Below are 144,179 nucleotides of genomic sequence, written 5' to 3'. Positions count from 1 at the left end.
CCAAAAACCAACATGGAATGTCTGTGACCTTCGATCTCTCAGGCGGTACTGCATCAAAAAGCGACATCGGTGTGTAAAGGATATCACCACATGGGCTCAGGAACACTTCAGAAAACCACTGTCAGTAACTACAGTTGGTCGCTACATCTGTAAGTGCAAGTTAAAACTCTACTATGCAAAGGGAAAGCCATTTATCAACAACACCCAGAAACGTGGCCAGCTTTGATGGGCCCGAGCTCCTCTAAGATGGACTGGTGCAAAGTGGAAAAGTGTTCTGTGGTCTGACGAGTCCACATTTCAAATTGTTTTTGGAAACTGTGGACGTCGCGTCCTCCGGACCAAAGAGGAAAAGAACCATCCGGACTGTTCTAGGCGCAAAGTTCAAAAGCCAGCATCTGTGAGGGTATGGGGATGTATTAGTGCCCAAGGCATGGGTAACTTACACATCTGTGAAGGCACCATTAATGCTGAAAGGTACATACAGGTTTTGGAGCAACATATGTTGCCATCCAAGCAACGTCTTTTCATAGACGCCCCTGCTTATTTCAGCAAGATAATGCCAAGCCACGTGTTACAACAGCGTGGCTTCATAGTAAAAGAGTGCGGGTACTAGACTGGCCTGCCTGTAGTCCAGACCTGTCTCCCATTGAAAATGTGTGGCGCAATATGAAGCCTAAAATACCACAACAGAGACCCCGAACTGTTGAACAACTTAAGCTGTACGTCAAGCAGGAATGGGAAATAATTCCACCTGAAAAGCTTAAAAAATTAGTCTCCTCAGTTCCTAAACGTTTACTGAGTGTTGTTAAAAGGAAAGGCCATGTAGCACAGTGGTAAAAATGCACGTGACAACTTTTTTGCAATGTGTTGCTGCCATTAAATTCTAAGTTAAGGATTATTTGCAAAAAAAATAAAGTTTCTCAGTTGGAACATAAAATATCTTGTCTTTGCAGTCTATTCAATTGAATAGACTGCAAAGGTTGAAAAGTATTTGCAAATCATTGTATTCTGTTTTTATTGACCATTTACACAACATGTCAACTTCTCTGGTTTTTGGTTTTGTATTACTGTACCTTTTTTCTTTACTGTACTCTACAATAGTGTGGAAGACAAAGACATCATTTTATTGTACAGATGAAACATGTTTCTACTGTGCACATGACAATAAACCTTTTGAACCTTGACCCTGTTGGGCTTAGTTTTCCCTTTGTATTAACCCTGACTTGGAATCGAACCTGCACCGTCTTGGAAAAGAAAGCAGTGTGTATTATTACCCATTGCCAAGGCTGCCTATTAAATGTATAAAATATATTTTGGAAAGTACAGCGCCATCTAGTGGTTCTACAGTTGACACGGGAGGAAGCGGCCATGTTTAATCACATGATCTTCACCCACACTGTGACCACAGTCTGGGCCACACCCTCACCCACTGGGAGAGCCCCATTGTTCCCAGGATGAGGGGAGGCGTTCGGGCCCCCTCGGTGGTCTGGATTGTCTCCGAGGTGGCAGAGTGACGGCGGGTAAACAGGACACCGGGGGGGGGATAGAGGAAAGGCCAGAGGGATGAGAATGTGAAGTCAGCAGCTCTGCGGGCTGCCTGGGGAGCAGGAAAGCCAGTAAAGCCCTCACAGTGCAGCGCTCTCAGATGCGGCTTAGATTTCGGGACCGGCAGACGGAGGAGGAAGTCAAATAACTCCCTGAATTAATTTTCCAGGGAGCATAAACTTGACTTTTTCCACCGGAGGCTGTTTAATTAATTAGGCATGGTTATTTGGTCGGATTAAACCCTGATTTAATTATGATGATCCAGCGTGCAAAATACAGTATAAACATTTCATTTGCCTACCAAAACAAAACGTGTGCAACGTATGAACTACTTAATGACTGCTTTATACACAATGACAATGTATAAGTAGCCATAACTATTTAACAATAATAAATACTGTGCATAACAGAGGTTATGTCTATGTATACCACAGGTGTCAAACTCAAGGCCCCGGGGGCCAGATGTGGTACGCCACTTCAATTTATTTTGCCCTGAAAAGCCTGGAAATAATATGCATCAATAAAGTATTGTAACTTTTCTTACTAAATGTATTCTTTCTTTCTATTTTGGGAAAAAAAATAAAAATGTACTCCATGTAATCGCAAATTATGTTAACTTAAATATTGTCTAGCTTTTGTTAGCGGCGATGCCGGTGACCTATTGTATCCTCCTACGGTGTGTAGTGTAGCATGTTTGACTGTTCCTCGTCCTGCAGTGATAATGATACTTGTAAGAAACTTACTTTATTCGTCGCCATAGAGGCGAGGATTAGTGATTTAGAAGTAGCTAAAACACTGGATGGATGTTAGCAGCTAGCTAACTAGCCGTGTCTTAAAGCACCTTTTTCTGAGGGCGTTTCAGTGTTATAACTTCACCTTTATCGTTAGTTTTTAAGCCAAAATGCGTCCGTTCTCCATTTTCTGTCTACACACTGTGTCTGCTTGTAAGTACTCCGTGATTGTGCGCTGCCGAACATGCTCATGCTCATAAAACCAGCAATGTCATTACGTGATGACGCACCGTCATGCCCAGGAACCGGTACTTTTTAAACAGAGTATAGTACCGTTTTTGATTCATTAGTACCGCGATACTATACTAGTACCGGTATGCCGTACAACCCTACATCTGTTATATGTGGGGGTGTACCTAAAGTTGTGACCTGTGGCAGCATCTACATACGCATAAGGAAGTATGGAACTCATTGCTATCCACATGTCCCGCGCGCTGCCTGTTTCCAATAACAAGACGCCGGCGGGCGATGACAGGTTGAGGAGTGATTTACCTGAGCTGACTTTTTATTACACATCTTTGTTGCTACTTGAGGTAGGCGGGCTCCGGGCCACCGCTAACTATACCATAGATGGCCTCCGACTGCTCTAGTGCTGTCGTGATAAAGACGGATGAGGTGAGATTTACACTGCGGGGGAAATGATTTACCGCATTTGTGGAAAAAAAGTTAGCCGTAACTTCTTGCTTGAATACGGCGCAGAGGTTACAAATGTGATAGGAAAAATATACGGCCTTGGAGCTATATGATAGAATGTCTTCTCCTTGCTTTTTTGTGGCTTTTTGAGTCCACATTTAAAGCTACTTAAATTCAATTTTTTTTTTTTACAAAATTGAGAAGCAGCCATCGGGGGGTTTGTCTCTCCTGATTGTGCCAATTCTGCCACTTTGAAAAGAGTCACTTAAAAAGAAGAAGACGTGCATGACAAATAATGCACACTGAATTGGGACTGACTTTTATGTGATTCATTTTATTGGAGAGGTTATGACGGGGCAGAACGTCTGCAGATAATGTGAATTAGATCGTATTTCAGCGAGACATACGCTTTCCTTTTCCTTGATCACCGAGGCATGTACAAAACCCAAAACCAGTGAAGTTGGCACGTTGTGTAAATGGTAAATAAAAACAGAATACAATGATTTGCAAATCCTTTTCAACTTATATGCAATTGAATAGACTGCAGAGACAAGATACTTAACGTTCGAACTGGAAAACTGTTATTTTTTTGCAAATATTAGCTCATTTGGAATTTGATGCCTGCAACATAGTTAAAAAAAGCTGGCACAAGTGACAAAAAAGACTGAGAAAGTTGAGGAATGCTCATCAAACACTTATTTGGAACATCCCACAGGTGAACAGGCTAATTGGGAACAGGTGGGTGCCATAATTGGGTATAAAAGCAGCTTCCATGAAATGCTCAGTCATTCACAAACAAGGAAGGGGCGAGGGTCACCACTTTGTGAACATATGCGTGAACAAATTGTCGAACAGTTTAAGAACAACATTTCTCAACGAGCTATTGCAAGGAATTTAGGGATTTCACCATCTACGGTCCGTAATATCATCAAAAGGTTCAGAGAATCTGGAGAAATCACTGCACGTAAGCGATGATATTACGGACCTTCGATCCCTCAGGTGGTACTGCATCAAAAAGTAACATCAGTGTGTAAAGGATATCACCACATGGGCTCAGGAACACTTCAGAAAACAGCAGCTTCCATGAAATGCTCAGTCATTCACAAACAAGGAAGGGGCGAGGGTCACCACTTCGTGAACAAATGCGTGAACAAATTGTCGAACAAACTAAGAACATTTCTCAACGAGCTATTGCAAGGAATTTAGGGATTTCACCATCTACGGTCCGTAATATCATCAAAGGGTTCAGAGAATCTGGAGAAATCACTGCACGTAAACAGCAAGGCCAAAAACCAACATGGAATGTCTGTGACCTTCGATCTCTCAGGCGGTACTGCATCAAAAAGCGACATCGGTGTGTAAAGGATATCACCACATGGGCTCAGGAACACTTCAGAAAACCACTGTCAGTAACTACAATTGGTCGCTACATCTGTAAGTGCAAGTTAAAACTCTACTATGCAAAGGGAAAGCCATGTATCAACAACACCCACAAACTCCGCCGAGCTCATTTAAGATGGACTGATGCAAAGTGGAAAAGTGTTCTTTGGTCTGACGAGTCAAATTGTTTTTGGAAACTGTGGACGTGGTGTCCTCCGGACCAAAGAGGAATAAAAGCATCCGGACTGTTACAGTCGCAAAGTTCAAAAGCCAGCATCTGTGATGGTATGGGGGTGTATTAGTGCCCTAGGCATGGGTAACTTACACATCTGAGAAGGCACCATTACTGCTGAAAGGTACATACAGGTTTTGGAGCAACATATGTTGCTATCCAAGCAACGTCTTTTTCATCGACGCCCCTGCTTATTTCAGCAAGACAATGCCAAGCCACATTCTGCACAGCGTGGCTTCATAGTAAAAGAGTGCGGGTACTAGACTGGCCTGCCTGTAGTCCAGACCTGTCTCCAATTGAAAATATGTGGTGCATTATGAAGCCTAAAATACCACAACAGAGACCCCGGACTGTTGAACAACTTAAGCTGTACATCAAGCAAGAATGGGAAAGAATTCCACCTGAAAAGCTTCACAAATTGGTTTCCTCAGTTCCCAAAAGTTTACTGAGTGTTGTTAAAAGGAATGGCCATGTAACACAGTGGTAAAAATGCCCCTGTGACAACTTTTTTGCAATGTGTTGCTGCCATTAAATTCTAAGTTAATGATTATTTGCCAAAAAAAATCTAGTTTCTCAGTTGGAACATAAAATATCTTGTCTTTGCAGTCTATTCAATTGAATATAAGTTGAAAAAGATTTGCAAATCATTGTATTCTGTTTTTATTGACCATTTCCACAACGTGCCAACTTCACTGGTTTTGGGTTTTGTACATTCTTTTCTATGGGGGAAAAGGGAAGTTGTTATACTAAAACAAAGAAAAGTCTACTTTATTCAGTGGAATCAGTTTTTGTAAGGTTACACACAACGTATATAATCTTCGATAGTGTAAACAAACGACCTTTCTATGTGTTAAAGGGCGTGTTTACGTGGCCTCCATCTTATTTCCATGCTAGAGCTCTGAGAGCATGAAATGGCTCTAAATTGGCCATGTTTGCCCCCCAGAGGAGCGCTCGCTCTTCCAGATCATATCCTAATCCCTCGGAGAGGCCGTCTGCAGGGTTGCTGCTGCTTATTAAATTATCTTGAAGTCATGGCTCCTAACTTAGCCTGCTAAAGAGTGTGAGAAAGTGACAGCCCAGACCGAGGAAGGCGGCCCTTCATTAGGTACACCTGCACAATCTAGTCAAGTTGAACACACTATTTTGCTTTTACAGAGATAAAAGTGCTCAGTTTTGATTGACATTATAAGAGATGCGTGTACATTTAGGAACAATTAGTGCACATGACGTCTTTGGCCTGAGGGTGGCGCCTCCATGACATCTCATGTTACTGGAATACTATTGGGGCATTAACAGGAGGGAAATAAAAATGCATATATGTTGCACAAAGTTCAAGTTTTGTCGAGATGCACAATTACTAGAGCGAAGCTGCTTGGAGATTTCAGTTTTCCCCCCAAATTGAATTCATCATACTGACGCATGAAAACAATAATTGAGGAAACCTCTCGCAGAGTGGGGAAATTGCTTCATATATTTTTGCAAATCAAGCTGTCAGTCTGTCAGAGTCTGTTTTCTTGTGTGTTCTTAAAACTTATGTTTATAAAAAGAAAAAAACAAACAACATTACAGGAAAAAGTATAACAAAAAATATATGTCTAATTAGCATGGAATGGCTAATGCTAGCTGTAGCTGTCAACAGACAGTTTTGAAGTAATTTCATATACATATAAAGTGTTGCGTTTATATACACATTTTGTGAAGTGTATACATAATTCTATTCACGATATATTGTTTTTGTATAACTTTGTAAATATACGGTATGCGGGTTTATTCTACTCAGTGGCCTAGTGGTTAGAGTGTCCGCACTGAGATCGGTAGGTTGTGAGTTCAAACCCCGGCCGAGTCATATCAAAGACTATAAAAATGGGACCCAATACCCCCCTGCTTGGCACTCAGCATCAAATGTTGGAATTGGGGGTTAAATCACCAAAAATGATTCCCGGGCGCGGCCACCGCTGCTGCTCACTGCTCCCCTCACGTCCCAGGGGGTGATCAAGGGTGATGGCTCAAATGCAGAGAATAATTTCGCCATACTAGTGTGTGTGTGACAATCATTGGTACTTTAACTTTAACTTTTATTCGATGGCGGAAGCAATGTTTGCTCTGTACGTGTTGTGGTGTGGGACATTAATGATTGATGCACACAGCTACACCGCTTATTTTTTATTTTTTTTAAACTTGGGACTTCCCGCGGCCCGGATTTTGGACGCTGGCGGGCCGCATGCAGCCCGCAGGCCGTAGTTTGGGGACCCCTGCACTAGACAGTATATCTTACCTTTACTTCCAAATGAAGTCCATTCGCCTTTCCTTCTGGACGAAGATCGCTTTGTTGTAGAAGTCCTCCTTTTTCTCCTTTTCTCTGAGTTTTAAAAGTCTCTCTTTCTCAATTGAGATAATTGCCACGAAATGGAAGCTCCTGTTTCCCCACAAAGCAAGTGGTGTTTATCAGCTCTTTTAATATCTCACCATGTTCCTTTACATTGGCATTGTGGATGCTGATATTTAGTCTCATTTAGAGCCACATCAATACGTGATATTCCAAACGTTTTGAAAGAAATCTGACCTTGAATGTGGGCAGATGAGCGTTCATGTTTTTCGAGGCTTCTTGGCAGGTTTTTCAGATCCATCGCATCCCATCCATTTTCTACCGCTTGTCCCTCTCGGGGGTGCTGGAGCCTATCTCAGCTGCATTCGGGCGGAAGGCAGGGTACACCCTGGACAAGTCGCCACCTCAGTATATCCCATTTGGGTCCAAACACGGTCACTCGTTGAGAATAAAAGGCAGGGAAAGCAATAAAGACGTTTTTTTTGTAGCACAGCCTCAAAGCCATTCTTTTCAAGTATACCAATCCTTTTGAAATGAACAAGTTATTTTCTGTCCTCGGACCACGCACGTTTGAATCAAATCTGGCAGCTGTGTCGTTGGTCTCCCAGCATTAATGACTTCTTGCTTTAAATGAAAGTCCAGTCTTGAAAAATTCCTTATTTTAGAAATCAAATCCTCCATTTTTAGGGCGAAAAAGCGTCACATTTTGCAGGAAGCGTAGCAGTTGTTGTCTGTTGTTTTCTTCTTCTACTTTTTAAGGGTTAACCGCTGTTGGCAGTTTATGAACTTTTGATGTATCGCCCCCTACTTTGAGGCAGAGGTACTGGCTGCCTCATGGCCTGCCTTTTCCCCGCACGCACACGCTCAATACACTTTGTGTGTAGCCGTGGAGACCCCACCTGTGTCTGCCTCACTTCTCGTCTGTCTGCCACGTTATTTTCATCTGGAAACATGGAATTTCCACCAAGAACATGTTCTAAATATGCAGGAACCACACCAAAATCACATAGAAAGCATAGACCAAAAGAGAAATATTAAAACTTATTTTATTACTTAATTTTTGATCATCTAATGGTTAAGCCTTTTACCACCCTGGTGGCAAGGTGAAGCACTGCCTCACTTGCCTCCCCCTGACAGCACGTCACTGCCCAAAAGGATGTATTTACCCCTCTAATGAATGCGGCCAATGAGGTAACCTAAAGCAATCCTTTTTTGTACCCTGACTGGGATTTTAATTTGACGCTTTTCGAAGTTATTATGCTAAACGTTAGCATGCTATTGTTAGCTCGCTAGCATGTTAGCAGGCCAATATGGCGGATGTTTGTGTGCCGTACGATATATTTGGTTAAGTCGAAAGTTATTTTGAGTAGTAAATACATGTTTTATGTTCTCTATGACAGTGGTTCTCAAATGGGGGTACGCGTACCCCCGGGGGTACTTGAAGGTATGCCAAGGGGTACGTGAGATTTTTTTTAATTGTCTGTCAAAAAGAACTGTGAAAAGAAATGCAACAATGCAATATTCAGTGTTGACAGATAGATTTTTTGTGGACATGTTCCATAAATATTGATGTTAAAGATTTCTTTTTTTGTGAAGAAATGTTTAGAATTAAGTTCATGAATCCAGATGGATCTCTATTACAATCCCCAAAGAGGGCACTTTAAGTTGATGATTACTTCTATGTGTAGACATCTTTATTTGTAATTGAATCACTTGTTTATTTTTCAACAAGTTTTTAGTTATTTTTATATCTTTTTTTCCAAATAGTTCAAGAAAGACCACAACAAATGAGCAATATTTTGCACTGTTATACAATTTAATAAATCAGAAACTGATGACATAGTGCTGTATTTGACTTCTTTATCTCTTTTTTTTCAACCAAAAATGCTTTGCTCTGATTAGGGGGTACTTGAATTAAAAAAATGTTCACAGGGGGTACATCACTGAAAAAAGGTTGAGAACCACTGCTCTATGAGAATCATCTTGTGTTGTATTGTATTCTAATAATATATTTTGTACAGTTCTCACGGCATGCTCAACATCTTTAAATGTCTGTTGAAGAAAGGAACATTTGGTCCGGTACTTTCGACTGGAGGGATTAACACTAGCTGATGAAAAAACCAATGGCCACATAGCTAATTATAGATGGAAATAAACATAAAGTAGATTATCTTAATAAGATCATTTATTGGCGAAGAGATTAGTAAAGATTGTAGCGTCCCGGAAGAGTTAGTGCTGCAAGGGGTTCTGGGTATTTGTTCTGTTGTGTTTATGTTGTGTTACGGTGCGGATGTTCTCCCGAAATGTGTTTGTCATTCTTGTTTGGTGTGGGTTCACAGTGTGGCGCATATTTGTGACAGTATTACGGCCACCCTCAGTGTGGACTGTATGGCTGTTGATCAAGTATGGTTGCATTCACTCATGTGTGTGTAAAAGCCGTACATATTATGTGACTAGGCGGGCACGCTGTTTGTATGGAGGAAAAGCGGACGTGACGACAGGTTGTAGAGGATGTTAAAGGCAGTGCCTTCAAGGCACGCCCCCAATATTGTTGTCCGGGTGGAAATCGGGAGAAATTCGCGAGAATTGTTGCCCCGGGAGATTTTCGGGAGGGGCACTGAAATTCGGGAGTCTCCCGGGAAAGTCGGGAGGGTTGGCAAGTATGGGGTAGGACTATGAAATGGATGAATAAATAAAGGTATTGTCCTGTTTATAATTGAAGACAAGAACATTTAAAATGAAAGAAAAACTATTTAGGAATATGTTGATTTCTATTTTGGCTGAAGTTAGATGAAATAAGAAGACTTACATTCAAAGACTCCAGTGTCATCATACGCGTTGTCACCTGCTATCAAAGTTCATTTCCATTAGTTCCTATGGGAAAAATAGTTTCCGAATTCGAAACGCATCTTTGAATAGTTTCTTAATGGTTCAAATGCTAAATCTAACTGTTAAAAAAACTCAGTGAAGTGACACCTAGAGATGACATTTAAAGCATTTTGGGGCCAGGAAATGTGTACTAATGTGTTTATTTGTTTGACTAACAGGTGAAACGTGGCCATGGACGTCTCACATTTCTTGCTTCTGGTTCGATTTTGCACCGTTAATGTCTCTGTGGCGGCGAGCTGATAGCCACTGACACTCAGACTAAACAAGGTGGAGGTGGTGACAGCGAGCCGTGGAATCCAAGCGTGGACTTGGCCCACCCTGCCACCGCTGCTGGTTGCTATGGAGTCTAGCATGGATGTAGGTTGTGTAACCACCACTTTGGAGTTAAATGACGCCTTTCCACGCTGACCTACACATATGCGATTGATCTTAGTGCACCACCAATGCAAATTGAAGTGTTTCAAATGAAAGAAAAACACATATAAGAAACTTGTTAGGTTTTTCTGGTTACACATTTGTGAGTTAGCCTAGCATAGCATAGCACAAAGGGCAGGAACAGGTGAGAAGCTACGCTAACATGTTTAGTTTTTTGTTAAAGTCAGGAATCATGCAAGGTATTTGAAAACAAATTCAATTCTATAAAAGTGAAATTGTTTTAAAGTATTACCACATGCTACTTGTAATGAAAACAAAGCTAGCAAGTTAGCATATTAAAAGAGGCATGCGCGCCAATGCGTTTTGTAAAGGTATTATTAATAAAAGTCAGTTTGTGAAATACTTAAGATTAACAGTCCTGTGTCAAAATTCGAAGCGTTTAAAACAAAAGTTAAACACATATAGGTAACTTATCAGGTTTTTCTGGCTACAAATACAGTATATAAGTTAGCCTAGCTTAGCATTGCACAAAGGGCAGGAACAGGTGAGAAACGACGCTACCATTTTTAGTTTTTTGTTAAAGGCAGGAATCATGCTTACGGTATTTGAAAAAGACTAAATACATTCTATAGAAGTGAAAAAAAAGTTTTTTGTATTACTACACCCTACTTGTAATGAAAACAAAGCTAGCAAGCTAGCTTGTTAAAAGAGGCATGTGTGCCACTGTGCTTCGTAAACAATCATTAATAAAAGTCAGTTTGTGAAATACATAGGATTAACAGTCCTGTGTCAAATTCAAAGTGATAAGCACATTTAGACAAATTGTCAGGTTTTTCTGGCTACACATTTGTGTTAGCTTAGCCTAGCACAGCACAAAAGCCAGCATCAGGGCAGAACCTGTGCTAACATGTTTTTTTTTTGGTTGGTAAAGTCAGAAATCATGCTTACAGTATTTGAAAACAACAAATTAAATCCTACAAAAGTGAACTAAATGTTTTGTATGACGACATTTTAGAGCCACTTGTAAAGAAAACAAAGCTAGCAAGCAAGCATGGAAAAATAGGCACGTGTGATGAAATGATAATTGACAAAAGGCAGTTTTTGAAATACATAACATTAACAGTCCTGTGTCAAAAAATCCAAAGTGTTTACAATGAAAGATAAACAAATTTAGGAAACTTGTCAGGTTTTTTTTGGCTACACAATTGTGAGTTAGCTTAAAAAAAAACAGAATGGAGTTTGTGAAATTAAGATTAACAGTACCGTGTCCAAATTCTTCATTTGTAGTTTTGGCAATACTTTAATAACCATATATAATTATATTCCTACCTCTACAATCCGAAAACTTTAAAACAGAAAAGGGGGCTAACATTTTCATGGAATTCCTTTCTCTACTACATATTTTGTTGTAATTTACACAGCTATACTCTCATAATATCAAGTGAAATGTACTTCAGAACCATTTGTAAGAGTTGTAAGAACAGCTTTAAAGCACAATTTACAGACCTATCTTGTACTATTATTACCAATTTAAAATACAGTAGTACCTCAACTTATGAGCTTAATTGGTTCTGTGACGAAGCTTTTAACTCAAAACACTCTTATATCGACCCCACCCGTGAAATGAATTCAAATCTATTTAGTTTGTGCTTGCCCCTCCAAACACCAAATAATGAAAACAAACATTTAGATAATAAATATTGTTTAAAATCAATTAAATAGAATGTACTACTAACAGCTACAATAGTTTTATGAGGTAATGTAGTAATAATGTACAGGATTCACCTTAGAGAGTGGACTTCAAAAGTATCTCCTGTTAGCTGCTTCTCTGTCAAACACACCATCAGCAGCTCTTCCATGTGTTCATGGATGACTGTCCGCCGCTTAGATATTATTTTAACATTCTTGGCTGCCATATGGTGCAGAGGAGCAATGATATGCTCAAACTGCTTCACCCAGTTGGCTACACGCGCATTCATATTTTTGAGACTTAGATTGGTCAGATCTAGTCTTAGACTTAGATTGGTCAGAATCTGATCAATCTAAGTCTACAGGCGTGAACTGATGAAGCCTCCTGATGAAGCTAGACGAGATCTGACCAATCTAAGTCTATGAGCAGGAACTGATGAACTGATGAAGCCTACTCAGATGAGAGGCGAAACGTCTTCTAAGAGAAACCAAACAGTCCAGTTGCGATCGATGAGATGACAATGACTTGGATAAACGAGAACATTCATACGCATGTTCATATTTTTGATTATTTATTTCTTTAATTCAGTGAATATCATTAACTTCTTCACTTTCTTCCTTCTCAAGGATTGAAGAACAAATGTCGATTCCTAGCTACAAGCTTATGTTCGCGAGTAAGACCGATGTTGACTGATGGATAGTTGTCAGAGGTCCCAGGTTTATTTTAAGATTTGTAGTGAAGCCTGTTTCTTATGGAAGTAGAATTGTCTCACATCAATTTATATATATCAATATGATATTAATACATATGCATATATTATTAAATATACAAATACAAATACCAATGTGATATACTGTACAAATAAATAAATAATTTGTATAAATAAACGCGTATTTGTACAATTTTTTTGAGATTTGAAAATATATACAAATACAATTTATAAATATAAAAATGTGACATACAAATAAATCAAGAATTTGTATAAATAAACGTGTTTTTGTGAATATATTTTTGAGATTTGAATATACATATGCTTGATTTTGTATTTGTATTTGTATTGTATTTGCATATGTGGTTCGCTTTTTTGCTTTTGTGTCGATGAGACATTTCTACCACAAACCAGATGCACAAATAAATGTGACCTACACACTCCCCTGAACAACCAGCAGAGGGCACTGCAGCCAGAGCCACACATTGCACTGATAAGAGATCAGTATCTACATCGGGACAAGGTCATTAAACGGCATTGATGCAATAAAATAAGCAGCTAGCATGGTCGTTCAGATTAACTGGATAAATTAGCATTAGCTAATACAATGCTAACGTTAGCTAGCTCAGGCCCATTGTACGTTCTCTCTGTAAAGACGTGGATTGCTTTTGTGCAGAGAACCCCGGGCATTTTGCATATAATGCTCTGTGACCCAGACCACTCTGGCCGCAGTGCCCTCTGCTGGTTGTTCAGGGGACTGTGAAGGTCACATTTATTTGTGCATCTGATTTGTGGTAGAAATGTCTCTTTGACACAAAAGCAAAAAAGTGATCCACATATGCAAATTCAATACAAATACAAATACAAAATCAAGAATATTAAAATCTGAAAAATATGTTTACAAATACACGTTTATCTATACAAATTCTTCATTTATTTGTATGTTACATTTGTGTATGTATAAAGGTTATTTGTATATATTTTCAAATCTCAAAAATATATTTACAAATACGCATTTATTTGTAGAAAATATTTATTTATTTGTATATGATGGCTGCTGGTTAGCGCCTTGCATGGCAGCTCCCTCCATCAGTGTGTGAATGTGTGTGTGAATGGGTGAATGTGGAAATACTGTCAAAGCGCTTTGAGTACCTTGAAGGTAGAAAAGCGCTATACAAGTATAACCCATTCATCATTTATTTATTATTTATATCACATTTGTATTTGTATATTTATTAATATATGCATGTATGTATTAATATCATATTGATATATAAAAGTTGATTTGAGACAATTCTATTACCATAGTTTCTTTTTTTTCTTTTTCTTTTTTGTACAAGCTGTCGTTCACATTGATGCATAAAAAAACAAACACCTTAAAAGTCAGAGTTTTGGCACTTGTTCTCTGAAAAGCGTGAGAAGAAAATAAAATATACATTTTATCACAGTTGGTGGTCACAAACAGGCTCTAGGGCAGACCTGGGCATAATACGACCCGGTGGCCACATGCGGCCCATTAAGATTTTCTATGTGGCCCGCCGGACGTTCTACATAATTTTTTTTAGACCTTTACATCAAAACTGTAGCCGCCATTACGATGTGCAGTGCAGTTTTTAAATGACCGTAAGTCTTGAACTATAGAAAGTATTTCAATGGTTGAAATCTGCACTTTTGGGTGTTATAGGAGTTATTACGGTAATCTACGTCACAGCAGCTCAGACCAGGAACAAAGCAGAGTGGGCGGGGTTTGTTTTCAGAGCAGCCAGCCCCAAACGCATGTGTCAGGAACAAATGCGCAAGCAGATTTTTAAAACAAATTTCTGCATAAAAGTGATAATATATCATGTTGTAGGTGTTTATTACACTTTACATTCATATTTTGCTGTTTGTTGTGTTTTGCTTGATTGTAAAAGATACACAACTATCGAGGAGCTGGTCTGAGAAGTAAAAGAGGAGCGATGTTCATATGTTGTTGATATTCAGTGTTTTATTGTTCATAATTAATATTGTAAATCCCACTTTCTTTATTTTAATGTACATTTTGGGTGTCCCATTCAGTAAAAAAATGTAAAATTCCATTCCGTTTTTTTGACGTGGTCTGTCATAACTTTTTTAGAATTCTATTGGACATTGTGACTTTTGGTATTAGTGTTCCTGAAAAAAAGGGACCCAAACACACATACTGTACAGCAGATTTGTACCGCTAAATGTGTATACATCATTTGTACACACATACACATTGGCCCCCCAGAAACATTTTTTCTCTCAATGTGGCCCCCGAGTCAAAATATTAGGGGCACGTAACTGTTAAAACATTATCAAATAGTATTTTTTGCATAATAGGGCAAATAGTGTGTTGAATAACAACCTAAATGGAATTGATACCTAATTAGCGTCAATGCAAACGCCCACATGGTCCATCATATTTACTGTTTTGCTTTCTTCAAATGTCAACATGACTGCTGTGGAGTTTTTTTAAACAACAAAACTGACAGCGGAAAAGTGGGTTATACAGCAAGAGTGGTTTTACATGTTCCTTTGTTTGTTTGTATGTGCCTTAAAAGCTGTTTGTGTTGGCCTCTACTACAATCCCAATAATTAGGCAGTGTCATTTATGCCGTGTTTAACCTCCCAAACTCTTGAGCTTTAGTTCACTCAGGACATATTTGGAATAAATGAATACCTCTCTGCCCAATCTATTTTTAATCGCTCTGTGTTGTTTCGCGGCGCTAACCTGACTGGAGGCTCATACTTTCTTTGGCAAACAGCACAGCATTTCTACTGCCCAGCTGAATATAAAGCGAAACCTCATCCAGATGAGGTACAAATGAGTGTGGTCCCTGCGAGCCAAGTGAGAAGTCTGCACTGAGGGCTGACCTGCAGCCAAGCAGTCTTTCAGCAAGCCAGCCTCTGTCAGACCAGGCGGTCTAGAAGTGCACAGCTTACCGGAAACCAGGCTAGTTTGATTGAGTTCCTGTTATTGACTCCTTTTACAAAAAAAAAAATTCTGCCAGGCTAATTTTTTCCTCTGCCAGCTGTCAGAATCCAGACTTGTGCGCTCAAGGGCCTCACTCACACCTCCGCCTGCAAACAGTCATTCATCACGGTATGGCAAGCATAAAATATTTGATAAGCAATTAAAATCCCAACAGCATTGGTGTGCATGCGGCGATTGTACGAGCAGGAAAACTCACAGCATCCCTCAGCCAGTAAATCAAGGCCACTGCGTTGAAGCACGGAGAGGTTAGGCGGTGAGAGGTAACGCATTGTTTGGCCCGCGTCCCGTTCTGCAGAGAGAGGCTGAAAGATGTGTCTGTGGTACAATAAGTTGCCGCACCGTTGCTATTTGGGCAGCCAAGCAGACGTGTGCGCAGCAACCAGCGCCAGAAAAAACAATAAAACACAGGTCCTATTTATTTCACACAGTCATGATATTCGACTTTTTTTTTCTTTTAATGTCACTGCTGGGGGCATCTAATATCCTTGAATGTGTTTGGAAAAGGACTCTGTGGGTCAGTGGTGGTGATTTGTATGAAAAATTAGACGGGACACCAACCACCGAGTATACTAGATTCTCTTTGCTTTTACAGACTTTCATAATAGTTTATGTGATACATTACACAACTTCACCTCTGCTAGGTTTGGGGGAAAAAAACAAACTTACGACATGACTGCAACATGGGGCCGTGCTGGGATTATGCAATCATAAATATGTGGAGGAAAAAAGAATCTGTGATATTTGACAACATTTATGTACCTCAAGAAGTGAAAACAAGTTGAAACAGTCATTGAAATAATTAAAATAAGTAAATACAGCACAATATTCTAGTCTAACAAAAAAGTAGTATCCCGGGATACGAGTTTAATTGGTTCTGTGACGCAGCTCGTACCTCGAAAAGCTTGTATCGTTAAACAGCGTCGCCAATCGGAATGATTTAAAAGTCAATTTAATCTGTGACTTTCGCTACGCCAACTAGCCTTTGGCCAAAGTTTTGTTTGCAACCAAAAGCATAACAATCAGCAAAAGGACCTGAAAAAGACATAAGCCAGAGCACTTGTATCCTGAGGTACCAATTTACAAAAAAAGTATTTTCTAAAAACACGAAACAAACAACATTGATTAAGTATACTTTCCATCCGAAATCTATATTTCTCATGTTGACTGGAGTATAAGACAATTAATATGATTATAATCTGGATCCAGAAATGTATTCATTCAAACAAGCATGAATTTAGAGCTAGCTAGCAATTTAGAGCTTTTGTTCTTGTCACTCACTAACCTGTTTGTTATTAATACTACATGTCTTATACCAGGGATTCTTTATCTTTTTGGGGCCCGGGGCATGTGTTAACCACAAATATTATTTATCCAACACATAAAACTTAGGCTTAGGTCAGACTGTTTAGAAAAATAAGTACTAACCAAATATACTGCATGAGAAGGGACTCACAAATAACTGACAAAATATATTTTTTATAAATATACATTTATGCTGTGCAAAATAAACACAATTAATAACGAATATGTTTCTTAACTAAACTGTCAATAAATTCAAGTGCAAATATAAATACAGATTCACCACTTTTAGTCATAATTCTTGCGCTTAAGAAGCTTCTCTGTGACTTTAGCTCCAGATTTCTTCTGTTTGTTTGATATTGTGATTACTGCCACAAGAAGTAGATAAGCGTATTACACATACGGACTACAGCTGAGAAACAGGTATTTTTTGTTGACCCTGTAGGGAGGCGCTCAAGGACCAACAATGGTTAAGAAACACTGTCTTATACTATATTCAGTGTCATCTTATAGTGTATTCTGTTTTTATGGTACTTTATATAGTGCTTGTATGACAACAGCAATATTGATACTTTACATCGTAACAATGAAATACACCTCAAACTTTATGAAATGTCCATTCCTTCTGAAATTTGACTTTAGCTCGTCAGCAATGTTGTCGTTTTGACCCCCGATCATATTTGTGTTACGTTTGCATTATTGTAAATATTTATTAGGGACATGCTGAAAAGTAAGATACCTATTCAGTGGTTAGAGTGTCCGCCCTGAGATCGGTAGGTTGTGAGTTCAAACCCCGGCCGAGTCATACCAAAGACTATAAAAATGGGACCCATTACCTCCCTGCTTGGCACTCAGCATCAAGGGTTGGAATTGGGGGTTAAATCACCAAAAATGATTCCCGGGCGCAGCCACCGCTGCTGCCCACTGCTCCCCTCACCTTCCAGGGGGTGAACAAGGGGATGGGTCAAATGCAGAGGACAAATTTCACCACACCTAGTGTGTGTGTGACAATCATTGGTACTTTAACTTTAGATCTCGGGAAAACTGACTAAAACGCATTACAAATAGCCTCTAATGCTCCTGCTGTTGCTAGGCAAAATTCATGAGGGATAATTATTTATTTGTATGTAATTTGTACATGTTTATTTGTACTAAGGTTGTGCCGATACCAATATTTTGGTATCTACTACCAAATTGTATTTTGATACTTTTCGATACTTTGATATTTTTTTAAATAAAAGGGTCCACAAAAAATGGCATTATTGTCTTTATTTTAACAAAAAATCTTACGGTACATTAAACATATGTTTCTTATTGCAATTTTGTTCTTAAATAAAATAGTGAACATACAAGACGACCTTTTTTTTATTAGTGAATAAACAAACAAAGGCTCCCAATTTAGCTGCTGACATATGCAGTAACATATTGTGTCATTTATCATTCTATTATTTTGTCAACGTTATTAAGGACAAGTGGTAAAAATGTATTATTAACCTACTCGTTCATTTACTGTTAATATCTGCTTACTTTCTCTTTTAACATGTTCTATCTACACTTCTGTTAAAATTTTATAATCCCTTATTCTTCTATTGTTTGGATGCTTTACATTAGATTTGGATGATACCACAAATTTAGGTATCAACCCGATACCAAGTAGTTACAGGATCATACAATGGTCATAATTTGAGTTCTCATGTGTCAAGGGACATATTTCCTGAATTTATAAACATAATATACGTTTTAAAAAAACTAAAAAAGATTTTGTGATGCTAAAAAATATCGATGTAATCATAGTAGTATTGACTACATACGCTCCTGTACTTGGTATCATTACAGTGGATCTCAGGTGTAGATTCACCCATGGCGTTTGTTTACATTGTGACGCCGGTGAGCTATTGTATCCTCCTATGGTGTGTAGTGAAGCATGTTTAGCTATTCCTCGTCCTGCAGGGATGATACTTGTAAGAAACTCACTCTATTTGTCGCCATGGAGGCGAGGATTAGTGATTTAAAAGTAGCTAAAACACTGCCGACTGTGGCTGGACGTTAGCTGCTAGCTAGCCATGTCTTAAAGCACCTCTTTCTGAGAGCGTTTCAGTGTTATAACTTCACCTTTATCGTCAGTTTTTAAGCCAAAATGCGTCCGTTCTCCCTTTTCTGTCTACACACTGTGTCTGCTTATAAGTACTCTGTGATTGTGTGCTGCCGAACATGCTCCTCTGCTCGTAAAACCAGAACACAACATGCCCGTTAAAAAAAGGAGAGGGGGCGGGGGGGGATTAACCGGTACTTTTTAGAGGCGGTATAGTACCAAATATGATTCATTAGTATCGCGGTACTATACTAGTACCGGTATACCGTACAACCCTAATTTGTACACTTTCATGTTACAAGGGAACTCATTCATATATGAGAAGAACACTTTTTTCAACACAGCGCCCTCTCATGGAGCTGTGGCACTGGTCTCAAACATACCGTAGCCTATACCTCCTCATGGATATTTCAAGATTATTTGACAAAAATCATACAGAGCAAATGAATTCAGCCTCTGTGTTTATTCAGATGATTTGATAGCACGTGTTTCCTCTCTGCGAAGGTGAAAGAGACCATTCACTATATCTAACTTTCCTGGTTTTCATATTAGATTTCTGCACAAACACCCTCCTTCCTGACTGCAACACTCTCACCCCTCCACCCAAACTCACTTCCTCAGAACGGTTGTACATTTGAATAGTTGTATGTTGTGGTTCCATTCCAGCCCTGCAGGCGGCAGTAATGCACACTGCAAAGTGGTTTAAAATGAGGAGGTGAAGTTATGGCCCTGAATTCAACAATCTTAATGAGCGGGGAACAAGAATCGTATTGACTATCGATTTTGAGGCACCATCCCAGCACCTGTCAGCAAACACACAAATCCATTAAGAGCGACCTCGTGGTGCTGATTGCTTTGGCCCTGACCTCAGCTGCTTATTTACTCAGGGCACGGTTGCCAGCGGGGGGACTTCGGGGCGGAGAGGAATGATTTGAATTCCGTCGAGTAGATTTGCGGCGAGGGGTGCGTGGTCCCCTTCCCGCCCGCTTGGAAACAAACCCCCACCCACACTTCACCCTCGCAACTCACACAAACACCCAGTCAGTGTCTGTGTGATGGGCTCAAGCCAGACTCCTGACACACCGCCGGCCCACTGCCTGCCCGGGTAGAGAACCGCCTGCTGTTGATACAGCTGGGCTCGGCTGAGGTGCCGAGAAGTCAAGTGACTTGACCGAGGTCAGAGCACCTCTCTCTGCCACACACACACACACACACACACACACACACACACACACACACACACACACACACACACACACACACACACACACACACACACACACACACACACACACACACACACACACACACACACACACACACACACACACACACACACACACACACACACACACACACACACACACACACACACTATATCATGAAGGCCTCCTCAGTAACATATCTGCCTGCTGCGCCTTCCTCGGATGGGCCGCTCTTCCTTCCTCTGTGGATTAGCACAACCTTCCAAAAAGAGCTCACTTCTTCAAGGCTGCAGGTTCCGATGTATTACATTAATAAATATTTTAGACCATCTACCGGATTTTTCGGAGCATAGGGAGCACCGGATTAAAAGGCGCACTGCCGATGAGCGGGTCTGTTCAGGTCTATTTTCATAAAAAAGGCACACCGGATTGTAGGGCGAATTAAAGGGGTCATGTTATGATTTTTTTTCTAAATGTAAAACACTTCCTTGTGGTCTACATCAGTGGTACCGGGCCGCACAAGAAATACATTTTTTTTTTTTTAATTGTATTTTATTTTTTTAATGAAATCAACATAAAAAACACAATATATACATTATATATCAATATAGATCAATACAGTCTGCAAGGATACAGTCCGTAAGCACACATGATTGTATTTATTTATGTAAAAAAAAAAAAAAAAAAAAAAACTTTTTTTTTTTTTTTTTTTAACCCTTGTGTGGTGTTCGGGTCTGTGGGACCCGTTTTCGATTTTTATCAAAAGAAAAATGATACAATTAATTAATTTTTCAAACTGAGACTCACTGGCTTTGGCTCATTTTCTGTGAAGAACATATATCAGAATACATATTTAATGAACACACACCATACACCCCCCCTACACATTTCTATTACATATAAGATGTCCGGGGTCCACTGGACCCGGGGCTAATAGAAGTGTGGAAATTGATGTTCTGTGTACCACATGCGCACACACACACACACACACACACACACACACACACACACACACACACACACACACACACACACACACACACACACACACACACACACACACACACACACACACACACACACACACACACACACACACACACACACACACAGCAGGCCTAGACGGGGAGGACAGAGTGTAGGTACACAGAAGAACATCAGAGGGTCAAATGTGCGACAAAATGAGCGCAAAAAGTGTTGACAAACAATGTTGCAACCTTGTGTGGGAAGTGCAGGTGCAGAAACACAAAAGAAGAATCCCTGTGGGATGCAGAAACTGGCAGAGAAATTTCCATGCAACGTTCATATTGTTGTTACTCAGCCAGTGTTTGTGGGTCTTAGACTTAGACTTACTTTTTATTGTCGTTCAAATTTGAACTTTACAGTACAGATAAAAACGAAATTTCGTTGCATTAGCTGGTTGGCAGTGCAGGATAAAAAAGCAATAAGGTGCAGATGTAAATAAATAGATTACTGTAAAGATAAATATATTGCACTTTTGCATATGCATCCACGTTTATGGATGTATGTTATATTGTCTTTATATTCCAGCGAGTTCATCCATTTTTGGGGAGAATTGAGGGGATTATTATGATGCTTACGGCCTGAGGGAAGAAGCTGTTACAGAACCTGGAGGTTCTGCTACGGAGGCTGCGGACCTCTTTCTAGAGTCCATCAGTGAAAACAGTCCTTGGTGGGGGTGGGAGGAGTCTCTGCAGATTTTCTGAGCCCTGGTCAGGCAGCGGCTTTTTGCGATCTCCTGGATAGGAGGAAGAGGAATCCTGATGATCTTTTCCGCCGTCCTCACCAATCTCTGGAGAGACTTCCAGTCTGAGGCACTGCAGGCTCCAGTCCAGACAGAGATGCATTTGGTCAGCAGGCTCTCTATAGTGCCTCTGTAGAATGTGGTGAGAATGGGGGGCGGGAGCTGTGCCCTTTTCATCCCACGCAAAAAGTGCATGAGCTGCTGAGCTCTTTTTACAAGAGCTCCGGTGTGTAGGGACCAGGTCAAATTGTCAGTTATCTGCACCCCCAGGAACTTGGTGCTGCTTACCATCTCCACCGCTGTGCCGTTGATGAAGAGTGGAGCGTGGCTGGACTGGTGCTTCCTGAAGTCGACAATGATCTCCTTGGTCTTGTCGACGTTCAGGACCAGGTTGTTGGTTCTGCACCAGTCAACCAGATGTTTCACCTCTTCCCTGTAGTCCATGTCGTTGTTGTCACGGATGAGGCCCACTACTGCCGTGTCGTCCGCATACTTCACAATGTGGTTAGTAGTGGACCTGGCGCAGCAGTCATGGGTCATCAACGTGAACAGCAGCGGACTCAGGACAGCCCTGGGGGGAGCCGGTGCTCCGGGAGATGGCACTGGAGGTGTTGTCGCCCATTCTCACAGACTGGGGTCTGTCTGTGAGGAAGTCAAGCAGCCAGTTGCAAAGGGGGGTACTGAATCCAAGGGGGGGGCAGTTTGCTCACCAAGTGCTACAGGAGGATGGTGTTGAATGCTGAGCTGAAGTCCAGAAACAACATCCGCACGTGTGTGTCCTTTCCTTCCAGATGTGCTAAGCTCAGGTGGAGTGCAGAGGAGATGGCGTCCTCTGTGGAGCGGTTAGGGCGATAAGCAAACTGGTATGGGTCGAATGTGGGGGGAAGTCTGGAGACAATGTATTCCTTTACCAGCCTCTCGAAGCACTTCATTACAGATGTTTTTTGGGATAAGTCAGTATTTTAACATAAAAATGTTTGATTGTGAGGCATTAAAAGCCACACAATGCAACGGGTCCATCAGACCCACGAACACTGGCTGAGTAACAACAATATGAACACCACACAAGGGTTAAATACACCCCCCGCCCCCTCCACCGGTCCGTGGGACAAATTTTCAAGCGTTGACCGGTCCGCAGCTACAAAAATGTTGGGGACCACTGGTCTACATAACAACTTCAAGTCGCTTTCTGACGGTCGCTTCAGGATGCGCCGATTTGTGGCCGGTCTTATTTACGTGGCTCACTTTCGCCAGCGTCTTTTCTCCGTCATCTTTGTTGTAGCGGTGTAGCGTGCAAGGACGGGAGTGGAAGAAGTGTCAAAAGATGGAGCTAACTGTTTTAATGACATTCAGACTTTACTTCAATCAATAACGGAGCAGCATCTCCTAATCCGTGGCTCACTAGTGCGACAACAACGCCGGAAATGTGTCCCGTGAAAAACCGTCCAACCGGAACTCTCTAATAACTAAAGTTCCGTGGGTGAGTAATGTAAACTCGCTATTCCGGTAGTTTTTAGCGCTTCCATAGTGAGTTTACTGACAGATATAAGTAAGAACTTTACACTACTTTATATTAGAAATGGCAACAGCGGAGGATGAATGTCCCATAACAAGAAGATAACAATGGCGGACGTGCGCAAATTTTCAGGACTTATGCAGATCCCAAATACAGATCAGCAGGTACCAGAAGGTAAGAAAAGTTTGTTTTGCACCATATTGCAAAACAAAACAACAAATAATTTGTCTGCTAACAGGTGCCATTTTGCGGTCCTCATACACACACCATAACAAATACCCATCTGTTGAAGCATGGTACGTCAGACTATGGTAGCCGAAATGCTCCAAAAATCCATCAAGCAGTGCGGCTTCATAACATACCAAAGTCGTATAAAACATTTGACAGATTTTTGTACCAAATAAAATCACTTCGATGTCGGTAAGCACAACTAGAATTATTCCGTAAATTAGGCGCCCTCAAGCGATGAAATTCTAGGACTGTCAGTAAGGTAACTTTTGTTTCTCAAATTTTGTATTAATAATATTCATAGTTAATTGAATTAGTTATTCCCCACACTCCTGTGTGCTCTTAGGCAGTGGTTCTAAGAAAAATGTCACACCAATTATTACCACCTCAGAAAAAACTTAATAACCAACATCAAATTCCAGTAGCATAGTAGGCCAAAGTATTCATTAAAAGCAAGACAGAGGTTTTATTTAACATGTACATATATAATATTTTTGGACACTGTAACTTTACACACAGTTGAACAGTAACACTGTGTTTAAATATTGGGAAAAAAAAACCCCGACTGTACTTTAATCATGTGATTATTTAGCGTACCACTAAATGAAGTAACAGTTTGAGAATCACTGCTCTAAGACGTTCATTGAAGTCTGTGTGCTGTCTACTTTTAAGCCACATTGCTATGTAGAAATATCTTAAGCGACTTATTTATGCTAACAAAGGCATGAGTACGCTCAAAGCTACGAAATGTTGCTGGTGTTGTACCGTCATACCGAAATAAACACGGTGAGACTATCTTAGTGTTCAGTAACAACATAAATGTTTATAACATTTATCTAACATAAATTAATGCATAAAATAAAGCTTTTTATGTGAGGGATACATGTTGTTGTTACGGCGTGGTCGCATGTTAATTTAGAATCAGAATCAGAAATACTTTATTCTACTGGCTGCCACAACAACTTCCAGTCAGGATTTCGACCTCTTCATAGCACAGAGACGGCCCTTCTTAAAGTTATAAATGACATCCGTCTAAACACAGACTCTGGCAAAACTTCAGTATTAATTTCTTTTGGACCTCAGTGCTGCATTTGACACTGTCGACCACTCAATACTTTTGGACAGGTTGGAAAACTGGATGGGGATCTCATGCACAGTTTTAAGCTGGTTCAAGTCATATCTACAAGATAGGAACTATTTTGTTTCCATTGGTGACTTTGTATCAGAACCAACCAACGTAACGTGTGGAGTCCCCCAAGGTTCAATCTTGGGGCCCACTTTATTTAACATCTACAGTATATGCTCCCACTAGGACAAATCATGCAAAATAATAACATTGACCATCATTGCTATGCCGATGACACCCAAATCTATGTAGCGCTATCACCAAAGGACTATCGCCCCATAGATCTTCTGTGCCAGTGCATTGAGCAAGTCAAACACTGGATGTGCCAAAATTTCCTACAACTAAATGACGATAAAACTGAGATAATTGTTTTTAGTGCTAAAAAAGAAAGGTTTAAAGTCGTCCAACACCTTCAATCATTGTCCCTGAAAATCTCAAATAAAGCCAGGAATCTCGGGGTTATTTTAGATTCTGATTTACATTTCGACAGTCACATCAAATCAGTAACAAAATCGGCCTACTATCACCTCAAAAATGTAAAAAGACTTAGAGGGCTCATGTCAGCTCAAGACTTAGAAAAACTTGTACATGCCTTTATTACCAGTAGGCTAGACTATTGTAATGGTCTCCTTGCAGGTCTTCCCCAAAAAAACTGTCAGGCAGCTACAGCTTGTTCAGAACGCTGCTGCTAGAGTTCTAACAAAGACCAAAAAATGTGAGCACATTACACCAATTCTTAAATCCTTACATTGGCTCCCTGTACATCAGAGAATTGATTTCAAAATCCTCTTGCTCACATATAAATCCATACATGGTCTAGGGCCCAAGTATATCACTGATATGCTCCCACTATATAAGCCCTCTAGATCACTAAGATCTTCTGAGACCAATCTGTTAGCGGTTCCCAGAGTAACCTCAAATCAAGGGAGAGCATCATTCAGTCACTATGCAACAACTAGCTGGAATAAACTTCCTGAAGATGTCAGACTCTCCCCAACTCTGACTACTTTTAAAACTAGACTGAAGACTTTTATGTTCACCTTAGCTTTCAGCTAAATCTTTTAATCTTTTAACTTTTAACGTCCGCACTGTTTTTATTTTTATTGTCTGCATTTTAATTTTGCTTTTATTTTCTTTCATTTCACTTTGTTGTCTGTGAAGCACTTTGAGTCTGCCTTGTGTATGAAAAGCGCTATACAAATAAAGTTGCCTTGCCTTGCCTTGCCTTGCCTTTATTAATCCATCCATCCATCCATCCATCCATTTTCTTCCGCTTATCCGAGGTCGGGTCGCGGGGGCAGCAGCCTAAGCAGGGAAGCCCAGACTTCCCTCTCCCCAGCCACTTCGTCCAGCTCTTCCCGGGGGATCCCGAGGCGTTCCCAGGCCAGCCGGGAGACATAGTCTTCCCAACGTGTCCTAGGTCTTCCCCGTGGCCTCCTACCGGTTGGACGTGCCCTAAACACCTCCCTAGGGAGGCGTTCGGGTGGCATCCTGACCAGATGCCCGAACCACCTCATCTGGCTCCTCTCCATGTGGAAGAGCAGCGGCTTTACTTTGAGGTCCTATCGGATGGCAGAGCTTCTCACCCTATCTCTAAGGGAGAGCCCCGCCACCCGGCGGAGGAAACTCATTTCGGCCGCTTGTACCCGTGATCTTGTCTTTTCGGTCATAACCCAAAGCTCATGACCATAGGTGAGGATGGGAACGTAGATCGACCGGTAAACTTTATTAATCCCCGAGGGGAAATTGAGATTTTTAGCACAAATCCCATCAATAGCAGACAAACATTACAGGGAGACAGAACAGGATCGCTGACGGGTCTGCCAACTTCCGGCGCCCCACAGAAAAAGGTGGGAAACCGGTAAACAGAAAAATATGTAGGTGTTGATATAAATAGTCATATATTAAAATTTGAGCGCACATAATGGCAAAACTAAAGGTCAGCAATTCAAGTTGTGAATGTGCTTTTATTCTGAAGGTTTCGACCAGGATGTTTCAGACACTGGCGGCAAAAAAAAAAAGATGACTTGATTTCTTTAATGTAACATTGCATAGTGAGGCAGAGTGCAGGTAAGACAATGATTTATTTACCATAAATCAGTCAGGAAATACAAATCAACATAAAAGCATGCCGATAGCATGGGAAGCTATGGCGAAGCTTAGTACAAGAACAGGAATCAAAAAGGTATTTTATGTAATGTTGCATGAGCAAACAAGACAGCCAGACCGAGTGTGGCGAAAGGCAGGAATCAATAGCTCTCTGATTAGTGCCCGGGAGCAGGTGAGCGTCCCGAACACTAATCAGAGGCAGATGAAAATAATCAGCACCCATGGCAACTAAGAAACACACACCCAGGGGTGCTGAAAACAGAACTAAGGCAGTAAAACTAAAATAAAACATGATCCGGGCCAGGGATCATGACAGATGTGGCATGTTATTTCGCTATCAGTTAATAACAAAAACACAAACAATAACACATTTTAACTTCGCAAATATGTTTTTTTTAATACGACACTCTTTTCTATCACTCTTTCCCATTCGCTTTCACCACAGTACTTTCCATACGGTGCCGGATGTGACTTCATTAGAAAACAGCAGCTGATATGCACCAGACATTCAGGAAGGAAAATACCATCCAGTAAATCACCATCCAGACAATGACGATCCACCTCCGAAGGGGCCTTCAAACGCACTGGAATGACGCGCTAATTGAATACGGTGCCTTCAAGCTCCGTTTCGTGGCCCGAGACTCTGGAAAGGCTATCTTGGTGGAGCGTGCGGCTTTAAGTCGGGCAGCCAGGCAGGCCCCGCTGGCACCGCACGCAGACCCAGCTGTAGACGGCTCCGTTTAGCATTACAGCGGTCGCTCCCTGCGGGCCCGTCCTCCGTCGTGGCCTGAGGAAGTGCAGGCTCTCCAAGAAAAAAAGGCTGGAAAATAACCAGTGAGAGACGAAGAGAAACAGGTTGTGCCAGTAAAATATGTACGCCGCCAGTAAAGCCCTTACTGTGCAGTTTCGGCATTTTTCACATACTGTATAGCGCGTCTGGTTGTTTGTGAAAGAAACCTGTGATCGTCCGTCAAACACGCCAGCACTGACAGGCCATAAACGTGCAAAGGAACAATTCACAAACGCTCTTGAATGTATTCGTCCTCCAGCATGGTTATCTGCCCTCGGCATGCCTGCCCAGCACAGCAGGGGTCCCCCGGGAGAACAAAACCACATGGGTGGGTACGTAGCAGTCCCACCATTCACTCTGGCCCCCCCCCCTGTCCCATGTGTCCCCCGCCAGTCTCCCTTCTGACCCGCTGATAAGGACAGCGTGACGGCGGCCAGCCCTTCCCTCTTACACAAAGCTGTGTCACAGATGGCACAGGTGATCAAAAACAGCTCGGAAAAACAAACGTCGTATAACCCGGCGGTGACTCAGCATTCGGGGCGGGGCCCCGGCAGTTGTTTTATATTTAATACAGAATTAGCCCACCATTACGCGCCTTGTGGTTTGTTCTAATTGGCCTGCGGTGCAATCGTAAGTCACGGTCTAAGGTTTGTTTACTTATGTGGCACCATTCCACAAATTGCTGGGAAAATTAAAAACAGAAAAAGAACCTGATATAAAAACACAAACCGATTGATAAAATGATAAAAAATATTAAATAAACACTGTAAAAATAAAAATAGGGAGTTTATATAAAAATAGTAAAAAGGCATAGATATTAGTGTTGTCCCCATACCAATATTTTGGTACCGGTATTTCAAAACTTTTTGATACTTTTCTAAATGAAGGGGAACACAAAAAGCTTGATTTTAACAAAAAATCTTAGGGTACATTAAACATATGTTTGAACAATTTAGTCCTTAAATAATATAGTGAACATGCAAGACAACTTATCTTTTATTAGTAAGTGATCAAACAAAGGCTCCTAATTAGTCTGCTGACATATTGTGTCATTTATCATTCTATTATTTTGTCAACGTTATAAAGGACAAGCTGTAAAAATTGATTATTAATCCAGTAGTTAATTTACTTTTAACATTTGCTTATTTTCTGTTTCAACATTTTCTATCTACACTTCTGTTAATAATCACTTATTCTTCTGTTGTTTGGATGCTTTACATTAGTTTTGGATGAAACCACAAATTTAGGTATCGATCCGATACCAAGTAGTTACAGGATCATACATTGGTCATATTCAAAATCCTCATGTGTCTAGGGACACACTTCCTGAGTTTATAAACCTAATATGAATTAAAAAAAAAAGAAAAAATATTTTGTGACGATAAAAAATATCGATGTAATCATAGTAGTATTGACCAGATACGCTATTCATACTTGCCAACCCTCTCAATTTTCCCGGGAGACTCCCGAATTTCAGTGCCCCTCCCAAAAATCTCCCGGGGCTACCATTCTCCCGAATTTCTCCCGATTTCTGCCCGGACAACAATATCGGAGGCGTGCCTTAAAGGCACTGCCTTTAGCGTCCTCTACAACCTGTCGTCACGTCCGCTTTTTCCTCCACACAAACAGCGTCACATGATATATGCGGCTTTTCCACACACATGAGTGAATGCAATGCATACTTGATCAACAGCCATACAGGTCACACTGAGGGTGTCCGTATAAACAACTTTAACACTGTTACAAATATGCACCACACTGTGAACCCACACCAAAGAAGAATGACAAACACATTTCAGGAGAACATCCGCACCGTAACACAACATAAACACAACAGAACAAATACCCAGAACCCCTTGCAGCACTAAATCTTCCGGGACGCTACAATATACACCCCCGCTACCACCAACGTTTAGTATTGTTAATAGAATAGAATATCATAATAATTTATGAATACACGGAACTTTAGATATGCCTGGATTAAAAATAAATAAATAAATATATATATATATATATATATATATATATATATATATATATATATATATATATATATATATATATATATATATATATATATATATATATATATATATATATATATATATATATATATATATATATTACCAAATAAACGCCCTTGGGCAAATAACCGCCCATATCCTAATAGCCGCCCGTGGGCTGTTATTTGCATAATTTAGATTAAAATGCTACTGGGGTTGCGTTTGCTGCAGTATTATTGTTTTGATGGTTTTATAGAGTACTTGGTACCATAATTTTATTTTTCCTGTATGCTGCTTTATTTAGAACTTGGAGTACTGTAGCCTTTATTGTATTTAAGTGACAGTATTATTGTTCTGTTTTGATGGTGGGTTTTATACTTGAGTACTTGGTACCATAATTTTATTTTTCCCGGTAGGCTGCTTTATTTAAAAAGTTTATTGATTTCTAGTATTGGTATTCTATTTGACAATTGTTGCACTACTGCCATGTTGAGGCCTTGTTGATCTCTTGTCTTTTGATAGCCTACCTCATGTTGATCTCTTGTTTTTTGTTTGTATGTTTACAATAGCTTTTACATTTAAAGTTTTTTGTACAAAAAGAAAATACTGGACAGTAACCATTGTAACCAAATAATGCCCTGGTGCAGGCTGGTGCAAAAATAAATAAAAGCCTTCTGCAAATAACCGCCTGCTTCTTTTAAACGCCTGTCTCCAAAATTGATTTTGTGAAATAAACACCCGGGCTACTATTTGGTAATATACGGTATATATATATATATATATATATATATATATATATATATATATATATATATATATATATATATATATATGAATAATTTCATTTCATGACATTTTTTGCCCAAGATGTTTTTTTTTGTTGTTGCACCTGCTCACTAGCATTTAATTTCAGTCGAGGTAATTCATAACCTTGCAAAAATACAGTAAAGACTACTGCGCTGGCAATTGTTGCCTCAAAATGTGTAAAATACAAAAAGTCACCCCTCATTTTGTGTCAATCTTTTTTGATGAAGTCATTTGAAAAAAAGGGAAGGCTCTGATTCGTTCCACTTGAGTAAAATGTTCCGGCGTTGGCCAACACCTCCCCTACTTTGGCACGTGCACACACACACACACACACACACACACACACACACACACACACACACACACACACACACACACACACACACACACACACACACACACACACACACACACACACACACACACACACACACACACACACACACACTGACTGACTACCTGCGGCCCTTTCAATCAATCCCGTCATAATTGAGAGAAAGAACGTGTGTGTGTGTGTGTGTGTGTCTGGCATGGCCGAGTGTAAGAGTCCCTGTTACGATTTGTCTGGACACATGTAACAAGGCTCATCAATCTTCTTCAGCGCTGGAATTAAAACCACCTGGGCCTGCACGGGCAGACTGGCGAGGTGGAAACACACTCCTCGCCTGTCAGAGGAGGGAAGAGCAGACATTCTAACAAAGGCAGATAGAGACGAGACGTGGGCAGAGTGTGGGACGTTTGCCAATGAAACCTAATCCCACTTTGCCAAAGCTGGTCTGGAGAGACGCAGGCCAAAGACTGCATGGCGTGATCCTAATGTTATAAAGCTGTGCCGCACATCTTCTACTAGTTTGCAATTAGGATAAAATCATATTCTAACTTCCCAATCTTTTTATTTATTGTGCCATATCGACCCAAAAGTGAGTACACACATTTGTATTGTAGTATATCTTGTCAGGGGACAGTACTATGGTAATCTTAAATCAGGGGTCCCCAAACTAAATGTTTGGCCAGGGGCCGGGCTATATATATATATCTATATATATATATATATATATATATATATATATATATATATATATATATATATATATATATATATATATATATATATATATATATATATATATATATGTATATATATATATATATATATATATATATATATATATATATATATATATATATATATATACATATATATATATATATATATATATATATATATATATATATATATATATATATATATATATTAGTGTTGTAACGATACCAATATTTTGGTACCGGTACTAAAATTATTTCTGTACTTTTCGGTACTTTCCGGTACTTTTCTAAATAAAGGGGATCACAAAAAAATGGCATTATTGGCTTTATTTTAACAAAAAATCTTAGGGTACATTAAACATATGTTTCTTATTGCAGTTAAGTCCTTAAATAAAATAGTGAACATACTGTATAACTTGTCTTTTAGTAGTAAATAAACAAACAAAGGCTCCTAATTAGTCTGCTGACGTATGCAGTAACATATTGTGTCATTTTTTATTCTATTATTTTGTCAAAATTATGAAGGACAAGTGGTAGAAAATGAATTATTAATCTACTTGTTCATTTACTGTTAATATCTGGTTATTTTTGTGTTTCAACATGTTCTATCTACACTTCTGTTAAAATTTAATAATCACTTATTCCTCTGTTGTTTGATACTTTACGGGACCGGTACGTTTCAGAGACGGTATCGTACCGAAAATGATTCATTAGTATCGTGGTCCTATACTAATACCGGTATACCGTACAACCCTAATATATATATATATATATATATATATATATATATATATATATATATATATATATATATATATATATATATATATATATATATATATATATATATATATATATATATATATATATATATATATATGTACAGTCGTGGTCAAAAGTTTACATACACTTGTGAAGATCATAATGTCATGGCTGTCTTGAGTTTCCAATCATCGCAACAACTCTTATTTTTTTGTGATAGAGTGATTGGAGCACATACTTGTTGGTCACAAAAAACATTCATGAAATTTGGTTCTTTTATGAATTTATCATGGGTCTACTGAAAATGGGACCAAATCTGCTGGGTCAAAAGTATACATACAGCAACGTTAATATTTGGTTACATGTCCCTTGGCAAGTTTCACTGCAATAAGACGCTTTTGGTAGCCATCCACAAGCTTCTGGTTGAATTTTTGACCACTGGTCTTGACGAAATTGGTGCAGTTCAGCTAAATTTGTTGGTTTTCTGACATGGACTTGTTTCTTCAGCATTGTCCACACGTTTAAGTCAGGACTTTGGGAAGGCCATTCTAAAACCTTAATTCTAGCCTGATTTAGCTATTCCTTTACCACTTTTGATGTGTGTTTGGGGTCATTGTCCTGTTGGAACACCCAACTGCGCCCAAGATCCAACCTCCGTGCTGATGATTTTAGGTTGTCCTGAAGAATTTGGAGGTAATCCTCCTTTTTCATTGTCCCATTTACTCTCTGTAAAGCACCAGTTCCATTGGCAGCAAAATAGGCACAGAGCATAACACTACCACCACCATGCTTGACGGTAGGTATGGTGTTCCTGGGAATAAAGGCCTCACCTTTTCCCTCCAAACATATTGCTGGGCATTGTGGCCAAACAGCTCAATTTTTGTTTCATCTGAAATCACATGGACAAAGATAAGACCTTCTGGAAGAAAGTTCTGTGGTTTTGTAACCGTTTTGAAAACAAATGATAAATGTATGCATTATCCTGTTATATCTCACATACTATAATGTGTTTTGGAAAAAGGTTGTCATAAACGTTACTTAATTCATTAAAAAAATAACACAAAAGAAAATTTTTTTTTATGCATATGTAAATTTATTCCGTTATAAACATTCATTCACTTTCTTCTTTCCTTCATAGATCTAAACTTTACCGCTGCCGGTATTTTTTTCTATATTTTTATTTAATAAGTTGTAGGTGTATTTATTTCAGTATAAAAGTGTAAAAAGTTTTTTGCTTGGGTCATGAAATGATGATAATGGTGTGCCAGGGCATACATGCATATGACAAATGTAATTAATGATTCCCACCTTTATGTAGATCATCAGTCATTTAAAAACCGCCACATCTATACTTTCATGACAAATAATGCCAGCAAACTTAGAATTTGGCAAGTGAGTTTCAATGTCATTTAATACAGTGGCACTCTAGCACAGGGGTCGGGAACCTTTTTGGCTGAGAGAGCCATGAAAGCCAAATATTTTAAAATGTATTCCCGTGAGAGCCTTATAATGTTTTTTTTAACACTGAATACAACTAAATGCGTGCATTTTTAAGTAAGACCAACATTTTAGAGTATAATAAGTCCCTCATTCTTTTTAATAACATTGTTATTCTGAAGCTAACCAATAATAAATAAAATACTCCTTACCATTAATGCGACTTCTTGAAATGGGGATGTAGAAAACGGATGGATGGATTAAAATGCATGAGAATGTTTTATATTTTGAACGTTATTTTTAACACTGTGATTACCAGCGGAATTATTCATTACTTACCCTGTTAAGTAATGCCAGCTAAGATTTATCTGAGAGCCAAATGGAGTCATCAAAAGAGCCACATCTGGCTCTAGAGCCATAGGCTCCCTGCCCCTGCTCTAGCATTTCATCTCTGGCTTGGTGATGGCCATGAGCTGTGTGTTCCTCTTTAAGAATGGCGGTATGTGGGGTGAGTGACGTGTGTGAGTGAGTGGGCAAGTTAGGAGAGGGAGTGCCAGCATGTTCTGGAGTGTTATTAGAATGGTGGATGTCCGCTTGGCTTTGTGGTAAACAAATAGAGTTGAAACAAATCGACGGCCTCGTCACTCCGACCAAAGAGCGGAACTGTAGAGACCCAAATTGGAGGGTGTTTCTTGGTGCCTGGTGAGGCTGGATCTTTGAAAATCAGTGCACGCGGTCGTGAAGGTGTTCTTTTTCTTAGCCCGTTTACATGGCGTGCAAAACATTTTTCCATCGTCATAAATAAATAATGATAAATGGGTTATACTTGTATAGCGCCTTTCTACCTTCAAGGTACTCAAAGCGCTTTGACAGTATTTCCACATTTACTCATTCACACACACATTCACACACACATTCACACACACATTCCGGGAGCTGCCATGCAAGGCACTAACCAGCAGCCATCAGAGGCAAAGGGTGAAGTGTCTTGCCCAAGGACACAACGGACGTGACTAAGAAGGTAGAAGGTGGGAATTGAACCCCAGTAACCAGCAACACTCCGATTGCTGGCACAGCCACTCTACCAACTTCGCCACGCCAGTGAGCCATTTGCTGAAAAGTGGCTTCTGAAGCCACTTTTCATTAAAGCTTCGCGTCTTGAGTTTATTGCTCGCCATGACCAAAACAAAAACACGCAGGAGTCCTAATACCGAAAATGCCGTATTTGTGATCGATAAAACTTTCGGCGAATCAAAATTTAAGAAATTGTACCAGAAAGTGCATTACTTTAAAGTCAATTAATAATTAATAATTTGACCTGGCAAATATGAACAAAACAAAACACAGGCGGGAAGAGATAATCGGTAAAAAAAAATAAAAAATCTGCGTCTTAGGGACACATTCACTTCCGGAATTTCATGTCCTTTCTGATTTCAATGCGTAAAAAGACACAAAAAGTGCGTTAACACCAACACTGCATATACACTATATTGCCAAAGGTATTTGGCCGCCTGCCTTTATTCACATATGAACTTGAAGTGCCATCCCATGGAATTGTCCAAAATGTTTTGGTATCCTGGAGCATTCAAAGTTCCTTTCACTGGAACTAAGGGGCCAAGCCCAACTCCTGAAAAACAACCACACACCATAATTCCTCCTCCACCAAATTTCACACTCAGCACAATGCAGTCCGAAATGTAGCGTTCTCCTGGCAACCTCCAAACCCAGACTCGTCCATCAGATTGCCAGGTGGAAAAGCGTGACTCATCAGTCCAGATAACGCGTCTCCACTGCTCTAGAGTCCAGTGGCGACGTGCTTTACACCACTGCATCCCACGCTTTGCATTGGACTTGGTGATGTATGGCTTGGATGCAGCTGCTCGGCCATTGAAACCCATTCCATGAAGCTCTCTGCGTACTGTACGTGGGCTAATTGGAAGGTCACATGAAGTTTGGAGCTCTGTAGCAACTGACTGTGCAGAAAGTCTTTGCACTATGCGCTTCAGCATCCGCTGACCCCTCTCTGTCAGTTTACGTGGCCTCTTGTCAGCCACTTGGTGGCTGACTTGCTGTTGTTTCCAAACTCTTCACTTTTCTTATAATAAAGTTGACTTTGGAATATTTAAGAGCGAGGAAATTTCACGACTGGATTTGTTGCACAGGTAGCATCCTATGACAGTTCAACGCTGGGAATCACTGAGCGCGGCCCATTCTTTCACAAATGTTTGTAGAAACAGTCTCCATGCCTAAATGCTTGATTTTATACACCGGGCCAAGTTATTAGAACACCTGATTATCATCATTTAGATGTGTGGCCAAATACTTTTGGTAATATAGTGTACATCAGCAAAGTCCTTTTTTGACGGACGTTTTTTTGTCAATAGTGCGTAAATAATAAGCTATATGTAATATGTGAATATATAAATTTATTACGAAGAAATAGCGATTGTTGAAGGACCGGAATTGACGTTGTGGCGCATTTACATACATATTACGTACATTGCGTAAGTTGTTTACTTAAGTGAGTTGAAAAAATAAAGCTAACGTAGATCCATGCTGTTGCCTCTACTCAACATCCATAAACACATTAAAACCCCCACAAATATATGACACTATATATCCCTTCATACATTATATTAATTGTATTTATTTTCACGTACATAAAACACTATTTTTTTTTCAAAATTTTGTAGTTGTAGTAGCGATTTCCTTTGTTCATTTACTGAGTCCAGTCAACTTCCTTTGTTTTGACTTAATTGAACTGCACACGCAAGTGACGTCGAGGCCACATGGAGGCGTCGTTGGGGCCATGTTGGGGCCTGTGTGCGTTTATACTGGAGTCTGATAAAGATCACATTTTATTTGTAGTGTAAACAGTCAGCTGGACAAAAATATGATTTTGAAAAAATCTGATTTGCTCCATTTTGGCCTTGCAGTGTAAACATAGTCTAAATCACACGTGTCAAACTCAAGGCCTGGGGGCCAGATCTGGCACGACAAGTCATTTATTGTGGCCCGCGAAAGCCTGGGAATAATGTTTCCATTTTGACAGAAAATAATTTATGTAATACATGAAATTTCACATGTTTTAAACTTTGATATACATACAAATATTCAGTTGTCATTGGTGTTAACCTTTGGCCACCTCGCCATTTGATTCCGATTCTTGGGGTGAGGATTTGATTCATAATCGATACCCGATTCAACACGATCGATTCAAACTGATTTTTGCAATGTATTACTTGGTATAATAATAACACCACCTGAACAAAACAGCTTATAGGTTACAAAACCTCCTTTTGGCTGATGACGTATGACACATACATGCACCAAGTAAGCATAGAGATGACCTAAAAAATGTTTAGTTTTTTTAAAATTAATTCGTCAAAAAAATTAGAATAAATTAAATTTTTAAAATTGCTAAAAAAATCGGGATTCGAATGTGATAAAAAAACACTTTTTAGCACCCCTAAATATTATATACCGTATGATAGTTTGTAAAATCAACAATAAATACTTAAATATGTGCTTGTCACCTTGACTTAGGATTTCAAAGCAAGTTATCCATCAATTTGTACGTACAAAAATCATACAACCAAATGCATAGGCAATAATATAATGAGGCAATTATACTTTTATATTCTTACATCCACTGTTACAAGCGGCCCTCTGAGGGCAGCCATGACTGCTATGTGGCCCTCTATGAAAACAAGTTCGACACCCCTGGTCAAAATGATCAATTATTTGGATGGCCCATAATCACCGCACACTACGCACTCAGCCCAGAATGTCCACCATGTTTATGGAATGTGTTATTTTTTTGGAGTGTATGATGCTGGAAAACAGTCCTGTTTAAAGTTAATATAGTACGCAAACCTTACACATGATTTCCAATTGAAGTAATAGTACAGTCGTATCGTTGAAAGTAGGGTTGTACGGTCGGTACACTGGATACTGAATCATATTCGGTACTATACTGCCTCTGAAAAGTACCCGTCCCCCCCGCCCCCTTATTTTTAACGGGCATGACGGCGCGTCGTCGCCAAGTCGTGACATTGCTGGTTTTAGGAGCATAGGACCATGTTCGGCAGCGCACAATCACGGAGTACTTACAAGCAGACACAGTGTGTAGACAGAAAAGGGAGAATGGACACATTTTGTCTTAAAAACTAATGCTGAAAGGAAGAGGTGCTTTAAGACATGGCTAGCTGTTTAGCGGCCAAAGTCAATCCGGAGTCGGCAGTATTTTAGCTTCTTCTAAATCACTAATCCTCGCCTCCAATGGCGACAAATAAAGTGAGTTTCTTACAAGTATCATCCCTGCAGGACGAGGAATAGCTAAACATGCTTCACTGCACACCCTAGGAGGATACAATAGCTCACTGGCGTCACAATGTAAACAAACGCCATGGGTGGATCTACACCTGACATCCACTGTGATGATACAAAGTACAGAAGCGTATCTAGTCTATACTACTATGATTACATCAATATTTTATTAGTATCACAAAATCTTTTTTCGTTTAAAAAAAAATCATATTATGTTTATAAACTCAGTAAATACATGAGGACTTTGAATATGACCAATGTATGATCCTGTAACTACTTGGTATCGGATCGATACCTAAATTTGTGGTATCATCCAAAACTAATGTAAAGTATCAAACAACAGAAAAATAAGTGATTATTACATTTTAACAGAAGTGTAGATAGAACATGTTGAAACAGAAAATAAGCAGATATTAACAGTAAATCAACAAGTATATTAAAAATTCATTTTCTACTGCTTGTCCTTAATAATTTAGACAAAATAATAGAATGATAAATGACACAATATGTTACTGCATATGTCAGCAAACTAATTAGGAGTCTTTATTTGCTTACTTACTACTAAAAGACAAGTTGTCTAGTATGTTCACTATTTTATTTAAGTACAAAATTGCAATAATAAACATATGTTTAATGTACTGTAAGATGTTTTGTTAAAATAAAGCCAATAATGCAATTTTTTGTGGTCCCCTTTATTTAGAAAAGTATCGAAATACATTTGGTATCGAAATACATTTAGTTTAAAGTCACTTATGTTGGCCTTCTGTCCAACAATTGACTTGCATGCACGAGTGCATACATATGCAAATGTGGGCAACAACGCACTCCATTGTGCTTGGCAGAGGTAATAAGAATCTGAGAGGACCAAGCGGAAGGGAAAGTGTTAGCACGCGCTGACACAGACTGACTCCAGGGCCCTTATGGAGGAGGAGGAAGGTAGTGGTCGCTGAGGGACTGGAGAGCATGCAGAGCAGGTCTGGGCACCGCAGCTTCCTGCTCAGAATGTCTGTGAGGAAGGACCACATATGTTTTTTTGTCTCTTCCATTACTTTGATCAACATTGTCATTATTTCATAAGTAGTTTGCATCATCCATAACATGGTGTTCAAGGCGTCATATTATGCACAACCCACTTTTATTGCCCGTTAACTATTTTTTGTGTTTTTGAGACATGCATAACTGACAATTTTAAATCAAACCATGGAGGAATTGAAAAGAGATGTATACAGTACAGCCTAAAAGTTTGGACACACCTTCTCATTCAACTATTTACGACTATTTACATTGTAGATTGTCACCTCAAAACTATGAATGAACACATGTGGAGTTATGTACTTAACACAAAAAGGTGAAATAACTGAAAACATGTTTTATATTCTAGTTTCTTCAAAATAGCCACCCTTTGTCTGATTGTTGCTTTGCACACTCTTGGCATTCTCTCGATGAGCTTCAAGAGGTAGTCAGCTGAAATGATTTTCACTTCACAGGTGTGCCTTATCAGGATTGATTAGTGGAATTTCTTGCTTTTCAATGGGGTTGGGACCATCCGTTGTGTTGTGAATGAGAAGGTGTGTCCAAACGTTTGGCTTGTACTGTATATGTATGTACCGTAATTTCCGGACTATAAGCCGCTACTTTTTCCCCTCGTTCTGGTCCCTGCGGCTTATACAAGGGTGCGGCTTATATACGGCCTGTTCCTCTCCGACACCGACGAAGAGGATTTCGGTGGTTTTAGTACGCAGGAGGAAGACGATGACACAATGATTAAAGACTGACTTTTCATACACCGGTAGGCTGGTTATTTTGATAGCGTACAGGCGAGCACTTTGTATTACTTTGCACCGTTGTATTATTTGTACTCTGCACGAATGCTGTTCGCCATGTCAAAGATGTGAAAGTTTGATTGAATGATTGAAAGATTTATAGTTAATAAATGGGACGCTTTGCTTTCCCAAACAGTCATCTCTGTCCCGACAATCCCCTCCGTGGTAGCAGGAACCCCTATATACTACGGTAATTACACATCAAAACCCTGCGGCTTATAGTCGGGTGCGGCTTATATATGGAGCAATCTGTCTTTCCCCTAAATTTAGCTGGTGCGGCTTATAGTCGGGTGCGGCTTATAGTCCGGAAATTACGGTATATGTGTACAGTACAGGCCAATATATATATATATATATATATATATATATATATATATATATATATATATATATATATATATATATATATATATTTGTATGTATATATGAACTGATAAAGAATCGAATCGTTAAGCAAAATCAAAAGTGGAATCGGAAACGGGAAAATCTTATCAATGCTCATCCCTAGCGATTAATGTCATTTAATAAATAACTTAATAAATAATACCCCAATATTTTGACACAAATGCCATTTTATTGCCAGAATTTCAACTTTTTATTTATTTTGCTGGAATGCGTGTCATTTATTTGCTCAAAACTTGGAACCGGTCATATCTAAGTCCTGTCGAGTGTATTTCGAAGCAAGATTTACCAGCGAACATACACCAGTCTAAGTCTCCTCAACCATTTTTGCACTGACTAATGCTGACCAATTAACAACCCTCTCTGGTAATCATCCATCCAGAAGCATGTGCGGTCACAATAAATTGTGTGATTAATCTATGTTCATACAAGATTATGTCACGGTTTGGTTGCGGCTTACTGCGCAGTTCGTTCTCCCGGGATGCAAACGGACGACTCCGGACAGTACTTGCAGGTAGGAACATGATTTAATTATCCAAAAACTCAAAGAGGTACAAAGAAAAAGGAACAAAAGGTGAAGGCACAACGCGCTGATCGCACTTGGAGCTAAAGCACAAAAACTTAGCGCAGGAAACAGAAGCTAACACTTAGCATGGACTATGGACAAGGCAAAACTCACTAACTGTGGCATGAAACTAACAAGACTTACGTGCCAAGGCATGAGGCAAACAATGATGCCACGCCGACTGACTGGCAAAGGCAGGCTTAAATAATGCCTCTGATTAGAAACAGGTGAGCGTCCCGAACACCAGAGGCAGGTGAAAACAATAAGCAGCCATGGCAACCAAACCAAACTCAGTGGTGTCACAAACAGGAACCTTAGGAGTCCAAAATCTAACAGAAAATACAAAAACATGATCATGACAGATTAATGCAATGCTTTTTGGATTAACCACATGCATTAACTTTGACAGCCCTTAAAAACATAACATGGGGTTTTCTCTGTTGGGCTTCACAGTATTTTGCGAAAAAATCAAAGTCCTGCTTCAAATCAGATGTGCATGTCAGATTTTTTTTTTATATTGTGTATTTGTCGGACTATAAAGTGCACTTAAAATGATTTCATTTTCTCAAAACTCGACAGTGCGCCTTATAACCCGGTGCGCCTAATGTAAGGAATAATTTTGGTTGTGCTTACCGACCTGGAAGCTATTTTATTCGGTACATGGTGAAATGATAAGTGTGATCAGTAGACGGCAGTCACACTTAAGAGATACTTGTAGACTGCTATATGACTCAAGTAAACAACACCAACATTTTACATGTTCCATTGAAATATTATCCATTGAAATATTACACACAGCACTCAAAATTCTGTCAAAATGTTTTAGTACAACTTTGAAGCCACACCGCTTGATGGATTGTCGGCCTATTACGGCTACCATAGTCAGAGCTACAAGTATTACTATGGTGTGTATAAGGACCGCAAAATGGCACCCATTAGCAGACTATTATCTGGTGTTTTGTTTCACAATATTATGCAAAACCAACTTTTCTTACCTATTGGTACCTGCTGATCTGTATTTTGGATCTGCATAAGTCCTGAAAATTTGCGCGCATCTGCCTTTGGAGTCCGTGCCGACACCGTAGGACGATAAGCTTCTTCTTTTTCTCTATCTTCTTGTTATGGGACATTCATCCTCTGCTGTTGCCATTTCTAATATAGAGTAGTGTAAAGTTCTTACTTATTTATATCTGTCAGTAAACTCGCCATGAAGGAGCTAAAACATACCAGTGTAGTGAGTTTACATTATTCACCCACGGAACTTTAGTTATTAAAGAGTTCCGGTCGGACGGTTTTTCACGGGACACATTTCCGGCGTTGTTGTTGCATTATTGAGCCACGGATGAGAAGATGCTGCTCCGTTGTTGATTGAAGTAAAGTCTGAATGTCATTAAAACAGTTAGCTCCATCTTTTGACACTTCTTCCACTCCCGTCCTTGCACGCTACACCGCTACAACAAAGATGACCGGGAGAAGACGCTGTCGAAGGTGAGCCACGTAAATAAGACCGCCCACAAAACGGTGCATCCTAAAGTGACTGTCAGAAAGGTACTTGAAGATGATCTGTAAAACATCATCTATGCAACATTTTGACCAAAGAACCTCCATTACATGTTATGTAGTTGAGTTGAGTTGAGTTGAGTTTGAGTTTATTTCGAACATGCAAGCATACAACATAATACATCATAAGTTCCAGTTTCTCTTTTCAACATGTACGAAAAGGAGTAGGAAGAAGCAAAGCTTATTTAATCCTACCCTTTTCTTTACATAACAGTTGCTAAAACTTTATGTTCACTTTCTGTTCACACTTTATTCACAATAAACTCCATAAGTAATCACAATAAAAATAAATAAATAAATAATAGTAATAATTTAATAATAATAATTGGTGAAGTCATATTTCATATATATGTAGAACGCAAGGAAGTGTTTTACATTTAGAAAAAAAAACAAAAAAAAACTTTAATGCGCCTTATATAAGAAAAAAGATTGAAAATAGACCATTCATTGGCAGTGCGCCTTGTAATCCGGTGCGCCCTGTGGTCCAGAAAATACGGTATATAATTTTCCTACTAAGATTGTTGTGAGAGCATGTTGCCTAATTGCAAGCGAGATTGGAACTTGGTGATAACAAACCAAATCCTCAGATTCAAAGTCAAAGCTAGGTTCAGAGTTACGGACTGTGCCTGGGAAACAATCCATTCAAGTGGGCACTTGTGACACCCAGACCCAGTCATGAATCATGCAGTCTGGACCAAGGCAATGACCCAAACATATCCTCAACCCGGCCGCTATATATGGTCACATGATAGTGTTTTATGGTGCTTTCAGTTCCAGGAAGAGAAAAAACACTATACTGCAAGTAAAGGTGATCACGCTAATCACAAGGCGCCGTGTGCTGTGCATCGTCAGGTGCTCATGCCAAATAACGCCAGTAGATATGTAGCCCCCTGCTATAAAACACACCTCCTCTAGCTCTCCTTTATCAGTCAGCAAACAAGCGAAAAGCAGCTCCCGCCCCGCGCAGTATGGAATTCCAGCCATTCCCCTCGTGTCCGATTTTCCTGCCTGCTAATGTAATCGGAGGGAAACAGAGTCAGCTTCCCAACGCCACACAAGCTCCAGATAAGAGCCATTTATCACATATCGTTTCTCTGCGGCCCGCTCCGCCTCAGCCCTGCCAGACTGAGGCCCAGACTCTGTCAAATCACGGAACCGGTCTCTAGAGAGGGGTTGCATGGATATGTATGGGGGTCTGGCCAGAGTCTGGCTTTTTGGCAAATGGGACATACGATAACGAGACACACGTCAGTCACAAGCGTAGTTTTTTTTTCTTTTTTAACTCTGACAAGGTTAGAGAAACAGTTGGCACAGAGCGAGTTTTAGTGTCATTTTTATTTCATTGCTTTTGACGGTGGAAAGGCTGTCCAAAGGGAGGATGAAGTTGGCAAGGGGAACTCGGGAGGGGGATTGAAAGAAACATGTTTTACCAAAGCCGCATTTTTTACAGTGACGCACATCCATGAAATGTTTTCTGACGTTTTTTGAAGTAAGGGAATTGTAATAAAATAAAGTGAGGATGTACAATTTTGGAATTTGATCAAAATGTCATGTGATGTCAACATACCTCACAAGGCCTTGGAATAGTTTCTGCAAAAGTTTAGCTTTTTTTTTAACCTTCGAAAACTAACTTTTCTTAGCTGTTGGTACATGCTTATGTGCATTTGGAATCTGCATAAGTCCCGAAAATTTTAAATCAAAGGGTGTAGGCCAGGGGTGCTCATTACGTTGATCGCGAGCTACCGGTCGGTGTGTCAGTCGATCGCCAGCCAGGCATTAAAAAAATAGTCCTAAAAATGAGCAATCATAAATCTTCACTATGAGGTCACTTTCGTCACTTGACTGACATTCACGGCACCCGAGGGTCTTCTGAGATGACGGTGGCTGCTGCCAGCTCATTATTAAGAAAAAATTACCGACAGGAAGGCGAGAAGCACTTTTTATTTCAACAGACTCTGGCGCCGTACCTGTCGTCAAAACTCCAAAGACCGACTGCACAGTTGCAGCGCTGCTTCATCCTGCCTGCGCTAACAAAATAAGAGTCTCAGAAAGCTGGCGTGCACAAGCTAGCAAGCTACGGAGTTTCCTGCCAATGTATTTCTTGTAAAGTGTGCACTGTATACAAAGGAGTACGGAAGCTGGACAAATAAGATGCCAAAAACCAACCACTTTCATGTGGTATTGGACAGAAAGGAGGACTTTTTTTCTCCTCCATTTGAAAATGCGGACTTTATCAGCACCACTGTCTGATTCCTATCAATGCAAGTCATCAGAATCAGGTAATACACCAACTTATATTCTTGTCTTCATGAAAGAAAGGAATCTATATGTGTTAAACATGCTTACATTATCTTTAAACACCTTTAACTTGTTAACAATATTAACTATATGTGTTAAACATGCTTGTATTATCATCAAACACCTTTAACTTGTTAACAGTATTAACTATATGTGTTAAACATGATTGCATTATCTTTAAACACCTTTAACTTGTTAACAATATTAACTATATGTGTTAAACATGCTTGTATTATCTTTAAACACCTTTAACTTGTTAAAAATATTAACTATATGTGTTAAACTTACTTGTATTATCATTAAACACCTTTAACTTGTTAACAATATTAACTATATGTGTTAAACATGCTTGTATTATCTTTAAACACCTTTAACTTATTAACAATATTAACTATATGTGTTAAACATGCTTGTATTATCATTAAACACCTTTAACTTGTTGACAATATTAACTATATGTGTTAAACATGCTTGCATTATCTTTAAACACCTTTAACTTGTTAAAAATATTAACTATATGTGTTAATCATACTTGTATTATCATTAAATACCTTTAACTTGTTAACAATATTAACTATATGTGTTAAACGTGCTTGCATTATCTTTAAACACCTTTAACTTGTTAACAATATTAACTATATGTATTAAACATTCTTGTATTATCATTAAACACCTTTAATTTATTAACAATATTAACTATATGTGTTTAACATGCTTGCATTATCATTAAACACCTTTAACTTGTTAACAAAAACATATATTTCATAAATAAGTAAATATAAATTATATATATGAATGAGGTAGATCCCCGCGACTTGATCAATTGAAAAGTAGCTCGCCTGCAGAAAAAGTGTGAGCACCCCTGGTGTAGGCATTGCGGAGATATTTATAAAACAATCTTGCCTTCCTATCTACTTCCTCCAAATGGTCCGTTTGGAATGTGCACAATATGGTGATGTCACCAATTGTGAACATCGTCACCTGCCTATTATATATGGTATAAATCTATCCAGACTGTCTTGCGCACGTCCGTCATTTTTAGTTATGCACGCACATCTGTAGTTTAGACAACAAAATGGCCAAGATTCGAATGACAATGCTGTTATTGGTTGTATCACCCAACACAGGACAAGGATGTTATTGTCTTACAGTAGAAGGCTAAGCTAGCTACACAACAACTCGAGCTAACATTGCTAACAAATCATTCAAACTTTCAGTCTCATCTGAAGAACTAAGAAGGGCCTGGCTAACTTTTTTGTTTAGCTTGAACTGTGAAGAAGTCGCTTTGAGTGTGTGCATAGAAGAGTCCTCGCTGCTTCACCCACCGACTTTAAAAAAAAGATGGATTTTCCGAAAAACTACTTTTAATGGCAGGCTCAGTGACTATTATCTATGGCAATGGAGGAAACAATGAATTGATAGGTAATAACAATAGGTTAAAAATGTGTGAATGATTCATTAGCAATGTTAGGTTGAGTTGTTGTGTAGCTAGCTTAGCCTTATACTGTAAGACAATAACATCACTGTCCTCCGGCAAAATAAATAATAATTTTCTTAACAATTGGATCAATGCCTCCTGTGTTTGGCAATGGACGAGTATGTTATATAGTCCGTTATCACCTTAGCAAAGTAGCTCGTAGCGTAGCTGATAGCCTTTAGACTCTATTATTTACAACTTGAAGCAGCCGTGCACTATAAAAGCAAGAAAGCTACAAAAAATCTGCCGGGCGGGGGCAAAGGCTCATCGACCTGAGGGGGCGTGGTAAGGAGAGGTTTGTTTGCATCTCACAACACCGCCTCTCAAAATAGGCCTGTAAAACAAAATCTATGCAAATCTTTCGCAAAAAAGACCACAGGAAGGTGTTTTAAATGTAGAAAAAAAGAACTTTTGATATGACAACTTTAAGAGAAAGACGGGAGAAAAGACAAACACATTAGTACAGTGGTCCCCAAACTACGGCCTGCGGGACAGATACAGCCCGCCAGCCTCCAAAATCTGGCCCGTGGGAAGTCCCGAGTAATTAAAAAAAATATATACACTGTATATAAAAAAAATAAAAAATGTATATACATATATAGATATACATATATATATATATATATATATATATATATATATATATATATAGATATATATATATATATATATATATATATATATATATATATATATATATATATATATATATATATATATATATATATATATATATATATATATATATATATATATATATATATATATACCATCCATCCATCCATCCATTTTCTACCGCTTATTCCCTTCGGGGTCGCGGGGGGCCCTGGAGCCTATCTCAGCTACAATCGGGCGGAAGGCGGGGTACACCCTGGACAAGTCGCCACCTCATCGCACTTTAAGAGAAAGATGGGAGAAAAGACAAACACATTAGTACAGTGGTCCCCAAACTACGGCCAGCGTCCAAAATCTGGCCCGTGGGACGTCCTGAGTAATTAAAAAAAAAATATATAAAAAAAAAAAAATATATATATATACATATATAGATATTCATGTATATATATATATATATATATATATATATATATATATATATATATATATATATATATATATATATATATATATATATATATATATATATATATATATATATATATATATATATATATATATATATATATGCATAATTATATATATATATATATATATATATATATATATATATATATATATATATATATATATATATATATATATATATATATATATATATATATATATATATATATATATATATGCATAATTATATATATATATATATATATATATATATATATATATATATATATATATATATATATATATATATATATATATATATATATATATATATATACATACATACATACATACATACATACATATCTATTGCCCGGCCCCATGTCACATTTTTTTAACCCAATGCGGCCGCCGGGTCAAAAAGTTTGGGGACCCCTGATTTAGAACCTTGCCTATACAAGGCAGTTTGACCCTGGAACAGACTATTTGTATTTCCCTAATTTCCTATGGGGAAAATGTCTAACCCGGAACAAATTAGAGGCGGCGCAGACTCCTGGAATGAATTATGTTCAACCCTTAAAGGCTTCATTGTGTAAGAAAGGAGCAGAGTTGTACACACTGATATCAAATGATGCATTTTCCTTTTTAAGTGTCAGAGTTGTCAGAGGAAAACATGACACAGTTCTGGAGGCAAAGTGCCAGCGCTCCTTCCCAGCAAACAAGAACACATTGCCCGGCCGAGTCCAAAAACAGGAGGTTTGGGTCAGCGTGGCACGTCTGCTTTCTACCAAGCCTGATTGGATCAAACAAGGTCCAGTGTTGTTAAATGTTGCGGCGAGCCCTAATCCCTCTCACCCCTGTGCTTCCAGGAGATCCTTGGTCTGCCTGCCGTCTGTCACGGCGCACAACATCAGCGACGGTCTCGGCGGAAAAGATGGCTTGTGTTTCATCCAGGGGGTGGGTTGTTTTCCTCCACGCTGGCGCGGCGTCAGGAAAAGCTGCGGTTAGACGGTATTTTGCGGCTACGGGGGCACGGCGTGCCAGCTTTCAGTGGCTGCAGGGAGCAATCGTTTACCTACGCTTTCCAACCTGCAGGAGATCCAGACTGCCTGTGGTGGTTCAGCAAGAAATAGAATCTGCTGCAATGACTGCAAGAAGGATGACTGGATGGAATAAGACCCTGAAAAGGTCTAAACATGTCAATCACTGACACTGTAGATATTGCAGTATGTTCAACAGCAGGGGGGACTGGTGTAAGAGTATTTACACCCCATATTGAGGTTGCTTCCTTCAAGGGAGTTGTCCCTCAAAGTGTTTGCTCACATGGGGTTCAATCGGCGTATAAAGAGTGCCAAACAAAGATCTTCTACAAAACCGGTAAAGTTGGCAGGTTGTGTAAATGGTAAATAAAAACAGAATACAATGATTTGAAAATCATTTTCAATATATATTCAACTGAATAGATTGCAAAGACAAAATACTTAACGTTCGAACTGGAAAACGTTATTTTTTTGCAAATATTAGCTCATTTGGAATTTGATGCCTGCAACATGTTTCAAAAAAGCTGGCACACGTGGCAAACAAGACTGAGAAAGTTGAGGGATGCTCATCAAACACTTGTTTGGAACATCCTACAGGTGAACAGGCTAAGTGGGAACAGGTGGGTGCCATGATTTGGTATAAGAGCAGCTTCCATGAAATGCTCAGTCATTCACAAACAAGGATGGGGCGAGGGTCACCACTTTGTGAACTGAGCAAATTGATCAAGAGCCACATTTCTCAACCAGCTATTGCAAGGAATTTAGGGATTTCACCATCTCCCATTCGTAATCAGTGTTGGGTTAGTTACTTAAAACCAGTAACTAGTTACAATTACTAGTTACTTTATTTCAAAAGTAACTCAGTTACTAACTCAGTTACTTACACCAAAAAGTAATGCGTTATTGTGAAAAGTAACTATTTAGTTACTTCTTTTTCCCCCCCTTTTTTTAAGGCTCCCATTAATGCCCTTTTAGCCTTCATTTCAGTACTGTTATTGCACTGGAGAATAATACAATCTGTTGATCAACTTGACATGCATTTGCATCACTGAACTCAGAAAGCAATGTGGTCTACATACAACACACATTGACAAAGATATGTTTCAAAGGGTCAATTTATTTCAGGCCAGAACAAATTGACAAAACTATTTTAAATAGCTGCAACATAATGGCACTTTAACTTTAACTCTAAGTAGATAGGATCTTTGATCCAAAACACAACTTACATTTAACTAAAATGTTATATTCTTTGTGCTCGACAAAAGAAAAGTATTGAGAATGTCTCCATGTTAAAAAACTCGACTTCTGGCTTCGCCATGATGTCTTGTTAGTTGTTATGAGAGTAGGTATGTGTGTGTGTGTGTGTGGCCCTTTAAGATATGACAGCATGAGAGGTGAGTGGCGTCAGTGAGTGAGTGGGCGAGATAGGTGAAGGAGCGGCGACAGTGAGTGCGTGTAGGTTCTCTAGCTTGGTGGATGGCTGCGTGCAATAAAGTCACAAAGTTGCAACAAACCGCCGGGCTCGTCATTCACCCTCAGCTGTAAAGACCCTCTTCCGGGTAAAGTGAAGGTGTCTCCTGCGGGGAGGCGTGCTTTCTGTGGGTGGGGGAAAGCACGCCTCTTCTTTTCCACCGGAGCGCTTCAATAAAACACACTCAGATCTTCTGTTTCTAGCCGATACTACATACAAATAACGTAAAATAACGCAGTAACGCATCATGCAGTAACGGTAACTGAGTTACTGTATATAAAAAAATAACGCGTTAGATTACTAGTTACCGCCGAAACTAACGGCGTTACAGTAACGCGTTACTTAGTAACGCGTTAGTCCCAACACTGTTCGTAATATCATCAAAAGGTTCAGAGAATCAGAAGAAATCCCTGCACGTAAGCAGCAAGACTGAAAACAAACATTGAATGCCAGTGACCTTCGATCCCTCAGGACGTACAGCATCAAAAAGCGACATCAGTGTGTAAAGGATATTACCATATGAGCTCATGAACACTTGGAAAACCACTGTTAGTAACTGCAGTTCGTCACCACATCTGTAAGTGCAAGTTAAAACTCTACTATGCAAAGCGATAGCCATTTATCAACAACACCCTGAAACGTCGCCGGCTTTGCTTGCCCCGTGCACATCTAAGATGGACTGATGCAAAGTGGAAAAGTGTTCTGTGGTCTGACGCGTCCACATTTCAAAGTGTTTTTGGAAACTATGGACGTTGTGTCCTCCGGAACAAAGAGGAAAAGAACTATCCGGATTGTTATAGGTGCAAAGTTAAAAAAACAGCATCTGTGATGGTATGGGGGTGTATTAGTGCCCAAGACATGGGTAACTTACACATCTCTGAAGGCACCATTAATGCTGTAAGGTACATACAGGTTTTGGAGCAACATATGTTGCCATCCAAGCAATGTTATCGTGGACGCCCCTGCTTATTTCAGGAAGACAATGCCAAGCCACTTGTTACAACAGCGTGGCTTCATAGTAAAAGAGTGCGGGTACTAGACTGGCCTGCCTGTAGTGCAGACCTGTCTTCCATTGAAAATGTGTGGCGCATTATGAAGCCTAAAATACCACAACGGAGACCCCGGACTGTTGAACAACTTATTGGGAAATAATTCCTCCTGAAAAGCTTCAAAAATTGGTCTCCTCATTTCCCAAACGTTTACTGAGTGTTGTTAAAAGGAAAGGCCAAGTAACACAGTGTTAAAAATGCCCCTGTGCCAACTTTTTTTGCGATGAGTTGCTGCCATTAAATTCTAAGTTAATGATTATTTGCAAAAAAATACTATGTTTCTCAGCTCGAACATTACATATCTTGTCTTATATATATTCATATTATATAATATTCATGTTACGACATGTAAATTGAGTATTGTTGGCAGTTTTTGTGGGCACAATAGATGACCCCCTTGAGCTTCATTGCTAGCCACCTCGTACTTACCGTATATATATAACAAATTAGAATGCATGAAAAAAGAAAAACATATGTGTTAGATAGTGATTGTGAATGTTACCAAAAAACCCCCCCAGTCCATTCCAGTTAATAAATTAGTCAGCGTTTGAGCATCTGTTTGAGTAATTTCCTTTGATCAAACCTTTTTTTCAACATTCCACACAGCAAAATAATAAAAGTATGTATAATCGAATTGGATTAATAACAGTATCGGTCAATACTCAATGCTCCAATATCAGTATGGTATTTGAAGTAACACAATTATTTGGGACAGTGTTAATTTTTAGTGTTATAAAGTCAGGCTTTTTATTAACAACTTTTGTATTGGATCTAGTGTTGTACAGTATACCGGTACTAGTATAGTATCGCGGTACTAATGAATCAAAAACGGTACTATACTCTGTTTGAAAAGTACCGGTTCCCCATTTTTTTTTTTATACAGGCGCGTCGTCACGTCGTGACATTGCTGCTTTTACGAGCAGAGGAGCGCACACACAGAGTACTTACAAGCAGACACAGTGTGTAGACAGAAAAAGGAGAATGGACGCATTTTGGCCTAAAAACTAACGATAAAGGTGAAGTTATAACACTGAAACGGTCTCAGGAAGAGGTGCTTTAAGACATAGCTAGCTAGCAAGCAGCTAACATCCATTCGCAGTGTTCTAGCTACTTTTAAATCACTAATCCTCGCCTTCATGGCGACAAAGTGAGTTTCTTACAAGTATCATCCCTGCAGGACGAGGAATAGCTAAACATGCTTCACTACACACTGTAGGAGGATACAATAGCTCACCGGCGTCACAATGTAAACAAATGCCATGGGTGGATCTACACCTGACATCCACTGTAATGATACCAAGTACAATAGCCTATCTAATCGATACTACTATGATTACATCGATATTTTTTTGTCACAAAATCTTTTTTCTTTTTTTAACAATTCGTATTATGTTCATAAACTCATTAAATACGTCCCTGGACACATGAGGACTTTGAATATGACCAATGTATGATCCTGTAACTACTTGGTATCGGATCGATACCTAAATTTGTGGTATCATCCAAAACTAATGTAAAGTATCAAACAACAGTAGAATAAGTGATTATTACATTTTAAAAGAAATGTAGATAGAACACGTTGAAACAGAAAATAAGCAGATATTAACAGTAAATAAACAAGTAGTAGTAGTTTTGACAAAATAATAGAATGATAAATGACACAATATGTTACTGCATACGTCAGCAGTTAAATTAGGAGCCTTTGTTTGTTTACTTTACTACTAAAAGACAAGTTGTCTTAAAGGCCTACTGAAACCCACTACTACCGACCACGCAGTCTGATAGTTTATATATCAATGATGAAATCTTAACATTGCAACAGATGCCAATACGGCCGGGTTAACTTATAAAGTGCAATTTTAAATTTCCCGCTAAACTTCCGGTTCAAAACGCCTTTGGAGGATGACATATGCGCGTGACGTCAAGAGATCCACGGAAGTGTTTGGACCATATTGGACACAATACACAGAGGTCTGTTTTCTTCGACAAAATTCCACAGTATTCTGGACATCTGTGTTGGTGAATCTTTTGCAATGGAGGTTGCAAAGAAGAACGTTGTAGGTGGGATCGGTGTATGCGGCTGGCTGTAGCAACACAACAAGGAGGACTTTGACTTGGATAGCAGACGCACTAGCGGCGAACTCACCTTGACTTCCTACGTCTCCGGGCCGCCGACCGCATCGTCAAACGCTGGAACGCAGGTGAGCACGGGTGTTGATGAGCGGAGGAGGGCTGGCTGGCGTAGGTGGAGCGCTAATGTTTTTATCATAGCTCTGACGAGGTCCCGTTGTTAAGTTAGCGTCGTTAGCAACAGCATTGCTAGGCTTCGACAGGCGTCGAATACACATTAACCGTGTATTTACATGTCCAGTGTTTGGTTCGGTGTCTCCTGATAGTAGTATTGTTGATCTTCTGTCTATCCTTCCAGTCAGGGATTTATTTATTTTGTTTCTATCTGCATTTGAGACAGATGCTATCACGTTAGCTCAGTAGCTAAGTGTGTCATCGATGTATTGTCGTGGAGATAAAAGTCACTCTGAATGTCCATTTCGCGTGCTCGACTCTCATTTTCAAGAGGATATAGTATCCGAGGTGGTTTAAAATACAAATCCGTGATCCATAATAGAAAAAGGAGAGAGTGTGGAATCCAATGAGCCAGCTTGTACCTAAGTTACGGTCAGAGCGAAAAAAGATAAGTCCGGCACTGCCTCTAGTTCTTCACTCTAACGTGACTCATCCACGAATCGTTCATCATCGCTCAAATTAATGGGGTAATCGTCACGTTCTCGCTCCTAATATCTCTCGCTCCATGTAAACAACGGGGAATTGTGAGCAGCACTACCGCTTGTGACGTCACGCTACTTCCGGTAAGGGCAAGGTTTTTTTTATCAGCGAGCAAAAGTTGCAAACTTTATCGTCGATTTTCTCTACTAAATCCTTTCAGCAAAAATATGGCAATATCGCGAAATGATCAAGTATGACACATAGAATGGATCTGCTATTCCCTTTTAAATAAAAAAAGATCATTTCAGTAGGCCTTTAAATGTTCACTATTTTATTTAAGGACTAAATTGCAATAATAAACATATGTTTAATGTACCCTAAGATTTCTTAGTTAAAATAAAGCCAATAATGCCATTTTTTTGTGGTCCCCTTTATTTAGAAAATTATCGAAATACATTTTGGTACCGGTACCAAAATATTGGTATGGGGACAACCCTAATTGGATCTTATTGGAATGTGCAGGTGTACCTATTGTAATGGCAGGTGACATTCAGCAAACTCCACTAACACTTATAAAAATAAAAAAAACACCTTATTTTAGCAGATCTTTGTATCAGGCTGACAACAGTAGAAGGGCGGCGGCATGTCTGCTGACCTTAATTGTGATTTTTGCTCGGCAAGTCAAGGGAGGGTCGGAACTAGTCGGTCACCTGACCCGCCTGCTCTGGCAGCACAGCAGCAGGATATTTCTCAGCAGGAGACTTTTCTATTTCTATATCCTCAAGTCCGAGCTCTGCCTGTAATTACTGCCTCTATGCACCGAACATGCATGATTGTTTTTTAATATCCTGTACTTTGCATGTAGCAGGAGAGAGAAAAGGAAAGCAGCCTGATGAGGCTGGGCCTGAGAGAAGGGGAGCGACGCGAGCGAGGGAGGCCAGGGGAGGTGAGTGAGCACAGCTGACAGGAGCTTCCTCTGGGTCCTGGGCCTGTTTTCCAAAGGAAGTGCAAGAGGCCTAATCTGTGGCCTCCAGAGGAGTTAGGGGCGGGGGGGATACGTGGTGGCCCCCAACTTATTGTCCACTTTATCATCCTCTGCTTGGAAGTGGGCCCTGCTCCATATGGACAGGGACTTATTGTGGAAAAGAATCCAGGGGATGATGATGAGAGTAGCTTACTGGGAAGTGTGCGCGTGCCGTGAAAACAGATTTATGACAACATCACGTTTATAACATGCGAGGGAAAGTGCTCACATGACAACAATCCAAGGACCACATAGTGTTCTGTAGTAGGAAGTGGAAGTCATGTGCAAGTGTACCCCTCTCAGATCAAACTAAAATAAGTACAAGTACTTAAAAAAACCAAAAAACACTGTGTTATAGCAGTTTTCAACCTTTTTAGAGCAAGGCACATTTACCGTATTTTTCGGACTATAAGGCGCACTTAAAATCCATTAATTTGATCAAAACTCTATCCACAGTATAGCAAAAAAAACGGAAAAAAACCGAGTGAACCCTCCTGTCAATCATCCACTGTCTTTGTCCATGGGGGGGCCTGCAAGCATACACACACATGCAGAAACATAAATGTAAGGTAAAGTACCATATTAGATCAGGATCAGGTCTAAAATCAGTTTTTCCTTTTCCCATTTCGGACATTTCCTGAAATTTTCATAAAACTCGGCTCATAACTTTATTTAGGTTAGTGCCTTTCATACCTGCTAGTGTTCTCTGTTTGAGTTTCTAACATTCCACAGTGCAAACATTAAGTACCGTGTTTTTCGGACTGTAAGGCACACTTAAAATCTTTTAATTTTCTCAAAAATCGACAGTGCGCCTTATAACCCGGTGCAACTAATGTACGAAATAATTCTGGTTGTGCTTACCGACCTCAAAGCTATTGTATTTGGTACATGGTGTAATGATAAGTGTGACCAGTAGATGGCGGTCACACATAAGACACATACCACATAGTGTACTGTAGTAGGAAGTGGAAATCACGTGCAAGTGTACCCCTGTCAGAACAAACTTAAATAAGTAAAAGTACTTTTAAAAAAATGCACTGTATTATAGCAGTTTTTCAATTTTTTTGAGCCAAGGCACATTTACCGTATTTTTCAGACTATAAGGCGCACTTAAAATCCTTTCATTTTCTCAAAACTCGACAGTGCGCCTTAGCCACAGTATAGCAAAATGAATAAAACTGAGTGAACCCTCCTGTCAATAATACAATGTATTTGTCTCTGGGGGGCTGCTAGCATACACACACATGCAGAAACATACATGTAAGGTAAAGTACCATATTAAAATGGTCCGGATCAGGTCTAAAATCAGTTTTTCCTTTTCCCATTTCGGACATTTCCTGAAATTTTCATAAAACTCGGCTCATAACTATATTTAGGTTAGTGACTTTCATACCTGCTAGTGTTCTGTTTGAGTTTCTAACATTCCACACTGAAAACATTAAGTACCGTATTTTTCGGACTATAAGGCGCACTTAAAATCCTTTCATTTTCTCAAAACTCGACAGTGCACCTTATCCACAGTATAGCAAAATGAAAAAAACTGAGTGAACCCTCCTGTCAATCATCCACTGTCTTTGTCTCTGGGGGGGCCACTAGCCTACGCACACATGCAGAAACATAAATGTAAGGTAAAGTACCGTATTAGAATGATCCGGATCATTGAAGTAAAGTCTGAATGTCATTAAAACAGTTAGCTCCATCTTTGACACTTCCTCCACTCCCGTCCTTGCACGCCACACCGCTACAACAAAGATGACGGGGAGAAGACGCTGTCAAAGGTGAGCCACATAAATAAGACCGCCCACAAAACAGGTCATCCTGAAGCGACTTTCAGAAAACTACTTGAAGATGACCTGTAAAACATAATCTATGCAACATTTTGACCAAAGAACCACCATTACATGTTATGTAGACCACAAGGAAGTGTTTTACATTTTGAAAAAAATCATAATATGACCCCTTTAATGCGCCCTATAATCCGGTGCGCTTTTTGTATGAAAATAGACCTGAATGGACCCGCTCATCGGCAGTGCGCCTTATAATCCAGTGCGCCCTATGATGCAGAAAATACGGTATTTTAAATGTAGAAAATCCCACTACAGAAAATGTTAACAAATGACACTCTGTAGCGTATATAGACCAAATATGACATAATATGACGCAGTTGTTTGATATGAATTGAAACCATAACCACTCGTGCGCAACTCATTCTCAAAGTAGGTTTACACAGCAATTAGCTACCTGCTGCCACCTACTGATATGGAGGAGTATTACATGCTCACAGAAAGCGCAGACATTCAACAATGTCACATTTCTTGCTGGTTCTAATTATTGGTTCGCAAAAAATATTTTTTAGGCCAATGAGGTGAAATTGCATATTTTCCCACGGCACACTGGTTGAAAAACACTATTATAATATTGGCCTGTAATATTTTTCAATTATCTTTTTATTTACTTACGTTTTTGTATTTCTACTACTACAATTATTGTGCTTTACACTTATTGAACCAATAAAATACATTTGTGCTGTACTCTAGAGCAGAGGTGTCAAAGTCGTTTTCACTGAGGGCCACATCACAGTTATGTTTGGCCCAGGAGGGCCGCTTCTAACAGCGAATGCTATTATAACACAATTTTTTCATGCATTTTATTAGTATATTTTTTTCTAAACTTAAATGTCAAAAAATTATGGTAAGTTGCAACAATTTCACCTCAAAATGTAGTGTATATTACTGTAAATGGAAAACAGTACTGCTGTTTTTATGGTAAAAAAAAAAAAAAAGGCAGCTCAGTTGCCAGAATTGTACTGTAAAATTTACATTTGTTTTTTTTCTGTAAATAAAAAAACCTGCAATTTTACAGTAACATTTTGGAACCTGAGCTGCCAGTTTTTTTTGGTGTTTTTTTTTACAGCAAATTGACAACTGTAGATGTTTCGGTGTATTACTGTAAATGCCAAAATGACACCACAGTTTATTACAGTAAAAAAAAGTACAGTTTTTTTCATTTAGAGAAAAAGGCTGTAAAAACCTCAGTACATTTCAAAATTTTACAATGAAATATATTGCTACTTTTACATTGCACAATTTGATGGATAACTTGCTTTGAAAACATTATTATTAGTATTTATTTCTATTTAAAAAATGCTTTGAATGTTTGATCATATATTTTTGCATAATTAGACAATATTTAAGTTAACATCATTTGCGATTACATGGTGTATATATTTTTTTTCACCCACAATAGAAATAAATAATACATTTAGTAAGAAAAGTATACATACATATTATTTCCAGGCTTTCAAGGGCCAAATAAAACAAAGTGGCGGGCCACATCTGACCCCCGGGCCTTGAGTTTGACACCCATACTCTAGAGCAGTGTACCATCAGTGGTACATTAGCTGGATCTAGCGGTAAGCCAAAGAATCACTTAAATGAATATTCAAAAACAGTGTTACTGTTACAGTGGCCGAAAATATTTTATACACTTGTTTAATAAACTTGGTTTTAATGAATACCTGGGCCTACTACGCTACCGTAGTCTAATGTTGGTCATTTTGGTGGTACTTGTACAGTTTGAGAACCACTGTTCTAGAGATTTAAACATGCAGACCAACAGGTGGCGCCAAACCACGCTGGAAACCCGTTATACGACCAAGTCAGATTTCTTACATCCTTCCACTTCTCCTGCTATTTCGGGGTGGCGAGAAGCCCTCCCCCCTTTGTTCCCACTGATTAGCTGCCGCAAAAGGGAGGGACGGGGGCCTTAGAAACGGGGATGTCCGATGACTGGGACCCTTCCTCTGTGGGTTGCCAAGACACTCAGGTGTTTGCGTGGATACACACACATACACACATGCTTCCTGCTTGCTGGTACACCACCTGCAAGTGTGCTCGAGATATTATAGCCATGACTGGTCTGAATAATACTAACCCAGGGGTCGGCAACCCAAAATGTTGGAAGAGCCATATTGGACCAAAAATACAAAACCCAAATCTGTCTGGAGCCGCAAAAAATTAAAAAGTCTTATATAAGTGTCATAATGAAGACAACACATGATGTAAGTGTCTATATTAGTTATATTAGCCTACTATCAAAATGACTTTAAAAGTCTTATACAAGTGTTATAATGAAGACAACACATGATGTAAGTGTCTATATTAGCTATATTAGCCTACTATCAAAGGCTGACGCAAATCTTCGTTGACAGAAATGTTGTTTTTTAATTTTTATTCTACACATTTTTGCAACATTGGAAGTCATGAGTAAAATGGAGGCTTCTCACAGGATGAGATAACTTCTGGAAATTACTGGCTCAGAATGGACAAAGGTTTAGATGTGTGTGTCCAAGTTTAAGGAAACGGCAGGCTGTCTTCTACTAATGGATTTATTACAATCTTTGCAAGCTGGGTAAATTTTGCTGTGGTCTGGAACAACATGGCAAACAAACCACTATCTGAAATGCAGCTAATATTACATACAGATAATGTGTCATGAGACATGCATATATAAATTAAATACACAGAGGACATAAATAAAGGGAATTAAATGAGCTCAAATATACCTGCAAATGAGGCATAATGATGCAATGTGTACATACAGCTAGCCTAAATAGGATGTTAGCATCGATTAGCTTGCTGTCATGGATTGACCAAATATGCCTGATAAGCACTCCAGCAAATCAATAAAATCAACTAAGCTCAACTTTGTGCATCACGTACAGCATACAACATTTGGTGGACAAAATGAAACAAAGGAGTGACATAATACACGTCTTTCTGTGGCAGCATCGGAGAAAGTTGTACATGTAAACAAACTACGGTGAGTTCAAGGATCGCTGAAATTAGTAGGACAAAACGGTGCTTGCCCAATACTCTCATCAGTGAAGCATGTTTAACATAAACAGTGGGATTTCTAACAATTAGGAAGGTGTGTGTCATGTTTGTTCTCCTACAGAAAATATATTAAAACAAAAAATGTATTTTTCCATTTTCACACATCTCTGAAAGAGGTCCAGGAAGCCACTAGGGCGGTGCTAAAGAGCCGCGGGTTGCTGACCCCCGTGCTAACCTAACTAACATTTGTCGCTATCACCACTACGACTTGGGAGCGCCACGTGTTTCCATTTTTTATGGGATAAAAATACAAAAGCTTAGTCGTCAACACACTCTTATTGTGTATTTTAAGAAGTGGATACGTTGCGCTTGTCTACATAGTTACGATGAAATGTGCCAGGATTTTAGCCGAGCAAATGGACCCTTTTGAGCTAAAAGAAGCTTCATCATTAAGCAAAAGAACACTTTGACGTACGTCTCCCATAATGATGAACAGGGTTCGTCATTTGTCGCTAGAAAAAAGGGATTCCGATTCAGCCAACAAAATGTGGGCATTTGCGCTGGTTGTGAGAGTATAAGGTGAACCAGAACCAGTCCAAGAAAATGCAAACAACCAAATCCCAGACAAAATCTCATCAGCGAGCCCTGAAAATGTCTGCCCCCTTCATCTCTCCCTTTATCGCTATCCCGCCTTCACACAGACATTCCTGAAACCAATGTCAGCCCTTTTCCCATTCTCAGAAGCTATGCAGCAGTCAGAACAGAGAGCTGACCTCAACCCTTTTTCAAAAGGAGCCTCTAATCCAACGCTCTTAACTTGATTACAGGGTGTCAAAGCCGGATCAGAAAAACTCGCTCACCTGTCATCTATCACCAAAAAGAGATACAACACGGAGCCGGAGGAATAGTGGCAGCTCAGGGAGAATATGAGACTGGCGACACACTGAACCGACTCTGAAGGTTTGTGGGTTAAGAATCCTGGAGTCATGGAGACCCTGTTTGATCAGTACTGTACTCTGCAAAGCACTTCTCAATTTGGAGTGTTTAGTCTTCTTATCAAGTTGAAAAACTGCCATGTAGCCAAGTTTACCAAGGGTAAATGTTGGAATTCATGTGTCCCCGTGCTGACAGTACTCTTGCAACCCCAAACCATGATGCTACCACAACTATGCGTGTCTGTCACGACACAATTATCTTGCTTCTCACTTCTGTTGCCTGCCATTTAGACAATAATGGCTGTGCGTGGTTACTATACTATTACTGATAGCCACAATTAATTTCAATGGAATTTCCTTCTTGGGAAAATGCACAGTATGTTGTAGTACAGTGTTCCTTGCCACTTTGCTGTTCTCTTAATGCTGTTCACTTACTGCGGGCTCAATAAATCAGAGATTAAAAAATCTGATATAGTTTTTGTTAAATCAATATATAAGAAAATCTATTCAGGGAGGTCAAACTACAAGCTCTCTGCTTGCAGCTATAAATAGGGATTGTTATCGTTAGAAGTTTATCGATATCAATACCAAAATCTATCTTAATCAATACCTGAATTAATCGGTTTTCGTATCGTTACTATATGTAATTTGGGTGAATAAAGATGTGAAAAAAATTAATTTTTATTAGCACAAGAGGTCGTAAATAGTTGAATTGGTGTAGAATAACATTATTTTATATATTATTTAATAATATTTATTATTATTGTGTGACTGTCAAAAGGCTTTTTATACAATAATGATAAATAGATTAATTTTGTTGTAGAATATACAAACACATATCCATCCATTCCTTTTCTACTGCTTGTCCCTATGATACTATTTAAAATAAGAGTAATAAAATAATAAATATTGAAGTAAGCTTATATTAATGCATTCATGTTCATTCACAGACATTTTACATGATTAATTATATCAAATATACAATATAAGTCAATATAGTCAATTAGAATGTCAGGTGGGTGTGCATTTTGTAACAGTAAGAATTGTTATTTGTGGTAAAGTTGTGCACAGATCGTATTAGAGTAAGAGACCGGAAGCACTTTTGAATATTGACAGCTATCAATTTATGTCTGTGTTGTGTCCATCCATCCTATCCATTTTTAACCGCTTATTCTCTTCGGGGTCGCGGGGGGCGCTGGAGCCTATCTCAGCTACAATCGGTCGGAAGGCGGGGTACACCCTGGACAAGTCGCCACCTCATCGCTGTGTGTATTGCATAATCAAAAAGACCCAGTGATTATTTCATTTTTTCGCTTTTTTGAGTGATCTAATATTGGCAGTATTATTTGACCGGAATCTTAACGGTCCTCCTGAACCGACCCAATTAGGAACCCGTACAAAAAAATACCAGTACACGGTTTATATCCCTAGCGATAAGGAAGAGTGATTTGGCTGCGTAGATCTGTAGTATTATGGAGACTTGACTGTGTGTCTCTATGTCAGTCAAGACATATTTTGTTACGTTTGCGGCTTGACATTGTTGCCGTGAGACCAGGATGCAGAGAAGGCAGGCAGTATGTGAGCAGAGGGAAATAAAGCATGACAAAAGAATGAGCACTGACGTGGGAAGAGCAGTCAACCATGGCTGCAAATGTAAAAGAACAACTGTCAACAGGAGAAACACATTCTGACATATATACCCCTCTAATTAGTGAGTGTCTACAGGTGAGTCTCCTAATCACTAAACCATGGGGGTCAAACTCTGGCTCGTGGGCAAAATTTGGCCCGCCGTGTAATTTCACTTGGCCCTTGAGGTGATATCAAATTAACACTAGAGCTGGCCCGCCGATTATATACAACGGCGGTGCCGCAGTAACACCGCATTCACTGCTAATGCTCATACTTGCCAACCCTCCCGGGAGACTCCCAAATTTCAGTGCCCCTCCTGAAAATCGTCAAGTCCGCTTTTCATCCAGTCCAACAAGTGCTGGCCCAGTCACATAATATGTGCGGCTTCTGCCCGCACACACAAGTGAATGCAACGCATACTTGATCAACAGCGATACAGGTTATACTGAGGGTAGCCTTATAAACAACTTTAACACTGTTAGAAATATACGCCACACTGTGAACCCACACCAAACAAGAATGACAAACACATTTCGGGAGAACATCCGCACCGTAACACAACATAAACACAACAGAACAAATACCCAGAATCCTTTGCAGCACTAACTCTTCCGGGACGCTACAAGGTGTGTGTGTGTGTGGAGGGGGGGGGGGGGGGGTTTGGTGTTAACGGGGGTGTATTTTGTAGCGTACCGGAAGAGTTAGTACTGCAAAGGGTTCTGGGTATTTGTTCTGTTGTGTTTATGTTGTGTTACGGTGCGGATGTTCTCCCAAAATGTGTTTGTCATTCTTGTTTGGTGTGGATTCACAGTGTGGCGTATATTTCTAACAGTTTTAAAGTTGTTTATACGGTCACCCTCAGTGTAACGTGTATCGCTGTTGATCAAGTGTGCATTGCATTCACGTGTGTGTGCGTACAGAAGCCGCACATATCTTGTGACTGGGCCGGCACGTTGTTAGAATGAATGAAAAGTGGACGTGACTACGAGATATAATGACTGATGAACACCTTTGTTCGTTAATGAAGGTTGCCTCAGCTCAAAGCCTGAGCCCCGACATCAATGAACTAGCATCCAAGAAAAGATGCCAGGTATCTGGCTTGGGCACATCAGATTAGATCAGTGTGTTGCAAACTGAGCAGTTTAAAGTCCTGAATGGTCGGTTTATTCATTGTTATTTTATTTTCAAATTTATTAGCCTGTGGAAAAAGTTGATGTTGATATTTACCTCAGAAGGCTGCAAATAGAAAAGAGGCATTCGATTTTTATTTAAATTGTACTTGATATGCCATTGATATTTTGTTATTATTATTATTTGAAACTTGATTTTGCATGTCATTAGAAAGTTATATAAGCCTTGCTTGTTCAATATTCAATGCAAAACATGTTTGGGTCCCTATTAAAAGGTTAATTTGTTCAACCTTGGCCCGCGGCTTTGTTCAGTTTTACATTTTGGCCCACTCTGTATTTGAGTTTGACACCCCTGCACTAAACAGAGACAGGTGTTGAAAAAACGGAGAGGAAGAAGTGCCTACACAAAAATGAACACAAAACACGGGGAAATAATATACTAAGTCTGACCTGTCATGGATCTACATCAGGAGTGTCCAAACTTTTTCCACTGAGGGCCGCACACGGAAAAATTAAAGCATGCGGGGGCCATTTTGATATTTTTCATTTTCAAACCATAACAAAATATATGGATTAAAAAAAAAAAAAAAATACCTTTAGGGCTTCCGGGGACCATAAAGGGTAATTAAAATGTTAAAAACAAGTCAAATTATTATTATTTTTTATTTATTTAACGCTTACAGTAAATCTCTTCAGTAAATCAACTTCAGGTTGATATAAAGTAAAAAAAAAAAAAAAAAAAAAAGGTTTTATGCCTTTTCTGTCAAAGACAACTTTGTTTTTTCATAATAAAACTGAAATATGCAGTATTTCCCCCACTGCCCAAAACATTCAGAAAGCAATGTTTGATGTGAAGTAATTAGAGCCTTAAAAAGATCAATAATGCAGGACACCATTGATTCATTATTATTTTTGAGTAATCACAGTGAAAAGATAAATAAAATCCCATTAAATATATTTGGGATCCAAAAGGAGCCCCACTCATATAAAGTGATAATTTTTTTTTTTTACTTTCAACACTTAAGTTACAAGATCAACTTCAGATATATCTGACGATTTTACGTTTGAACTACTATTTTGTTTGTTTTATGCTCTTTAGTCAAAGAAAACGTTGATGTTTTTGTATGGCAACCACACAATATTTTCTGCAATATTTTCCACATAAAACATTTTAAAGTGAAATATTTGAAATAATTGGAGCCTTGAATAGGTTAATAATCCATTATAACATTGATTTTTTTTTTTTTTTTTTTAGCAATGGCAAACAAAGAAAAATAAAGATAGACAAAAGAAAAAAAAACAGCCTGCATGGCAGCTTTGTGTCAACATTGCAACTTTTTCTAGTTAGATTTCACCTCATTCCACTTTTTTTAAATGTTTTTTTTAATTTTTGCAATAGCATTTCCAGAATGTGTGGCGGGCGGTAAACAATTAGCTGCGGGCCGCAAATGGCCCCCGGGCCGCACTTTGGACACCCCTGATCTACAGTGTTTGCTAGCTAGAGGAGCTCTACTGTTGTGTTTTTGCATCAATAATGAGCAGGATTTGAATTCATTTAAAGTCCAACAATGTCGGGCAAGCTTTATGCGCCTTCCAAAGCTTCCAAGGTGGACTGCCACAATTGTATGATACAAGAAAGTATAACCTAACTAAGAGCGACTATAAAATTCTAATCCTACAGATGTAGCACAGGTGTGTTATGTTTTCTTTAAAAACTGACATTGCCAACTAGTGGCCTGGCATGTACATCACATCATTTTCAGTCACACGTCCATGGGAACGAAGATTTTTTTGAGAGTGCCACGCAAAGAGAATATACATTTGCATTAAGCTGTCGTCCTGTAAACATTCCCACAGTCTGGAAAATAATGTATTTCTGACAAAAGGTTTCAGAATGTGGAAAATGTTGCTGTAATTCTTTCAACTGTGGCAGTCAACAAAACTTTGAAAGCAGCCGAACTTTGCGGTTTGTGCCCTCGGTACACTGACGTGAAAAATTGGAATGGCCCGGTGTATGTCCACTTTACCACCGTGTGAAAGTACAAAACCCAACATAAGTTGCTCCAAAACCTGTATGTAACTTTCAGTATTAATGGTGCCTTCACAGATGTGTAAGTTACCTATGCCTTGGGCACTAATACACATCACAGATGCTGGCTTTTGAACTTTGCGCCTATAACAGTCCGGATGGTTCTTTTCCTATTTTGGTCCGGAGGACACGACGTCCACAGTTTCCAAAAACAATTTGAAACGTGGACTCGTCAGACCACAGAACACTTTTCCACTTTGCATCAGTCCATCTTAGATGAGCTCGGGTCCAGCGAAGCGGGCGGCGTTTCTGGGTGTTGTTGATAAATGGCTTTCGCTTTGCATAGTAAAGTTTTAACTTGCACTTACATATGTCGTGACCAACTGTAGTTACTGACAGTGGTTTTCTGAAGTGTTCCTGAACCCGTGTGGTGATATCCTTTACACACTGATGTCGGTTTTTGATGCAGTACCGCCTAAGGGATCGAATGTCACGGGCATTCGATGTTGGTTTTCAGCCTTGCTGCTTACGCGCAGGGATTTCTCCAGATTCTCTGAACCTTTTGATGATATTACGTAAAGTAGATGGTGAAATCCCTAAATTCCTTGCAATAGCTTGTTGAAAAAACTTTGTTTTAAACAGTTTGCTCACGTATTTGTTCACAAAGTGGTGACCCTCGCCCCATCCTTGTTCGTGAATGACTGAGCATTTCATGGAAGCTGCTTTTGTACGCAATCATGGTACCCACCTGTTCCCAATTAGCCTGTTCACCTGTGGGATGTTCCAAATAAGTGTTTGATGATCATTCCTCAACTTTCTCAGTCTTTTTTGCCACTTCTGCCAGCTTTTTTGAAACATGTTGCAGGCATCAAATTCCAAATGAGCTAATATTTGCAAAAAATAACAAAGTTTTCCAGTTCGAACGTTAAGTATCTGGTCTTTGCAGTCTATTCAATTGAATATAAGTTGAAAATGATTTGCAAATCATTGTATTCTGTTTTTATTTGCCATTTACACAACGTGCCAACTTCACTGGTTTTGGGTATTGTACTTAGTGACTCACTTTTTAATCTCCAGGTACAACTAAGGAATTTGAGATTGGTGAGGGATTGGGCACGTTTGTTTCTACTGTTACAGACCTGTCAGAGAGAACATGTGACCAGCTCTGGTGCCTGCCATGTTGGTATTTCAATCCCTCTCTCTCACTCTTCCTTGATTGATTGATTGAAACTTTTATTAGTAGATTGCACAGTACAGTACATATTCCGTACAATTGACCACTAAATGGTAACACCCGAATACGTTTTTCAACTTGTTTACGTCGGGGTCCACTTTAATCAATTCATGGTACAAATATATACTATCAGCATGATACAGTCATCACACAAGTTAATCATCAGAATATATACATTGAATTATTTACATTATTTACAATCTGGAGGGTGGGATGTGGAGGGGGTTGGGACGGTTGCATAGGTTGGGTTGCTATCAGTATACTTCAGTCATCAACAATTATATCATCTAAGAAATGGACATTGTAACAGTGTAGGTCTCACTTGGTAGGATATGTACAGCGAGCGGTGACCATAGTGAGCTCAGAAAGCATAAGAACAAGTATATACATTTGATTATTTACATTTGATTATTTACAATCCGGGAGGTGGGATGTGGTGGGGGTAGGGGGTTAGGCTAGGGTTGTAGTTGCCTGGAGGTGTTCTTTTAGTGAGGTTTTGAAGGAGGATAGAGATGCACTTTCTTTTACACCTGTTGGGAGTGCATTCCATATTGATGTGGCATAGAAAGAGAATGAGTTAAGACTTTTGTTAGATTGGAATCTGGGTTTGATGTGGTTTGTGGAGCTCCCCCTGGTGTTGTGGCTATGGCGGTCATTTACATTGTGGAAGTAGTTTGACATGTACTTCGGTATCAGGGAGGTGTAGCGAATTTTATAGACAAGGCTCAGTGCAAGTTGTTTTACTGTGTCCTCCACCCTGAGCCAGCTCACTTTGGAGAAGTGGGTAGGAGTGAGGTGTGATCTGGGGTGGAGGTCTAGAAGTAACCTGACTAGCTTGTTCTGGGATGTTTGGAGTCTTGATTTGAGGGTTTTGGAGGTGCTAGGGTACCAGGAGGTGCATGCGTAATCGAAAAAGGGTTGAATGAGAGTTCCCGCTAGAATCTTCATGGTGCTTTTGTTGACCAGAGAGGAGATTCTGTAGAGAAATCTTGTTCATTGGTTGACCTTTTTGTTTACCTTGGTTGCCATTTTATCACAGGAAAGATTAGCCTCTAGAATGGAACCTAGGTAGGTGACCTCATCTTTCCTGGTGATAACAATGTCACCCACTTTAATGGTGAAGTCACTGACTTTCTTAAGGTTAATTTGGGACCCAAATAGGATGGATTCCGTTTCACCCAAGTGTATGGATAGTTTATTGTCAGCGAGCCAGGTGCAAATTCTACAGAGTTCGGCACTGAGGATTTTTTCCACCTGTGATTTGTCCTTGCCGGATACCAGCAGGGCCAAGTCATCCGTAAACAGGAACAATTCACAGTCGCATGCTGATGACATGTCGTTTACGTATATTAGGAACAGTAAAGGCCCTAATATACTACTTTGGGGGACTCCACAGCTTACTGAGAGGGGAGGGCACGGTGCCGTTCACCTCTACCACCTGTTTCCTCCCCTCCAAGTAAGATTGCATCCAGCTCGATGAGGTTTTATCAAATCCGATTGCTTTAAGCTCATCCAACAGTATAGCGTGGATTATGGTGTCAAAGGCCTTCTGAAGGTCCAGGATGACCATGCCGCAGTATTTGCTTGCGTCCACCTCATGTTTGATGTGGTCGGTCAGATAGACAAGGCATGTGTCAGTGGAGTGGTTAGTTCTGAAGCCGGATTGGAATTTGTACATGAGTTTTTTAGTGGCAAGGTATCTATCGACCTGTTCATAAACAATTTTTTCCAATACTTTCGAAATGGAACTGAGAATAGAAACAGGTCGGTAGTTACCAGGTTCTAAATATCACGGGCACACGTTCAGAGTGTACGAGGACTACTCTCCAGAGGTAGTGAATCAGCGGAGGGCTTACCGGACTGTGATGGCGTCATTGTACAAGATGGGACTCAAACCCTCGCTACTTTACCCGGCCAAGCTCCGCATCACACAGACGGACGGCATCCGCGTTTGGCTCGGAACAGTAGCCGAGGCAGACAGCTACATCAAGGCGTATAAAGACTCTCCATAACGGTCTCATCAAGAAAGTGTGTTTATGAGTCACAGTGAGTTTAAGACCTGAACTATATAATCATATTAAGTGTGTGTGTGTTTAGTGTAAATGTTTCACTGGAGGTGGATACAAATGTGTCATTTGTACAAAGAAAAATAAATTAAAATATAATGGAAAGTAAATTAAAAAATATCTTTACTAACATTGGTAATAAGGAATCTGAATGTAGAAGTACTGATAATATTCATAGTAGAGAACTGTATAATAATTATAATCATATTCAACTAGATTTTTATGACAACATCAATTATAACTGTAATTCAAATGAGTTTGGCAGTGATATAGATCCAGACTGCAATCTTTACAATAACATTACCAGAAACTGTGAGTACTACACAGACGGACAATTTAAATGTGTGAATATGGACAAATCTTTTACTGTAATACATTTTAATAGCCGAAGCTTGTATAAAATTTTTTACAATATTAGTGAATATCTGAGCCAGTTCAAAACATTTAGTATTGTTGCAGTCTCAGAGACTTGGCTCGATGAGAACAAGTGTTGTGATATGAGATTGGATGGTTATGAATTATTCACCACAAACAGAGTTGGAAAAAGGGGAGGAGGAGTAGCACTTTTTGTAAATTATGATTTAAAATGTTGGAAAATTGACAGCAAATCAACTGCTATAGCTGGAATTTTTTTAATGTATTACTGTAGAAATTGAAGTAGAAAAATAAAAAAAAATAAATGTTAGTTGTGTTTATAGAACACCTGGATCATGTCTAGACACATTTAATCAAAAATTGGACTATTTGTTTAATAAGTCAAACAAGCTCCATATTGTGTGCGGTGATTTTAATATTAATCTTCTGAATCCCATGGACAGTACCAAAACAACCGATTTTATAACAGGATTGTACAGTAATAATTTTTTTCCCCTTATCATAAAACCTACCAGAATAACAGTAGACTTTGCCACACTGATAGATAACATTTTCACCAATCAACCTGAGAATCAAATAACAGCAGGACTACTACTCAATGACATAAGTGATCATCTACCTGTATTCAGTATTTTCCACAATTTCTTTGATCAGAGAGGGACCAAAAAAGCAGTTCAATATAGATTTGTTAGACATCAAACGCCAGAAACTATGGCAGCATTCAAGTCTGAGTTATGTGCTCAAGACTGGGGGGAGGTTTATACCTCCACAGACCCAGATGAGGCATACGAACATTTTCTCAACATTTTCATAACATTGTATGATAAGCACTGTCCAATGAAAAAACATTACAGCACTGTTAAGGACAAACCATGGATCACAAAGGGACTATTGAAGTCCTGCAAAAAGAAAAATTATCTTTACAGAAGACATTTAAAGCACAGAACCAAAGAAACTGAACACAAATATAAAACGTATAAAAATAAGTTAACACAAATAATAAAGTACAGCAAAAGAACATATTACTGTAACCTATTAGAACAACATAAAAATAGCATCCAGGGTACGTGGAAAGTTTTGAATGGTATCATTAAAAAAACATGACGAATAAGGAACATCCAAGCTATTTCATAGAAAATAATTAAACTATAAATGACTCTAAGGAAATAACGGATGCTTTTAACACTTTCTTTGTGAATGTTGGACCTAATTTAGCAAATGAAATTGTACAACCCGAAAACAGTGTCAAATTTAATGAACATACCATTCAAAGCAACTTAGAATCGTTTTTTATTTCCCCCGTCCATGAAAGTGAAATCACAGAAATTGTAAATTCTCAAGGAAACAAGAAGTCAACAGACTGCTGTGACTTGGACTTTTCTCTGATCAGGGAAATTGTTGATTTTATAGCTGTTCCCTTCACTTATGTATGTAATATTTCTTTTATAAAAGGTGTTTTCCCAAAGAAAATGAAAACGGCAAAAGTTATTCCCATCTTCAAAAGTGGAGATAAGCATCAGTTTACCAACTATAGGCCTATTTCTATACTCTCACAATTTTCAAAAATCCTTGAAAAATTATTTGTGTCAAGATTAGACAGTTTTATTGACAAGCATCACTTGCTAAGTGAACACCAATACGGCTTTCGACCAAACAGGTCCTCTTCCATGGCAGTGATGGAACTAGTTGAGGAGGTAACCACTGCAATTGATAAGAGGGAGTTTGTTGTTGGCGTTTTTATTGACCTGAGCAAGGCCTTTGACACCATCGATCATACATTGCTTTTAAACAAAATGCAGAGGTATGGATTTAGAGGTCTTGCTCATGATTGGTTGAAAAGTTATCTTGGTGGCAGAGAACAGTACGTGCATATGAATAATGTAGATTCAGATAAAAAGATTATAACACATGGAGTACCCCAAGGTTCTGTATTGGGACCAAAATTGTTTTTATTGTACATTAATGATATCTGTAAAATCTTTAAAAAACTCAACTGTATTCTCTTTGCTGATGATACAAGTCTGTACTGTTCTGGGCAAGACCTTGGCCATCTCTTAGGGACTGTAGAGAGTGAACTCCACATACTAAAGCAATGGTTTGATGCCAATAAACTATCAATCAACCTAAATAAAACAAAATATATAATTTTTGGAAATAGGAAAAATAACAAACAGTGTCATATAAGAATTGATGATATGGAGATAGAAAGGGTGTATTCAACAACATTTTTGGGAATCCATATAGATGATAAATTAAATTGGAAACTGCACATAAATATACTTAAGACAAAGATGGCAAAAAATATTGCTATCTTACATAAAATAAAAAACTCCGTAAATCAAAAGGCTCTTATCATGTTATATAATTCTTTTGTACTCCCTTATCTTAATTATTGTGTCGAAATCTGGGGTAACAATTACAAAACAAACATTAAATCTATATTCTTACTTCAAAAGAAAGCGATTAGAATTGTAAATTATGCAGATTATCATGACCACACCAATGTTCTGTTTATTAAATTAAAAACATTAAAACTGCACGATCTTGTTGACCTCAACACTGCTATTGTGACGTACAAAGCTCATAACCACATGCTGCCTGGGTGTCTACAGGAGAGGTTTAAACCCAGAGAGAATCCCTATGACCTCAGAGGTTCAGCTGTCTTCCAGAAAGCTAAGATAAGAACAAGCTTAAAAAGTAGATGTGTTTCTGTCAGGGGGGTTCAACTGTGGAACAGCTTGGATAATTCCTTAAAATGTTCCAGTTCTATTCACACATTTAAAAAACACTTTAAGACCAATGTCTTGAAAAAATATATCACTCTAGAATCAACACAGTAGTTAATACTATGATCAATGTTAATTCAAATACTAAATGTGGGTTATAAATAATAATGGAAGTACAATTGTTTGTATATAGTATATAAATTGGTACAAAGGTTTAACATGTTTACAAGGATATTTCACATGCCTTTACTGTGTATATAATTGAACTGTGTTTATGTTATGTATAATGTGTATTTATAATATGTTGTACAATGGACATTCAATAATTTTCGGAAGTTTATTTTGTACTTGACATTGCTTATAGGGTTAGGCGCAATAAGTGTTCAACTTCAGCCTAAACCCTTTCGGTCTGCAACATTTTCATTTTCAATTTATGAATGTACAACTGTTTGTTTATTTTGTTGACGAATAATAAAGTTGAAACTTGAATTTGCTTCCTTTTTTAAAAAGGGGAGTTACTCTTGCTAACTTGAAATCTTTTGGTACTTGGCCCTGTTTAATTGAGAGGTTTATTATGTGTGTGATGATTGGGGCAATGGTGGTGGCAGAGTCCCTTAGGAATCTGGAGGGGATATTGTCAAGGCCAGTGGCCTTGTTTTGGTGGAGCGCGCTCAATTTTTTGAGCACCTCGTCAGCTGAGACCATTTCTAATTTGAAATCGTTTTTGAATACTCCTAGCTTTTGGTTGTAGGTTTTAATGTGTTCTACACCAAAGCGACCAGAGTGGTTGGACAGCTTGTTAACTAGTGTTGTGGCTATGCTGGTGAAAAAGGTGTTAAATCTGCTTGCTACCTCCAGTTTGTCTGTAATGAGGGAGTTGTCCTCCTTGATGTTGATGTTGGTGAGTCTGGTTTTAAGTTTCTGGCTGCAGCCAGGAAGCTGGTTATTGAGGATTTTCCATGGCTCACATGGCTTATTTGTGTTTGCCTCTATTTTGTCATCAATGTAATTTTTTTTAAGGATTTAGTCAGGTTGTTTGCCTTATTTCTTAATTTATTGCGTTGCTTTTTGAGTGTTGTAAGGACTGATTTGTGGTTATTATTGGGTTGTTTATCTACTTCAGTTTTGCACTTTTGGTATTCAGAGTATTTTCTGTCTCTGTCTTTTATGGCAGCTAATAGGTCCGGATTCATCCATGGTTCAGAGCTGGCTTTGATCCTGACTGTTCTCACAGGAGCCATATCATTTAGTATCGCTAGGAACGCTGTTTTAAAGCGATCCCAAGCATCATCGACCAGGTTGCTCGTGAGCATAAGGGACCAGTCCCACTCACCCAGTGTGAGGTTGAAATTATCACTGGAGTATGTTTTAAGGGATCTGGATTGAGCTGTTATGTGGTTGTTGGCTTTGGGTTTAGCTATTTTGCGGGTGCAGAAAGTTAGATAGTGGTCGCTAAAACCACAGATCATGACCCCACTATTTTGTAGGTTAGGCCGGTCTGGTGTGAGAATGAGATCTATGGTTGATTGGGTGGAATCACACACCCTTGTGGGTAGTGTTATTATCAATCAATCAATCAATCAATGTTTATTTATATAGCCCTAAATCACAAGTGTCTCAAAGGGCTGCACAAGCCACAACGACATCCTCGGTACAGAGCCCACATACGGGCAAGGAAAAACTCACCCCAGTGGGACGTCGGTGAATGACTATGAGAAACCTTGGAGAGGACCGCATATGTGGGTAACCCCCCCCCTCTAGGGGAGACCGAAAGCAACGGATGTCGAGTGGGTCTGACATAACATTGTGAAAGTCCAGTCCACAGTGGATCCAACACATCAGCGGGAGTCCAGTCCACAGCGGGGCCAACAGGAAACCATCCCGAGCGGAGACGGGTCAGCAGCGCAGAGATGTCCCCAACCGATGCACAGGCTAGTGGTCCACCCGGGGTCCCGGCTCTGGACAGCCAGCACTTCATCCATGGCCACCGGACCTATGCAACTCCCCCTCGCAAGGGACAGGGGAGAAGAGGAGAGAAGAAAAGAAACGGCAGATCAACTGGTCTAAAAAAGGGGGGGTCTATTTAAAGGCTAGATTATACAAATGAGTTTTAAGATGGGACTTAAATGCTTCTACTGAGGTAGCATCTCTAACTGTTACCGGGAGGGCATTCCAGAGTACTGGAGCCCGAATAGAAAACGCTCTATAGCCCGCAGACTTTTTTTTGGCTCTGGGAATCACTAATAAGCCGGAGTTCTTTGAACGCAGATTTCTTGTCGGGACATATGGTACAATACAATCGGCGAGATAGGCTGGAGCTAAACCGTGTAATATTTTATACGTAAGTAGTAAAACCTTAAAGTCGCATCTTAAGTGCACAGGAAGCCAGTGCAAGTGAGCCAGTATAGGCGTAATATGATCAAACTTTCTTGTTTTTGTCAAAAGCCTTGCAGCCGCATTTTGTACCAACTGTAATCTTTTAATGCTAGACATAGGGAGGCCCGAAAATAATATGTTACAGTAATCGAGACGAGACGTAACGAACGCATGAATAATGATCTCAGCGTCGCTAGTGGACAAGATGGAACGAATTTTAGCGATATTACGGAGATGAAAGAAGGCCGTTTTAGTAACACTCTTAATGTGTGACTCAAACGAGAGAGTTGGGTCGAAGATAATACCCAGATTCTTTACCGAGTCTCCTTGTTTAATTGTTTGGTTGTCAAATGTTAAGGTGGTATTATTAAATAGATGTTGGTGTCTAGCAGGACCGATAATCAGCATTTCCGTTTTCTTAGCGTTGAGTTGCAAAACGTTAGCGGACATCCATTGTTTAATTTCATTAAGACACGCCTCCAGCTGACTACAGTCCGGCGTGTTGGTCAGCTTTAGGGGCATGTAGAGTTGAGTGTCATCAGCATAACAGTGAAAGCTAACACCGTACTTGCGTATGATGTCACCCAGCGGCAGCATGTAAATACTAAAGAGTGCAGGGCCAAGAACCGAACCCTGGGGAACTCCGCACGTTACCTTGACATAGTACGAGGTCACATTGTTATGGGAGACGCACTGCATCCTGTCAGTAAGATAAGAGTTAAACCAAGACAAGGCTAAGTCTGACATACCAATACGTGTTTTGATACGCTCTAATAAAATATTATGATCGACGGTATCGAAAGCGGCGCTAAGATCAAGAAGCAGCAACATAGATGACGCATCAGAATCCATCGTTAGCAATAGATCATTAGTCATTTTTGCGAGGGCTGTCTCCGTAGAGTGATTTGCCCTGAAACCGGATTGAAAAGGTTCACAGAGATTGTTAGTCACTAAGTGTTCATTTAGCTGCTGTGCGACAGTTTTTTCGAGAATTTTGGAAATAAACGGAAGGTGGGAGACCGGTCGGTAGTTTACCATGAGGTCAGGATCGAGGTTAGGTCTTTTGAGCAGAGGATGAATAACCGCTTTTTTGAATGCTAGGGGAACAGTGCCGGAGGAAAGTGATAAGTTTATAATATTTAACACTGATGGACCTAATAATACAAACAGTTCCTTGATAAGTTTCCCAGGAAGTGGGTCAAGTAAACATGTTGTTTGTTTTATCCCACTTACACGCTGTAATAATTCCTCTAATGTTATTTCATCAAAAATAGAGAGACTATTTTGGAGGGCAGTGTCCGTCGTATATACAGTCGTATTTGTGTTAATAGAGCCCAGTTGTAGCTGGGATGCGTTGTCTTTAATCTCCTTTCTAATGAGTTCAATTTTCTTATTAAAGAAATTCATAAAATCATCTGCCGAGTGGGTGGAGCTACTGGGAGGAGTCCCTTGTTGGGTTAGCGATGCTACTGTACTAAACAGAAATTTAGGATCGTTTTTGTTGAGGCGGATGAGATTTGAGTAGTATTTAGCTTTAGCTAAGGTAAGCATGCGTTTATAAGTTATTAAACTATCACTCCATGCTTGATGGAAAACCTCAAGTTTAGTCGCGCGCCATTTGCGTTCCAGTTTTCTACATGATAATTTATGAGCTCTAATTTCTTCTGTAAACCATGGGGTGCGCCTTTTAGGGGCCCTTTTTTGCTTTAGCGGTGCTATACTATCAATAATTTCGCGCAAGGCATCGTCAAAGTTGTTAGTGAGTTTATCAATAGAGCCGACATAATTTGGGAATGGTGCTATTACCGAAGGCAGTAGGTCAGCAAGAGTCATCGTTGTGGCAGCATTAATGTTGCGGCCGCTATAGCAGTTATTATTATTATTAGCTTGTTGACAAAGAGTCAAAACTTCAAATTTTATAAGGTAATGATCGGACATTACTTTAGTATATGGAAGTATCATAACTTTGGAGGTGGTGACACCCCTGACAAGCACTAGATCTATTGTATTACCGTTGCGATGCGTGGGTTCATGTATTATTTGTGTAAGACCACAGCTATCAATTATGGTTTGGAGCGCCACGCACTGAGGGTCCGATGGGGTATTCATATGGATATTAAAGTCCCCCATTATGATTATATTGTCGGCGTGCGTCACTAGATCAGCAACGAACTCTGAGAATTCACTGATAAAGTCCGAATAGGGCCCAGGGGGGCGGTAGATAACAGCCAGGTCGAGAGGTAGCGGTGTGACAGACCTCATAGTAAGCACCTCAAACGATTTATATTTATTATTTAGGTTAGGGGTAAGGTTGAAATTTTCATTGTATATTAGTGCGACACCCCCTCCCCTTTTAAGAGGGCGGGCAACATGCGCATTCGTATAGTTAGGAGGAGATGCCTCATTGAGCGCAAAAAATTCGTCCGGTTTGAGCCAGGTTTCGCTAAGACCAATGACGTTAAGATTGTTGTCTCTAATGACCTCATTAACCAATAACGCCTTGGGAGACAATGATCTTATGTTTAAAAAGCCCATATTATAGGTATTGGGCTGTTTTGACGAGTTTTTGTTAAGATTATCCGTAGTGGCAATATTAACAATGTTGCGTTTATTATGCGTAGTGCACTTTAAATAGTTTCGACCATATCTAGGAATTGATATGACGGGAATTTTCCGATTGTTTGCTTGGTGCTGCAATAGACTGGACATATCATAATTTGCCACCTCAGTAGAATGCATGTCCACCTCTGACACAGACACAACAGAAAAAACATTATGTGAATTGTGTATTATTCTAAGAGAATTGCTATGCGTACATGGATTATCCAGCCTGGCGCTGGCTAGTTCTAGCTTAACTGACTCCTCACCCGGACTAACAGACATTGTAATTGCCTGTGACCGGGCTTGCTCTAGTGTAGTCAGTGTATTAGCTGGGTGAGACTGTGCAGATTCCAAAGCTTGCTGTAGGATTTGAAGACAGGCGCATCTCTGCGTTGAATATCTGTGTTCAGATCTCCAGTTATAATTTTCTCCACATTGTCTACCTCAGCTAAGCACTCCTCGAAAGCACCATACAAATCACTCTGATTAGGGGGTCTGTATACAGTCCCTATCATTACCGGCTTAGCGTTTTTGAATTTGATTTCCGCCCTCACAGATTCAAGGGCATTGTGGTTGAGATCAGTGCGAGTTATGTATTTTATATCCTGGTGAATATACATACAAACACCCCCACAATGTTTATTCCTGTCCTTTCTGATAACTGCTAAGTTTTCTATCTCTATCTCTGAGTCAGAAACACTTTGATCTAATTTAGTTTCAGAGAAACACAGGATTTTTACATTGTGGTTATGGAACATTTCTCTGATTTGGTGTAGTTTGGTTCCAGCAAGGCTGTTCACATTAAGGTGCATAATGTGTAGCCCACTGGAACCAAAGAGAACATCAGAGTCCGCTGGGGAGAGGTATTGTCCAGAAGATGGTGAGATGACCATGTTGGTTGTTGCAGTGGAGTCCAATTCTCTGTTTGGAAGGAGAGGCTTGGGGGAGGGGGAGAGAGGCCCATTGTTCATCTGCCAGGTGATGGGGGATCCAGGTATGGGGGAGTGGCGGAGTTGGAGAGGGGGGGGGGCAGCTAGGGGGGGCGGGGCTTCGGTGAGGCTGTGAACAACGACCAGGGTTGAACAAAGAATTCCCTGAAGCCTGTGTAGGCCGCGGGGGGGTCCATGCGCCGCGGTGTAGTCCGTCAGGGTCTGGTGTCGTCCACCGCCATTACGCCGTCCGCTGCCGAGCCGCTGTCCTCACCGGTGTCTGGGCTGTCTTCCTCCGCCGCCGTCCGCTGGAACGCAGGTGAGCTCGGGTGGTGATGAGCATGTGAGGGCTGGCAGAGGTGGAGAGCTAATGTTTTTAGCATAGCTCCGACGAGGTCCCGTAGCTAAGATGGCTTCCTTGGCGTCGTTAGCAACGGCCATGGGTGTTGATACGGCACTGCTAGACTTCGCTAGGCGAGACAACATTAACCGGGTGGTTACTGGTCCAGGGTTTAGTTCAGTGTCTCCTGAGAGTAGAAATAATAGGAAAATCGTTGATCTTCGGTCCATCCTTCCTGTCAGGGACTTGTTTCTTCTGTTCTGATCCGCTGTGAGGCAAGAGTGAATCACATTACCTCCGAAACCTGGGTGCTTCGCCGATGATTTACCGAGGAAGTAGAAATCACAGTGATCGTCCTTTTCCCGATCCCGACTCTCATTTTCCAGTGGGCATAGGATCTGTGGTGGTTTAAAATACAAATCCGTGATCCACAATAGAAACTTGGTGTCTCTCTCTCTCTCTCTCTCTCACTCTCTCTCTCTCTCTCTCTCTCTCTCTCTCTCTCTCTCTCTCTCTCTCTCTCTCTCTCTCTCTCCCCCTCTCCCTCTCACTCTCTCTCTCTCTCTCTCTCTCTCTCTCTCTCTCTCTCTCTCTCTCTTTCTCTTTCTCGCCTGGCATATTGTGTGAAGGCAGGAAGGGGAGAGATTCACTGGTGGCTCATTAAAAGCCATTAAGGAGCTGCACACAGACAGGATATGTGTAGTGAATAGAGGAAAGAGCGGGGCAGGGCTGAGGGCACTGTTACTCTCTCAACTCCTCCTCACCCCCTCCAGCACACACACACACACACACACACACACACACACACACACACACACACACACACACACACACACACACACACACACACACACACACACACACACACACACACACACACACACACACACACACACACACACACTCCGTTATCTCCTCCACACAGCACTTCCTACGGCCCCCACACGTTTTCGAACAAGCTCCTGCTCTTAGCTGTGCCAGCTAATGCCTCACACCCTTCTGACCTGAGGTCCAGGTGACCAACATAACACCATCGCAACGTTTATACGTTATATCTCTCAGTCCGACACCTTATCTCTCATTGTTTGAACATATCTTTGCCCTTTCTCACCTTTCTTTTGATAGTTGTCCTTTTTTCGGTACAGTGTGTACAGTGGAAGACCGGATGAGCCTCTATGCAGGATGGCCTACTGTCTGGGGCAGCCGGGTCACAGGGCTGGTAAAAAAAAAACGGGGGCTGTCATGATTAGGATCGTAGCCCTGTGGCGTCAAACAGAAGCCCCACCTGAATGTGACCTGGGACCTGCCGGGGTAGCGACAAACATTATCAGTACTTTGGGTTGACAATCATAAATCAAGGAGCTTCTCTGGAAATAAACAACAGTGATTTTGCACGTAGCCTTGTCAAGAGAATTTAGATGGCCCAAACTTCAGAAGGAAGATTATAATCTATACCGCGGTTCATTTGACAAAATGTTATGATAGGGATATAAAACCCTGGAAATACGGCATCTTGAGACTTTTGGATTTACTGTAGGGACAATAATGGTGAAGGGATCCAAAGCTCAGGGGTAACAGTTAAAAGTTTGCGTTCTCGGCGGAAAGATTGGAGTATCTCCCCATGTCAAACCTATTAGACAACAGTCCGAAGCCTAGATTCCGCGGATACCGCAGAGGGCTTGAGAGCAACAGTTGAATGTCTAGGTTATGGTTGCAGGAATTCAAAGATAGTCTCAGAAGAAAAAAGCAGATTGTAAACTTCAGGGCCAATGATCTAAAGTCTAGGTCATGGGTGTAGAACAAGGCTATTCAACTTGTGGCCAGAGGGCTAAATCTGGCACAGTAATGACACCACACCTGGCCCGTGAGTTAAGTTTGAAAAACTTGGAAGAGACCAACATTTTTGCAGCAGATTCCTAAAATCACGGGAGCACTGTCAAAGAGACAATGTCCATCCATTCATCCATCTTCTTCTGCTTATCCGAGGTCGAGTTGCAGGGGCAGCAGCCTAAGCAGGGAAGCCCAGACCTTCCTCTCCCCAGCCACTTCGTCCAGTTCCTGCCGGGGGATCTCCCAGGCGAGCCAAAAGACATAGTCTTCCCAACGTGTCCTGGGTCTTCCCCGTGGCCTCCTACCGGTTGGACGTGCCCCAAACACGTCCGTTGGGAGGCGCTCGGGTGGCATCCTGACCAGATGCCCGAACCACCTAATCTGACTCCTCTCAAAGTGGAGGAGCAGCGGCTTTACTTTGGGCCCCCCAACGGATGGCAGAGCTTCTCACCCTATCTCTTAGGGAGAGCCCCGCCACCCAGTGGAGGAAACTCATTTCGGCCGCTTGTACTCGTGATCTTGTCCTTTTAGTCGTAACCCAAAGCTCATGACCATAGGTAAGGTCGATGTAGATTGACTGGTAAATTGAGAGCTTTGCCTTCTGGCTCAGCTCTTTCTTCACCACAATGGATCGATACAGCGTCCGCATTACTGAAGACGCTGCACCGATCTGCCTGTCGATCTCAAGATCCACTCTTCCCTCACTCGTGAACAAGACTCCGAGGTACTTGAACTCATCCACATGGGGCAGGGTCTCCTCCCCAAGCCTCCCCAACCCAAGAGACAATGTATTAACTCTTATTATATAACTACTTAAGCTATTTTTGCATTAGGTCCTTAAAAACAGGAGCACACTTCTGTTGGAAGGCTCTTCTCTGAAATCTGCAACTCTGACAAAATGAATGGACAAAGATCCCAACTACTTAAGATGCTTGTCCTCAGGAATCTACAAAATAAGAATAATAGTGAAGATAATAGTGAAGGGTGAAGTTCAGCACCCGGTCCTTACCATTCTAGAAATGTGGCCCACAAAATAATTTAGTTGAATAACCCTGTTGTAGAGATTTGTTTGTAGCTTTGGTTGGTTGAGGTTCAGTTCCTGGGAAAAGGAGTCTGAGTCCTTGACAATAATTCTGTGGCTACAGTTTAGGGCCTCAGAGATTGAATGATTGGGAGAAACAGTCGAAAGTGTAAGTTCTGGTCACAGAAGAAGGAGGATGGCCTTAATCAAGGAGAGTGTGTTCAAGACTTTTGTAGTTTCTGTAGCTACAGCTTGGAACTTAGGCCAGAGTGAAAAAGACTAAACCTTAGGCTCAGAGGTCACAGTTGAAATTATAGGCCCAGGTCATAGAGGAATATGGTCTCAGTAGAAGAAGGCTCAGAATCACCATTGTAAAGTCTAAGCTCTATGTGTAACACTATGTGGTTACATTTTAGGATCTATACAGGGGTAAAGACTCCTGTGCTCGGGGATATCGGTTGAATGTTTGAGCTCTGGGCAAAAAGATTGACATTTTTTTCTGAGTCCGACTTTTAGGATAACGGTCTGAAGACTACATTCTTAGGGAACTGCAGAAGGCTTGAGAGCAGCAGTTGAAAGTCTACGTTTTGGCTGAGAAAATTCAAAGATAGTCTCACAAGATTTCAAGTTTCTGGGCCAACAGTCTAAAATCTAGATTATAGGTGTAGATATTAGATGCTAACTTTGGAGGAACAAGGCTCAGTTCCTGGAAAAAGGAGGTCTAAGTCCCACACACCGATTCTGTGGATACGGTTTGTGGCCTAAGAGATTGTAAGATTAGGGGGAAACAGTCCAACGTAAATGTTCTGGTTGAAGAAGGAGAATGGCTTTGTCAAGAAAGCTGTGTCCAAGACATTTCCAGTTTCTTTAGATACATCTTGAGGGCAAGGTCGGAGTGAAACAGGTTGATTCCCAGGTTCAAAAATAACAGTTTAAAGTCTAGGTCTCTATAGTTTAAGGAGACGAAAGCTTATTCCAATGCTCAGAAGCAACCTTGTTGTGTCAAAGCTCTAGCTGTAACGTCTAGAATGTAGCTTTAGTAACACTCTGTGGTTACTGACTTGGATGTAGGCTGGGTTGAAGTGTCCTACGCCCAATGGGAAACAGTTAAAAAATTCTGAGTGTAGCGATTTAAGGGAAACCTTGGGAGTACAAGTCGGAGGTACAGACTTTGGGACAACAGTCAGAAATTCAGGTTCTGAGGATACAGCTTGGGGACGTTTCTATAGTAATAAAGTGAGTCTTAGGCTCCGGGAAAAGGGTTTTAAGTTTAGATTTGGATGAAGTGGCTGGAGTCTAGTCTTGATAATTATTAATAGAAATTATAGCCTCAGATTATGGTTCTGGTTTTAGGTTGACCAGAACAGAAAGATTATTTAAAACCTATCTGTTGGATATGTTCATATACTGTAAGTAGCCCTTTCCTATATACCTACTAGGGTTATACGGTATACCGATACTAGTATAGTATCGCGGTGCTAATGAATCAAAAACGGTATTATACTCTGTTTGAGAAGTACCGGTTCCCCATATTTTTTTATTTTTTTAACGGGCATGACGGCGCGTCGTCACGTTGTGTCATTGCCGGTTTACGAGCAGAGGAGCATGTTCGGCAGGCAGCGCACAATCACAGAGTACTTACAAGCAGACACAGTGTGTAGACAGAAAAGGGAAAAAGGACGCATTTTGGCTTAAAAACTAACGATAAAGGTGAAGTTATAACACTGAAACGCCCTCAGGAAGAGGTGCTTTAAGACATGGCTAGCTAGCTAGCAACTAAAATTCATCCACAGTCGGAAGTGTTTTAGCTACTTCTAAATCACTAATCCTCCCCTCCATGGTGACTAATAAAGTAAGTTTCTTACGAGTATCATTATCACTGCAGGACGAGGAATAGCTAAACATGCTTCACTACACACCGTAGGAGGATACAATAGCTCACCGGCGTCACAATGTAAACAAACGCCATGGGTTGATCTACACCTGACATTCACTGTAATGATACCAAGTACAATAGCGTATTTAGTTCATACTACTATGGTTACATAGATATTTTTTATCGTCACAAAATCTTTTTTCCTTTTTTCAAAATTCATATTATGTTTATAAACTCAGGAAATACATCCCTAGACACATGAGGTCTTTGAATATGACCAATGTATGATCCTGTAACTACATGGTATCGGATCGATACCTAAATTTGTGGTATCATCATTACTTACTACTAAAAGACAAGTTGTCTATTATGTTCACTATTTTATTTAAGGATAAAATTGTTCTTAGATTGCAATAAGAAACCAATGTTTAATGTACCATAAGATGTTTTGTTCAAATAAAGCTGATAATGCAATTTTTTGTGGTACCCTTTTTTAGAAAAGTATTGGTATAGGTACCAAAATATTGGTATCGGGACAACCCTAATACTTACTATAGCTGACGATATATCAATATTATGTGAACACTCTTACCAACCACATACTGGCAGCTGTGGCTTTAATGTTGACGATGAAGGCGGTTTTACTCTGGAAACAATCATTTTGTCACGTATAAAATGAAACACCTATTGTCCTCACTTTCCACGTCTGTCCTGTCAGACGCATTATTAAGCTGCCTCTGTGACGAGCGCTATGGAACCTAAGCTCTCTTTCAAGGAACTCTCAAGACTCCAAGTCACTTGACACCATTGACCCTGTTAGTGTTTGGACTCTCTCCTGTTACGCATCACTCCAGCCAGGATCTGAGGTTCATACCGGTACCTTTTACACATAAAAAGCCGGTGTCAATGGTGACTGGTAGAACGGCCTGTATAATAATAATATACAGTGTCATCGCTGGCGTCACTTTCACACAGGATCCTTTTTCCTCTCCGGCGTGCACGTGCTGCTTGGAGGTGTTGCTATAGTGACTAATCCTGTTTTCTCAACTGCTCCGCCTGCGTTGACAGAACTTCCACGCTGGAGTTTGCAGGGTTTAGGAAAATCAAATGGATGTCAATCGATGTTTTGACAACCAAACAAGGGGGTTCAGTGCAACTGTTCACACACACACACACACACACACACACACACACACACACACACACACACACACACACACACACACACACACACACACACACACACACACACACACACACACACACACACACACACACACACACACACACACACACACACACACACACACACACGCACACACACACACGCACACTCATAGCAGATGGCTAAGGTGTAACAGTCAAAGTCTACATTTCCTAAATACAGCTGCAGTTGTTAAGTAGAAACACCCCCCGCACCCCACCACCCACTTTTATAATTTGCCCACCTAGAGTGGGAATTCATATATGAACTGTTTGCATTTTCTTCTTGAGATAAGTTCTTCTGTAACAAGCTGCATCGTGAAACCATCTTTTTAAACATAAAAACACACATGATGGTGTGTTATAACTTCAAGCTTAAGAGTAAAGAATAACGTATTTTTTGGACCATAGGGCGCACCGGATTAAAAGGCGCACTGCCGATGAGTGGGTCTATTCAGGTCTATTTTCATACAAAAAGCGCACCGGATTATAAGGCGCATTAAAGGGGTCATAATATGATTTTTTTTTCTAAATATAAAAGACTTCCTTGTGGTCTACATAACATGTAATGGTGGTTCTTTGGTCAAAATGTTGCATAGATTATGTTTTACAGATCATCTTCAAGTCGCTTTCTGACAGTCACTTCAGGATGCGCCGTTTTGTGGCCGGTCTTATTTACGTGGCTCACCTTCGACAGCGTCTTCTCCCCGTCATCTTTGTTGTAGCGGTGTAGCGTGCAAGGACGGGAGTGGAAGAAGTGTCAAAAGATGGAGCTAACTGTTTTAATGACATTCAGACTTTACTTCAATCAATAACAAAGCAGCATCTTCTCATCCGTGGCTCACTAGTGCAACAACAACGCCGGAAATGTGTCCAGTGAAAAACGGTCCGACCGGAACTCTCTATTAACTAAAGTTCCTTGGGTGAATAATCTAAACTCACTACACCGGTATGTTTTAGCGCTTTCATGGCAAGTTTACTGACAGATATAAGTAAGAACTTTACACTACTTTATATTACAAATGGCAACAGCGGAGGATGAATGTCCCATAACAAGAAAGTAGAGAAAAAGAAGAAGCTTATCGACTACGGCATTGCCACGGACTACAATGGTGGATGCGCTCAAATTTTCAGGACTTATGCAGATCTCAAATACAGATCAGCAGATACCAGAAGGTAAGAAAAGTTATTTTCGCCCAATATTTAAAGGTAAAGTTAAAGTTAAAGTACCAATGATTGTCACACACACACACTAGGTGTGGTGAAATGTGTCCTCTGCATTTGACCCATCCTCTTGTTCACCCCCTGAAAGGTGAGGGGAGCAGTAGGCAGCAGTGGGCAGCAGCGATGGCTGCGCCCGGGAATCATTTTTGGTGAGTTAACCCCCAATTCCAACCTTTGATGGTGAGTGCCAAGCAGGGAGGTAATGGGTCCCATTTTTATAGTCTTTGGTGTGACTCGGCCAGGGTTTGAACTCACAACCTACCGATCTCAGTGCGTACACTCTAACCACTAGGACTAGGCCACTGTAAAACTAAACGGCAAATAATATGTCTTACCATATACACACACCATAATAATACTCGTATGTTTAATGCGGCGACAATCCATCAAGCGGTGAGGCTTCATAACTTACCAAAGTCGTACTAAAAACATTTTGACATATTTTTGAGCGCCTTGTGTAATGTTCTATATTCTCAATGGAACATTTAAAGTTTTTGTTTGTTTACTGCCATCATTTTGCAGTCTACACGTATCTCTTATGTGTGACTGCCATCTACTGGTCACACTTATCATTACACCATGTACCAAATATAATAGCTTCGTGGTCGGTGAGCACGACCAGAATAATTCCGTACATTAGGGGCACCGGGTTATAAGGCGCACTGCCAATTTTTGAGAACATTAACGGATTTTAAGTGCGCCTTATAGTCCGAAAAATACGGTAATAAATGCTGAATCTCAATTAACTTAAGCCCCAAAAATAAATTCCAAAAATACCTTTTAATCCCTTTGAAGGCCTTTCGATCAAACAATGTCACAGGTGTTAATTAATATACATTTGCATAACAATAGTTAATTTATTGTGACATTATCTGATCAAAAGCCCTTCAAAGGGTCAAAATAATATAAAAAAAACCAGGTTTGATACTTTTGTTTTGGACTGATTTTTTTTTTTTTTAATTGTGGAAGAAAAAAAGAATCAAATGTTTTTATGCACTTCAAAAACTTAAGTAACTGTGGAAGATAGTTAACATTGAAAGGAGTTGATCCAACTTGAAACTAATTTAATGCATGGTTTCACCTAAAACAAGTCCACGGGAAGGACATTGTTCAATAATGATTGAAATACAACATAATTAAAATATGTAGTTGCATATGTTCCTGGCAGAGCTCTGGCCGGGATTTGAACTCGATACGTCTTTTTTCAGTGCGCACCACTAGGGACATTAGCAGTATTTGAGGAAACTTGCTATTATATTCCTATCAGGACTGGGCCAGGAATATGTTTGTGGTAAAAATTCATATGAAGCGCACTCTCATTTTGCATGCGATTATTCCCAAAAAATCACTACACCGGTATGTTTTAGCGCTTCCGTAGAGAGACATCTCGTTATATGCAAATATAATGACAATAAAGTCCATTCTATTGTATTCTATTCTATTCTATTCTATTCTACATAAGTTAGAACTTTACACTACTTTGTATTAGAAATGTCAACAGCAGAGGATGAATGCCCCATAACAAGAAGATAGAGAAAAAGAAGAAGCTTATCGACTATGGCATCGACACGGACTGCAGTGGCGGACATCCGCAAATTTTCAGGACTTATGCAGATCCCAAAAACAGATCAGCAGGTACCAGAAGGTAAGAAAAGTTGGTTTTGCATAATATTGCGAAACAAAATGCCAGGTCTGCTAATGTGTGCCATTTTGCGGTCTTAGGTCCTTATACACACACCATAGTAATACTCGTATTTCTGACTTTGGTAGCCGTAATGGGCCGACAATCCAACAAGCGGTGCAGCTTCAAAGTTGTACTAAAACATTTTGAGAGATTTTTGGGCGCTGTGTGTAATGTTCTTTATTCTAATGGAACATCTAAAGTTTTTACTGGCGTCATATTGCAGTCTACATGTATCTCTTATGTGTGACTGCCATCTACTGGTCACACTTATCATTAAACCATGTACCAAATAAAATTGCTTTGAGGTCGGTAAGCACAACCAGAATTATTCCGTACATTACGCACACTGGGTTATAAAGCGCACTGTCGATTTTTGAGAAAATAAAAGGATTTTAAGTGTGACTTATAGTCCGAAAAATATGGTAGGTTAGATATAATTTTTTTAAATGATTAAAATCAAGCCTAAGACTACTAACACAGTGTCAATATTTGAGTGGGCCCCGGCTCCTCTGTGGTGGTAAAGTTGGGCCTCAAAAAGGTTAAGAACCCCTGGTATACGGCCTCTATTACGTTGGGTAAGTGCAGATCACTGCAGTGCACAATAAAGCTTCTTGAAGCCGAACACTCCAAACAAAGCTAATTGCCATCAAGGCGACAGACACATGTTGCTAGTAGGATTTACTAAAAGCATCAAGGCAAGATTTTGGGGACGTCAGATGCAACATTGTGACCACAGCCTTAGGAGGAGAGCCTCACATAATGATTCCCGGGCGCGGCGCCGCTGCTGCCCACTGCTCCCCAAGGGGATGGGTCAAATGCAGAGGACAAATTTCACCACATCTAGTGTGTGTGTGACAATCATTGGTACTTTAATCTTTTAATCTTAATAAACCAATCGCCTCTGATGGAAAACAAATAGTATTCTGGTCACAGTCGGAAACTTTGCCTTTGCAGACTAACTTGTCATACAAAACCCAAAACCAGTGAAGTTGGCACGTTGTGTAAATGGTAAATAAAAACAGAATACAATGATTTGCAAATCCGTTTCAACTTATATTCAATTGAATAGACTGCAAAGACAAGATATTTAATGTTCCAACTGAGAAACTTCATTTTTTTTTGCAAATAATCATTAACTTAGAATTGAATGGCAGCAACACATTGCAAAAAAGTTGCCGCAGGGGCATTTTTACCACTGTGTTACATGGCCTTTCCTTTTAACAACACTCAGTAAACGTTTGGGAACTGAGGAGACACATTTTTTTAGCTTTTCAGGTGGAATTCTTTCCCATTCTTGCTTGATGTACAGCTTAAGTTGTTCTTCATAATACGCCACACATTTTCAATGGGAGACAGGTCTGGACTACAGGCAGGCCAGTCTAGTACCTGCACTCTTTTACTATGAAGCCATGCTCCTGTAACACATGGTTTGGCATTGTCTTGCTGAAATAAGCAGGGGCGTCCATGATAACGTTGCTTGGATGGCAACTTATGTTGCTCCAAAACCTGTATGTACATTTCAGCACTAAATGTTGTTCTTAAAGTGTTGGACAATTTGCTCAGGCATTGGTTCACAAAGTGGTGACCCTCACCCCATTCTTATTTATGAATGACTGATAACTTCATGGAAGCTGCTTTTATACCCAATCATGGCACCCACCTGTTTCCAAGCAGCCTATTCACCTGTGGGATGTTCCAAATAAGTGTTTGATGAGCATTCCTCAACTTTCTCAGTCTTTTTTGCCACTTGTGCCAGCTTTTTGAAACATGTTGCGGGCATCAAATTACAAATGAGCTAATATTTGCAAAAAATACCAAAGTTTCCTATTTTGAATGTTAAGTATCATGTCTTTTGCAGTCTATTCAATTACAAAGTGTACTCATCAGACCACAGAACACTTTTCCACTTTGCATCAGTCCATCTTAGATGAGCTCGGGCCCAGCGAAGCTGGCGGCATTTCTGGGTGTTGTTGATAAATGGCTTTGTTTTTGCATACTAGAGTTTTAACTTGCACTTACAGGTGTAGCGACCAACTGTAGTTACTGACAGTGGTTTTCTGAAGTGTTCCTGAGCCCATGTGGTGATATCCTTTACACACTGTTGTCACTTTTTGATGCAGTACCGCCCGAGGGATCCAAGGTCACAGGCGTTGCCGCTTACATGCAGTGATTTCTCCAGATTCTCTGAACCTTTTGATGATATTACGGACTGTAGATGGTGAAATCCCTAAATTCCTTGCGATAGCTGGTTGAGAAATGTTGTTCTTAAACAATTCGATCAAGTGGTGACCCTCGCCCCATCCTTGTTTGTGAATGACTGAGCATTTCATGGAAGCTGCTTTTATACCCAATCATGGCACCCACTTGTTCCTAAATAGCCTTTTCACCTGTGGGATGTTCCAAATAAGTGTTTGATGAGCATTCCTCAACTTTCTCAGTCTTTTTTGCCACGTGTGCCAGCTTTTATTTGCAAAAAATAACCAAGTCTCTCAGTTCGAACATTAAGTATCTTTTTTTTGCAGTCTATTCAATTGAATATAAGTTGAAAAGGATTTGCAAATCATTGTATTTTGTTTTTATTTACGAATTGCACAATCTGCCAACTTCACTGGTTTTGGGTTTTGTACATTAAAGTCCCCTGATTTGGATCCACTGTGGTGTTTTCCTTGCAAACGCAACACAAGAAAGCTCTTCCGTTGCCGGGAATATGGGAGCATCACGGCCTCATCACACAAACCGCATTTGTCTCAAGTATGCGATGCGTTTGTGTCCCGTTATTTTCTCATTTCCTCTACTTAAACTGTTGTCTTTTATGGCAAACCGCTAAGTCATGCCGAAGCTATTTATCAAACGCAATATGTTGGTCTGTTTTCAATATTTAGCGGTCTGGGAAGTGTTGTCACATGTGCAGACTACATGCTCCTACCGTATTTTTTTGTTGTGTTGATGAGCAACGCAGCTGCCGGGATTTCATATTTGTGCGCCTCTTCAGTAATAACCTGACGGCACAAATCAAAGGCCCCGGTCTCCCCCGAGGGAAAATACCTCAGTCTGTTTGTGGTTTGCAGCTGGACGCAGGCGACGGAGCTCTGCTTGGTGCTGGGGAGTCAGCTGTGTGAGCGTTCAAGAGGTCTGTCCTCAAAAAGCCCGCAAGGAAACCCTGTGAGAAGAATAAACAGTTTAAGGAAAAACAATGACATAATGCACTTTCTTTATCCCAAAGGCCGCTAAATACACTGGAACCTGCAGCATTAAAGTCACCGGAGTCGTAGGATTTGGAATATGATCGATATTTAGGCCGCATAAAAGTGTACCTCACACTTTAGCAAACATCAAAGAATGAACTTTTTTTTTTTTTTGGAGAGATGCACCAAAGAAGTGTTGAGTTGAGTTGAGTTTGAGTTTATTTGCAACATGCATGCATACAACATGACACATCACAGTTTCCCATTTCTCTATTCAACATGTTCGAAAAGGAGTAGGAAGAAGCAGAGCTTATTTAATCCTACCCCTTTTCCTTTACATAGCAGTTGGTAACACTTTTGTTCACTTCCTGTTTTTAATTTATTCCCAATATACTCCATAACTAATAACATTAAAAATAAATAAATAATAATTAGTGAAGTAAGTTATATTTCATACGGTGAGATAAATAATAGATAAATTCAGAATGTTTATCATGGTTCTTCTTCTTTGTACTTTGTAAACACTTTAAGTTTGAAGAGTTTCTTGAAGTGGATCATATTAGTACATTGTTTGATTTAATCTATTCAATCATTTAATTCCACATACTGATTTAGTGAAGGTCTTAAGTGTTGTACGTGCGTACAAATGTTTTTATTACATTTTTCTCTAAGATTATATTTCTCCTGTGTGTCAATAATTAGATGTAAGATTCCACTTTTACTGTTTATAATTTATTCACATTTTTTGACAAAGTGCACCTTATTTTTACACTTGTGTGATGAGTGAATATGTTAAGAAATGTTATATATATATATATATATATATATATATATATATATATATATATATATATATATATATATATATATATATATATATATATATATATATATATATATATATATATATATATATATATATATATATATATATATATATATATATATATATATATATATATATATATATATATATATATATATATATATATATATATATATATATATATATATATCAGTGGCGTGCCGTCACTAGAGGCAGCTAGGCACGGCCTCACCTGCCATCATGGAAAGAAAAAAAAAGTAAAAAGAAAAAAAAAAAAAATTAAATTGTTATATGTATCCAGTGATTATACTAAAGTTATTTTCCATTTAACTTCACCCGTTTTAGATTATTTTTATTTTTATTTTCACATTTTCCGTTCAAATACTGAGAAGAGACGGTGCGGTTATCAGCAGCCAGTTGAGGCACGTCACTGCGTTGTGCCTCAACATGGATTGCGACTCGGCTAACTGCTGGCCTGCTGTGCAGTGAGACCGTATTGCTATATGAATTATATTATACATTTCCATAGTTTAGTTAGCTGAGGTATATAATGTACAGTGTATTTTGTCAACAACTGTATGTGTGTAACTTATTTTTAGTGCTGAGCGATCATAAATCTGCTGCGGAGACACACTGTGTGAGGCTCGTCTCATAACCCCGCCTCCTGGTGCCAAGCACCTCCGCCGCAGAATGCACTGCAGACGGGAGCGCCGCGGCCACACCAACCAAAGCCCACACCCAAACCCTCCATGTGCAAGACCGAATCCACCCAAAAAAAGTCACTTAACAAGAAGCCAAAAAGTGCAAAAACAACAATGCTCGCGCTGCAGGAGCCGCGAACGACCGCAGGGACACAACATTAGGTACACCTGCACTGCAGGTTCATATGTTTTTAAATTTGACTGTGATGATGCAGTCGTGCCTCACCAGACATTAACCTCACCGCACGCCACTGATATATATATATATATATATATATATATATATATATATATATATATATATATATAATTTGCCATTTAGATGCTTTGTTTATCTGTCCCTGCTGATATTAATAGTGTTTAACCTATTTTACACTTACAATTATCAAGTAAAAATACATTTAATAAAAATGTTATGATAGCAACAGTTTAACCCTGGGACTTATTAAATTAAATTAATTTAATTTAATTCAATTTATATTATTTCCACAGGAAAATGTGTTTCAGTAAGTTTTCATCTTAACATTGATAGTGATTATCTTAATTCTACACTTAAAAATTTTGAATAAAATACACTCAATAGAGGATTTATCACAGCAACTCTTTGACCCTGGGATATATTAAATTAAATTAATTTAATTTAATGAAATGTGTATTATTTCATAGAGGAAAATGTGTTTTTTATCGAGTTTCCATCTTAATAATAATAGTGGTTAATTAAAATGTTAAGTAAAATACAGTTATGATGGCAACAAATTGATGCTCTGACAAATTAAATTATGAATGATTTCCACCTCATTAAACTTTAATTATTTCCAATAGGAACAACTTGTTTCTTTTTGACATCAATATGTATTTTTACACTTTAAAATGTTGATTCAAATACAGTTTTTAAAGATGTTATGACGGCACTGGGACAGATTACAATCAATTACTTTAACATAGTTTAATTTCTATTATTTCCTTTAGGAAAATTTTTTTTAAAATTGAGATTCCATCTTAATATTAATAGTGTGTAACTTATTTTTAACCTTTAATTTCCGGTGAAACATTCCATGCAGAAATGTTATAACAGTTTATGATGGTAACAGTTAGAGTACAATAATTTAGTTTATAACATTTCCTACCAGAAAAATGCGCCTTATTGATTTTCTGTTTAAATATTAATACTAAGCATGGTAAAATAGGTAAACTATTGCAGTTAATGACAGTTTAGATCCACATCTAGATAAAATGTGATGTAATATTATCAACACTGACCTACTTTTTCACTTCAAATTAAATTTCTTCAAAATTAGACTCACACACTAAAAAATGTTGGGTTAAACAATAACCCAATTTTAACCCAACTGCTGAGAAAAGGACAAACCCCTTATTTGAGTTATTTTAACTCAACATTTTGGGTTCATTTTTTCAACCCAACTTTTGCTTTGAATTATTTAACCAAAAAGTTGAGGTATGATAACTTAATGTTGGGTTATTCCCAAACTATTGGGTTGAATTATTTAACCCAAAAGTTGAGTTACACTAACTCAATGTTGGTTGATTCTTAACCCAACTATTGGGTTGAATTTATATAGCACAAACGTTGAGTTATGCTAACTCCATGTTGGTTGAATCATAACCCAACTATTGGGTTGAATTTATTTAACACAAAAGCTGAGTTATGCTCACTACAATGTTGGGTTATATCTAACCCAACTATTGGGTCGCGCAATTTAGCGCTCCTTGACCCAATAGTTGGTTAAAAACTATCAATTTTACTGCTGGTTTGTCCTACTCCTTCCCAACTACTGATCACAATTATTTTTATTCCCTTAAAATATACTCAAAAGCAAGATATGAGTGACATTTTTTTTTACAAGAATTGCCGTCTATGGTCATAGTAGTCCTATACAGCAGTGGTCCCCAAGCTTTTTGTAACTGCGGACCGGTCAACGCTTGAAAATGTGTCCCACGGACCGGGGTGTGTGTGTGTGTGTGTGCGTGTGTGTGTGTGTGTGTGTGTGTGTGTGTGTGTGTGTGTGTGTGTGTGTATATATATATATATATATATATATATATATATATATATATATATATATATATATATATATATATATATATATATATATATATATATATATATATATATAATGCAGGAACCAGAAATATTAATAACAGAAAGAAACAACCCTTTTGTGCGAATGAGTGTGAATGAGTATAAATGGGGGAGGGAGGTTTTTTGGGTTGGTGCACTAATTGTAAGTGTATCTTGTGTTTTTTATGTTGATTTAATTAAATTTAAATTTTTAAACTTTTTATTTTTTTTAAATTTCTTGTGCGGCCCGGTACCAATCGATCCATGGACCGGTACCGGGCCGCAGCCCGGTGGTTGGGGACCACTGCTATACAGCATGCTCATATATTATCATGTACAAAAGATGTGTGATTGTAAATAATGTTAATCCATAATAAGATTCCCTTCAAGAAAAAGTAACTTTTTAATTTAAAAAAAAAATGCGTTACTCATTGAAAAACAACCCAAAAATGGTTCATAGTTTTGAAAACCCAGAAATGTAGTTAAAATAATACCCTTATAACCCCAAAAATGGATCATAAAAATAAATAAAAAATTTAACCCAACACTCGCAACTCATAAATTGGGTTATCAAAATAACCCAGCATTTTTTAGTGTACTCATCAACATGTTAAAAAAAATGAAGTATAAAATTCCAACTTTTATTTATCCATATTGCTCCTCAAGTACCACAAAGTTACTTCCTGCAGGTTTACTTTGATCATTAATAAGGAACACCCTGTTTGCTAATTGATTGGAGTGCTTGCTGTACTTTATTTATATTCACTTTTAACGACTTCCGGTGTAGCTTTCCAATCAAAGCACGGCCACATAACAGATTCAATCAGAACGTGGCTATATAAAAACAAATACAGCTGCTTTTTAAAGAAAAATACTGTACTTCGGGTCAGTCTAATTAATAAAAAAAATAAAATAAATAATATTTAAAAAAAAAAATAGAATATCCCAAATAATCGCAAACAAGTCATCCTCCTTCAGCGTTACACAGCACACCCTTGCACGTCGATCCCACCACTTGGTGACAGGTGGCAGCAAAGAGCTGCGCAGCCCACAGGCAGCCGATAGCTCAACAACAACAAAAAGAAGAAGAAAAAAAAGGGTCTTACTGTACACAATTAAAATGTGCTTTGTGCCATGCCTGCTCACAATGTCACAAGCTATACCAAAGACGACACAAGGAAGGATGGTTTAAAAGAAGAAGGCGTTTATGGTATGTTATATTTCAATAATTTACATTTCAAACACGTTTTAATTGGGGGGAAACGCATCTTTTTTCTTGTGTATGTCAGCATGTTTTATTCAGTAAGAAATGTGCCTGCATGTCCTCTAAACTCTCCTAGCTAACATAAAAGTACACAGGGGCCTTTTTGCATTTAGCTGAGATTGACAACTTGTTGAGAACACGTTGCTCTAAATATTTGCTGCGTTGCACGGTTGACACCTATAAATGTGTGTGTGTGTGGGAGTGTGTGTGAGTGCGTGTGCGTGTTTGCGCGCGCGCGTGTGTGTGTGTGTGTGCGTGTGTGTGTGTGTGTGTGACTCTCTGCAGGCACATTATGTGGAAAATGGAGGGCGAGCCACTGCATGTTTGTTGTTCAAATCAATTAGAATAATACATAATGTTGGCTATAGAGAACATACAAACACTTAATTTATTGAATCAAAAATATTGAAATTATAATAAATGATAGATGGGTTCTACTTGTATAGCGCTTTTCTACCTTCAAGGTACTCAAATTCAACGATTTGGTGCTTTTGCAAACAGCTAAAATGAAACTACCTGCTAGCCAAGAATGTACAACAATTCTTCTCAACAAAAGAAGATAAATATAACCTTAGAGGGAAACTCTAACAAGTACAACACTTAAAACCTTTAGCATGTATGTGGAATTAAATGATGGAATGGATTAAGCAAAGAAAAACAACAAAGCACCAATATAATTCAGTTTATATGAGACTGTTCAAACTACAAGTGTTCACAAAGTACACAGAACAATAATTATGATGAACATCTTGAACCCTTTTTTTTTTTTTTTAGATAAAGTGTGACCATATCTGAGTTATTGTGTAGAAATATGGGGAAACAACTACAAATGTGCACTTCATTCACTAATGGTGTTACAAAGAAGATCAAGTAGAATAATACATAATGTTGGCTATAGAGAACATACAAACCCTTTATTTATCGAATCAAAAATATTGAAATTCAAGGATTTGGTGCATTTGCAAACAGCTAAAATGAAACTATAACCTGCTAGCCAAGAATGTACAACAATTTTTCTCAACAAAAGAGGAGAAATATAACCTTAGAGGGAAAATCTTATTTAAAACATTTGGCTGCACGTACAACACTTAAAACCTTCAGCGTATCCGTATATTGAATTCAATGATGGAATGGATTAAGCAAAGAAATCAAACAAAGCATCATTATTATTCAGTTTAAGAGACAGTTTAAACTACAAGTCCAAAAGGGATTAAAAAGAAACAAAGCTTATTTATTCCTACCTTAAAATATCACTTTAGAGGAATATCTAATTTAAAACATTTTTATGCGCGTACTACACTTGAAACCTTTAGCATACATGGAATTAAATAAGAGACTGTTCAAACTACAAGTGTTCACAAAGTACACAGAACAATATTTATGATGAACATCTTGAACCCTTTTTTTGGAGATAAATATTATTTTTGTATTTAATATTTGTTTACTTACTATGTTATATTATTCATCCATCCATCCATCCATTTTCTACAGACCAAGGAAATGGGATAAAAGGTCAGTGTTATTCAACATGGAATATTCTCTCGTTAGTGCACGTCTTCCCATGTTCTCAGGGCTTTATTACAGAGAACAAGGAAATGGGATAAAATTGCTATGGTATGAAAAGGGGTAGGATTAAATAAGTTCAGCTTCTTCCTACTCCTTTTCGGACGTGCTGTAATGAAACAACTGGAAATATGTGATGCACTACATTGTATCGTATGCATGTTCCACATAAACTGAAACTGAACTGAACATAATCAAAATAAAGCAATGACGTGGCATTTATTTGATTTGCCGTCACATTCCTTTATCGCCTTTTTATTGTCAAAACATATAACATACAAATGAAGTTAAATGCTTTAGGTCACAAAGGTCAGTAAGCTCACTGATATTTGTCGTTCGACATGGAATATTCTCTGGTCAGTGCACATCTTCCCATGTTCTCAGGGCTTTATTACACGGATGCTTTGGCCTGGCATCAAAGTGCAGCCCGGCTGGCACATGACCAGTCCAACATTCCCTGGCATCATATTTCACTCCTATGGAAATTCAGCACAATGATATTCCACCCCAGTTAGTCCCTGTCCTTGATGGCGAGCATTTCTCCTCTCCATCCCAACATGCAGGAGTGTGTTATTAATACAATAAGACCACGGCTACTTGGTACTGTGGCCTTGTATTTATTTTCAATTGCAGTGACTGCTTCAAAAAAGAAAATAATGTTTTGAAGTTTTTTTTTTCTCCAAAGGTTAAGCTGCAATTAATAGGTTTAGCTGTCAATTGCAAGGCTGCCCTGCACGTGACCCTCGTTTTTATTTGTTTTCCTTTTTCACCGTGCCCATGAAACAAGTCATTATTTACCACGAAGGTCCTCCCTTGGATTTTATGCTAAGTTTAGTCAAGCAACATAAGTAAAATACATATTTTTGTCCTGTCATAATTTCAAACATCATGGTTAAATGTATAGATCAGTATGTGAAATGATTTTTACTTTTCGGATGATATCTAATCAGCACATTTATTTTTTTTCATTGTTTGACCCACACCACTTTTGTATTTGTTAATATTGCATCATTATTTGCACTTGTCATTATTCAAAAATGTTGTTATCTTATCAAAATATACTTTTCTTTAGGATCTAGTAAATTGTTCTTCATATATTTATAACATTTAAGTTATTTTTACTAGGACTTAGACACACTTTATTGATCCACAAGGGAAATTGTTCCACACAGTAGGATGGAAAAGGATAGTGCAGGTATAATGTAGACTAAAAATGTACCATAGTAGCAATATAAAATATAAAATATATGTAATATTTACATATTATGTATACAGTATATAATATATAATAATATATTATTATTCTATTATACTATATTTTATATGATATATACAATATATAACATATCCCAATTACCATGTACAATATTACAGTATATGTAACAGCTGCAGCAAAAAAAGGGCAGCATAAAATAAAGAACAGATCCAGCAGAAAATATACATACTTTTTATTTATATATAAATATATTTATATTATAATTACTAGGCCTGCATTATTATTCAGTTTTCGTTGTGTTTTGGCATTATTATGATTACTTGATATTCTCTTTAGATGAACACATCACATTTCCTTCTGTTTGAGTGTTTTAATGTATAATTTATTTATTCCCAGTTGTGTTCAACTGCACTGCAAATTTAATGATATAATATCAGACACATAATGGCCTGGTTAAAAATGAAAGTGGTGGGAAACAAACATGTGCATGAATATTTCGTTAATACCCAAATTGTTTCATTAAATTGTTTGATAAATTAGTTGCACAATGATTGAATTGCAATGTATTTGTTTTTTTTTAACGAAATAAAAATTCCAGGTCAATTTTAATTCTAAATAACATTATTAATACAACTTATAAATGCAGCAAAACGAATAATGATTTACTTCACACACAAAAAAACGACCCTACAATAATAATAATAATAAAAAAATCTCCCAGGCTGCAAAGAGAGTTTATGTTACAGTCTGCTCTTCCTCCTCTAATGCATGACTGACAGAATACAACCCTGCCTCTGAGGGGGAAGAAAAGAGATGTTCTCCTTTTAGAAAATATCTTCTGTAACATTTACACGCAGAAAAAAAATAATACATAATTCTAAAATTAATAATAGGCCAACACTGACTTTCGCATAAATAAACGTGCACATTACTAAGCTGATTACTCCTCAATGAATAAAGAAAATAGGTGTAATAAAATACATATCTGCAGCACGTGAAGTGGTCATCACTTTTTAGAGAGGTTATTGCAGGAAAATGTGCGTGCGTGCGCGTGTTTCCACGCGTGTCAGACAGAATTAGAGAAATAGAAAGTCTGCAGGGAGTGTCAGCATGTTGAATTTATGAGTGCGTAATGAAGCATTTCGGATGCAGACTAAACAGCGTCTAGTGTCTGCAGCTCACGCACACGCACACACGCACGCACGCACGCACACATTGACACACATTTTTAAATGATTAATTTGAACCTGAAGTTGAAACAACTTATTAATACCTAATATTTGTAAGGAAAAATAGAGTGGTGCACAAAATGCAGCCCCTGCGGCCAATTTTGGGCAGCAACTTTATTTATTATTATAATTTTTTGAATCATTATTACAACTAAATGAATTAGAAGTGAGACATATTGTCAAATATTACATGAATACACGTTTGCAAGCCAAACGTTTGGACACACCTTTTCATTTCAATGCGTTTTCTTTATTTTCATGACTATTTTCATTGTAGATCAAGCCTGTGCAAACTACATGCGGCTCGTTATGATTTTCAATCCGGCCCGCTGGACGTTCTACATCATTTTTTTGGACCTTTAACATCAAAACTGTAGCCGCCATTATGATGTGCAGTGCTGTTTTTAAATGACCATAAGTCTTGAACTATAGAAAGGATTTCAATTGTTGAAATCTGCACTTTTGAGTGTTATAGGAGTTATTACGGTAATCTACGTCACAGCAGCTCAGACCAGGAACAAAGCAGAGTGGGCAGGGTTTGTTTTCAGAGCAGCCAGCCCCAAACGCATGTGTCAGAAACAGATGCGGAAGCAAATTTTTACAACACATTTCTGAATAAAGGTGTTTATTACACTTTGCATTCATATTTTGTTGTTTTTTACATTTTGGTTGTGAAAGATGCCTATAGAGCAGGGGTCCCAAGCATCCAAAATCCGGCCCACGGGAAGTCCCAAGTTAAAAAAAAAGTGTTTTTATTTTATTTATTTTTATTTTTAATTCAATTTTTTTTTAAATCTTTCCTTTGTAATCCTTTTTCTACCGCTTGTTACTCTTGGTGTCTCCAAGCTGCTCAGGCAAATCATATTGTCTAAAAATGAATTTTCCCATCGATAACGTGACATTGTTAAATGTTGATGAACATCAATGTTACAATGTTAATTGATGTTAAATGACAAAACGGATTATAAAGACAATGTATATATATATATATATATATATATATATATATATATATATATATATATATATATATATATATATATATATATATATATATATATATATATATATATACAGCCTGGCCCCCGGCCAATTTTTTTTAACCCAATGCGGCCCCCGAGTCAAAAAAGTTTGGGGACCCCTGCTATAGAGGAACTGGTCTGGAAAGTAAAAGAGGAGCGATGTTCATGTTGTTAATATTCAGTGTTTTATTGTTCATAGTTAATATTGTAAATCCAACTTTCTTTATTTTAATGTCCATTTTGGGTGTCCTATTCAGTAAAATACTGTAAAATTCCATTCGTTTTTTTTCAGGTGGTGTCATAACTTTTTTAGAACTCTATCGGACATTGTGACTTTTGGTATTAGTGTTCCTGAAAAAAAGGGACCCAAACGGCCATACTGTACAGCAGATTTTTACAGCTAAATGTGTATATATCATTTATACACACATACACATTGGCCCCCAAGATACATTTTTTCTCTCAATGTGGCCCGAGTCAAAATATTTGCTCAGCTCTGTTGTAGATTGTCACTGAAGGCATCAAAACTATGAATGAACACATGTGGAGTTATGTACTTAACAAAAAAGGGGAAATAACTGAAAACATGTTTTATGTTCTAGTTTCTTCAAAATAGCCACCCTTTGCTCTGATTACTGCTTTGCACACTCTTGGCATTCTCTCACTGAGCTTCAAGAGGTAGTCACCTGAAATGGTTTTCACTTCACAGGTGTCATAGTTTTTGATGCCTTCAGTGACAATCTACAATGTAAATAGTCATGAAAATAAAGTAAACACTTTGGAATGAGAAGATGTGTCCAAACCTTTGACTTGTACTGTATATTTAATCGTATTTTTAAATGTGCAAAATGTGTCAAAGTGTGGTGTGTGTTTTTTTTTTCTGTGTGTGTGTATGTGTGGCCCGAAACACTGCACTATGTAGTCAAAAGTATTTGGTCACACAACACAGGAAGTGCAAATACATTTTGAGCTTCTAGGAAAGCTTCCCTGTGTGTGTGTCTGTGGGAATTTTTGTTTTGCTATTTGTGAGGTCAGAGGTCAGTGATCTTGAACCTAACGGAGGGCCTCATGGTTGGAGTTCATCCCAAAGAGGTTTGATTGATTCCTTCCAGACCAAACCGGGCCTTTTTCTGGATCCTACTAAGTGCAGTGGGAACATAAAAAAAAATAAAAAATAGGTGATCACCTACCAACCTTTCCCACGAGGTCACACACAGATTGTTCAAACCGGGTGAGGAAAATTACGGAATGTATGCAAATTAAGTAAACACCAAAACCCTGAAAATATGCACAAAAAATTTAAAAATTACAATTTTTGGGCGTTGTATATGGGGGAGGCTCAATCAGCCACACAAGCGCTTGCTCTGATTGGTTGATTAAAAAGGATCCTGATACTTTAGTCCACAGGTGTCAAGCTCAAGGCCTGGGGGCCAGATGTGGCCCGCCACTTCATTGTATTTGGCCCTCGAAAGCCTGGAAATAATATGTATCAATAAAGTACTGTAACTTTTCTTACTAAATGTATTCTTTCTTTCTATTTTGGGAGAAAATAAATGTATGTACTCCATGTAATCGTAACTTAAATATTGTCTAATTATGCAAAAATATATTTTCAAACATTGAAACCATTTTTAAATAGAAATACATAGTAATAATGATTTCAAAGCAAGTTATCCATCACATTGTGCAATGTAGTCAATAGATTTCATTGTAAAAATTTTAAATTTACTGTGGTTTTTAAAGCATTTTTGTCTAAATGAAAAAAACCTGTACTTTTTTTTACTGTAAAACTGTGGTGTCGTTTTGGCATTTACAGTAATACATTTAAAAATCTACAGTTGTTGATTTGCAGTAAGAAAAAACAAACACACTGGCAGCTCAGGTGCCAAAATTTTACGGTAAAATTGCAGTTTTTTTTATTTACAGTAAAAACACAATAGTACATTTTACAGTAAAATTCTGGCAACTGAGCTGCCTTTTTTTTTTTTTTTTACCATAAAAACAGCAGTACTGTTTTTCCATTTCCATTTTTCCATTTTAGTTATTAAAAAATCTGCTAATAAAATGCATAAAACAGTTGTGTAATAACAGCATTCACTGTTAGAAGCGGCCCTCTGGGGCCAAACATGACTGCGATCGGGCCCTCAGTGAAAACGACTTTGACACCTCTGACTTAGTCTGTACTGGATGGGCGGACTAATCCCCAAGAGAGGGGTTGACTTTTAAGAGTCTGATGTGGGAGATTGTTCTCGGATGAGCGTCTTCACTCCCGCTCATCAAGTGTGTTTTGACTAGCGTGCCAGCTCTCTGACTACCAGTGAAGCGGCGACACCCGCCGAGTGGATTCTGAGCATTCCAGTGTGAGGGGACGCCTTTGAAAAAACGGACAGATGTTCCCGAGCTTAACCTGACGCTCCTATTCTCAGCGTTATTTGCTTCATAGAAAAGACTAAAATGATGTAACCTCTCACCCCTGAGAGCAAACAAACAAAAGCATGGTAAATACTGTAGGTCACAGGTGTCAGACTTAAGGCCCGGGAGCCAGATGTGGCCCGCCACATTACTTAATGTGGCCCGCGAAAGCCTGAAAATAATATGCTTCAACAAAGTTTTTTTTTCCCATTTTGACAGACAAAAAATATGTACCGTGTGAAATTGCATACTTTTGAAACCTAAATATTATCCAATATTGCAACAAATATTATATTCCATACTTTACAAATATTTTTTTGTCGAAATAAAAATAAATACTTACCGTATTTTTCGAACTATAAGGCACACTTAAAATTCTTTCATTTTCTCAAAACTTGACAGTGCGCCTTATAAACCGGTGCGCCCAATGTACGGAATAATTTTGGTTGTGCTTACCGACCTCGAAGCAATTTTATTTGGTACATGGTGTAATGATAAGTGTAACCAGTAGATGATAGTCACACATAAGAGATACGTGTAGACTGCAATATGATGGCAGTCACACATAAGAGATACGTGTTGACTGCAATATGACTCAAGTAAACAACACAGACAGTTTATGTGTTCCATTGAAAATATAGAACATTACACACGGTGCTCAAAAATCTATCAAAATGTTTTAGTACGACTTTGGTAAGCTATGAAGCCGCACCGCTTGATGGATTGTACTGTGCTTCAACATACGAGTATTATTATGGTGTGTGTATAAAGTAAGACATATTTTCTGGCGTTTTATTTCGCAGTATTATACAAAATCAACTTTTCTTACCTTCCTTGTACCTGCTGATTTGTATTTGGGATCTGCATAAGTCCTGAAAATATGCGCGTGTCCGCCTCTGTAGTCGATAAGCTTCTTCTTTTTCTCTATTTTCTTGTTATGGGACATTCATCCTCCACTGTTGCCATTTCTAATACAAAGCAGTGTACAGTTCTTACTTATATCTGTCAGTAAACTCCCCATGAAAACGCTAAAACATACCGGTGTAGTGAGTTTGTATTGTTAACTCAAGGAACTTTAGTTATTAGAGGGTTCCGGTTGGACGTTTTTTCACAGGACACATTTCCGGCGTTGTTGTTTCACTAGTAAGCCACAGATGAGGAGATGCTGCTCTGTTATTGATTTAAGTAATGTCTGAACGTCATTAAAATAGTTAGGTCCATCTTTTGACACTTCTTCCACACCCGTCCTTGCATACTACACCGCTACAACAAAGATGACGGGGAGAAGACGCTGTCGAAGGTGAGCCACGTAAATAAGACCGCCCACTAAACGGCGCATCCTGAAGCGACTGTCAGAAAGCGACTTGAAGATGATCTGTAAAACATAATCTATGCAACATTTTGACCAAAGAACCACCATCACATGTTATGTAGACCACAAGGAACAAAAATCATAATATGACCCCTTTAATGCGCCCTATAATCCGGTGCGCCTTTTGTATGAAAATAGACCTGAATAGACCCGCTCATCGGCAGTGCGCCTTATAATCCGGTGCGCCCTATGATCTGAAAAACACGGTAAATGTCTGCTTGACTTATGATTTCAAAGCAAGTTACACTGTAAAAATGAAAACATTTTATTTTTATTTTACAGTAACCTTTACGGTGATTTTTACAGGGTATTGCTGTAAATTGAAAAACCTTCACTCAAATTACAGTACAGGCCAAACGTTTGGACACACCTTCTCATTCAATGTGTTTTCTTTATTTTCATGACTATTTACATTGTAGATTGTCACTGAAGGCATCAAAACTATGAATGAACACGTGAAGTTATGTATTTAACAAAAAAAGGTGAAATAACTGAAACCATGTTTTATATTCTAGATTCTTCAAAATAGCCACCCTTTGCTCTGATTACTGCTTTGCACAATGTTGGCATTCTCTCGAAGAGCTTCAAGCACACCTGTGAAGTGAAAACCCTTTCAGGTGACTACCTCTTGAAGCTCATCGAGAGAATGCCAAGAGTGCGCTTTAGAATTTGATGCCAGCAACACGTGACAAAGAAGTTGGGAAAGGTGGCAATAAATACTGATAAAGTTGAGGAATGCTCAACAAACACTTACTTGGAACATCCCACAGGTGAACAGGCAAATTGGGAACAGGTGGGTGCCATGATTGGGTATAAAAGTAGATTCCATGAAATGCTCAGTCATTCACAAACAAGGATGGGTCGAAGGTCACCACTTTGTCAACAAATGCGTGAGCTAATTGTTGAACAGTTTAAGAAAAACCTTTCTCAACCAGCTATTGCAAGGAATTTAGGGATTTCACCATCTACGGTCCGTAATATCATCAAAGGGTTCAGAGAATCTGGAGAAATCACTGCACGTAAGCAGCTGAGACTGTGACCTTCGATCCCTTAGGCTGTACTGCATCAACAAGCGACATCAGTGTGTAAAGGATATCACCCCATGGGCTCAGGAACACTTCAGAAACCCACTGTCAGTAACTACAGTTGGTCGCTACATCTGTAAGTGCAAGTTAAAACTCTCCTATGCAAGGCGAAAACCGTTTATCAACAACACCCAGAAACGCAGTCGGCTTCGCTGGGCCTGAACTCATCTAAAATGGACTGATACAAAGTGGAAAAGTGTTCTGTGGTCTGACGAGTCCACATTTCAAATTGTTTTTGGAAACTGTGAAGGTTGTGTCCTCCGGACCAAAGAGGAAAATAACCATCCGGATTGTTATAGGCGCAAAGTTGAAAATCCAGCATCTGTGATGGTATGGGGGTGTATTAGTGCCAAAGACATGTGTAACTTACACATCTGTGAAGGCGCCATTAATGCTGAAAGGTACATACAGGTTTTGGAGCAACATATGTTGCCATCCAAGCAACTTTACCATGGACGCCCCTGCTTATTTCAGCAAGACAATGCCAAGCTACGTGTTACATCAACGTGGCTTCATAGTAAAAGAGTGTGGGTACTAGACTGGCCTGCCTGTAGTCCAGACCTGTCTCCCATTGAAAATGTGTGGCGCATTATGAAGCCTAAAATACCACAACGGAGACCCCCGGACTGTTGAACAACTTAAAGGCCTACTGAAATGATTTTTTAAAATTTAAACAGGAATAGCAGATCCATTCTATGTGTCATACTTGATCATTTCGCGATATTGCCATATTTTTGCTGAAAGGATTTAGTAGAGAAAATCAACAATAAAGTTCGCAACTTTTGCTCGCTGATAAAAAAAGCCTTGCCTGTACCGGAAGTAGCGTGACGTCACAAGCGGTAGTGCTGCTCACAATTCCCCGTTGTTTACAATGGAGCGAGAGAGATTCGGACCGAGAAAGTGACGATTACCCCATTAATTTGAGCGAGGATGAAAGATTCGTAGATGAGGAACGTTACAGTGAAGGACTTGAGAGGCAGTGATGGACGTATCTTTTTTCGCTCTGACCGTAACTTAGGTACAAGCTGGCTCATTGGATTCCACACACTCTCCTTTTTCTATTGTGTATCACAGATTTGTATTTTAAACCATCTCAGATACTATATCCTCTTGAAAATGAGAGTCGAGAACGCGAAATGGACATTCACAGTGACTGAACATGTAAATACACGATTAATAATTCAGCTTTGCGAAGCTAAAAAAATAGAAGCTAACCTAGCTATGTAGCCAACGTGATAGCAGCAGTCTCAAATGCAGATCGAAACTAAATAAAAAAAAAACCTGACTGGATGGATAGACAGAAGATCAATAATACTATTAAACCATGAACATGTAAATACACGATTAATAATATTCCGCTTGGCGAAGCTAAAAAAACAGAAGCTAACCTAGCTGCGTAGCCAACGCGATAGCGTCAGTCTCAAATGCAGATAGAAACTAAATTTAAAAAACCCCTGACTGGATAGATAGACAGAAGATCAATAATACTATTAAACCATGAACATGTAAATACACGATTAATAATATTCCGCTTGGCGAAGCTAAAAAAACAGAAGCTAACCTAGCTGCGTAGCCAACGCGATAGCATCAGTCTCAAATGCAGATAGAAACTAAATAAAAAAAAACCCTGACTGGATGGATAGACAGAAGATCAATAATACTATTAAACCATGAACATGTAAATACACAATTAATAATATTCCGCTTGGCGAAGCTAAAAAAACAGAAGCTAACCTAGCTGCGTAGCTAACTTAGATGCGGCGGCGGGCGTTGTACGCTTTTGACGACACCCCGGCCGCCATCAGAGTCGGCAAGAAACATATATTTCCCCAAAGTTACGTACGTCACATGCACATATCGACACGCACGTACGGGCAAGCGATCAAATGTTTGGAAGCCAAAGCTAGACTCACCGTAGTGCGTCTGTTATCCTGCTCAAAACACAACACAACCTCCTGGTGTTGGTGTTGCTGTAGTCCGCCGCTCCACCGATCGCACCTACAACTTTCTTATTTGCAGTCTCCATTGTCCATTAAACAAATTGCTCAATCGCTTTATTAACAAGCGGTAACTGGTTGTAGTTCAAAAAGTAACGCACACACATACACGAGCTGCTGTTAGCCAAAAGTCACGCTCACACACACTCAAGTTCTCCGCCAACTCACTCGCGCATGCGCGTTCCCCAAACCCTTAAAGACACAGTACACTAATGCAAATATCACAGATATTACAGTATTGTACTTAGCCGCTAAGACACCGATCGATCCCACCTACAACGTTCTTCTTTGCAGTCTCCATTGTTCATTAAACAAATTGCAAAAGATTCACCAACACAGATGTCCAGAATACTGTGGAATTTTGTCGAAGAAAACAAGAGGCTTTTCTATCGGGTCCGATGGGGTCCAACCACTTCCGTTGCTTTTTTGACGTCACGCGCATAAATCATATCCAAAGGAGTTTTTCAACCGGAAGTGTTGCGGGAATTTTAAAATTGCACTTTATAAGTTAACCCGGCCGTATTGGCATGTGTTGCAATGTTAAGATGTCATCATTGATATATAAACTATCAGACTGCGTGGTTGGTAGTAGTGGGTTTCAGTAGGCCTTTAAGCTGTACATCAAGCAAGAATGGGAAAGAATTCCACCTGAAAAGCTTCAAAAATGTGTCCCCTCAGTTCCCAAACGTTTACTGAGTGTTGTTAAAAGGAAAGGCCATGTAACACAGTGGTGAACATGCCCTTTCCCAACTACTTTGGCACGTGTTGCAGCCATGAAATTCTAAGTTAATTATTATTTGCAAAAAAAACATATACATATTTACACACATATATATATATATATATATATATATATATATATATATATATATATATATATATATATATATATATATATATATATATACTGTACATATACATATTTACACACACATATATATATATATATATATATATATATATATATATATATATATATATATATATACTGTACATATACATATTTACACACACATATATATATATATATATATATATATATATATATATATATATATATATATATATATATATATATATGTATATATATACTGTACATATACATATTTACACATATATATATATATATATATATATATATATATATATATATATATATATATATATATATATATATATATATATATATATATATATATATATATATATATATATATATATATATACTACCGTTCAAAAGTTTTGGGTCACCCAAACAATTTTGTGTTTGAGCCTTCATTTCTAAGAACAAGAATAGACTGTCGAGTTTCAGATGAAAGTTCTCTTTTTCTGGCCATTTTGAGCGTTTAATTGACCCCACAAATGTGATGCTCCAGAAACTCAATCTGCTCAAAGGATGGTCAGTTTTGTAGCTTCTGTAACGAGCTAAACTGTTTTCAGATGTGTGAACATGATTGCACAAGGGTTTTCTAATCATCAATTAGCCTTCTGAGCCAATGAGCAAACACATTGTACCATTAGAACACTGGAGTGATAGTTTCTGGAAATGGGCCTCTATACACCGATGTAGATATTGCACCAAAAACCAGACATTTGCAGCTAGAATAGTCATTTACCACATTAGCAATGTATAGAGTGTATTTCTTTAAAGTTAGGACTAGTTTAAAGTTATCTTCATTGAAAAGTGCAGTGCTTTTCCTTCAAAAATAAGAAAATTTCAATGTGACCCCAAACTTTTGAACGGTAGTATATATATATATATATATATATATATATATATATATATATATATATATATATATATATATATATATATATATATATATATATATATATATATATATATATATATATATATATTAGGGCTGGGCGATATGGCCTTTTTTTAATATCGCAATATTTTAAGGCCATATCGCGATACACGATATATATTTTGATATTTTTCCTTAGCTTTGAATGAACACTTGATGCATATAATCACAGCAGTATGATGATTCTATGTGTCTACATTAAAACATTCTTCTTCATACTGCATTAATATATGCTACTTTAAAACTTTCATGCAGAGAAGGAAATCACAACTAAAAAAATCACTATTTTTTTCATACGGTGTTGATCTGGAAATGTTTGCCTCGGCATTTTGATGGTGTGGGCGTGTGGCACCGAACGGAGATGTTGACATGCGGTGTAAACACTCTTCTCTCTCTAGCAGGTGACTTTTCAAATGATGCTACATATTAGCAGTAATGCTACTTTTTATAGCAACGCTTTTGCCCCACACTTGACAAATTACGGTTGTCTGTTCGACATATTCCCACTTGAAGCCAAACCACCGCCAGACGATGGACCCTCTGCTGTTTTTGGGGGGAATTAATTATTCCTTCATTTGTTACCAGATTCGCACCTTCTCTCTCTCGTATTACCACTTGCACGGCTGTGCTAGCATCACAGCTAATGTTACCCATGCTGCTACCTCTTTGCTGCGCGAGGGCGTTTACGTATGTGATGTATGACGTGACAGTATGTGACGTGTGTAAGATGGTGCGCTTGTCTGTCTGTGAGAAGGAGACACAGGAAAGAGCGAGGAGAGCCTGTAGTGTAATGCCAGCAGCTAAAAGCAACTGCGTGAGAACATATACTCGAATATCACGATATAGTCATTTTCTATACCGCACAGAGACAAACCCGCGATACAATGCGTATATCGATATATCGCCCAGCCCTAATATATATATATATATATATATATATATATATATATATATATATATTAGGGCTGGGCGATATATAAACAAGAATGTTTTAATGTAGACACATAGAATCATCATACTGGTGTGATTATATGCATCAAGTGTTAATTCAAGGCTAAGGCAAAATATCGAGATATACAGTATATCGTGACATGGCCTAAAAATATTGAGATATTAATAAAAGACCATATCGTCCAGCCCAAATATATATGTATGTATGTATGTACGTATATGTATATGTATATGTATGTATATGTATAAATATATACATATATATAAATAGGTCATCACAGTAGCAAAATGCAGTGGATTCCTGCAAACGGTCCTTAGTTTTCTGGTAATTTGGCCCCCAAAAGAATCCAGTTGAGTATCCCTGCTTTAGGGACCAAACAGTGGGGGCCCTTAAATGCATGAAGTCACACATATCACAAAATGCCGGCCTTACTTGTTATGTTCAAACTGGATGAAAGCATTTGTTCCATGTTTTTAACCAAACAGGCTGCTTCAAGTCTTTCTCCCCCCCTAAAAAAAATTTCCATCATCTGCTTTCTCCTTTTTTCATTTGGCTGTCTCTTCCACTCCGGCTCACACGCGTCTTCATTTTCTCTTTTTTTTGTCCCCCTCCGGCGCTGCTCTCATGTCCTATCAGTTACAGCTGACCAGCAGTCAGGTGGGTCTACGGGACCTTTTAGATCACAGAGGGCAGCCCGGCTGCAAACTCCCACACTGGGTCCCCTCCAGGCCCCGCAGAGGCCTGGTCCCATGCAGGCAGGCAGAGCAGCCATGCAGGCAGGCAGGGCAGAGAGGCGAGAGACACCTGGCCAAACCGCAGAAACACTTCCAGCTGCAGACTGCCTGATGTTCACCACAGAGAGAATTCAGGCCAAAGGTGGAGGAGCTCACCGAGAACTACTGCGCCACCAGAATACTTTTTCCTCGCTTCCAGGGTGTTTATTTTCATCAACGAGCATATGTTCATGTCACGGAGGCGGGGCTTTAAGTCAGTTTAAGCAACAAAAAAAAAAGCCTGCATTTCCAAGCCAGGCCGTATCATGTCAAAATAAACTGGCAGTGTCTCTATTAACTGTGTCACAACGGACGCCATGATCCGAATCAAAGCAGAACAAATGGTGGCCTCCGGAGGTGAAAGTGGGAGGGCGGCGACAACAGCTCCCTCTTTCTCTGCCAGCAGTCCACATGAAAGAGCACATTATGTCTGAGATTAGAGGCAATTACACCGCGAGTGCGCTTTAAGACCTTTGTTTGCCAACATGACAGGAGAGAGCAGGGCTGTAATTCGATGAAGGGGGGGAAAAGAAAGTCGGCATGGCGATGTCCCAGCGGGGTGAGAGAGAGGCCTTTGTCCGAGCTGTGGACACGCTGTTGGCAGACATGAACTCAACTGGGATTCATTCTGTAGTCATTAGTCTCTTTCACACAGAAAATTAAGTATTTCATACTGTTTGCTGTTTTCAGATAATTAGATAGTAGCAATTGGTTAATGCAGGGCTATTCAAGTGGCGTTCAGTTTAAAAGTCGGGATACAAACATATTTGCAGCAAATTCCTAAAAACACTTGAGCGCTCCTGTTGTATGGAGGAACTCGGGCCACTGTAAACACATTGGTAGATCCTTGCATTGACATTTTACCAGTGGCGGGCCGTGCGTTTCCCACCTAGGCCTTCAGTGATGTCCGTCATTGGTGTTGTTAGGCCTATTTTAGGGAGGCTCAAGCCCCCCTAAAATGTTCTTAAGCCCCCCTAAATAATTTGGTGTTAAAAAAAAAAGAAAAATATTTTTTTATTTTATTTTATTTTTTACAAATACATGCCGACATATTTATTATAAAGTGGCCCGAATATGAGTTTAAATAAATAATAATATAACATGTCATTATTCACTCAGTTTCCCCTCACTTCATAGCGTAAGATAGAGAGCCCCTTTAGTGCGTCGGTATCCAATCCATTCCACTTGTTCATATAGAAAATGCCCACATCACTCAAAATCCAGTCCGCATTTTCTCTGCGACCTTCCTTGCGGTCCTGCAGGTGTACGAAGCACATTAGCACACAGCCCTGCAGAACAAGAACCTTGTGTCTGCAATTGTAAATAATTTAGTTTTTGAGTTTTGTGTTTCTTGTAGAATCTATATACAGTTAAAATAATGAAAAAAACATCATTAAATATATTTGTTTTATTGTATTGTTACATTAATAGCTGTTGTATTATTATAGGATGGCTTGTTAAACATTTCATAGGATTTTCAGAGGGTGGAAAAACCAAGACATTTAATATAAAATGTAAAATGAATAAATACATAAGGCGTGGCGAAGTTGGTAGAGTGGCCTTGCCAGCAATCGGAGGGTTGCTGGTTACTGGGGTTCAATCCCCACCTTCTACCATCCTAGTCACGTCCGTTGTGTCCTTGGGCAAGACACTTCACCCTTGCTCCTGATGGGTGCTGGTAGCGCCTTGCATGGCAGCTCCCTCCATCAGTGTGTGAATGTGTGTGTGAATGGGTGAATGTGGAAATACTGTCAAAGCGCTTTGAGTACCTTGAAGGTAGAAAAGAGCTATACAAGTATAACACATTTATTTATGTATAATTTATAAAAAGAAAAAGAAAGAAAATGGTTAAAAGCCATTGTCCCGGGGAGCATTTAATTTCGTCCAGTGCATTTTTTTTACTGTCCCCGGGACGACGGGACTACGTTAATTTCAAGCCCTGGAAGTTACATTTCATTGTTTGCATTATTTGTTTCAGCATTGCACTTTGAAGATGGTCCCTCAGCTCTTTGACAGCTTTGGCTCTTTTTCAGATCAGCAGACAGTCGGACTCTAAGTCTTTCTTATTTACAGTATATATAAAAGTTTCTCATTTCTATTCAGACTTCCATATATATTTAATTTCCTTACCGGCTTGCCATAATATATATATATATATATATATATATAAATATATTATATACAAGCCAAATTATCCCTATCCAGATATTACTTTAATTCAAGTAATTAAGTAATATTTCCAGGGCTTGAATTTACAACCATTTTAGTCACATATGTGCCCAAAATGTAATCTGTGCAACTTAAATAAATAAATGATAAATGGGTTATACTTGTATAGCGCTTTTCTACCTTCAAGGTACTCAAAGCGCTTTGACAGTATTTCCACATTCACCCATTCACACACACATTCACACACTGATGGAGGGAGCTGCCATGCAAGGCGCTAACCAGCAGCCATCAGGAGCAAGGGAGAAGTGTCTTGCCCAAGGACACAACGGACGTGACTAGGATGGTAGAAGGTGGGGATTGAACCCCAGTAACCAGCAACCCTCCGATTGCTGGCCCGGCCACTCTACCAACTTCGCCACGCCGCCGCCCTCGAATCAACCGACTATCAGCGGTACCACTGGCTTATACGGCTTCTAATGGGTTCTACAAATTGTGAGATTAAATATGTTAAATATGCAACTTCAAAATATTTGGGAACAAACAATTATTGTATTGTGAGCTGAAGTGGTGGCATTAGCCTCTAATTTGTGAATTAATAACAGAGGCTAATGCCATGACTTTCATTGTGTTTCAGTGTATCTTGAAGGATCATGCAAGTAATTGTTTCTTGTTGATGCTGTAAACAAAATGTCACTGTGCAAACCCATGTTTGTTGTTGTGCTGAACACAGATTGAAAATAAACCCACTGAAATAATAATAATAACAATGATTCATTTCTAAATCTTTGTTAGCCGTTTGTGAAGTTTTGTGCTCGTGCGCTATGTTCGCTCGCATCCTGTGCATCTCCTGGGGGCTAAGCCCCCCCTGTCCTTAAAAGCTAGTGACGCCCCTGATGTCCGTCTTCAATGATTACCTCTCAAAATACCATAATTGATGTCAACACATGACTATTGCTGGAGAAATACTATACAGAAACACATTTACGCCCTACTGGACATTGAATCACCTCAACAGTGTACAAAACGGGTTATTTTCTGGCGCATTTAAAAATCAATAAACCCGCATCAGCAATTAAAACATATCTTATGTGGTACTGTCAAAATAAAAAATTGCTAAAAACCTATTAAACGTGAAAAAATAAAATAAAAAACATATTTAATCTCACAATTTGTAGAACCCATTAGAAGCCGTATAAGCCAGTGGTACTGCTGATAGTCGGTTGATTCGAGTGGAAGTGGCGGGCATTTCCCCATTTCATTGCCGGGGCAGCTGAGCTAGTTTGCGGGGTTGGCCGACGTCATCTCACAAGATGCAGTTTCTCTTTAAATATCCCTCTTGAGAATGGCCTTGCAAATATATCTGCCACTCAATCAACGTTTTGTTCTCCTTCTTTATGGGTTAAAAAAGTGAGTATCTGTGATTTCTCTGCTAGCCCGGTATGGCTACGGCGCAACACTTCCTGCTTTAGTAAATTGCAACTTGTGATTGGATACTTACTTTGGAATGACAAGTGAGTATCCAATCGCAGTCTCGTTAACATCAGGCTACCTAGATAGGCTACTATCAACAACTTGTGATCTGGTTGGCTATCGCAACTGTCTATCAACTGTATGTTCTCAAATTCATCCGCTAATGGTGCCACGTGAGGCCAGCTAGAAGGCCTTACTGACAACTTGTGATCTGATTGGCTATTGCAATTGTCTATCAACTGTATGTGTCCGTTCACTTACAGTGCACAGGCGCCGGCATTGTTGATTCTGAAGGCTCCCAGCAGATTTCGTACAGCATGGCAACATAAGCTAGCTGAATTCTGATTGGATAAAAACTCTAACCTAAAAACAACAGCACTGGAATATGACACAAAGAGAATATGACTACTTTTAGATATTTAGGGAAAGTAAATTAAAAATGACTTTTATCTTTAATTAAGATCATTATTTCTGGTTATGTTAGGCCAGCAGAGAAGGCCTTGCTGGCCCTGACGGCCCACCATTGGGTTTTACCCTTGTTAGCAAACAGAACACTGGGGTCCAAACTTGCGATTTACATAACTGACGCATTCTTCAAGGCACCCCTTTATATCCTTTCCTTTTTGGCAAGTAAGATTTTCGTATTTATGTGATTTATGCAACTAAGGTGTTGCTGTAGCTTGTTTACTTCAACTGCAGTCCGTAGTCATTTGTTCAACGTCTTTAGTTATACTAGTGGTGTTCTTCAAGGTTCCATTTTAGGTCCTCTCTTTTTCGTCATTTGGGCTATTCAACTGGGGTCCCGCGAGTCCAGTTATAACATAAGTAGTAATATATTCAGTCATATTCACAAAATCACTCGACTGCTGTCATAGAGCCCTCCTGAAACTCTGTCAAAACGAATAAAATTGTCTGTGTTCCCAGGATGCGGAAGGCAGAAAACGGCATGCTGGTACGATGAATCCTTTAAATTTTAATGACAATGCGAAATACAAAAACAAACGCTTGGAGGCGCACAGGAAGCCAAATGCAAAACTTTGCTCAGCATAATAACCAAGACTTAGAAGCGACAATAGAGTAAAGCTAACCAGGACATAACACGAGTAAAAAGTGCCCTCCCTCAGTGAGTGGCGCGACCCGGTATTTAAGGGGGCGTGATTAGTGTAGACAGCAAGTGAGGACACCAGTCACTAAACGAAGGCAGGTGCGGAGAACGGCGCTCAATAAACCAGATAGTAAACATAAGGAGCGCTGAAACGGAAACACCCTAAAACATAAAAAAACTACCGTATTTCCTTGAATAGCCGCAGGGGCGTTAATTAATTTAAAACCTCCTGTCACTCCGGCGTTTACCGGAAGCCGGCGGGATGGCCGTTCATGCGGTAATTATTTTAAAACCTCTTCTCGCGTTTACCAAAAGGAATGCGGTAAATTTAGGCGTGCGCTCTGAGTGTGATGTAAGCATACCATCATGAAAAGCACATTTAATAAAAAAAAACGTTATTATGGTCTTACCTGTACTATAAATGGAGTCCATTTGCAGCTCCTTCTGACCAAAAGCATCGATAACTTGGTTATAGAAGTCTTCCTTATTTTCTTTCTTCAGTTTTAAAAGTCTCTCTGTCTCGATGGAGATATTCCTTTAATTATTACCTCCTGCTTTGATTGAAAGTCCAGTTTAGAAAACTGTTTTATTTTAGATACCGGTATGTAATCCTCCATGTTAAAAGTTCAGGCGAGAAAAAAAAAAAAAAAAAAAATCTCTTGCTGCGTGTTGTCACTTCTTCTGCAGTACTGGAAGTCGCAAGAAGGATCACTAGCGCCCTCTACCACCAGGAGGCGGGAGTCATTTAATGACTCATACAGTATTTGACACACGCAGCTACGGTATATTAATAAAACATAGCTGCTTACTGTTCTTTTTAGCATACTGTATTCAATAGCTTGGACCTTAAATCCTACTGAATAGCTCTTTATCTTTTTTCCTTTGTGCGATTGCAAACTACTGAAAGCAGCTTCCTCCATTTTGAAAATGAGGACAGGTAAAGCGTCACTCGTGACGTAACGAATTTGACCCGGCGGAAGTTCTAGCCATATGCTAAATATTTTGCGAAACGAGTTTGACCCGGCGAAAATTATAGACATGCGATAATAAAATTAATATTTTGCGAAACGAATTTGATCCGGCATTAATAATGAACCGGCGATAAGGCCAAGCATGCGTTAATTATTTTGAGAAACGAGTTTGACCCGGCAGTAATTCTAGACGTGGAAATACGGTATAACAAATACAAAACAAGACATGAGCTGCATGACAGGTTCTTCAGGAATATACAAAATAGGACTAATAATAAAAGGAGGAGTTGGTCCCCTGGTCCTCAGCTTTCTGGAAATAACCACATTTGGCGCTGTAAACGGACACAGAGAGATAAACCAGAAACGACTTCCCTCACAACCCCAGTGACGTCCCTAAAGCGCTTAAAGATTACCAAATTGAAAATTGAAGCAGGTCTGTAACTATTATTTGTGGGTCGATTTAGGTCATCAGTTTCTGCTTTTGACCCCCAAATTTGTCAGCTTTAAATGTAGAATCCGAGGTGGGTTAACGGTTGTAAAAAAAAAAATCTGTAGGTTTTACGGTAAAAAACTGGCAGCTTTTTTCCATAACAGTAACCTCCATCCATCCACCATCCATCATCCATCTTCTTCCGCTTAGTCGTGTTGCAGGGGCAGCAGCCTAAGCCACTTCATCCAGTTCTTCGTCCGAGGCGTTCCCAGGTCAGGTGGAGTCCCTCCACTGTGTCCTGGGTCTTCGGACGCGCCTTAAACACCTCCCCAGGGAAGCATTGGGGGGCATGTACCACCTCATCTGGCTTCTCTCGATGTGGAGGAGCAGTGGCTTTAATCTGAGCTCCTCCCAAATCACGGAACTTTTTACCCTATCTCTAAGGATGAGCACCGCCACCTGACAACGGAAACTCATTTCGGCTGCTTGTACCCGTGATCTTGTCCTATTGGAATGTAGACCGACCAGTAAATTGAGAGTTTTGCCTTCCGGCTCACCTCCTGTTTCACCACAACGAACCCATGCAGGGTCCGCGTCACTGCAGACCCCGCACAAGTGGGCCTGTCAATCTCACGATCAATTCCCTCATTCGTAAAAAAGACCCTGAGGTACTTGAACTCCTTCACAACCCAGAGATGGCCGGGCGAGAACCATGGACTCGGACTTGGAAGTGCTGATGTTCATCCCAGTAACAATAACACTGGTATTGTTTTTCCATTTACAGTAATTCGGAGTGAAAAACAGTACATTTTATGGTCCTTGCGACTGAGCCTACCAGTTTTTTACCATTAAAATGTAAAAGATTTTTTTACTAAGGTGCTGAGAAGTTGGAATTTCTGAGTTTCTAGTTGGAAGTTTATTTACCGTATTTTATGGACCATAGGGCGCACCGGATTATAGGGCGCATAAAAGGGGTCATATTATGATTTTTTTCTCAATGTAAAACACTTCCTTGTGGTCTACATAACATGTAATGGTGGTTCTTTGGTCAAAATGTTGCATAGATTATGGGCGGTCTTATTGACGTGACTCACCTTCGACAGCGTCTTTTCTCCGTCATCTTTGTTGTAGCGGTGTAGCGTGCAAGGACGGGAGTGGAAGAAGTGTTAAAAGATGGAGCTAACTGTTTTAATGACATTCAGACTTTACTCAAATCAACAACGGAGCAGCATTTTCTCGTCCGTGGCTCACTAGTGCAAGAACAACGCCGGAAATGTGTCTTGTGAAAAACCGTCTCACCGGAACTCTGTAATAACTAAAGTTCCTTGGCTGAATAATGTTAACTCACTACACCGGTATGTTTTAGCGCTTCCATAGCGAGATATAAGTTACAACTTTACACTACTTTATAGTAGAAATGCCAACAGCAGTGGATGAATGTCCCATAACAAGAAGATAGTGAAAAAGAAGAATCTTATCGACTACGGCATCGGCACGGACTATAGTTGCGGACATCTGCAGATCTCAAATATAGATCAGCAGGTAAGAAAAGTTGCTTTTGCATAATATTGTGAAACAAAATATGTCTGCTAATGGGTGCCATTTTGCAGTCCTTATACATACACCGTAGTAATACTTGTATCTCTGACTATGGTAGCCGTAATGCGCTGACAATCCATTAAGCGGTGCGGCTTCAAAGTCGTACTAAAACATTTTGACAGATTTTTGAGTGCCGTTTGTAATGTTCTTTATTTTCAATGGAATATTTAAAGTTTTGGTGTTGTTTACTAGCATCATATTGCAGTCTACACATATCTCTTATGTGTGACTACCATCTACTAGTCACACTTATGATTACACCATGTACCAAATAAAATTGCTTAGAGGTCGGTAAGCATAACCAGAATTATTCCGTACATTAGGCACACTGTCGATTTTTGAGAAAATTAAAGGATTTTAAGTATGCCTTATAGTCCGAAAAACAAGTTACCTGACTAAACAATAATTAATTAATTAAACAAATAGTAAAGATTATAGATGTTTTTTTAGGTTTTTTTTGGCCTGTATTAACTCTTTCCCCCATTGGCTAACTAAGGAGGTTAAATGTCGGCACTGCTGTGATATTGTTATGATCCGTTGCCCGCATCATACTTTGTTTACCTTTATTTTGGCTTTAATTCACTTGTGGTTTAAGTTCTGTTTCAGCACCACTGTTTTGTGTTTCTTGGTTGTCATGAGTGCTGATTGTTTTCACCTGCCTCTGATTAGTGTTCGGGACGCTTACCTGTTCCCTGGCACTAATCAGAGAGCTATTTAGTCCTGCCTTATTCTGAAAAATACGGTAATATAAATCAATTTAATAAAGTCAAATACAAATAGGCAACAAGAGAAGCATCCCACACTTCTCTTTTGTAAATTAAATCTGTACAGCAAATATGGACACTTACATCAACAATATGATATGCCTGAGTAGCTGGACAGGACACTCATTTTTTATTTTTTTTAAATAGAATTAAGAATTCTTCACCATGGCTCACTTTTGGCAGAGGCGCAATCAACAGTGCTTTTGCGGGAGTGAGACCAACGCTGTAACATTTACCTGTGACCTGTTTTGAATAAATATTGGTAAATCTTTTTAGGACTTTTTAATCAACGAATGTGGGTAGAGTCTTAACGCGTTTGTCACAGAAAGTGAAAAGAGAGCCCCTCCAAAGGAAGCAGTTTATTGTTGACCCTCTTAACGGCAGTCCAAAGACGGCGATGCATTGTCTCATCCCGTCCAAATCCTCACTTGTACCGCAGGTTCATTCAGAAGTCAGCAGCACTCCAAAGACATGATTCATCTTGAACCTGCGGTCAAACAAAATAATCCCAGAGACGTGACATCTCCACTGTCCCGCCGGGGTCTGCATTGTTCCAACATGGAGGCTTCTCTGGACAGGAAGTGGAGCGGCTTGTTCCAGACGGAGCACGTCTTTATTTGAGGAAGTCATTCCGTTGATATATAAAACACCAAAGCAAGGTTTCCTTCCCTTGGCCCCCCTCCTCACTTTCCTGGTGCTATCCCCCTTCAAAAGGACCTGCTCCTTTATACCGGGCTCACATGCACACACGGGACCAGAAGAAAAACAAACAGAAGCCATTTAAACATCAACCAACCTGCCTTCTGTTGGAAGGGAAGCCCGCTGCAAGGCAGCTAAACTCAACTCACCATCCGATAGTGGAATTCCATGAAAAAAAAACAACACTTCTAACCATTTGCTTTCCTTGCAGCATTCTCCCATAAAGACGTGTGAAAGGAGGAAGAGGAGCGCCTATTAAAGGGAAATTCAGCGGTGATGGATGGGAGCTTGTAGAGCAAACCCCAGGGAGGAGGGAGTGTTTGCGGGGGTTGTTGATGACCATGGCGGGTTAACTAACGCCTCTGTCTGTGGGAGACCTCCCATACTTACCCAGTCCTTGGACATCATCCCTTAAAGTCCTTAAAGCCTTGCTCTGTTTTACTTCAAATCTTTTACTTTCATCTTCAGTGCAGTGGGAAAAAAAACTAAAAACTACAAGTGACTTCATGACATTCCCAGCTACCGTGCTTCTTGAAGAATACTTCAAGGAAAGCAAACTACTAAAGGAGCTGTTCTCGTGAGATTTTTGTTTCAGTATTTTAGCATATATACAGTACAGGCCAAAAGTGTGGACACGCCTTCTCTTCTTTCAATGTGTTTTCTTTATTTTCATTACTATTTACATTGCAGATAGTCACTGAAGGCATCAAAACTATGAATGAACACTCTTGGCATTCTCATCGAGAGAATGCCAAGAGTGTGCACAGCAGTAATCAAAGCAAAGTGTGGCTATGTTGAAGAAACTAGAATATAAAACATGTTTTCAGTTATTTCACCTTTTTTTGTTAAGGACATAACTCCACATGTGTTCATTCATAGTTTTAACAAAAAAAAGGTGAAATAACTGAAAACATGTTTTATATTCTAGTTAGGTCTGGGCGATATGGCATTTTTTAAATATCTCAATATTTTTAGGCCATGTCACGATACACAATATATATCTCGATATTTTGCCTTAGCCTTGAATGAACACTTGATGCATATAATCACACCAGTATGATGATTCTATGTGTCTACATTAAAACATTCTTGTTCATACTGCATTAATATATGCTCATTTTAAACTTTCATGCAGAGAGGGAAATCACAACTTAAGTCAATTTACCAAAACTGTATTTATTAAACAGTTATTAAGAAGTGGCACAAACATTCATGTCATTTCAAAACAGAAAGTGCAAGATTGTAAGAGACATTTTAAAACAAGCTATGAGTGCACTTTTGTGCATGATGTCACTAAGATGACATATCAAAACAACACTAAATTAAAGTGCACTTTTCGTACAGAACGCCACTACAATAGTTTAAAACAAATAAAGTGCACTTTTGTGCATGATGTCACACAAGATATTTCAATAACTGTCAAATAAAAATGAGCTGCATAATAGGAAATAAAATAGTGTATGTCCTTCGCTATGTGGTAGGTTACTGCGGACGTTATCTCCTTCTGTTGTTGACTATTTTTTTAATACGGTGTTGATGTGGAAATGGTTGCCTTGGCATTTTGTTGGTGTGGCACCGAACGGCATACTTGCCAACCTTGAGACCTCAGAATTCGGGAGATTTGGGGGGGTTGAAGTGGGCGGGGTTAAGGGGGGGGAGTATATTTATAGCTAGAATTCACTGAAATTCAAGTATTTATATATATATATATATATATATATATATATATATATATATATATATATATATATATATATATATATATATATATATATATATATGTATACTGTGTATATATATATATATATATATATATATATATATATATATATGTATACTGTGTATATATATATATATATATACAGTATACATATATATATATATATATATATATATATATATATATATATATATATATATACATGTGTGTATATATATATATATATATATATATATATATATATATATATATATATATATATATATACATGTGTGTATATATATATATATATATATATATATATATATATATATATATACACACACACAGAGGTGGGTAGTAACACGCTACATTTACTCCGTTACATCTACTTGAGTAACTTTTGGGATAAATTGTACTTCTAAGAGTAGTTTTAATGCAAAATACTTTTTACTTTTACTTGAGTATATTTATAGAGAAGAAACGCTACTTTTACTCCGCTCCATTTACCTACATTCAGCTCGCTACTCGCTACTGATTTTTATCGATCTGTTAATGCACGCTTTGTTTGTTTTGGTTTGTCAGACAGACCTTCAAAGTAGGATCTACGCATGCCTGCGTTTCACCAATCAGATGCAGTCACTGGTGACGTTGGACTCAGTTTCACCAATCAGATGCAGTCACTGGTGACGTTGGACCAATCAAACAGAGCCAGGCGGTCACATGACCGTCACACGTGGACTCCGACTTAAACAAGTTGAAAAACTTATTCGGGTGTTACCATTTAGTAGTCAATTGTACGTAATATGTACTGTATTGTGCAATCTACTAATAAAAGTTTGAATCAATCAATCAAAAGTGTGAAGGAAAAAAAGACACTTTTTTATTTCAACCGTACCTCTCTCAAAAGCCTAAAGACTGACCGCACAGTTCCTGTCTTCACAATAAAAGTGCCGCTCCATCGCGCCTGCGCTAACAAAATAAGAGTCTCCGAAAGCCAGTGCAAACAAGCTAGCAAGCTATGGAGTTTGCCGCCAATGTATTTCTTGTAAAGTGTATAAAAACGAATATGGAAGCTGGACAAATAAAATGCCAAAAACCAACCACTTTCATGTGGTATTAGACAGAAAGGAGGAACTTTTTTTCTCCTCCATTTGAAAACGTGGGCGTTATCAGCTCTACTGTCTGATTCCAATCAATGCAAGTCATCAGAATCAGGTAATACAGCAACTTATATTCTTGTCTTCATGAAAGAAAGGAATCTATATGTTAAACATGCATGTATATTCATTAAAACACCTTTAACGTGAACAAAAACGGCAAAATAAATACATATAAATTATATACTGTATATATGAATGTATGTATGTATGTATATGTATATGTATATGTATATATATATATATATATATATATATATATATATATATATATATATATATATATATATATATATATATATATATATATATATATATATATATATATATATATATGTATATATATATATATATATATATATATATATATGTATATATATATATATGTATATATATATACATATGTATATATATATATACACTACCGTTCAAAAGTTTGGGGTCACATTGAAATGTCCTTATTTTTGAAGGAAAAGCACTGTACTTTTCAATGAAGATAACTTTAAACTAGTCTTAACTTTAAAGAAATACACTCTATACATTGCTAATGTGGTAAATGACTATTCTAGCTGCAAATGTCTGGTTTTTGGTGCAATATCTACATAGGTGTATAGAGGCCCATTTCCAGCAACTATCACCCCAGTGTTCTAATGGTACAATGTGTTTGCTCATTGGCTCAGAAGGCTAATTGATGATTAGAAAACCCTTGTGCAATCATTCTCACACATCTGAAAACAGTTTAGCTCATTACAGAAGCTACAAAACTGACCTTCCTTTGAGCAGATTGAGTTTCTGGAGCATCACATACATATATATATATATGATATGTGTGTGTATGTATATGTATATATGAGGTAGATCACCTCGAATTGGTCATTTATTAAGTAATTAAACTTATTGGGGTGTTACCATTTAGTGGTCAATTGTATGGAATATGTACTGTACTGTGCAATCTACTAATACAAGTTTCAATCAATCAATCAATGCCTATTGAGCCCATGGTGCTGTTAAGTTATCGTGGCTCAATTTGCCTTAATTTTTTTTTTTTTTTAAATGTATTATTATTTAATATATATTATTGTTTTAGTTGCTTAAGAGATAGAGATATTCCCGGCTCTGAATTTGCTCATTGCTATTTTTATGGTTTTGTGCATTATTTGTTGCCGTCATCATTAAACAAACAGGTTACTCATCAGTTACTCAGTACTTGAGTAGTTTTTTCACAACACACTTTTTACTTTTACTCAAGTAAATATTTGGGTGACTACTCCTTACTTTTACTTGAGTAATACATCTCTAAAGTAACAGTACTCTTACTTGAGTACAATTTCTGGCTACTCTACCCACCTCTGTATATATGTAGTACAGTACACAGTAATGAAGACACAGTTGTTCTACTAACTGTACTGTACTTGCTACTTACTTTAAAAAAAACAACACTTACCTTTCACTATTTGAGTAGCCTTTGTTCTGTCATTTGAGTTCTGGCGAGCGATCTCTGAATCCAGGAACATATCCTTCACGGATTTGTTGAAAACATCCGCAAATGAGAACGGGATGTTGCTTGCAGCTATCAGCATAGCCATCTTTGTCTCGGGGCCATGACTAGTCTCTTCTTCGTTCTTCTGTTTCGTCTCTGTTATGTTTTTGGACATTACTACTTGCTGTAGTTTTGAAGCAATGCATGATGGGAATCCGGATGTTGTGTGTCAGTGTATTAACGTGCCGGCTGGAATAAACACACGCTGAGAAATAGCTCCGTGCCTGCCTACTTTATGGGTTATAGATAAACCTATGAATAATGGAGATATATATAATTGTCTCCTTTTCAGGTGAGAGAGGACGCTAAAGGCAGTGCCTTTAAGGCACACCCCCAATATAGTTGTCTGCCCGGAAATCAGGAGAAATTCGGGGAGAATGGTTGTCCAGGGAAATTTTCGTGAGAGGTACTGAAATTCCGGAGTCTCCCGGAAAATTTGTGAGGGTTGGCAAGTATGCCGAACGGAGATGTTGACATGCGGAGTAAGCACTCTTCATTCTCTAGCAGGTGACTTTTCAAATGATGCTACATATCAGCATTAATGCTAATTTTTGTAGCAACGCTTTTGCCCCAATCTTGACAAATTACGGTTGTCTGTTCGACATCTTCCCGCTTGAAGCCAAACCACGGCCAGACGATGGACCCCGTGCTGCTTTTCTTGGGAATTAATTCTTCATTCATTTGTTACCAGATTCGCATCTTCTTTCTCTCGTATTACCACTCGCACCACAGCTAACGTTTCCCATGCCGCTACATCTCTGCTCCACGAGGGCGTATACGTATTGTATGAAGGTGCGCTTGTTTTACGTCTCTGTGAGAAGGAGAGACAACAAAGAGTGAGAAGAGCCTGTAGTGTAATGTATGGGGGGCAGTATGGCATAGTGGGTAGAACGGCCGTGTCAGAAACCTGAGGGTTGCAGGTTCGCTCACCGCCTCTTGACATCCAAATCGCTGCCGTTGTGTCCTTGGGCAGGAAACTTCACCCTTGCCACCGGTGCCAGCTCACACTGGTGAATGAATGATGAATGATGATAGGTTGTGGTCGGAGGGCCCGTAGGCGCAAACTGCCAGCCTTTCTTCCGTCAGTCTACCCCAGGGCAGCTGTGGCTACGAAAGTAGCTTACCACCACCAGGTGTGAATGAATGATGGGTTCCCACTTCTCTGTTAGCGCTTTGAGTATCTAATAATAGAAAAGCGCAATATAAAATCTAATCCATTATTAATGCCCGCAGCTAAAAGCAACTGCGTGAGAACGTATACTCGAATATCACGATATAGTAATTTCCTATATCGCACAGAGACAAACCTGCGATATATCGAGTATATTGATATATCGCCCAGCCCTAATTCTAGTTTCTTCAAAATAGCCACCCTTTGCTCTGATTACTGCTTTGCACACTCTTGGCATTCTCTCGACGAGCCTCAAGCACACCTGTGAAGTCAAAACCATTTCAGTTGACTACCTCTTGAAGCTCATCGAGAGAATGCCAAGAGTGTGTCAAACCAAACAAACTGATGTAGAAACTATTTAGGTGGGTTAAAATAACTTCCTGCCTTATAGGCATCACTGTGTACTGATTGTAAAATACAAGCTGTGCAATTAGTGAACAACATTTTTTTTTAAACGGACAGTATTGCAGTAAATCTCACTATTCACTTTCTTTAAATTTGCACAGAAGACAATCATTTCCACTAAACTATCAATGTGCAGTGTCTCATGCAGCATTTTAAGTAAATTGTTTATTTTACTCTTGGTTTTTTTTACGTTGGGTCGAGGGGGAGGAGTCACAGCCACGCTTTACCGTGTACTTGCTTATAAACTATTTGCTTGCCTAACAGAATTGATATTGCGACATCCAGAGGACACATTTAGAACTGCACTTTCTTTAATTTAACAGTACAGCTCAAATTTACACTCAGCAAACTCACCCCGCGGGCCAGATTTAATCTGTTTGTGGGGCTGATTAGGCCCGCAGGCTGCATGTTTGACATCCCTGGCTTACACCAGTGGTTCTCAAATGGGGGTACGCGTACCCCTGGGGGTACTTGAAGGTATGCCAAGGGGTACGTGAGATTTTTTTTAAATATTAAAAATAGCAACAATTCAAAAATCCTTTATAAATATAAATAAAAACCTATCTTTTTTTCCAAATAGTTCAAGAAAGACCACTACAAATGAGCAATATTTTGCACTGTTATACAATTTAATAAATCCGAAACTGATGACATAGTGCTGTATTTTACTTATTTATCTCTTTTTTTCAACCAAAAATGCTTTGCTCTGATTAGGGGGTACTTGAATTAAAAAAAATTTCACAGGGGGTACATCACTGAAAAAAGTTTGAGAACCACTGGCTTACACCAACAAATACTGTACCTTGTACAAACAGTTATTTAGGACACTTCATGTCAACATATTAAAGTTAAAGTACCAATGATTGTCACACACACACACTAGGTGTGGTGAAATTTGTCCTCTGCATTTGACCCATCCCCTTGATCACCCCCTGGGAGGTGAGGAGAGCAGTGGTCAGCAGCGGTGCCGGGCCCGGGAATCATTTTGGTGATTTAGCCCCCAATTCCAATCCTTGATGCTGAGTGCCAAGCAGGGAGGTAATGTCCCATTTTTATGGTCTTTGGTATGACTCGGCCGGGGTTTGAACTCACAACCTACCGATCTCAGGGCGGACACATATGAAACAGTAGGTGAATAACAGACCACCTCAATTTTTTTTGCCTTTAAAAAGTACCGGTCAACCCCCCCGCACCCCCTTTTTTTAACGGGCATGACGGCACGTCGTCGTCATGTCGTGACATTGCTGGTTTTACAAACAGACTACCATGTTCGGCAGCCCACGATCACTGAGTACTTGCAAGCAGACACAGTGTGTAGACAGAAAAGGGAGAATGGATACATTTTGGCTTAAAAACTAATGATAAAGGTGAAGTTATAACACTGAAACACCCTCAGGAAGAGGTGCTTTATGACATAACTAGCTAGCTAGCAGCTAAAATCCATCCGCAGTTGGCAGTGTTTTAGCTACTTCTAAATTACTAATCCTCGCCTCCATTACAATGTCGCCTCGACAAATAAAGTATGTTTCTTATAAGTAACATTATCACTGCAGGATGAGGAATAGCTAAATATGCTTCACTGCACACCGTAGGAGGATACAATAGCTCACCGGCGTCACAATGTAAACAAACGCCATGGGTGGATCTAACACCTGACTTCCACTGTAATGATACCAAGTAAAGTTTCCTGAGGGAACTCTCCTGAAGGAATCAATAAAGTACTACCGTATTTCCTTGAATAGCCGCAGGGGCGTTAATTAATTTAAAACGTCCTGTCACACCTGCGTTTACCGGAAACCGGCGGGATGGCCGTGCATGCGGTAATTATTTTAAAACCTCTTCTCACTCCGGCGTTTACCAAAAGGAATCCATAAAATTTAGGCGTGCGCTTTGAGTGTGATGTAAGCATACCATCATGAAAAGCACATTTAATTAAAAAAAACGTTATTATGGTCTTACCTGTACTTATAAATGGAGTCCATTTGCAGCTCCTTCTGACCAAAAGCATCGATAACTTGTTTATAGAAGTCTTCCTTATTTTCTTTCTTCAGTTTTAAAAGTCTCTGTTTCGATGGAGATATTCCTTTAATTATTACCTCCTGCTTCGATTGAAAGTCCAGTTTAGAAAACTGTTTTATTTTAGATACCGGTATGTAATCCTCCATGTTAAAAGTTCAGGCAGAGGAAAAAAAAAAAATCTCTTGCTGCGTGTGTTCACTTCTTCTGCAGTACCGGAAGTCGCAAGAAGGATCACTAGCGCGACAGCGCCCTCTACCACCAGGAGGCGGGAGTCATTTAATGACTTATACAGTATTTCACACACGCAGCTACGGTATATTAATAAAACATAGCTGCTTACTGTTCTCTTTAGCATACTGTACCGGTATTCAATAGCTTGGACCTTAAATCCTACTGAAAAGCTCTTTATCTTTTTTCCTTTGTGCAATTGTAAACTACTGAAAGCAGCTTCCTCCATTTTGAAAATGAGGACAGATGCGTCACTCGTGACGTAACGAATTTGACCCGGTGGAAGTTCTAGCCATATGCTAAATATTTAGCGAAACGAGTTTGACCCGGCAAAAATTATAGACATGCGATAATAAAATTAATATTTTGCGAAACGAATTTGATCCAGCTTCAATAATAAACCGGCGATAAGGCCAAGCATGCGTTAATTATTTTGAGAAACGAGTTTGACCCGGCAGTAATTCTAGACGTGCGAATACTATATTCCCTGCGCCAATTCAAGGAAATACGGTATCTATCTATCTATCTATCTATCTATCTATCTATCTATCTATCTATCTATCTATCTATCTATCTATCTATCTATCTATCTATCTATCTATCTATCTATCTATCTATCTATCTATCTATCTATCTATCTAAAGAGCGTATCGAGTTGATACTACTATGATTAAATTGATATTTTTTAGCATCACAAAATCTTTTTTTTAAATTGTTTTATTCATTTTATGTTTATAAACTCAGGATATATGTCCCTGGACACATGAGGACTTTGAATATGACCAATGTATGATCCTGTAACTACTTGGTATCAGATTGATACCTACATTTGTGGTATCATCCAAAACTAATGCAAAGTATCAAACAACAGAAGAATAAGTAATTATTACATTATAACAGAAGTGTAGATAGAAGACGTTGAAACAGAAAATAAGCAGAAATTAACAGTAAATGAACAAGTAGATTAATAATCCATTTTTACAGCTTGTCCCTCATAATGTTGACAAAATAATAGAATGATATACCACGATCTGATATATGACACAATATGTTACTGCATATGTCAGCAGACTAATTAAGAGCCTTTGTTTGTTTACTTACTACTAAAAGTTGTCTAGTATGTTCACTAAAATTGCAATATTAAACCTATGTTTAATGTTCCCTAAGATTTTTTTGTTAAAATAAAGCCAATAACGCCATTTTTTGTGGTCCCCTTGATTTAGAAAAGTATTGAAAGGTATCGAAATACATTTTGGTCCCGGTACCGTACTGTAATATTGCTCTATTGCATTAACCCTAACCCTTATTTAAGTGTTTATGCATCGCTAATGTACCATATACTGTATACAGGCATGTGATTTTTCCGTCTATAGTCGGAAATCCGTCTTTTTTATCTCTGTAAAAATATACAAAATTATTTTCAGTTTTCCTTCGTTTTTTCCGACCTACAAATGTGTTAAAATCTTGATACGTCTCTTTGCCATACCTGCCAACAACTACGGTTTTCCTGTAATGAGTACGGTTTTTGATAATCCAGTGGTAAAAACTACGGTTTTCATAAAAAATTATTAATTTAAAAATGGAAGCTACGTCGCGAAGCAACTCCACGGGCAGGGGACAACATATACGGGAAACATCAATGACGATTGGTTGGTTTATGTGTAAGAAAATCAATGATTGCTTAGTTGGTTTACTATGATGAGTCACGATTGGTTGAGATTACGGCAAAACATTACGGACAGGCAAATCAGAGGCAAGATAGGGCAGGTCATCAAACCAGGAAGAGAAATCACAACAGACATCCCAAATGACAACGAGGAGTTGGAGAAGAAAAGAGGGAATATTCACGCGGGCAATTTATTTATTAAAAAAACTAGTGGAAGATGGCAGAGGGATTGTCTTCCTACTTCCTACTTGGCCAAATTTGGACAAATGTACGCGTCTGGATAAAACATTAATTTGAGTTGTTTACCATGTAAGCCCAAATGAAAACTGCTCTCGACATGGAAGACGTAGAATACACATTTAAGAACACATGATTGTGGCAGACATGTGATGACTTTTGCTACAGTATAGCCCAGTGGTCTCAAACGTACAGCCCGAGGGCTAGATCAGGCCCGCGAACAGGTTTTATCTGGCCCGCGGGATAAGTTTGTTAAGTATAAAAATTAACCTGACATTTTTGAATGAAAGAAACTGCTGTTCTAAATGTGTCCACTGGCAATAGCAATTCTTTGCATCTTTGTAGATGATACTAGGTATGTACAAAATATACCACATGTTAGTACATCAGGCGAGGAAAATGATCAAACTACATAAATAGCATCCTGTAATTTGATTTTCATATACTTTTTTTATCTTGATAGTTTGAAAATTAACGCCAATGAGTTGACTGATGAACATTATCACAAAATTAATTCAGAAAATATAAATAACGACGTATAAAGATAGAATACTATTAACCGCAACATGTAAGTGTAAAAAAAAACCCCAACAACATTATGATTTGTACAATTTCAGAATGTGCTTGTTCTATTTTTAAACAAAGAAAAGGATCTGAAGTTGTCTTTATTTTTAAGTTATCGTGCCGTGATTTTACCAGTCCGGCCCCGGATCTAAAATGAGTTTGACACCCCTGGTATAGCCTGTCTAAATGCTACATTTCATTTTCAATGTTGTTTTACAACAAGATAGAAGCTGACATTTTGTTCATTATTCTTACTGTTTATATTTTGACATTGAATATTGGCCCCCAGACCCCTGGCTTATTTTCGGTATTTTTTTATTAAGTTCACATCACATGCCTGTGTATACCACAAATGTCAAATTCAAGGGCCCTACACATCATCTTATATGGCCAGTACAAGCCTGGAAATATTACGCCTCAATAAAGTACTTTATCTTTTAATCTATTTCCATTTTGACTGAAAAATTGCATGTACTGCATGCAGTTGCATTTATTTTCATTTTGTTGGTAAAATAAAAATAAATACTTAAATATTTGCTGGATTTATGATTTCAAAGCAAGTTATCCATCAAATTGTACAACGTAAAAAAGGCAATGTATTTTACTGTAAAAAACTGGCAGCAGAGTTGGTGCCGTAAAAAAAGTGGTACTGTTTTTCCATTTATAATAATACACTGTAAAAACGATAACACATTTTACGGTAAAAAAAACAAAAACAAACAGTGGTAGTGTTTTTGCATTTACAGTAAAAAAACAAAAACATTGTATAAATTACAGTACAATTTTTGTGACAGTTGCCATTTTTTTACTGCATAATCTACAGATTGGTTTTCAGTGTACATAAAAAAATGTAACATTATTTTTTTATTACGCTTTTGCAGATACAGTTTTGAGAAAATACATTCAAAGAACCTATCATTGATCTGCATTTAAACAGGGCTATTATATATGAACCATATGTTAGATGATTAAAAATCATTGAGCTTTAAGGGATCACAGTCACAAACTGAGGAGTGTTTGTTCAGCCTCTTCTTAAAGCCATGCTAATAATTAAATACATAGGCAATTGTGGAAAAACATTATGATCCTGATACATTTATATTGATATTCAGTAATACAATATTTACCCTTATGGGTACCATCTGATGGCTTCTGCACTGTATGCTGTGTTATGTGGACTTTGATAAAAACTGTTGCACTTTATATACTTCTGCACTTTAAATGAAACTGAAACTTTATGTGCAGTTAATCATGTGACCACCTGGCTCTGTTTGATTGGTGAAACGGAGTCAAACGTCACCAGTGACTGCATTTGATTGGTGAAACGCAGGCATGCATAGATCCTACTTTGAAGGTCTGTCTGACAAACTAAAACAAACAAAGCGTGCATTAACAGATCGATAAAAATCAGTAGCGAGTAGCGAGCTGAATGTAGATAAATGGAGCGGAGTAAAAGTAGCATTTCTAACCTACTCAGTGGCCTACTGGTTAGAGTGTCCGCTCTGAGATCGGTAGGTTGTGAGTTCAAACCCCGGCAGAGTCATACCAAAGACTATAAAAATGGGACCCATTACCTCCCTGCTTGGCACTCAGTATCAAGGGTTGGAATTGGGGGTTAAATCACCAAAAATGATTCCCGGGCGCGGCACCGCTGCTGCCCACTGCTCCCCTCCCCTCCCAGGGGGTGATCAAGGAGATGGGTCAAATGCTGAGGACACATTTCACCACACCTAGTGTGTGTGTGACAATCATTGGTACTTTAACTTTAACTTTCTTCTCTATAAATATACTCAAGTAAAAATAAAAGCATGTTGCATTAAAACTACTCTTAGAAGTACAATTTATCCCAAAAGTTACTCAAGTAGATGTAACGGAGTAAATGTAGTTCGTTACTACCCACCTCTGGTCACCATGGAGGCGAGGATTAGTGATTTGGAAGTAGCTAAAACACTGCCGACAGCGGATGGATGTTCGCTGCTAACTAGCTAGCCATGTCTTAAAGCACCTCTTCCTGAGGGCGTTTCAGTGTTATAACTATCCTTTATCTTTAGTTTTTAAGCCAAAATGCATCCATTCTCCCTTTTCTGTCTACACACTGTGTCTGCTTGTAAGTACTCCGTGATTGTGCGCTGCCGAACATGCCCCTCTGCTCGCAAAACCAGCAATGTCACGACATAACGTCATGCCCGGAAACCGGTACTTTTCAAACAGAGTATAGTACTGAAACAAAACGCCCGATAAAATGTCTGCTAATAGGTGCTATTTTGTGGTCCTTATACACACACCATAGTAATACTTGCATGTTGAAGAGTACGTCTGACTACTGTAGCCGACAATTTATCAAGTGATGCGGCTTCATAGCTTTTTGAGCGCAGTGTGTAATGTTCTATATTCTCAATGGAACATATAAGATTTTGGTGTTGTTTACTTGAGTCATATTGCAGTCTACACATATCTCCTATGTGCGACTGCCATCATATTGCAGTCTACACGTATCTCTTATGTGTGACTGCCATCTACTGGTCACACTTATCATCACACCATGTACCAAATAAAATAGCTTCGAAGTCAGTAAGCACAACCAGAATTATGCCGTACATTAGACGTACCGGGTTATAAGGCGTACTGTCGATTTTTGAGAAAATAAAAGGATTTTAAGTGCGCCTTATAGTCCGAAAAATACGGTATGCTTACATATTTAATGTCGATGCATGTTGGGTAAACCATCCAATTTTCAAATTCAGAATGAGAACATTTATTTAGATTTGCACTAAAATTAAACAGGTTATTTCCTGTTTTCATGCTCCACCCTACTACAAAATGCCACACATTTGACGTAAGTCTCTTTCTGGAGGAGGCCAACGGAGCCAACTTTTCCCCCTGTTGCCATAGAGACCATTAATGTACAGTACAGGCCAAAAGTTTGGACACACCTTCTCATTCAATGCGTTTTCTTTATTTTCATGACTATTTACATTGTAGATTGTCACATCAAAACTATGAATGAACACGTGGAGTTATGTACTTAACAAAAAAGGGTGAAATAACTGAAAACATGTTTTATATTCTAGTTTCTTCAAAATAGCCATCCTTTGCTCTGATTACTGCTTTGCACACTCTTGGCATTCTCTCCATGAGCTTCAAGAGGTAGTCACCTGAAATGGTTTTCACTTCACAGGTGTCATAGTTTTGATGCCTTCAGTGACAATCTACAATGTAAATAGTCATGAAAATAAAGAAAACACATTGAAATGAGAAGGTGTGTCCAAACTTTTGGCCTGTACTGTATAAAGAGGCAAATGTCGGGGCTGTACCTGTGTGTAACGTGTGCGTGGAAGAATTACTGCTCTACTACTTTGCCTTTAACTGTCAGGAAATGAGCCATAATCTGCAAGCGTTTGACTGCTGCAGCATTCCTGTGAAATGACACAAGTTGGGCTAGATTAGGGCCTTGGTAATTAGCTCATTAGTCAACATAAACACATGGCAGGGCTCCCCCCTGGTTGTACGCGCCCTGCCCCCACAGCTGCTGGTGCAAATAGGTTCACACACACACACACACACACACATGCACAAACACGCACATTTGCACGCAAGCAACCCCAATTCATCATTCATCCTTTCTTCTGGACTTTTTTTTTTTCTTTTCCACCTTCTTTCCCCGGGTTTTCTGTCCTTCTCTGGGCCTCGTCATCTCCTCTCCGCTCCAGACAAGTCACTCTTTCATATTGCTGGCCTGGGGGCTGAGGGCCCGGGCCACTTTTCACCAGCACCTAGCAGCTTATCAGTGCACTTTATCAGCCTGAGGGAGGCAAATGAGGGTTGAGAGCGCTTCGGAGCAAGCGAGAGGCTGTCAGCCAAACACATATTTGTTACCAGGTCCATGCTTCCAGGGACCGCTTTACAACCAGGAAGAGTTCTTAAGGGTCGTGTGTTTTCCAACACAGGTCATGCTTTGTGCGGCCGCCACACAGCAACACTCTTGTTGCTCCGGGGACAGATGCTGAACAGTGGTGGACTGCTCCTTCACACCTCTTGAATGCAGCTGGAGGTCACGGCTCCCCCCCCCCCACCAACCCCACCTACCCCTGGAGGTCAGCATAATACTCCCGTTCATCAACACATCACAAGCCCAATGACAGATCGTGCAAACTCTCTGTGCTAGGTGTTGAAGTTTGAGTTTCAGGTCTCCCTGGTTGATAAGATCACGCATCAGGAAAAAAAAAAAAAATCTAGCCGTTGAGTTTGTACCCAAGATGCATTACAACGCGTTTTAGCACCTCGGATTTCAGTCACAGGCAGCTTTTCATTTGGGGAACAGAAACTGGGTGTGTACCCGTTTGATGGTGTGTTGTGATTGACATGAATTGACCATTGACCATTTGTGTGGCTGCTCACTGTACGGGTCCTGTCGCGGAACCATTCGGGAAGTACTGTTCAAAAAGTGGGTCAGGCTGACAGAAAGGTGTGTTGTTAGGACCAACCGGACATTTGGAAATACGGTATCTCACAAAAGTGAGTACACGATTCACATTTCAGCAAACATTATTCTCAAGGGACAATAGCCGAATTCGCATATACTATTTACTTAGACTTAGACTTAGGCTATGTCTACACTAAACCGGATAACCCCTTAAACGAATAATTATTTTGCCTAAGCCTCGTTTCAGCCACAATAAATCAGCGTTTAAGGTTCCCCTCCTCGGACAATTTTTTACACGGGTAAGTGCGCCGTCTATTTCTTGAATCTCCGGTTCTTAGCTTTGTATGGACTCATCGATCGTTTACAAACTGAGTTCGGAGACGAAGTGACGCCAGAAAGACCTTGCCCACACAGGAAGTGACGTCAGAAATATGGTGGTGAGTCATCCAGGCATGCCCGTGTGGAAATCCCACATGAATACCTTAAGAGAAGCAAACGCACGATTGCAGCTATTTGGGATACAACACATCTCAGACGGCAACATAGACGGTTGAGCGATGTTTTTGCATAATGCCTGGAAGAACGGCAGCCTGGTGGAATATGTTTGTCAACGAGTGTGTTGTGCCAGCTGAGCGGCAAAAGAACTTTCAAATGTCCAGGTCAGCTGTGATTCTACTTACCGAAAAACTTTGTCCATTTGTCGAAGGAGAGTCAACGACAGACTACGAAAAACAGCAAAAGCATTTGGACTGGCAAAGCAGACTATTACTAGTTATTGTCCGTCGAACGATTACTCAACGTATAGTTTTGTAGTTTTGTACTCTTGGCAGCACGGTGGGAAAGGGGTTAGTGCGTCTGCCTCACAATACGAAGGTCCTGAGTAGTCGTGAGTTCAATCCCGGCCTCGGGATCTTTCTGTGTGGAGTTTGCATGTTCTCCCCGTGACTGCGTGGGTTCCCTCCGGGTACTCCGGCTTCCTCCCACCTCCAAAGACATGCACCTGGGGATAGGTTGATTGGCAACACTAAATTGGCCCTAGTGTGTGAATGTGATTGTGAATCTTGTCTGTCTATCTGTGTTGGCCCTGTGATGAGGTGGCGACTTGTCCAGGGTGTACCCCGCCTTCCGCCCGATTGTAGCTGAGATAGGCTCCAGCGCCCCCCGCTACCCCGAAGGGAATAAGCGGTAGAAAATGGATGGATGGATGGATAGTTTTGTACTCCATAACTATTGTGAAGCCATGAAGTGGTTGCGGCCGCCAAGTTCGACCGCCAATTTCAGCCTACAAGCACAATGTCCTGAACAGATAACTATTATTGTTGTAAAATGTTATTTATCACATAGTTTACTTTCACACGTCCATTAAAGATATGATTCATGTATGATGGCTCAGGTGTGATTCACTACAATAGTCTTAAAGGCCTACTGAAATTAAATTTTTTTATTTAAATGGGGATAGCATATCCATTCTATGAGTCATACTTGATCATTTCGCGATATTGCCATATTTTTGCTGAAATGATTTAGTAGAGAACATCGACGATAAAGTTCGCAACTTTTGGTCGCTGATAAAAAAAGCCTTGCCTGTACCGGAAGTAGTGTGACGTCACAGGTTGAAAGGCTCCTCACATTTCCCCATTGTTTACAATGCAGCGAGAGCGATTCGGACCGAGAAAGCGACGATTACCCCATTAATTTGAGCGAGGATGAAAGATTTGTGGATGAGGAATGTGAGAGTGAAGGACTAGAGTGCAGTGTGGGACGTAACTTTTTTCGCTCTGACCGTGACTTAGGTACAAGGGTTCATTGGATTCCACACTTTCTCCTTTTTCTATTGTGGATCACGGATTTGTATTTTAAACCACCTCGAATACTATATCCTCTTGAAAATGAGAGTCGAGAACGCGAAATGGACATTCACAGTGACTTTTATCCCCACGACAATACATCGGCGAAGCTCTTTAGCTACGGAGCTAACGTGATAGCATCGGCTTAAATGCAGATAGAAACAAAAGAAATAAACCCCTGACTGGAAGGATAGACAGAAAATCAACAATACTATTAAACCATGGACATGTAACTACACGGTTAATGCTTTCCAGCCTGGCGAAGCTTAACAATGTTGTTGCTAACGACGCCATTGAAGTTAACTTAGCAACGGGACCTCACAGAGCTATGCTAAAAACATTAGCTATCCACCTACGCCAGCCCTCATCTGCTCATCAACACCCGTGCTCACCTGCGTTCCAGCGATCGACGGCGCGACGAAGGACTTCACCCGATCATAGATGCGGTCGGCGGCCCGGAGACGGAGGAAGTCAAGGTGAGGTCGGCGGCTAGCGTGTCTGCTATCCAAGTCAAAGTCCTCCTGGTTGTGTTGCTGTAGTCCGCCGCTAATACACCGATCCCACCTACAACTTTCTTCTTTGCAGTCTCCATTGTGCATTAAACAAATTGCAAAAGATTCACCAACTCAGATGTCCAGAATACGGTGGAATTTTGAGATGAAAACAGAGCTTTTTGTATTGGATTCAATGGGGTCCGAATACTTCCGTTTCAACGATTGACGTCACGCGCATACGTCATCATACATAGACGTTTTCAACCGGAAGTTGCGCGGGAAATTTAAAATTGCACTTTATAAGTTAACCCGGCCGTATTGGCATGTGTTGCAATGTTAAGATTTCATCATTGATATATAAACTATCAGACTACGTGGTCGGTAGTAGTGGGTTTCAGTAGGCCTTTAACAGCTGCTGATGATGAGGCAAGCAAGGTTTACTGTTAAAAGAAATGTGGCAATAGTCTTCATTGAAACCCAGGGTAAGACTACACTTCCTGGTCAGAGGTGACTGACGCACGCATTTTTTTCGCGCATGCGTACGAGGTTGCGTTGCGCCGGCGGACGGAGGGGGGACAGGGTCTTAAACGACCATTGTGTGTGTGTGGACACGGATAAGGTTAGGTGGGATTTACCCTGGATAACCTTAGCCGGCTTAGTGTAGAAGGGACCTTAGACAAACTTTATTGCGCCACAAGGGAAATTGTTCCACACAGTTGCTCAGTTACAAAGGATGGAAAGGGTAAAGATGGAAAGGATAATGCAGGTATAAAGTAGACTAGAAATGTACCATAGTAGCAATATGAATATAAGATATATATAATATTTACATATTATATATACAGTATACAATATATACTGATATTTTATAATATTACATTATATTATAATAGTATATAATATATACAATATACTGTATGACAAATCCCAATTACCATGTACAATATTACAGTATATGTAACAGCTGCAGCAAAAAAAAGGGCAGCATAAAATAGAGAGTAGATCCAGCAGAAAATATACATTATAAACAAAGAGGTAACTAACATAGAAGCGGTCAGGTAATAGACAGATATCATCTATTGCTGTATGGTGAGTGATTATACAGCTGGATGGAGTGCGTGATGAAGGAGTTCTTGAATCGAACACTGTGGGAACGAAGTTGAAGGAGCCTGTTGGAGTATGAGTCCCTCAATTGTCTGGTATGGTGGGTGGGCAGGATTGGCCATGATGGTGAGCAGTTTGTCCAGTGTCCTCCTGTCCCTCACTGACACAAACGCCTTCAACTGTGTGCCAATAGTTTGGCCAGCTTTCCGGATCAGTTTGTCAATCCGGTGTAGGTCCCTTTTGCTGGTGCTGCTTCCCCAACAAACCACTGCAAAGTACAGGGCACTTGCCACAACAGAGTGAAAAAAAGATCTCCAACAGCTTGCTGAACACATTAAAGGACCTAAACTTCCTCAGGTAAAAGAGTCTGCTCATGCCCTTCTTGTATACAGCTTTTCTGTTGTCCTTCCAGTCCAGTCTGCTGTTCAAGTGGACTCCCAGGTACTTGTACTGCCCCACCACTGCCACCACCCAGCCCTGGATGTTGACAGCCTCCACAGGGGTCATTTTCTTCTTATATATATAGTTTATATAGTTTACAATGGTTTTAGCTAGCCAACTAGTCTGACACAGTTGTTAGCCATAACAGCAGTGACTAGGATGGTGGAAGCTGGGTTCATACAGGGAACATACATGTTCATTGTGTACTCAACTTGTGCTGCAAGTTATTTAGACAATAATGGCTGTATTTTTGGTTATTTTCTGTCACTGCTGTAGAATTGCAACTGTTGGTGTGGTCCCAGGATGCAGGAAAGGTAGGTAAAGTGCAAGCGCAAGATCCCCTTATTATTAGGTACCAGTCAAAAAAGTAACAGAGGTCTAGCAGGAACTCAGAAAGCAACAGAACACATTTGAACCAGCAGTGAAGGAGGGAATAACATTGAAATATATAACATTAATTAAGAATGTGGAACAGGTGTGCTGGCAGGACAAGGAACAAAGTAAAGCTGATGCAAAACACAGAGACCAAACAGGATACAGAACCAAAACAAGCTCACCAGGACAGGAAATGATACGAAACACAGACAAATAAATAACAAAGTCCAAACTAGCATGTGATCATGACAATTTTTAATGAATAGCAAATATTTACTGCTACCCAAGTTAGCTGTAGAACAAAAAGGTTGTGGCCTATGTCACCAGTGACAATGATTGGTGAGGTCCAGTGACACACCTTGCTCTCTGGCAGAGGGGCCACGGTGTTATCTGACATGATGAATTCCACTGACACTTTAGCTATCTTAATGACTCTGTGTATCTATTCATCAGCTTCCTCTCCTCTTCCCCCCACTTTGGCCTTGCTATGGACAGACTGTAATGTGCCCGAGTGACGTACAGACAGAAAGTAATGGCAGTGGCATTTTTGACAGCTCAGCAGTGATGACCCATCAAACTCTAAACTCACATACATGCAGACAAAACTTGCGAAAGACCAATTTTGAAAAAGGATCTGGAGGACAAGCATGTTTTGTAAATCTATAAAGTGTTTCCTTATAAAGTGACATCGCCAACTACTGGTCTGGCATGCACATTACAGCATAACTTGGTAAGAGAGGGGACAGACAGAGAAAAGTAAAAACAAAAACAATCGCAAAAGTCATCACCAGTGTGGATTTAGCATGGTTTAAGAGGGGACAGTCAGAGAGAAACTACATCACTGACATTTTTAGTGGATTATTGCCATGTACGCGTATGCATAATGAGTGTCTTTTGGGTATCTTTGAGTGCCACTTGGTTGGACTTGAGTAGAGAGGGGACAGACAGAGAAAAGTGAAAACAAAAACAATCGCAAAAGACATCACCAGTGTGGATTTAGCTTGGTTTAAGAGGGGACAGTCAGAGAGAAACTACATCACTGACATTTTTAGTGGATTATTGCCACGTACTCCTATCAATAAATAGTTTTTGCCTTTTAAGTATCTTTGAGTCCCACTTCCTGGTTGGACTTGGTTAGAGAGGGTACAGATAGAGAAAAGTGAGAACAAAAGCAATAACAAAAGCCATTACCATAGTGAATTTAGCTTGGTTTAACAGGGGACAGACAGTGCAAAACTACATTTTACATACTTTTTTAAATGGATTATTATGGATTATTATTATATTTATGAATATGGATTCATGTGTTTTGCCTTTTAAAATATTTTGGTGTCTCACGTCCTAATTTGACATAGTTTAAAAAGAGACCGACAAATAAAAACAATATCGAATTACATCAGTAAAATTAGCTTGGTTTGAGAGGGGACGGTCAGAGAGAAACTACATCACTGACATGTTTAATGGATTATTGCCATGTACTCATATCCATAAAGTGTTGTTGACTTTTCAAACTCTTGGAGTCTGACTTCCTGGTTGCAAGTGGCACATCCTTCCTGGTGTGACTCCAATGACACGTTCTCCAACACCCATTGAGCACCGCCTTGCTTCACAGTTTGCAGCCATGCATGCAGAAGGCCCTTGGACTTCAAGCTTTTGCTCTCGACAAATGGCCGACTAACTGCTGTCGTTTTTGACACCTGTCCTCAGAGTGGCCCGACGGTGATGAGGGACATTTTTGTGCGTGTCCGAGTTTTGAGTTTTGTTTGAAGCTGGATGACGACAGATAAAACGCTCAAGGCCGATTGATATTTGTGTGCAGTGTGCACCAAAGGTTATTTGACTGATTTGTTATCATGACAAATGGTCTGTTTGCCCGAACTTTCAACTACATGAGCATCATGACTTAAAGTTATGGTAAGGAGTGCCCCTTTATGGGTATGAACTGCTAGTCCAATAATAGGAAACTAAGGAAAATAGGGGCCCATGGTCAACTAGGCTAAAATAGACGCACTTTATTAGAACTACCGTATTTTTCGGACTGTAAGGCGCACTTAATACCCTTTTTTCTCCAAACTCGACAGTGCGCCTTACAACTCAGTGCGCCTAATGAACGGAATAATTCTGGATTTGCTTACCGACCTCGAAGCTATTTTATTTGGTACATGGTGTAATAATAAGTGTGACCAGTAGATGACAGTCACACATAAGAGATACATGTAGACTGCAATATGACTCAAGTAAACAACACCAACATTTTATATGTTGCATTGAGAATATAGAACATTACACACAGCGCTCAAAAATCTATCAAAATGTTTTAGTACGACATTGGAAAGATATGAAGCCGCACCGCTTCATGGATTGTACTGTGCTTCAACATAGGTGTATTATTATGGTGTGTGTATAAGGTAAGACATATTATTTGGCGTTTTGTTTCGCAATATTATGCAGAAGCAACTTTTCTTACCTTCTGGTACCAGCTGATCTGTATTTGTCCTGAAAATGTGCGCGTGTAGTCGATAAGCTTCTTCTTTTTCTCTATCTTCTTGTTATGGGACATTCATCCTCCGCTGTTGCCATTTCTAATATAAAGTAGTGTAAAGTTCTTACTTATATCTGTCAGTAAACTCGCCATGAAAGCGCTAAAACATATCGGTAAGTGAGTTTACATTATTCACCCAAGGAACTTTAGTTATTAGAGAATATAAATATAGAAAAAAAGAAATGCAGTAGGTGTGCAAAGAGTGGAATTTAAACAGAACTTTGCAGTGCATATTCCATTGACAGTCGCTATTATCCAACTAAGTAATACGTTTGTTTGACAGGGAAATTTACGGTTGTGCAATATTTTTTTTTTACCTATATTTTAACCTTCGCCCTTTCCGAGTCCACCAATGACCGACACACACCACTCCAGCGGGACTTCAGGACAGAAATAAAGGCAGATGCACTTTACCGTGAGGAGCATTTGTTTTTCTTTCTCGCTCGCTTGGCGTACAAGTGGCTAACCGGTGTGCGGTCCAAGTATTCTGATCGTAATAGTAGCTCAGTGTTCCGGGAATTCACGGGTAAAAATGAGTGTGTAAAAAAAAAAAAAAAAAAAAATTGGTGGCGGCGGTGAGGTTTTCTGGGTAATAACTCCATCTCTCTGTATTGTGGTGCAGGAGAAGGGAGGAGGAGCAGGTTCCATTGCCTGCTGTCCATGGAAAGCACACTCGGCACATTCTGCAGACAAGGGTCTTCAGGGAGGAAATAGAGGGGAAATTGTGCAGAAAGTGTAAAAAAAAAAAAAAAAAGGGAATCAGGAGAGTATATATGGTTGACTTCGCACAAAGAAAGAGTCCTTGTTTTCACTTCTTATGTACACGTGTGATGTAAATAAAACTTTTAAGTATTGGTACACAATGGAAATGTAAAGCCATAAGCACATTAGCATTGTAGCATTCATTTTACACTGAAGGTATTTTTTAAGGGCCATGTGTTTCCTCATTATCAACGCTTTTAAGGGCCTTTTAAATGAGAGGTTTGTTAATCCTCTCTGGGGGGGAGCTCATCTGTGCCAGGTGCTAACTTAACTGACTTTTAAACTCTACCACATGCTGTCACCCTAATGTCAAGTCATGATTATGCTAATGACCCCCCACAGTAAATTGTGAGGAACCTTCTGTGACATCTGTCCCTTTTATATCAGTTTTATTATCATATTTATTATGTCATCTTTCAATGTTTCTGTTGTATGTTTGTTGTGATTGTGCTATTTGTACAAAACCCAAAACCAGTGAAGTTGGCACGTTGTGTAAATGGTAAATAAAAACAGAATACAATGATTTGCAAATCCTTTTCAACTTATAATCAATTGAATAGGCTGCAAAGACAAGATATTTAATGTTAAAAAATTATGAGAAACTTTTATTTTTATTTTTTACAACTAATCATTAACTTTGAATTTAATGTCAGCAACACAATGCAAAAAAGTTGTCACAGGGGCATTTTTACCACTGTGTTACATGGCCTTTCCTTTTAACAACACTCAGTAAACGTTTGGGAACTGAGGAGACACATTTTTGAAGCTTTTCAGGTGGAATTCTTTCCCATTCTTGCTTGATGTACAGCTTAAGTTGTTCAACAGTCCGGGGTCTCCGTTGTGGTATTTTAGGCTTCATATTGCGCCACACATTTTCAATGGGAGACAGGTGTGGACTACTGGCAGGCCAGTCTAGTACCCGCAATCTTTTACTACGAAGCCACGCTGTTGTAACACGTGACTTGGCATTGTCTTGCTGAAATAAGCAGGGGCGTCCATGATAACGTTGCTTGGATGACAACATATGTTGCTCCAAAACCTGTATGTACCTTTCAGCATTATGGTGCCATCACAGATGTGTAAGTTACCCATGCCTTGGGTATTAAACCACCCCCATTCCATCACAGATGCTGGCTTTTCAACTTTGCGCCTATAACAATCCGGATGGTTCTTTTCCTCTTTGTTCCGGAGGACACGACGTCCACAGTTTCCAAAAACAATTTGAAATGTGGACTCGTCAGACCACAGAACACTTTTCCAATTTGCATCAGTCCATCTTAGATGAGCTCGGGCCCAGCGAAGCCGGCGGCGTTTTTGGGTGTTGTTGATAAATAATGTTAAGTATCTTGTCTTTGCCGTGTATTCAATTGAATACAGGTTGAATATAGGATTCTGTTTTTATTTACGATTTACACAATGTGCCAACTTCACTGGTTTTGGGTTTTATATTTCAGCTATGTGAAGTACTATATAAGATCTCTCTGAGAGAAGTGCTATATAAATACATTTTACTTACTTACTTACATTTGGGATTTATTTAAAAAATAATAATATATTAAATCATGCAAAAATAAATATACACTAGTATTATTTTATTACATTAAATTAAATATAAATGATTGTTTTGTAATTATTTTTATAAAACTAAAATGACTAAAAATGTAAAGTATTTTTAATGATTCATATCCAGTCACTTATGCAGTGCCAATAAATACTGGATGCCATCCTGCATCCAGTTTTAATCTGTAAGGAAGACCCTTCAAAGAGACTTTCTCTGGGTTCCCAGCCCACAAAAGAGCCTGTTTTTGGGACTGAATGAAAAGCGGTGTGTCACCGGAGGGAAACGTGTCGTGGCGTGTTGTACGTATCAAAAGAAAAATAAGTGTATGTGATGAATAAAAGGAGGATGGAAAAGGTTGTACACTTCACAGCCTGCACCGAGCAAGGAAGAGACCCCTGGGGTTTTTGATTATTGAAACACAGTTAAAAGTGTACTCTGGCTCTGTGTTGTAGAAAGCTGCATCCTAATAACAAACACTCACAAAAGGGGAAGCTCCTGTTTAGGCTGCCCGTGTGATGAGGTACCACATACTGTATACACACTGTATCCTACACACTAGCTACACTAGTACACAATCCACACTATTCCACTTTCAAGTTGTGCCCTTTTTAAATCAGTTTTTCTC

The 144,179-nt window shown here is 39.2% G+C and overlaps 1 long non-coding RNA gene across 1 annotated transcript; it reads left to right on the top strand.

Moving 5' to 3' along the window:
• The first annotated feature begins 94,423 nt into the window (after window positions 1–94,423).
• LOC133631344 (uncharacterized) lies at window positions 94,424–142,363 on the top strand. The gene is made up of 3 exons (XR_009821448.1): window positions 94,424–94,623; window positions 133,953–134,099; window positions 141,854–142,363. It is a non-coding gene; the product is annotated as an uncharacterized LOC133631344 (long non-coding RNA).
• Window positions 142,364–144,179: the final 1,816 nt, after the last annotated feature.

The sequence above is a fragment of the Entelurus aequoreus genome, linkage group LG16 (assembly GCF_033978785.1).
Source record: "Entelurus aequoreus isolate RoL-2023_Sb linkage group LG16, RoL_Eaeq_v1.1, whole genome shotgun sequence".
NCBI classification, from domain to species: domain Eukaryota; kingdom Metazoa; phylum Chordata; class Actinopteri; order Syngnathiformes; family Syngnathidae; genus Entelurus; species Entelurus aequoreus.
This window is presented reverse-complemented; position numbering and strand designations above follow the sequence as displayed.